Raw genomic sequence first — 144,179 nt, forward strand, 5'->3', positions numbered from 1 at the left:
TATCCTCGATTTAATTAAACATATCTCTAAATTAATTAAATATTTAAAATAAATAATTAAAACAAAAATCATGCATCAAAAGAATGGAAGCACCAATTAATTGCTTTTCATATATCCATGCAATACAATTATTCTATTAAATATCACAATCATTTTATCCAATAAATTAATGTTAATCAATTTGTTATAACTTGTGCTTGATGTCCCAAAATTATTATCTACTTATTGCTAAAAATAAATTAAAGAAACTATACCTAAAATTATTACCTACTTATTGCTAAAGAAAAAATGAAACTATCCCTACAATAAACATGGATAGAATCATAGAATTATCGAAAATAACTTTTCTATATCTAGCTTCGTAAAAATAAGATCGATTTACGTATATTTTATATTTCTCAAATTCTACTTTATGAAATAGCACTAAATATGTTATTATCATAGTTATAACTAACGAATTAAAGATGATCAAATACTACACTTTTCAGATTTTGTAAAGGAAAAAAACTCTTAACATTCCATTAATCTTTAAATCAATTTCCACTTTATTCATTACACATTTAATTTGTTTTTGAGGGATGGCGGTGAAATCAACTATAAACAAGCAATAGTTACGTTAGAAACGTAACTTAAAATTATGATACACTATCTTATATGATAAATTGAAATTAAATTTATACATTAAATATCGAACCACGAAAACAAAAGTAAAAGTATTAGCAAGAGGATCATAGAATCAAGCATCTTGTGGCATATGATCAATTAAACTAATGCAAACAATTATTCATGCAAATAGTTGAAACGAAAATATAATAATAATCGAATAATAAGAAGAGTAAAATAATTTTTTTTTAAAAAAGAGTAATGAGTGGACTTAAGATGAGGTCTTATAATAAAGACAGAATGAAATAGTCAATTTGATTCCATTCCAAATTACTATCAAACAAAAATACAACCTCAGCCGCACAATACGTGGCATTTTGCCAGACATCGATTTCTATGCAAATTAATATCATAAAATACATTCAATTTCTTTAATCTCTCTAAACTTAATATTTGTAATATATCAGAGGCAAAAAAACTAAATAGATTTTAGAGGGAAAGATCATTAAAGAATTTTAGATTTTAATTGTGTTCATAATAAAAAACCTCAAGATTTCTTTTCGAATGGCTCAATTGATTTAGAGTGGTTATTCATACGAATGATTCGGGATCAATTATCTTTCAGTATCTTCTGAGCCGAGCCTATCGCATAGGACTTACCTAGTACGGTTTACATATTGCTCACAAAATGCTCACTCGAAGGGCAGATTGTAGCGAATTTTCCTGAGATTAAAAAAAAGACACCTCTAGATTCATTCCTGTATCTAAGACGATAAAAATTAAAGTGTTTAAGTAGTGCATAATCTATAAGCCCTACTATAGATTTGAATACTATTTCAGCATAACATTGAAGTATTGGTTGAAATCGATTTTCTTGTTATGATTTATATTATGTGCATTCTAGTTCTATACCATCGTTTCTAAATAAACAATATATCAAAAAAAAATTAAAAAATTGATTGTACTTAGCTTGTTAATGAGAAGCAAATGCCTTCTTGGACAAAAACTCTAATGTCTAGAAACAAAATAACACTAATATTAAGGGTTTTATTTGTTTTCGGAACGAATTATTTCAGAGTTAATTTGAAATTAATTATCTATTCTTATTTGGAATAAAAATAATATTACAATTTTAAATAACTATTTCAAAATAAAATTCAAAATATTTCATAATTTTATCTTAATTAAATTAGACGTTCTTTATAGCTTATGGGTGATTTTGATACATTGACCATGCATTAACTGACGAATAAATACACCTGACACATAAATTTCTCACTTGCTAATAATTTTCTTGTATTTTTTGTCCCTGTGCAGATTTTATATTTTTCCCTTTTTTGTGTAAGTTTGTAGATGGAAGTAAACGTTATTTTATATATATATATATATATATATATATATATATATATATATATGGTGTTTTCTATTAAGACAAAAATTGTTTAAACTGTTCTTTGGAATTACTGTCCCCTTAATTTTTAATTATCAATCTATTGGAGAGATCCTTTGTTTGTTTTTCTCGCACTAGCCATCATTAAATTTATTGTTTTTCGACCTAGCTCAAGTGATAAAAATTAAAAAAATCGTAACACAGATTATAATACTTTTGAATTTTGTGTAAAATTAAACAATACGTGTCATAAGTAGGTTGAGATGTGACACTTTCATTGATCGTAAATTAGCCTATGTTTTTGGTTGAAAAATTCAACTTTGAGATGTGACACTTTCATTGATCGTAAATTAGCCTATGCTTTTGGTTGAAAAATTCAATTTACCTCCTCATAATCAAATTATTACAATATAAATATTTTGTGGTTCTCTAGTAGAATCTCTATCATTAGAAAGTACAATATTTAATTAATTATTCTAAATGAGCTAATTGGTGATTGCCAATAAACAGCCAATGGCCATCCTCCACTTGTTTACAATTTGTAGAGGCTTCACAATAATACACCTAAATAATAATTAATAAATGCCCAATACACTTGGTAGTAGAGTGAGCCACATCATTATCGAGAATTGTGTTGGAATAAATAAATTACTTTTATGTAATAATGTTAAAGAATAATTAAAGTCTCATGGTTAATGAGATGAATATATTTCTTATAAGGATTGGATAATTCTCCTCTCTTTGAGCTAGTTTTTGTGGTGTGAGTTAAGCTTAAGATCTAAACTTCACATGATATCAGAGCAGAGCCCGTCTCACGCGATGTTGGGGCCTCCGAAAATCAAAATTGCCCACACACCAGATGCTAAGCACTGGACGTGAGGTGGGGTGCTAAAGATTGACAAAAGTCTTACATCGGTGGTTAATGAGATGAACGTACTCCTTATAAAGCTTAGACAATCCTCCTCTCTTTGAGCTAGCTTTTGGAGGGTGAATTAGGCCTAAGACCTAAATTTCACGTGATATCAGAGCAGGGCCCTCTCACGCGATGTTTGGACCTTTAAAATTAAAATTATTCACGTACCAAATACTAAGCACTGGACGTGAGATATGGTTCTAAAGATCGACAAAATAGCAGCGATAGTATCTTTTTTATTGACTTGTATGTGCCAATGTGCTGGATGTGGTCAAAAAGTGGCCCTATATTACACCAACCAAATAGTCAACAGAATAGATATTTGACTAATAATACCTTAATAAGTACCTAAATTATTTAATGAAGAAAAAGAGGGGAAAATTACAGCAAATAATAGGTTGGAACTTGTTCTAGATTTTAGATCCAACTAACAGACAACTAAAAACTATTTATAATTATAGGGATAATTGTATAAAATAGCAAATTAATAATCTAAATTAAATTGAATAGCTAGGGTTTGATTTAATTGTGCTCCATAGCAAACATTGACAAAAATTTGCCAGGCGTCTCTATCCCAAAAGTCTCGCTCGCCACTCTCCCATTCTCGCCTCTCTCGCTTTATACACAGAAGTGTATAATTTCTGTTTCTGTTTTGTATAAAGCGAGAGAAAATTGTATATACACATGCAAAAATGTATATCTTCGTGTTATACACTTAATTATATAATTTACAAATATTTTACTTCAAATATTGCAGAGAAAAAGGCCAAAGAATTATACAATTGTGAATTATACAATTGGAGTAAAATACAATTTTTTCTAGCTTTATACAACAGAAGTGTATATATTGTGTTTCTGTTTTTGTATAAAGCGAGAAAAACATATATCTTCTTGCTATACACTTATAATTATGCAATATACATACATTTTAATTCGATTCAACTGTATGCAAAGCTAATTATACAATTGCAGCGAAATAGGCCAGCGAATTATACAATTTAGGCCAGCGAATTATACACTTTTATATGTATACGAATTATACAGTTTTTATGTTTGCTATGGAGCGCAATTATGCAAAGTTTGCTATATTATACAAATATGATTTTTTTGTTTGCTATATGTGAAAATTGCCCATAATTATATACACATAAATTTACCATATGAATATGACTGCTCTTTTCATTTTAATTTATCCGATTGATTTAACTTTGAATAAAATTGAAAAAGTCAAAAACATTGTTTTAATCTTAAAAGCAATTTTTTTTTTTGTAAAATATACTTTAATTTTATAATTTCAAATATGTCACAAATTTTAAATATATATATATTTTTTAATAATTTGGTGATTTTTATATATTTACATTTTACCTAACTATGTATTAGAAATACTCGATTCAATTGAACCATCATTTGTCACCTATATCAATCATTAATCTAGTGATAAGAGATTACAACGTGGGAGTTATGAAATTGACGTGCATCACATGTTTAAATCTTATCAGACAAATTTGATGTTTCTGTTAAAAGAAATAGAAAGAAAGTCCCATTAATCAAGAGGTATCGAACAATATATGTCACAAGCCCTAGGGAATTTCTCGATTATCAATGGAAAAATAAACAGGCCCCTACTTCCAATATCATGTAATATCATGGTTTTTGGTACTTTACTACTATAAAAATAGCCAAAAAATAACTTGGAACATAACATAAGAAACCCCATCATATGACAATAGATTTGGCAAATCTTGTTTTTACTGTCAAATATATAAAAATATGTTGCAGTATTATAAGGCATAGTATCTGATAGTGTAAAATCAAAGGGTCAACCAAACATAAGAAAAAAGAAATCCCATCAATCAAATAGATATTGTCCATAAAATGTCCCTAAAAACTTTAAAATTTTCAATCACATAGATGATAGGAGACACAGTAAAAAAAATAATTTAATAAGTGATAAGACATTTCGTAATCGACATGAATTGTGCTGGTACGATTGAATTTGAGATTTTTAATAAGAAAAAAGAATAGATTAACCTGGGAGATCTTATACATGACTTCGTTTATAAATTAAACTTTTATATTTACAACTTTATCAATCGAACGTCTTAAATACACTAAAACACTATTTCAAACACGTCAGAGACCAAACACATGTGACATGTAAGAAGCGTTGCCACGAAAATGAATTTTATAATGAGTGAATTTAAATTTAATAAGGCGAAAAATAAAATAAACAAATATGACACTCTGTAATTTTGCTAAAGGTTCTTTGGAAGAACAGAAAGAAGGGAAAAAAAAAAGGTGTGATAACAAAATCTAGATTTACCACTTATAGTAAAAATTGAATATGTAATGTTACATCAAAAAGTTAAAGTTTTGCTATTTGTGAAGAAAAGCTAATACTTTTAAGAAATGCCAAAAATTGCATATTTATTTCTGGACACTCACAAAAGGTGTAAATTATTGTTTCTGGATTTTCTACTGATAAGTTTCAATCTTCTAATAGCTACAAATAGTATTACTTTTTGAGTCTGTAATCTGAAAAAAAATCAAAAATAAAAAAGTTTCCAATATGGAATCACCTCAATATTTATGATATAATATACAATTATATTGGATATGTTGTTATTATTATAGTGAATTTAATTTGTATATATACATAATAATTAGTGTAAGCAAAATTACATTATCATGTTAAAGATTATAACATTCATTATTTTAATGGAAGATTATTGATAAATATTTTTTAAATGAATTGGTTTTTTTGTACAATAAAGATTAATCTTTTTTAGACACTTGCCAAATTACCAATAAATAATTAAATTAAATTAAACATACATTGTTGAGATAAATATTTTTTACCTATAAGGTAACAATCTTATTTTATATTTAAGAAAATTTATTGATAAATGTCTTTTAAATAGATTGATAATATAAAATTTTGTGTACGTAATTTTTTTTTTTAAAAAAAACTCTCCCCCCCCCCCCCATTCTTCTTCCTTTGTCAAGAAAGGTGGAGGAGAGGACAAAAGAGTAATTTCATACAATTTTCTCTCTATTTCTTCTATTATTAATAGTTTCCATTATTGGCTGAATTATTGAGTTTAGAAATAATTATTGACATAAAAGAAATGCAAATAAACAATAAAATATTAAAAAAATAAAATCTCACTATAATAAACTATTGAGTTTCATCAAAATCTCACCTCTTTTATATACATCATCATCATCATCAATTTCTTGATCTATTTTAAAAAAAAAAAGATAATATAACTAGCTAGACATTTTTCCAAGTACCAAAATACCCACGGTTTTACCCAATTAACTCACCAAAATAAAAAACAAAACAAAAAAAATTACTATGGGTTTGAGAAAAACGTGGGTATTTTGGATAACATAGAAAAAAAAAACCTAAAAATTGATTTCGAGAAATTTAATAGCTCAGTTGATTGACTACCTGAACTTTCACGTTCGATTCCTTCCATTGATTTCTACTTGTTATGAAGAGGATCTGGACAACTAGGTACTCTTCTTTTGTTGTCTTGTAATAAAGCGGTACCATTTCTCGTACCATTATTATTATCGTTGTTGTTATTGTTGTTGTTGACGATGATATCGTGAAAATACTTTTGAAAAATCTCCGTTTGATTAATCTTGGTGTTGGTGAAATTTGTTTCCGATAATGCCACTGGATTTGTTGGAAATATCCGGATTGCCATGGAAAATTGTACAAAATGTAGCGGAATAATGATGATAATCATGAGAACAAGCAACATAAGAGAAATCATCGAAGAAGAGGAAGGATACATGGAGTTTTTTGGGGTTCTATTTTTTGTGAAGATGGAATTAAATGATATGTAATAATAAACACCCACATAAAGAAGAAATACACATAAAAAAATGTGTAAGAAAGTTGAAAGAGAGGATTTGAAAAAAAAAATGAATCTATTTCTTCTATCTATTTTTTTTTATGGGTATTTATGTGTGGTTTTTTCAACTACTCTCAAGTTTCAAGTACATAGAGAGAGACATAGAAAGAAAGAAAGGGGGAAATAAAAAATGAAGTGTGGGGTGGGGGTGAGGCAGGGGCGGAATCGAATAGAGTTAAAAAGGAGATTATTAGAATTTTCATCGAGAAAATTATATTGTATATATATAATTATAAAATTACTAACTTATATATAATAGAACGCTTGATTATTTTTGAATATTTATTTTTTATCTTTTAAACATTTTATATAAAAATTTTGAATCCGTTGTAGAAGAAAGGAGTGGAAGTGACTAAGGGTAGTATTCGTGCAAAAGGGTAGGGTCCAGTTAAGAAAGGATACATAAAAACTAGCAGTGGGTGTGTGCTAATATGAGGTTGTTGATGGAACTTCAAATGTTTTCTAAAATAAATTCGAAATATGTTCGATTTGATTAATTAAGATTTGTATCAAGTACGATTTTGAAGAAATTTTTCTTATTATATACTTTTTTAATCTTTAATATTTGAATTTTAAATTATGATTAAGAATGAAAAAATTGTATTCATTTGACTACACGATTTTAATAACGAAAGTTTAACTTTTACTCCCAATAACTTTACACAATCAAGTTATTTACAAAGTAAATGTTTTGAATTGTATGGCATCATCATGGTATATAAAAACATGTTAATGCAGTATCATCTTTTAGATTTTTTTTTCACTTTTTTATTAGATTACTTGTAATTTTTAGCAATATATTAATAAAGCCAAACTATGTACATCAATTTTGATTAATATTATTTGAGAAAAAAACATAACAAGAATTAATGTTTAGCTTAGAAATTTTAATCGCGTGATGCATTTTTTGGTTTCTCTTGGGAATATGTACTGATTCATAGTACACTCACCAAACACCTTAATAACAATTTGTTATTTTTGTATCGATACAAGCTATTGGTAGCTGAGATCTCTTCATTCTTAAGAAATTTCGATCGAGTTTGAGCAATGTGATTAAAAATATTTTTTGTTCAGAACATAATTCCTATAGCCGGTTTCTGCAAATCACAAATTCAAATTATTCATGTCCCAATACAGAATATCGATCATCGAATAAAAAATAAAAAGTTTAACTCGTTACATTGAATTTCTTTTTAAAAAATGTATAATCCGTATTAATGCGTGGAGAAAGAGGGTTCACAAGTTCACTTAATTAGCATCAAAGTTAGCAAAAACGCAATTTGCTAAATTAGATGCATAATTTTATTCTTAATTGTAATTAGTGATTTAGGAGGTTTTTTAAAAAAACAAAATAATTTCTCAACACAATAGCGAGATTCCCGGCCAATTAATATATATTTGGTACTTTTTTTCATTGATTTTTTTAATTGTACTTTTAATCTTAACCTCATAATTATTAATTAAAATTTGAGTAATTAGGTTGTAGCATAGCACCGTCATTCAATTCTTCAAATTTTTGGGGTATATAATGCAGTCAAACGTAATAATTTTATAATGTTTTTAATAAATTCAAAAAAATCATGATTATTTGGAGAAATATACGTGTAATGTACTCTCATGTTTTTTTTTAATTTTATTTGTCTATTATATTAAGAGATTTGTAGCATAATATTTTGATATTATTTTGATGTGTCTCAAAATATTCGTTTGAATCTACTTTTAAACAATTAATTTGATTAATATTTAGAAAACATCATTTTTAAGCTTATAAATCAAAACATGTTGTATTCAAAAAAAATTTAAAACATAATAGAGAATTTATCCTTAACAACCCAAATTATGTTTGCTTATCTCTAAACGATGATCGCTTAAAGAAAATGAAATTCTGATGAAAATTTTCAATAAATTTCAGCGAAAATTAATTATTTAGAAATGGATTAAAAGACCAAATTTTAATAACATTATGATAATAACGTTCATACAAAATCTATGATTTTAGTACTCGATATGCAAGCATACATGATATAACCAATAAAAAGTCTACGATTTTAGTACTAAATAGGCAAGCATACAACAAAAAACGACTCGATTTTCATCTTATCCATGGAAAAATAATAATTAAGATAATTTTTTGTTCTAAAAATTTTTCTAGTGAACTAAATTATTTATTTTCTTTTTCAAATCTAGCCATGACTTTGACTGGATTTTTCGATAGACAAATATTCAATATTTTTTATAAACAGAAAAAAAAAAAAGACATTGTAATCTTGGAAGTTGTTCATTCCGACATTCCAATATAATTTAATTCTACTTTGAGTATTATATAATTATTATTTCTTTGCTTAATATTCATTTATCAATTTCTTAAAGTTATTGACCCTTTTTTTTTTTTATCTTTTGGTTTGTCATAATTGTGTTTAAGCTAAACAGGTTGCTAATATTCCGTTTACCAAAACCACGTAAATCAGGTCGGTTGATGACTCTACCTAATATCATTACATACTTTATATTAAATTATTCACATAATTTTAGAAAATTTTCATATATATTCTACTGGACTTTTCTATTTTATCTTTTTCTATAGACAAAATAATTATTGTATTCTAGACAAAATAAATAAATTTCATCAACGCTAAGGTTTGTTTGAGTTAATCTATCGATCATCTCGATATGTTATAAATTCTTAGATATTCATAAATAAATTAGGATAGCAATTAAAATTTCATCTTTCTTAAAATCATTGTTCAATGTTTTTAGAGATCTAAATTTTTAACAAGCCTCAGTGAAATGAATCAGGACATAAATAGAAAAACGCCAACAATAAATATCAAATTTTGAATTAAAGTGAGAATTACTATAACTATCAAATATTAAATTAAAATTGAAAATTACTACCATTATTTACTTCAACAAGTAGTAAAAAGAGAAGAGATATAGATAGAAAATCACATCAACTACTATACTCTTTGAAGTTAATCAATAGTTAATTACACTCCCAAGTTAGACAAAAAATGAACATTTATAAATTTACAATATTCTGGAAAAAAAATAGTTATTATCACAAACAATTTTTATCTAAATACCAATTTTTTATTTGTTAATCTTATTCAACGCAAAGTTAGTAATACAATGTCAAAAAATCCTATTTACAATGAATTATTTAGTGACAAATGTTGTAGTTAATTCAATTTGTGATATATACAACAATGATACCAAAAGAACTTTGAACTAATTAATCTCATTTTTCATAAATAATAATTTTTAACTTATATAACTATAGTAGTATTATTTTTACAAATAAAATAAAATAAAATCTTAAAAATGCAGTTGTTACTTCTTTTCCCAAAAGAAAAGAAAATGCCATGGAGCGACCTGTTCGAGGAATTGTCAAATCCATGAACATTCACAAGACTACACAATACTTTTAATAATTTTCCAAAAAAAAAAAAAAATCATAAGAGAAATTTCGTAATTAAAAATTTAGTACTACTATTTAATATATACGATCAGACAAATACACAAAAACAAAAATTAAACAACTAGGTCCCTCCATGAATATTTCAACGACAAGCAACATCAAATTTTATAAGAAAATAAATAAAAAAGACCTTCAAATTTAATTTATATAGCTTGATTCAGAATATGAATATAAATTAAGTAATATTTGTTGTGAGATTAAGCATAAAAACGTATGAATTCTTTTTATAATATAATTTATATTTTAAACGACAAGCTAGACAAAATTTTGTAAAAAAATAATTAAATATGTCATTTGTTTTAGTTTATATGGCTATGAAATCAAACATAAAGCTTTTAATTATTTTAAAAATTAAATTTACATAAATTAGGGCCTAATTAACCAATGTGTTAAAAAATATATATATTCATGTGTCAGTATATTGGAATAATCAATAACTTTTTTTTTTTTATCAGAGTTTGAACTATGAGAAAAGTTTGATAAAAGTAGCCCAAAACTTTTCAACATTGTCGGATTTGTCCCCCATAAAAGGGATTAAAGAAAAGTGCCTTTTGTTTGTATGTGTTATAAAATTATTATTTTGTTTTTTTTTTAAAAAAAAAAAACATCAAAATCAAAGTTCCCATTTATTTTTTTATATTACATATAAAAAGCATATATGATCTTCTGGATGTGAATAAAGTTAAACCCCTTTTAAGTTAGTACCTTGGATTTGTTTTTCTCTTTGTGTCTTTCACTAATTCAATTTTCCCCCTTTTTTTCTCAAATATTTTTTAATGAAGTAGTTTTCAATTAAATGTCTATTCAAATCTTAAGTTGATACATGGTATTATGGGGAAAAAAGGTCCAATATTTATCATATATTTATTAAAATTGAGTAATTTTGCTTTGTGTTAAACTTTGTATTTGATATAGCTTTGTTATTTACTATAACAAAAATAATATTTAGCAGTAAAATATTGACATTAATAAAGAGTGTTAAAGTCTTTATCGGCATTAATTAAATGTCATTAGAATCAATGTCGTTAAAATATTAGGGACATATATAAAGAGTACTAATTGTCGCTAAAGATATATATTTAGCAACACTTAAGAACTAATTGTCGCTAATGATTATTTTTGATGCAGTAATTAGCAAATCAATCTTTTACTTACTCTTATAATTAATGAAGTTTCATTATGAAATTGATGTACACCACATGATTGAATTGTCCAAGAGAAAAAGAATATCCAAATTTATCTGAAATTAACCTCATATTGAAACTCCAAACAAAAATAAAGAACAAATATGAAACTTTTATCTTATGACCAAAGTTCCTTTGTAAAGTGTGAATAAGTTAAATTCTTTTTTAAGTTTGTACCTTGGATTTGTTTTCCTCTTTGTGTCTTTTACTATACAATCTATACTTTTTTTTCTAACATATCACATTAAAGTTTTAAGTCTCTAGGGTTGTCTTTTACTAAGCTTTTTTTTAACCATTTTCTTCTTGGAATCACTAAGTGATTTATTTCCTTTTTGGCCATTTTCTTCTTGGCATATTTTCATTTTTGGCCATTTACCTCTTTATCTTTCACATGAATAGGGATATGGGACTTGTTAGAGTTTTTTAATAAATAGAAATGGACAAAATTAGATTATGACTCTTTAAATGAAAAGTGGATGTGGCCAATTGATTGAACATGATGAGGTTTTGGGGCTGGCATATGCATGGCATGGCAAATAAATGTTTGGAATGTGACATTCCTTTCTTAAATTTTGTGACCAAACCACTTGGAATTTTGAATAAAATTGTTCTTATAATAAATGTACATTCACAAGAAAAAAGATTGAAATTGTTCATGTGTTTATTGAAATTGAAAAAAAAAATTGCTTTCCCTTGAACTTTTGATCTAATATTACTCTATCGTTAGCAAATACATAATCTTTCACCAGTTATTTCTTCGTAGAACAATTGTTTATTAATCGATGTTTCTCTATTTATTTTTTCTTTAATAGAAAGATGTATTTTTTTCGTAACTTCTACTTGTGTAAAGATTTTTGAGAACTAGAATGGTTGGTGTATCTACCATGTCCACAATTATTTTTCACTTTTAGATTGAAACCATAGTTGAACAAGATTTACTATATTAAGGTTGACAATTAAATATCATAAACAGAAAATCCAGCATATATCTGCTAATACTTTAATGGACTAATAATTAGCTTAGCACATTTAGCCAATATATCAAATTTTATCATTTGAACTAGATTTATTTTTTATGGTACTATATATTTGAACACATAGAGGTAGGTGATAATATAGAATGAAATAATAAAAGCTCAATGAAGATGCAAAATAAATTAGTCATTATAAGTTTCAAGGAACATTTACCAACCAAAAATAAATTCAAGATAGGGATACAATTATCAATTATCATACCAAAAAGACTTGTGTATATACAATATTCCAAGTATTAATTATTGCAGAAAAATGATCACTTACATGTCCTATTACAAATAATCTTTTAGATTATCACCAATTTCAGGAAATCGATAAATTATATTCAAGAAAGGAGTAATATTTTCTTCTATTCAAATTTTAATTTAAAATCAAACTAACATACAAAAATATGATGAGATAAATAAGAGAGAATTTATGTTCAAATCCTTATAATATAAAAATCTTTGTACATAGCACTTCCCACCTTTAGTATGTTATACATCACACAAATCTAACATAGCATGAATATTAAGGCGATAAAAATGGATCAAAAATTTAAAATTTATGAATTTAGAAATCTATCTTTTTTAGTGGGGAAGTGCACGGGTACCAATGGACAAAGTCAGTCATATAGCTTCTAAAGTTAGTCTTACTAAAGTCTAACTTCATACACAATATCTGAAATTTCATACACAATATCTGAAATTTCATATGACTGAAGTTTAATCATTTACTGTGTTTGAAGTTTGGTTATTTTTGTTTCACTTTAATCATGTTTGCTTGAATTTACGTCACATTTCACTTATTTTTAGTTAGCTTTGACTTGCTTCGGCCACTTTGTCTAACATCAACAAATTCCCTTCCCAACTTCATGCGCATAAAGTTGAAGCACTTCAAGCAAAAATGACTAAAATTCAATTATTTTTGCTCTAACTTCAAACGGAAAAACATAAACTTCACTCATATATTTGTGGCTTTATCAAGATTAACTTCAAACACCGCATATTCGATGTGAATATATTTGTAAAATTTTAAAAGGTAATACAAACTAAACGAAAATGTCAAAACAAAATATCTCGCGATCCAAAGTACAATATAAACTTTGGATCAAAGCTACTAATTCAGCCAAATACATGTCCTCAATTATGGACCCACACCTAAAAATGAATATCGAACGCTGAATAGAAAAAAATTCAAATCAACTAAGTTTGTGCACGATGTGTCTAGGATTTGATAATTTCATTGTCATGACAGACTGTGTTCATAAGGGGAATTCATGTTCATAGTAGTCCTTTTCTTTATGAATGTTGTCCTTGTTGTCTAAGACCCACCATTCCTCATAAATCTAATATACCATGAAAACACGCAAAATGAAATAAAATAAAATAAAGATATAGGGATGATGGAAAGTTTAAATATATTTTTTTTTACAAGTATTGTTGTAATAATTTCTTGAGTTAAAATATTTATTGGAATCCTTTTACCTCTAAGGTGAAAATAAGATATACTTATAGTTTATCTTCTTTAGACTTTACTTTTGGAACTACATTTTATATAATGTTATTGTTATAATAAACTTCAGACATACGAGAATAAAGTTGAAAAATTTGTATAGTTGATTTTTGGTTTAAGTTAAACTTGGTAATTTTCAAATTTTAGACATGCATAGGTGAAGTTTGAATCATCAAGGTTAATTTCGATTTTTAGTTTAACTAGGATAAACTAGTAAGTATGTCTTTTCATATTTCTAGTCGAATTAAGACTAGTTTAACTACCATTTGTAGGGATTTTAATTTCGAGAGACTTGTCTTTACCTCAACGTCTAAATCAATAACAAGTGGAATCGAAAAAGAATTAATCTTGCGGAGGATTTTTATAACCATTATGATTTGTCTCTAAATCATCAATTCTAATATGTCTTTACCTAACAAAATACGTCTATTTTTCCCAATGCATTAAATTCTTTTCATGAATATTCACTGCACTATCGTACTTGAATTTCTTCTGTATAAATTTTTTTTGTGTTAAGAATATTGTTTTTCTCATATTTAATGCACATAATTTATTTATTTAGTCTTTTTCATTACCCACAATGCATAGCTTCATTTGTAATAAAGTTCATTGTATATTTCATCTATTGCTTCATTTATTGTCGTATTTTTCTTGCGAACCTGCTTCAATCACCTCCTGTTTAAGTCCAGGGTCTACTAATAACAACATTTCTGCGTCACAAAAATAAGAGTAAGAGTAAAATCTCTATACATCTTAACCTCCCCATGTGTTGATGCAACAGTCATGTGGGATGCAGATTCCACACTACCTTTGCAAACAAAAGGGGAAGTTTATTTTTCTTCACTCAAATAATACAAGTTTTTCTATTTATCTATCTAATCGATTGCTCAGCAAATACCCCAACAACAGAGCGGGAAAAAAAAGAACAGATTTAATATAATAGACAAACTTATATGGAGTAGTACATTATACAACCAAAGTGTCAATGATGTAGGTAATATAGAGCCTAGGCTAAAGTTTCTTCTGCAAAATCTATGCATAACCAGCCATCCCGATATTTGAGCTAGTACGATTTGTCTTGTGAGCTGGCTGAGTAGTAGCCTTCGTGAAATACATGTAGAAATACACATTAAGGATCATGGTTGCAACGATAAAGACTGCTCCAGCAACAAAGACACCTTTCCTTAGCGTTTCGCAAGAGAAGTTTTCTGCTAAGAGCATATCACGATACTTGGTGTGGTACGCATTTTGCTTTGCTCCAGCAATAACACATGCCTCAGCAACCAGGAATGTCAACCTGCAGATATCAATGTTTAGTATATCGTACGATGAATCCTTTTAAGATGTCTTCGTGTGTAGTAACAGAAAAAAATAAAATAAAAAAGTTAAATCTCAGGATACTGCTTATAGATCATCTGCATCATCCCCAAAATGAAGTTTTCATTCAAAAGGTATCTTAGCATTACTATTAAGAAATGATTTGCAAGATGGTGATTGCAATAACTCGATAACAAATTAGTGTACAAAGAGCAAAGACAATGTGAAGAGTGTAAATATTTAATGATCATACACCATGGAGCATTCTAAGTTGAGACAAGGGTTTAGATTAATGGAATTTCTTTTCCACAATAACAAACATGTGATCTGATTTTCTTTTCAAAATATAATAATATGTCAGAGGACAGAATCATGCACATCTGTATATGCCAGCAGAAGATAGTTTGATGCAGATTGTTGATTGGATTAACATAATAATGTAGTTCATATGGGACTTTTACTTCTACATATGTAAATGTGGTAAAGAAGTTTAATGATGAGACTCGCACCATGATGATACGAAGTATATAATGGTCCATGCACGATTTGAACCAGGAGATAAAGGTCTTCCGAAGCACATGCATTTTGTCACTCCCATAAGCAATGCCTCACCTGAAAGAAGAAACAAGAAAGCACCTACTCCATATCCAGTAGCAACGTCTGAGGTGTAAACACAATATGTACGATTGGTAATAGTATCATCATGCAGAGTACCCTGTCAAAAGGAACCAAATTACACAGCTAATGAGCAAGGTACAAATCACAAAGTTGATTAGTAGTTTAAGTCAGTCTGATCAGAGACTGCCATAACAGCCTGCCTCAGTGCCTAATCTTCTAAATAAATTGGCTGCAAAGTTTGATTGATTTATCGGTGTTTTCTCGTAGCTAAATTTCATCCTACTTGCAGCCCCTTGAGAAGTTTTTTCATACAATTACCAAGTTTAATATACTTTTACCATGGATAGCGAGACAACTAGACTAGACATCAGTCTACCATTCCTAATTTTGAACCAAGAAATCTATTGGGGCTTAATACCTTCTCATCTCTTATTTCCTTTTTTGCCTTTTGCGATTATGACACCTTCAAGTGTCATATAATGAGCTGCAATACTATAGATGGATTCACAGTTATCAAAAGCTGTGTTCATATAGTCACTCATTTTTAATTATTTTTTATGATAAGGGAAACCCGCAGCCGCTACCCTTTGGATGTAAACAGGTTCCTGCTCCTATGCAATAGCTTGCAAACCATATAGAAGAGGTAGCACTAGGAAATCCCGGTGCGAGGAGCTCGACACAGAAGGCAAACCCCTTGCTTTCACTGGCAAGGGGTTTCGAACTTGAGACCTCCACACGGAAGTCCCAAGCACAAACCACTGGGCCACCCCGAAGGGTTAAACACACTCATTCATTCAACATTTTTCAGCTCATATAATTTCCAAAACACCCTTGGTTAATTGTTATTTTCAATTTTACTTTAACAAAATAATTCCTTGAGAGACATCATCCATCTTTTTTTCCCTTTCTGCTTTAATACCAGAAGGTTCATAACTACTCAAAAGTGATACTTCCAAATGTCGTCATTATAAGTGAGCAAGAAACAGAGTGTTAGCTTTCCACATATCTGAATATTCTTATCACAACTTAATAGATTCCTGTGGTAGACAACTCAATACAAGTAATCATTCCAGACATCTCAGGCAAGCTGGAAAAGGGCTCATCCCACAGGAACTTTTGTTCCAACCTTCCAGTGAGGAAAAAGAAAGGGAATTTCTTCCAACTGATTCATGTTTTACAGAGTTAAATTGAAACCCTTATGACAGTAAAAGTATGACTGTGAATAAAAAATGAACCCTTTGGCTTCATAATAAGGGTTTCCCTTGCATTATATATAATACAGAAGTTATCCCTGCTTATAGTGATCCTCAACATCAGATGAAAGTTCAAGGTCATCAATCCTACCAGATAGATAATTATTCTTGGGGGTAAATATTAACCGCCATTAATATCTTTCCTGATTAGAGGTTTAAGACTAAAAGAAACATCATGACTCTTGAATTAACTATTCACGTGCTCCAGAAACTCTTTTAACTGCTGCATCACTGGTACTTCCTTTTTCTTATCTGCCACATTCTGGTGACAGACTCTAGTTGCCAACCCCTATGTTTAAAAAGCACAATAATTTAAACAAACTGTATCTTACTGCATCATACAGCTAACTACCACAAAAAAATGCATGGAATCATGCAACTACTGCGAGCACTCAAGATAATAACAAAAACAGGATTTATGCAACTGCTGCGATGACTTAAGAGAATGCAAAACTAGCCCAAGGAAAAAGAATGTTAGAGTTATGATCACTTCATCCTTCTAGACTCACTGAGACAACTCACAACATTTCTCCCCACTACAACTCCTCATCTGAACAATTGCCACCTTTTCCTGTTTATTTCTCTGGTGGGAGTGTTTGGTAAGGTTCTGTTTACTTCACTTTCTCCTTTCAATCGATAGGCAAAGAGAAATGCTGTTGACGGGGATAGAAACAAATTCTTAGTAAAGGAAATATAGGAATTATATTAACAGATCTAGCCAATAGTAGAGTATAAATCAAGAGTCTCATCATCATTATACTAGGTCGAAGTTCTTAAACACGAGCGATTTATCTAAAGTTGGACATAGAGTGAAAAGTTCTTTAAAAAAATTAAGAGGACATTCACCATCCATAGGTCCATAAAGATTAAGGAATATAGCTGCTAATAACTTTTAGCTCTTATTATAATTCAAAGCAATTCGAGAAGAATAAAATGAGATTAAGGGAAAATAGAAAATGAAGAAGAGCTTCAAGTGATTTATTTCGTGGGCAATAAGAGTTCTCCTTAAATTTCAGTCGGAAATTACATATACATCTCCTTTACATTTCATAGATGCATTTTACTTTACAAGTGTCAGCAGAAGGATGAGTAGTTTGAATGAATACAAAAGTTCATTCTGTTGGAGAGGAAGATCAAGAAAATGGTACAATGCTTGAGGCGCATGAAAAGAGATTTCCTTAATAACATTTCGCCCCACCAGATAATGAAATAATTCAGCATATCCCCCAGGATTCAGTAAGCCTTTTTTCTACAAGAGGGAACATCAAATTTTACACAAACAAATAAGTGTGATAGAGAAAAGAATGGAACAACTAAAAATTTGCAGGGGATAATGATTAGGCCAGATAGAGTGTGTGAATTGACTCAATAATAGCACACTCTTTAACCTAATCATTCGTCTCCAGCATTGCTATACCCTACAAAATCTTACTTGTTCCTTCTCTTCTTTTTCTTTACTGGACGTGTTTGTTTGTTTAAATTTTGATATTCCTGTTCCCCTCTAATTGAAGAGGGAGGCTTGTTGAATACTAGGAGGATTAGCCTAATATTTCATTATTTGGAGGGGATGAAATAGCCTGAAGATTGACGGAGGGAAAGATCATGAAAATGTGATGCTTGAGCCATGTGAAAATACACTATCCTTCGGTCTAATAAACAGTATCCGGGTGCATATCCAGTGTCAGATTGTTATGGTTTTGATGTTGGATTAATTCAATTGACCTGGAAACCAAGTTCACTTGTATGAGAAGGATCTCACACTTCCATCAGATAATACAGAACAAACATTTCTATAAGACATAATTCAGTAATGAAGCACAACCAAAGGACAATCCGAATCATTCCAAATAAACTTAAAAATCTTTAAATAGTACAACAATGTACTATTAGACCCTTGGCTCAAAAGAATCTTTAAGTAGTACAAATCATCTATTTTTCTACTATCCGTAGGCATTGATGATCCATTTCAACATAACATAGCTGCTATGAAACACGATCCTCTGGGCTTTGACTCGTTAGCAATAACAGTGTCACTAAAAACAAGTATATTGGTGTTCAATGCATTTCTTCAAACTTCTCACAGACTGGAATCATTTCTCCATCACACACCTAGCATCTTGATCTTAGAAATTTAACCACACGTTAATCATGTTCGGTAAATTAGTTAACTAATAAAATATGTTCTCGCTAACAGCTTAAGCTTTAGATGAGATAGTCACACTTTTTCAACACCAACTCTTCATTAACCAAATTGATAAATAACACTTATCGTCTACCTTTAATTATATCCACATATTCCATTACTCTACGTCCAACATAAATAACACTTCCACTGAACGAATTATATACCAGAGTTATAAATACAGCAATTTCAGATCTTAAAAAAGCACTCACTCAATTGCACAACAAAATTACACAATATACACAAATTCGCGCTGGATCTACCAAATTTTAAGCTCAATTAACACTCATCAGCTACATATAAACACAAAACAAGGGAAAAGCAGTAGATAAAGTAGAAGAAAGAGGAGTAGTGATTACAGTGCTCCGGCGACGTTCGGCGGCAATGGCGAATCCGAAAGCGACTAAGCTCAGTATAATCACGAGTAGATGAACAAGGGAAGATCCTCTGCCTTCCGCCATTTCTCAAAGCTTCGATTTAGGGCTTTTCACTTCAGTTCAAGAGTGTGTGTGAACTGTGTGTTCTTAGTGAGTGTGTTTTGTGTTTAGTACTTTTTTGAGCAGTGTTTAAAGGTGGGAAATGAAATTAAAAGAAGTGCAAAAAGTAGAGGAAAGTACTCACGCGATGTCAAGGAGCGTTTAGTATACGCGATGAGATTTTGTTCTCTGCAATCTTCTGTAATTTTGACTTGTGTCTCACTCGCCGGTGATTAAATTTATTCATGGGAAATGATAAAATGTGCGCGTCCTCATCTTTTGTGGTGGGGCACTACATTTGGGAGGGTTTTGGTAACTCCTTTTATAGGTAAGTTATGCGGCTATTAAATTTAAAAATTTACATAATTAATTTATGTTATGAATCGTATAATATATAAATATAATTTTTAATTTGGTGTAGTTGATAATTATGAATTTTAATTTTGAATGTGCATAAGCAAATTTTAAATTTGTATAAAATTGAACAAGTAGATATACGTGTCCTGCATAGCATGATACACGTTGAATGTCTTGTAGGAGACAAAATTTCATGTAGGCTGCCATGTAGTATGAATGTATCAATTTGTTCAATTTTATACAAATTTAAATGTCTACTTGTGCACATTTAAAGTTAAGGGTCATAGTTGTCAACTGACGTCAGTTAAGAGTTATATTTGTGTATTATGTCTAAGTTTTTTTCCATAATTTACGTATAATAGAAAATTAAATAACTAATTACTAAAGAATTAATAATTATAAAAGGACTTTGCTTATTTTTATTTTAATTGAATAAAAGGGTCTGACCCGCTTTTGATTATAAAAAAATATATAATAATTATATGAATAGTATATTAATTTCCTCATAACTAATATCTACCATATAAATATTTACACAATTTTATTAGCTATGAAGAGTGACCTCTTGTTGTTTAACTTAGTATGGGCATGGTATAGTTTTGAAAATTTTGATTCAGTAATCAAACTTTTTACTACTCAATTCCAATAATGACAAAAATATATTTAATATAATTTCGTGTTTTAAAAAATTAATGTGTACATAAATTTTTGTTCTTATTTTGTGAGATAAAAATATTATAAAAATTAATGTATACATAAATTTTGTTCTTATTTTGTGAGATAAAATATTATTTTTGACAAATTTTACTATATTGCCCCAGCTCATTTATTGATGAAAAGATTATATGGTTAAGCAAATATATACATATTTAATTAGTCATTATAATTATAATTTTATTTAATTATCATTCGCGATCAATATTCAGTGATAATTATGTGGGCTAGAGTTTCAAGTTTGTATAATTATAATGACTAATGAAGTATGTATATACTTAATTAGTCATGTTTGTATAATTATAATTATAATTATAATGACTTATTAAGTATGTATAATTATAATTATAGAGTTTCAAGTTTGTATAATTCAGAATTTGTAATTTGTATAACTTTTGTATAATATGATTTTGTATATTATAATTTATATAACTGTGCATAGTTCAAATCTTTATGCATCGTTATTTCGAGTTTATACAAGAAGAATAATTCATGACCCGCAAATTACACAAATGAAACAGCTTAATTTGTAATTACCGCTTGTAAATATGTAAATTATAACTATGAACTATAATTAAATTTATTTATAGAGGCTATTTACGCAAAATCTCCACTTATTTGTGAGAACTTCAGGTACTAAAAAGCAAATGATGACCCACAAATTAACTCGAACAAACTCCAGAACCTAAATCAATTCAATTTGAATTGGCCCATTTCAAGAATCTGGATGTTGCGTGTTTTGTATTTTTGGAAGTTAATTGAAAATTTCATGAGAAAACGTTAGATCTATTTCTAATTTTATAATATATTATATAAATTGTTGAACATATTATACAGTTGTCTAATGTTTTACTTGTAAGATTGACAAATATATGATAAATTTAAGATTGTTTAAAAAGAGTCCCAAATGTTATGTATACACAACTTTTTTATTATAGAAATAAAATCTAAACGATAACTCAAACAAGTATATATTTGTCAAAATCTATGATTGTTGCTTTATCGTGAAGCAAGTCCACTCTAATATTTTATTTTAGTTTAAGTTTTTACGTGATTTTTGATATTTACATTGAGATCCGATTAAATTTGATGCGCCTTAATTCTATAGTAAAAAAATTTGAACCGAAAACGTCCGCTTAAAAGGACGGAGTAGTTTACAATCCACCGCAACTCTTGTTGGTGGTCCGTTCCAATATCTACTCATTATGTGGCCATTGATATTATACTTAGATTGTCACACTTGAAATTGCTAAAAAGGGGAAATCAATTTTGTGAAGCCAATGTATGAAGTTGGAAAAAGAATTATAATAAGTGTATAACGAGTTGTATAATCAATCACTAATGTTTGTATTAGGATAAACTGTTTATATTACATTCATTAAAGATTTGATCTTTTTCTGAAATTGTACGTGAATGCAGGATGTTTAGTGCACTGAACTGTCCTCTATAATTTATTTTGTTATTTCTGTCATGCCAATTCCCTCAGTTTGTTCATAACTTCTTGATATTCCAATGAGCCAAGAAATTCCATAAACACATTTTAAAATTTTTTGGCTAATTATTCATAGTTAGAGTAATCATACAACCCTGTACATCTCTACATGTGCATTTTCAAGTACCTATTGATCTTAATTTAATGTAATATTGTTGCTTTTTCAAGAATGTCATTGTATTCGTATTAAATTCTCTAAAATTTGCATTGCTAGATTTTGAAAGATCTCACGCACGATAACGTTTTTGAAAAGTTTTAAGCAACATTAGATGTCATGATCTATTAAGATTCAAACTTTTTATAATTTCGATTTGTAGAAAAGAAAAAACTACACTTACAAAGATCAAAATACACACATGTATCCTTTTTCTATTAACTTGGAACTTCCTTGATGGCTTTTAAATCCCAAACATCATCATCCCACAAAACATCATTATACAAGTTAATATAAGCTTCTCCCAAGAACTCCATATCCCAAACAGGTGACCAACATGTTCCCCATGACATTTGCTCATCCACAACATTACTCCATGAACAAAGCCATTCATTAATCCAATTATCACACTCACCTATCAACTCCACCTCCTTCACAACATCTCCTCCATCATTATTTTCCCTATGTTCTTCCTCTATTTTCACTTCTTCACTTTGTTTCTCAACAACCCTTTTGACCTTTTTCATCTCCCCATAATTATTTACTACCTTCTTACTACCTCTTTGCCTTTTCATCTTATACTCGATCTTGCAGTCAAACTTCCTTCTGCCTTGTTACTCTCGAAAGGATCCTGCAGTCAAACTCCCTTCTGCCTTATTGCACTCGAGGGTCAATCTCCGTCTAGCTCGAAAAAACCTTAGAACAAGAATTAATGATCTTGTTCTTGATTTATATACTAAACTTTTTGTTGCATTTGTACATTTTGGAAGGAAATGCTTGCTATTTATAAATGTTGAGATTTTGAGGTGATGCCAAGTTGGTCAAAATTATTTTAAATAAACAAGTGACAAATTTGATGAAAGAGAAAGTTGCAAGTTCCCAAAATCACATGCCAAAAGTGGATAATTGACCTTTGGGCAGCCATGAGAGTTTTATGTATTGGAAGTATTTGGACCATAACAAAGTAGTAGATGCTTGTGTGGCAAAAGTTCAATGAACAATCAACTATATCAAGTTGAATTGAATGTGACCCGTTCTATTGTCGTATTTGTCGACATAAGAAAATTTAATACCTAACTATTTTTGCTATTTCACCAAATACATTTTTATGTATCTTCCGTTCATATAAACATCAAAATTTAAATATGTATACAAATTAAATTCTTAACTCTCAATTACTAGGATTTAGTATTGTTATTTACGAATTCAAAATTTATACAATTAAAATTTTTACTGTTTTCACTTTATATGACATAGTTTGATTTGTTATAGTAAAAAAAAGGTTTTGAAAGTTATGATCGACCTGTCATAATATTTTTTTGATCATAAAAACATCGATATCAAATCAAGCTAAAATTTCCAGGACAATATTTTTTTTAATATGATAATATATTATTCTTTCCAAGTATAACATATACGAATATGTATGATGATAAATTATTTTATTTTAAAAATAAAACTATAATATTTTTTTTTTATAACTTACTTTATTCTACCGATTATTTTGAGTGCTAGGTCACGATTTTAATTAAGTGCTAAAAGTTGAGGCATTTATTAGTTAGATTTGTTGATTTGTGGGGTTGTGTGCAAACGTCCAAGTTGTATCATTTGAGTGTCACTAGGAGGCAAATTGGGGCACACTTTTTGTCATTGTCCAAAGGCTGGCTGTTTTAATTTGGGTCACGTCGATCTATGCCTTCTTGAGATTAGTTTTAGCTCCACATAAGACGAATTCGCATCGGGAGGTAAAACGCTTGGAAATTTAAAAACTTTGATTGATCATAAAAAAATGCTTGAAAATTAAAACTTTTTTGATTAGCGATAGAAAGATACAACTTAATCTCAATTTTTATTGGTACGATATTTTCTTGATATTAGTGATGACGTTAGAAATATACTTTGTAATAGTTTAAAAACTATATATAAAATAAATATAATCATTATTGTAATATTAATTTACCTAAATCTTTTATAAAAAATTTCAATTTTCAAATTGTGAATCTATTTATGCTTCAACTGTGTAATTTTAGACATGTTATAACATTTTTTACTATAAAATATGTCATTAATGATAATGGAAAACGTAAAAGTACATCAAAATATAAAAAGGTATTTTTCTTTTAATATATATATTAGTCCTAGTGACACTCAAAATGTGCCTTCTTTTAATTTTTTGACCATTTTAAAAAAAGGTATTATTTATCATTATTTCTATTTTTAGAGTCAAATTACAAAAATTTTAACTAACATTTTAAGATGTATATTTTCATCATATTAATATGCAAAAAGTTATAATTTATAGTACTTTTCATATAGTTTTAGAATATCTAATTTTTTTGTTTAAAATATTAAATTAATGTAATTCAAATTACCTTTAAAAATTAGTCAAATTAACTTTCAATAAGCACAATATGATAAACAATTCCGAACGGAGAAGTATTCTACGACCTCAAGACGATTGTAATGTGATAGTTTCATTCTTATATTGAGAGTGTCCTTTCGAAAAATAAATTTTATAATACATCAATATAAATTAATCGATTTATCATACGAATACCAGATAAATCCAAAATAATCAGAAGAGTGCACTCTACATCATGTGTTGCGGTGACAGTTGGGGCCAAAAAATGGGTGTTATTTTTGGCATGCTTTTGACAATTGCCATTTTATAAATCATATATGTCGGCAGAACCTTCTAGTATATTTTTTTTCTTACGTAGAACAAAGGCATAGTGCATTGAAATTCATCAAATCTTTAACTACACTCAACTATACGTACATCTTATATTTCCAAAATTCTATAAATAGAAGTTTCTCGTAGATGAATAATTTTTTTTTAATGAGTTTTATATAATTGAATATGAATTATCGAAATTAATTTATATATATGAAAGTGCATGTATATATAACGATTTTAGAGAGTAACTTCAGATTCGTGATTATATGACTATGTTCAGAATTGAGATAGTCAAAAGATTTTAGTCAATCACACTGTTTTATTTACTTGACCATATATTGATTATTATTTTGCTTTTTACTTATTTATTTTAGCAAAGCAAGAAAAATTGTCATTTTCTTTTAGTACTATTCTTATCATAATGCTTTCAAAATACAATTAATAAAATTAATTTAGTAAAATTAACCGTTGACATGTTGCTCTTAAGCTTTCCCAAGCCTACAAGTTATATTACCAAACCTAACTTTAGACACAAATGATTAAAACGTTTGTAGTTAATTGACACAACCATTATAAACCCCTTTTAGTTGATTTTGGACTTGAATTTGTTGGTTACGTTACATATTTCATAAAGGTCTATAATTAGTTGTACGTATATAGTAGGAACATAAATACTCATACAAGTAGCTCAACAATTTTATGACTGAAAAAATTCTTCACCCATTATTTCTACGGTCTTAAGATAATTAGCAAATTGATTATTAAAAAAAAAATATAATTTGAATAATATGTTGAAAAATATTGAGGATCTATCATTAATAATATAATTATGTTTTCTCTGACATGTTAAATTTTTAAATAAAATAATTACACACACATTAGCATAATATCAAAGCAGACGTAGATTTTAATAGGAAAAATTGTATATAATAGCAAATTAATAACCTAAAATAAATGGAGTAGCTAGGGTTTGATTTATTTGTGCTCTATAGCAAACGTCAGCCAAAGTTTGCCAGACGCCTCTCTCCCAAAAATCTCGCTCGCCACTCTCCCATTCTCGCCTCTATCGCTTTATATACAGAAGTGTATAAATTCTGTTTCTGTTTTGTATAAAGCGAGAGAAAATTGTATATACACATGCAAAAAATACATCTTCGTGTTATACACTTAATTATATAATTTACAAACATTTTACTTCAATTCAATTGTAGACAAATACAAAATTTATACAAATATTGCAGAGAAAAAGGCAAACTAATTATACAATTGTGAATTATACAATTACAATGAAATACAATTTTCTCTAGCTTTATACAACATAAGTGTATATATTGTGTTTCTGTTTTTGTATAAAGCGAGAGAAAAACATGTATCTTCTTGCTATACACTTATAATTATGCAATATACATACATTTTAATTCGATTCAATTGTTGCAAAGCAAATTTTATAAAAATATTGCAGCAAAATAGGCAGCGAATTATACAATTGTGCATTATACAATTGCAGTGAAATAGGATAGCGAATTATACAATTGCAGCGAAATAGGCCAGCGAATTATACAATCGTATATGTATAGCGAATTATACAGTTTTATGTTTGCTATGAAGCACAATTATGCAAACTTTGCTATATCATATAAATATAAATTTTTTGTTTGCTATATGTGAAAGTTACCCATTTTAATATCAAATTTCACTGCTATCCATAGAAAAGAAATTTTCACGAGTTTAATCATGAAAAACATGTGAAGAAAGATCACCAACTAACCAAAGCCCATCTAGTTGGGAAGTGAAAGCCGTTTGCATGGCAAGTTGGGCTTACAAGAAATAGTTGACCAGATTTTGCTTGCTTGAGCAAAGTTAGAAGTTATGGTATCTTTATGAATTGGCTAAAGTTTAAATAGTTGCCATGCCTAAGGTTGACTAGTAGTTTAAAAGGCATATATTCTTCGGGTGTTTTAAAATTATAATTTTACGTAAGTGTCAAACAAATTTAAATTCACATCAAATAGGTTTGTCATATACACTTTTTTATTATTTAGGATCAAATTTTAAAATCACTATTTAAAAATGGAGGAATAAAATTAATCTCACATTTTTGTGACTTTTTAATTTTAAAAATATGAATTTTAAAATACGTATTTGATTTAGGAATATATAAAAAAACTGAATATTACATCATAATCAAAAGATATAATTCGTAAGTTTCGTTATGAATAAATTTTATTTAAATAAATTTAGAAATTTCTAATTAATCACATTTAAACAATTATGTGTTTGTATATAATTATATTCCTTTTGCTCAAGCACTTCCCTTCATCAACAATAGAACAACATAAAAAATAACAAATTCAATAAGACTTGATCCTACTAATTTAAGGTAAATAACTCAATTTTTAATTAAATATATCATTTTAATTTTTCTTTTTGCAGAATAATATTATTACTCTTTAAATATTTAAAATATATAGTTTTACAGAAACTTGCCTCATAGTATATAAATTTGTCAGAACGGCGCAACATCAGCGCGCCTGTGTGTTTTTGATCAACAATGGAGAATTCGCAAATCGGCGCCCTAAAACCCTTGCAAAACCTCTATCCTTTACCTCCTCGCCGCCGGCTACTCATGAGCAAAACCTACAGTACACTGCTCCAGATTCTATCTGATTGTCGCAGCACCGACTCAACCACTGATAAACAAAAACTAGGTAATTTGCTTAAATTTTATCTTATTGGCGTGAATTAGCTGAAAATGGAACTTAAAGTATGAATTTATATGCTTATTTATCCAATTTGAGATGACGATAGATTGGAATGACCAATATTGATGTATGGAGCAGAGAGGTAGTGGAGATGAGCATGTTCAAATGGATGTATGAACATACTCAGAGAATAGGTGTGATTACGAATGAAATTATACATGAGAAGACAATAGGAGGGAAGTGAGGTTGAGATTGAGATGGTTCACACACGTGAGGAGGAGGTGTGAGATATTGGTTGTAGCAGGAGTTTGAAGAGGTGGAGGTGGTTAAATAGAACTGACACAACTTCAGCATGATTGAGGACATGACCTTAATTAGGAAGATACAGAGGTCAAGGATTAGAAGAGAGTTATTAGGTAGCCGAGAGTTGTCCCACTTTGTGTGGGAGAGTCTACACTTTTCCTCTAAGCAGTGGTATTCATTTATTGTGTAGTTCCTATTTTTCGATAATGTATTACTATCTGCAACTATATTAATTTGTTCCAGTTTTAATTGTTGTTTGTCTTAGATTCTGTGTGTAAGTATCTTTTTCCCCCTTTTGGTATATTACATGCAACAAATGTATCTCAGTGTGTGTTATTGTGATGTTAGATATGCTTCCGATAATCGTATGATTACACATGTACAATATATAAACAAAATGATGGTTCCCACTCTAGTTTAGAATTACAGCTCGACTTCAATCTAAGAAGAACCTAAATAAGATTATAGTTATATTAGGATGTTGGTGTTGACGAAGCCATTTTAATTTACAGATGACAATGACAGCAGTAAACTGGGAAAAGAAAATGAAGTCGGTAAATCAGTTGATCATCATCTCATCAGGTCTGAGAATTTGTTAGGTACTGGTCCTGCTCATAACGAGTCTAACAATCTGGTAGAGCAACAGGGTTCTGGTGATAGAAATGAAGGGAACTCTCGTTATGGATATGGAGATTTTACTCGTGCACGAATGCAAGTGGATTCAGATCTGTCAAATCATACAAGTAATGCAGTAGAAGGAGATAGAGGTGATTTCATAACAAACGATATCATTGATACGAATGGTTTGGTACACAAAACTCTTGGTTGTAACTATCAAATGGTCAAGGAACCTGGGAATAGGTGTAGCACTCATGAAACGGAGGTGAAGGAGCCTGATCTTATCAGACCGGTAGAATTGGACAAAGACTCCAGTATTGATGATGTCAGTGCAGCAATAGAATCATGTTTTGGTGCGGATGCAATTGCTGATATATCTCAACCTGCAGAGTTCTCTGGAGAGAAAATGGATGTTTCTGAGACACATTTGTCGGAAGAAATGAAGCATGGATTGCGTGTAAAAGAGGTGGAGTTGGAAACATTGATATCTTCTGCTGGAGCAGCAGAGTCGTCTGTCCATGTTCCTATGGGTGAAGAGATGGAGGAAGGGGAAGCTTTTGGAGATTTTATGGTTTTTGATGAATCAGATTATGACATCCTTAAACGTATTGGAAATGAGAAGAAGGATGGAGCAGATGAGTCTCCTGCTGACATTTCTGGTAGAGAAGAGTTTGCTTTTGATGTTCATGTTGATGCACCACAGAGGAAGGATGCTTATGCCTCTTCGTCCATTGATGCAGTTGATGAGGATAACACCTTTGTTGGGGGAGAGTTCATAAGAAAGTTTAGTGAAGAGCCGCAAGATAATGTGGAAAAGGTTTTCCACTCAAAGGATGTCGAGACCAGAAAGGTTTGTGTGTATGACACCATTTTAGATAGTGAAAATGATGCTAAGCAAGTTGGTGGAGACATGAAGTTTGATCATCCTGCTGGTTCTCAATTTGACTCAACCTCCGGTGTAAATGCAAAAAAAAGAAAACACTCAAAAGTTGCTGCTGAGGTATGATCACATCTTCGATTTGTTAGCACTTAATTTATGTTCTATCTATTTCAACTATGTGCTACTTTTAAGTCTCTACTGGTTAATTCGTTTTTGTTTTCAGTTTCCCAGTGTTAGGATTCAATAGGTGAATCCCTCCTTAGAAGTATTCTGACGTCTTCCAGCGATAGTTCTTCTTTACTTCACCATAAATGCCTGTCTTCTCTTGTAGAATCAGCTGAAAAGTTGTTAGTTTGCGGCTAGTAAAGAATCTGTCCAACTATCTTGCTTGTCTTGGACTTGGTACATTCTCATGCATCCATAAAACTATTTCCACTCTGCTATTGAACATATCACTTGCTGTTTCAAAGAGTGGAACTTCATATATGCCCATCTGAAATTTTTGTGTGAACCTTTGATCGATGTCATAAATGCATAAAGTGTCCAGACCTTTTACCATGCTTACTGACTATTATCAAAATCATCCAGAATTGACTATAATGCATTCTCCTCCTCCTCCCCCCTCCCCCCCCTCCAGAAAAGGAGGAAATGGTGTAAGGACTTAGTAGGTTTCTGAAGTTACTGATGCTGCATGTGCGTACTTTGTATGTGGTGCATTATCTAAAGTTACTGACACCACATCTGCATACTTCGAATATAGTTGATTATTTGATTTCCTTGCTTGACCAGTGGATGGAAGGAATTGGACAAAGTAGAAATTGGATTTCTGTTATTGAAGTTTTTCATAATATCAGTCTTCTAATGAAACATTTATTTGATAAGGTAAAGTTTCATTGACGAAGGTACCCAGATGGTACAGTAAGTCTGTTACAGTGCTCCACCTGCAGATTAAAAACTGACTTCTACGAGTCACTTAACTCCTCTAGAAATACATGTATTGATACAAACTTTCCACAATACTGTTACACCAGAAATGCAAAATTTACAAACGTCTAATGTTGAACATTCAAAGTCATGTTTGTGTTTGCAAGTCAGTATGAAAGTATAGTTTCCAATTTGTTAGACATGAGTCTCACTTTCTATGTTTTCATCAGCTGCGAATATTGTTATATTTGATTCTATTCATCTTGTGACAGAATGAGAATATTGGTAAAAAGGAAAAGAAGCGAGGTCCTTTAACCAAGGAAAGCAAAGCAAGGAAAAAGGTGCACCATCTCGTTCTCTCTTCGTTTTCATTCATTTGTAAATGAGTTTATCATCCCTTTACTGAATGTGGATGTTAAATCTGGAAGAATGATATGCTTATTCTCAGATTTATAGGATCAAGTTGTTCATTCTCTCGTATGTCTCTATTTACAAAGGAACTTAACTATTTTGTAGGCCAAGCAGAGAAGTAAACGAGCTGAAGAGAGAATAAAACTTGGAGTTAAAAGGCTGAAGCTTCCACCAGTGGTGAAACCAAAAGTCGTGAAATATTGCCGCCATTATCTCAAGGGAAGATGCTTAGAGGTAGTCCATAATCGTGTAATATAGGGTAAGATGATTTAGCAGATCTTTCAATGTTTTGGGGATCTGACTTTCTTCATTTACCTTCTGACAGGGTGAGGCGTGTAAATTTTCTCATGATACCATCCCCTTGACAAAGTCAAAGGTCTGTTTTTGCTGCTTTTATTTTATATATTTATTATACCATTTTGTTGCAAGCTTTTGGCAATGCTAGGAGATTTGAAGTCCTGCTGTGATGCTACTGCTTACCTCACTTTCGAATTGAGAGTGGGTATAGTCTATTTGAAATAGCAACCAGTGAGTTTGGAATGTTTACTAGCCATTCCAATCATCGCCATATTCTGAAATCTTATTTGTTTTTGATAAATTTGTCAGGAGACATAGAACTTGAAATGATCATGCAGGTCTACCGTATAAAAGTTATAGCTGCTCCCTTCAGTTTGGAACTAACAACTTAAATTGGGGGTTGGGGGGGGGGGGCTTACTATGTACACATATTCCACATTTTCGGCTATGCTTAAAATTATATATGTTGTATCGTTTGTGTTGATTAAAATTAGTTTGTCTAGTATTAATACATGTCAATTTCAGATTGTAGAGCTAGATCTGAGGGGTCTAAGTATCTATTTTGTGTCTACTACTCCCTCCGTACCATATTAGTTGATCATCTTACTAAAAAATAGTTGTCTCATATTAGTTGATCACCTTATTAAATCAGTAAAACATTAATTAAAATTTTCCAATATTACCCTTGTAATTAATTCTTTTTGAAAGTGTTCACATTTATTTGTACAATTTCCAAGAAGTTTTGTGAGGGGTGAATCAGTAAAATTATCTTCTTATTATTATCTCTTAATATGTGTGTAAAAAGGAAGTATATGATCTCTTAATATGTGTGTAAAATTATGATCTCTTATTATGAGGGAGTATATGCTTAAGATTCTTATTGAGAAAGCAACTCACCAAGGCATAAAATGTTTGCAGCAGTTTTGAGGCTACTGTCTCTTTTTATAATGTCCAAGAAAAATCTTGGTTGCTGTTTCAAGCTTCATTTCATGAATTTTGATTTGTAGCACTGTCAAATTGTTCAGAAAATGACAAAATTTTAATCTCTTTTACTTCAAAAGTATCCGCTGTTATTTGTTTCTATCATGTAACATAACATCCATGCTTCTACCTTTATTCTGGCTCCTAACGTTTGTAAAGATCTTTCCTCTTCAGCCATGTTGTCATTTTGCACGTCAGTCTTGCATGAAAGGCGATGACTGCCCGTTTGATCATCAACTCTCCAAGTATCCGTGCGATAAATATGCTTCCCATGGGTTCTGTAACAGAGGTTCTAGTTGTTTATTTTCACATGAGGTATCATCCTTCCTGCAATTCAACTTTTTAACTTTTCTAACTTTTCAGTTGTGCACGATTTTTTATCTTCTTACATCTTTGGAGGTTTTTCCTCTTCTATATCAAGATATTTAACTTCTTATGTCTCTGGCATATATCAGGTAACAACTGTTAAGACAGACGCAGTTACAAGTCCTATTGCTTCAAACTCTTTGGTCCAAGTAAACACAAATGGAATGTCACATAAAGACGTTAACTCCACATCTAGTTCAGCTGGGCTTGTTCCCCGTAATAGCACTGAGCGAACTGTATTGGAGCACGTGCGAAAGCCAGCTGCATCAACACCCAAAGGAATCACGTTCTTATCTCATGGGAAGTCTTTGCAAGGTGATGCCAGAAAGCATGAAGAAGTTGGTTTACCCTCCAAAGCAAATGGTGTTGACAATATTCAGAAACCGAATGGATTTATGAAAGGCGCATCTACGAGGACACCACAAGGAATGAACTTCTTGTCCTTTGGCCGAGCACCTTCAGCTGAGCCTAGTGGTGACACATTGTCAGGCATGCTTAATATGGATTATGGAGTTGATAAATTGCAATTGGTTGACATGAAAGCCAAGTTAGGGAGCATCAATCAAATGTCGACTAGAACCCCTCCTGGTTCTGTACCTCGGGGTGTAAACTTCCTGTCAGTTGACGAAGCAGTAGAAGATAGATCACATCCTATTGAGTGTTACAGTGCTTCATCACTCATTCAGAGACAAAGTGCACCAAATACAACTTCCAGCAAAATGCCGTTTAGACAGTTGAGTTCTATATTTCCAGCTGGGCAGTCCTTAATCCAGTCTGCACAAAAGTGCAATGCAGAAATTGCCAGCTCCCCGAAGGCACCGTTCCTTGCAAATACACCAAGCTCGATTCAAAAGGCTCTTCAGTCAACTTTAGCATTTGCGGCCAAGTTTGACTTGGGAGTCAAGTGTGGAATGTCCAATGGTTCCCGACATTAGTTCCATAATCAATGCTAAGGCTGGAAGTTCAAAGAATAGGTGAAGGAATTTAACGGCCTTCAATTGTGGTCATGAAAGCATGCTCATGCTTAATATGTTATGAAGGCAGTATGTTTGAGTAATGAAGTTGTCAGTTGGTTTTTCCCTTACCCTTTCATATGAGAAATGTGTTTATTTAAAAACCATAAAACAACAAATACATTCTCTCGTCTTGAAGATATGACAAACTGAGCTAAAAACAATAGTTTTATGGTCTGCTATTTGTTGACATGTCTTATTTATTTTTTATGCTATATTAATTTCTTGTGAAAGTAAATAAAGTAAGTTCTAATGCTTGTTGAATTGAAAGGCTGGCTGCAGTGGTGGAGCTAATAGCAAGGAAGGAGGCGGGTTCAATTGAATACCCTTCGTCCGTAAATTACAGTAAATATATACATGTTCTTATGTATAAACAACTGTTGAATCTCTTAACATAAAAGAACTTTCTGGGTATAGTATTTTTTTTAATTTCTATGAATTCCTTTGTTAGGGTTCCTGCACCCAGCAATTGGTTAGGTGAACTGGTTAGTATTTTTTCCCCTGCTTTAGGCCCTATATAATGCTCATTACTAGTTGACAAAATAGTCTTTAGTTCATCTTGTCCCTCTTAATGAATTCTAGACATAGAAATTGTAACTTCCATCTTGTTTCTTTGTACCCTGCTAAATATTTAGCACATTTAGGTGTATTAAGAGGCATGGAGATGATAATACAGACACTAGTCCCCAGGTCTTTCAGTGTCACCAATATGTCCAGGACCTCTTTGTCGCCAGTTTTGGAAAGATGGAAACTATGATTCTGGGTTTATTTCAAGCCGTCCTCTAAAAATTCTTCTTTTAAGATGCTTTGATGACTTCAAATATCTGTAAATGATGAGTTCAGGCAGTGATGCCTATTGCCTTTAAATTATTTGAAGTGATACTTTTGCCTACTTTCTTCCTTCTACTTCCAGTCAAAACCTGTATCTGTACCAAGGACATGACCTTAGGTAGAAAGTTGTGGAGGGCACGGATTAGGGTAGAACGTTGTAGGTGGGAGTGTTTTGTCTAATTGTTGTCCATACTAGTAGTTGTAGTATTACACTTGTAGTTTTTTATCCTTCGATTTCTGTTGCTATTTGTTGTTTCTTGTACTTCGACTGTCGTATGTTCTGTTGCAGTACTGTTCTGTTACTATTTATTTCTTATACTTCCATTATTTCTTCTTCAGAATTGTTTTTTCTTTTGAGCTGGTGGTCTATTGGAAACAACCTCTCTGCCTCTAAGATAGGGGTAAGGTCTGCATACACTCTTACCTTGATTTCTTCCCAGACCCCACTTGATTTCTTGTAACTATTTCTCTAATGTGGCCAAATTTGGAATCTCTGTCCCTGTAGTCCTGTCTTTTGAGAAAACTGTAAGCGTATTTGCAAGTAAAAGGGCGTTTATAGCTGGTGTAACTGATGATACTGGATATCAGTGGGCTATTACTAAGTCCCTGGATGCTGCAGGTGCCATAATTCTAGTTGGAACCTGAGTGCCAGTAATTGAAATTTACAATTCCTTGTGGTATATCTTCACATGTTTTAACACTTTTGCCTTTCTTTCCAGGCCTTAAACATTTTTTAAAACAAGTCTGCAATGGGGGTAGTTTGATAAATCACGGGTATTAGAGTCTAAATACATCTTTGTCAGTTTGCCAGATGACTATTTGATGGAGATTTCAAAAGTACACCTGAGGGTGTAATTTTAAAGCATATGGTTGTGTGATTTCTATTTTCTGTTTCGATTGCATTATCCTGTAACTGTTTTTTCCTCGCCATGCAGATTAAAGCAAGTAAGCGTTACACTGGTTCTTGTAAGTTGACAGTTTTGGTATGTAGCTCTCCACATTCACACTTTTGTGCATGCTGGACACAATGAGTAAAACTCAAACAGGGTTGTGCACACTAAAGAGCCAGAATGTATAACAAGTAAAGCATGCATCTTGATTGTTCTTGAGGTTCCTTTTCAGGGCATGATTCTGCATACTGAGCCGTGAATCTATTGGAAACAGCGTCTCTACCTTTGAGAATAGGGTTAAGGTCAGCGTACACTCTAATTCTGCATACTGAGTTGAGGGTCTACCGGAAAACCTCTCTACCTTTGAGGTAGGGGTAAGGTCTGTACATTCTACCCTCCCAAACCCATTTTGTGGGAGTACCCTGGGCATGTTGTTGTTGCTGTTCTGCATACTGAAAGCAATTGAATAAACCTTTCTTTAAAATCCAGTGCATCTATCAGTCACATCTTCCTTGTGGTTGTTGTAAAGGACAAAATAGCATGTGCCTGACATGTATATGTCATACTAAAAGCCCCAAAGTGTAGACCCTTCTGCTTCAAGGTTAAAAGCCCGTCTCCAACTCCTCATACGGTCTGTCCCCTGACAACCCTCTCACAAAATGAACAACCATTACATACATAGAAACTCCATGATCCACACAATCATTCTGGGCTTCCTACGAAACAGCACGTGGGCCACCTCTTTCTAAGTGTCTTAACCCATGATAACATCCAACTGAATCCCCAGGACTGGATTGTGGGGATAGAATCCCACGGACTCCTCAACCACCTCCGTTGTATTTTGGTTGCATAACCAGGAATTAAAACGGTCATATTAACACCCACAATTCCTCAATAGAGACCCCACTAGGATTGGATTCACAAATAGGAAATCTGCCCATACGAAACAAAGATCATGATCAAACATTAGACTCATGCTTCCTATGATCCATACTGTCACAAATCGCAAGACATACAGTTTCATCTCCTTTAGATACATTCTGCCATATCTCTTAACTCAAAATTTTCTTGACACATATCACCGTATTAAGGAAGCGTTGTACGATCATGGATACTGAGTAAATAAAGTCATGGGCTCTCTCTGTATATATTTACTTGTTCTATATATCTATTATTTCAATTTCTTAACTATATGGCCATATAGAAATTTCCTTCTACAGTAATGATCCTGGCTCGACACGTTATATTTTCACTCTTTCATGTTACTGAACTATATATATTTTCCTGCTTCAGATACTTCCTTTTTGAACCGAGGGTTTATCGGAAACAATCTCTTCTACCTCACAAAGATAGGAGAGGTTTGATTTGTGTGCTCTTAACCTTCTTTGCTGATTAACAATAATAGTGAAATGAGGATTTGGTTAATTTTTACAAGGTATGCTCCACATTGTGCTATGTTTTATTTTCCTTTCTGTGTGAATTAAAATTAGTTTTGTGTAGCATCTGACTTTCTGAGTATCTATTTTCTGTCTACAAAATAGGTCATACTCATTTCATTTCTCTTTCTCAACAAATTAATGGTGATATAAGAAAAGGGTGGGGATTAGGGAAGCAGGTGCAGTAGGTAATCGAGTGTTGTCTCACTTTACGTGGGAGATAAAGGGGGTTAGCTCCATCTCTTCTCAGCTTATTAATAGTAGAATTTTGCAATCACGTAGTTTCTTAGTGTTTTACCCTCGGTCGTTTCCTTTTCTTGGTATCCTGATATTCTGTAGTCTTATTTTCTTGCAATAATGCTTTGAGTACCTTCTCTTTTGAGCCGAGAGTTTATCAGAAACAACCTCTATCCTCCACGAGGATAAGGTAAACACACATCTTAGTGTTTTACTCTTGGTCGTTATCCTGATATTCTGTTGTCTTATTTTCTTGCAATAATGCTTTGAATACCTTTTTTTTTGAGTTGAGAGTTCATCAGAAACAACTTCTATCCTCCACAAGGGTAAGGTATGCGCATATCTTATCTTATCCGACTATATTTTTGTAATTACACTGTTGTAAAATAAAAGGGGTGGGGTAACAGAAATAAGTTGACTACCTTGTCAGCCACCTTTGACTAATTATGCTTGTCTTTCTCAAATAATTTCTTAACAAATATATGTATTTGGTATAATGAGTATTAGTAGTCTATAAGCATTTGAAAATAACAACTTTGTAATTTTTTTTAAAACGTGATGTCACCTACTGATAAGCTAGTTTTAGCTAATTTCTACCTCACGCAACTATATTACTTATTTAAGTCATAAGTTGCTAAACAATTCCAAGTATATTCATCACATGAAATAAACCAAAAGCACCACTATCAATCTTGCATCATCAAAAAACTATCAAAAATATTTTGGAGGGTAACTAAACTATTGTAAATAAACAAAATCAAAGATTTGAAGTTTGTGAGGTTTGAACTTGCCTTCAAAATTGATGTTAATAAATATCTTCTTTGATTTTCAATTCACTTATTTTCAACCTATCTTTTCCAATATAAAAGCAATAAAATCACTTGTAGATTGGGTCTATATATGTATTTTTTAATATTTAATACGAGTGCTAATTCTTTCATTAATTTAATTTTTTAAATTTGTTCAAACGTGCAGCTGTTGCTTAATATGTTGGGAGTATGAGATTCTTTGTCTTTATTGGAACTGGTCAACTTGATAATGTCTTAGTTGTAAACACAAAAAGAAAAGCTATAACCCATTTGACTTTATTGCTTTTGTTTGAAATTCCTATGGAAACACACACCTGATTTGTCTTTTGACTTCAACACCCACAATTATTATCTTTCTTAAAAGTATATATTTTCTTCTGACATATGAAATTTGAAAATAAACTAACAATCTAAAACATATTTTATCACTATTTCTTCGCTTATTATTTTTTATTCTAGTCGTCGATATATAAGAAACAGTTTTTCTACCTGAAGATAGGAGTAATATATGTGTACATACTATCATTTTCAAACTTAGTTGTTGGTTTATATTGAATGTCATGTTATTGTAATAGCATAAATTATGTGGTCTATCGAAAATATTCTCTCAGTTTTGTGTTCATCTTATTTTCTTCAAAATACTCTAGTGAGGTTATGAAAAAGTATTTATTGTTGTTATCTATAACATATTATGACATTTGTGAGGGTATAGGAATTTTAAGCTCGTGTTTCAAGTCTATCATAACATTTACATAATGCTATAAAGTTAATTGAATAAAACATTATCACATAATTAAATAAGGTAGAAACATTAATTTTGGGGAGTCACATTCACCAATTGTATCGCCCAGAATCAATGCTTTAGGAAAAAGTTTTATTCCATATTTACTTTTGTGGGATTTTTACCCAATAACTAATCTTTTATTCTCAACGAATTTCACCTTTTGCATCTTTTTTTTTTCACCTTTAGTTTTTATTCTTACAATGATTTAGTGAGAATCTATACCCTTAGCACTAACTTGAATTTAATAGATCATGATTAACGTATTCTAATCATGAAATAGTGTGGTCCAAATTAAAACCTTTTCTGATTTGATCAAAATCTAAACCAGGAATGAACTTTTGAGTTTATTTGATCAACAAACATATCAACAACACCAATTGCCTAACCATAAAAAGAACGAAAAAGACACTTCCCCTATTCGCACCAATTTATTTATTTAATCTTTTTTCTTTGCTGTTGGTTAAGTTTTCTACTTTTTCTATTGGTAAAGCCAATGACAAGATCTTAAAAGGGGCTGAGGTGATCATGTCAGAGTCGTTATTGAACATAAGGATTATTCGATAATGAGCTTAGTTAATAAATAAATTAAGATCGAAGTCTTCATCAAACATAACACTTCCTAATAAATTTGGCTAAGATGTACACAATTTCATTTAGAAAATAGTTTTTCACCAACTAATATCCAAATTCTTACTATACATCTACTAGCTCAACCTAAGAATTAGGTAAAACTGAAACGATTTCTTTTAAAACTGGAACAAAAAAACAAAAACATTTCAAAATACAAATATAAGAAAATCATCATAGAATTCATTTGCAACCAATAATTTAACATCTTTTGCGTAGCAAACAAGCAAAGAATCATTATTCACAAGCCGTCGAAATGATAGCGGTAGAAGAAAATTTAAATCACAACACGCAATTTACGCAACAAAATGATCATATATCATATTAGCCGTAAAGGATATTTGTACATATTTTTCATATATTTACAAAAAGTGAATTGACTACAACCATGACTACTCAACAACTAATAAAGGTTTTTTTCCTTCATTTTTTTGATCTCTTAACCAAAGCCGCCCATATTGACATTTCTAAACCACCCCATAATGGACAAAATCCTAAAAATTTTCTCCTCAACTTCTTTTCATACTTACAACACCATTCTCCAAGAGGGTTTTTACCCACCTTTACCAGAACAACTCCTAATTTTTATCTCATAATTATTTACTTGGGTTAAGAACAACACAACTCTCATTTTTTTTTTTTACTTACAGACACTTAACTACACCCTTTTTAAACATATTTACATTAGGTAAAAAGGATTCTTTTTCTCACGTTCAAAATTCCTGTTTCTCCTCCTCCTGGTGATGCTAAAGACAAAAGGCTGATTTACTCTCTCCTCGTGTAAACAAACTTCATATTACCTCTATATTTACTTTTCTCTTCTGTTGAAATGGATTTCGAATTTCGAGGGTTTGATTAAGCCAGGGTAGGGATGCTGCAGTTACGGCGATCCCTGTCAAGGCAATCGAAGCCCTCAACTCTAACGGCTGGATTGTTGCCAAAATTTGCCCTCACGCATCCACCTTTTCTGGTGGATGTGGATGGGGACGAGGCCAGTCCGGATGGTATAGGAATTGCCCGTGGTGAAACTGGGGTGACCTTCTCATCACCAAAACGTGCATCTTGAATTAATGGGTTAGATACTCTGCTCGGCGGTGACCCACAAAAAAAGGGGGGCGACGAGGCTACCTGTGCAGCAGATGATTGATCCGCACCACCACCACCCTGCAACAATTTCACAACCAATAATCAGCATATGTTTCGTATTCAATAGATCCTGTTTAGATGACTTTAAACTGATCGTTAACAGCTGATTAACTTCGTTAAGAACCATTTTGGGACATGTCAATTCATTCTAAGCCACTCAAATTGAAGAACAAGATAAAATTCACCAATCTAACACCTTACAATGACAAGTACAATGTGCTCACACACTTGGATAAAAGCCCTTTTCTTTCAATGCGTCCACAAAGATGTTATCATTTCTTTGCTTTCGACAAATAGATAAGACTACCACAACAACAAAACATACATACTGTATACTTAGCTACCTTACCCTTACTTTGGTGAAGGTAGAGACGAACTATGATACACGATTATTTAACGTATATAGTAATTGAAAAGCCACGAACTACCTTAGCGAGGATGATGTCCAATAGATCAGCTCCAGCTCTGGAATCACATAGCTCTTGCTGATGGCTGTTGAACAAACAAATTGAAAAATTAGAAAACAAACAGAATGATTCAGAGAACTAAAAAGCAATCAGCCATAGAAATTCTACCTAACATGCCATCTGAGAGGTCTGATAGGTTCAGTTATGGTGGCGTTCAAAAGGCCGAGACGCCGTGGCTTGGGGCAAACAACGGCATCCTTCTTATCTGAAATTGAAGAAACGGAGCTCCACATGTCTTCACAGGCGGCGAAAGCACCTTGTTGAATTGCACAGTGATTCATCTTCTCTCTAGCTTGATAATAAGATCTAATTGGAAAAAAACACACCTGTTCCAGACAAAAAACAGAAAGAGCGGAATTTTAAACAAGAGCTCAGAGATTTTTTTTGCAGATCTGGAGTAATTACTCAACTAATAATAAATTTTTTTATATGAACTATGTGATAAAAAAAATATACAGATCTGGACAAATGATTAAAGGAATCGAGAGGCGGAGATACGCATGTGAGTGCTTTTTGACCTTTTCGTCGAGACAAACGAAGAACAGCCAGCAGAATCAGAAATTAGAGCGAAAATCAATTATTTTGGGAAGATCAATTCGCAGAAACGCCTAAATTTCATCGCACATACAGGAATAAAGTAAAGGTTTATTCGACTGAAAAAACTAGAGATCTTCTAAATTTCTTCATAGATCTACGCCTCCTCTTTGATTTTCAACGAATTAGGTAAAGCGCAACAGACGAAAATTGTAGTTAACAGATCGAACTTTCACACAGTAAAATTACTGCAACGAAAATTAATCAATCGACTCTCAGCTAAAGTTGATTGGATTTACTTCGAAAAACAGCACACCTATTCAATTTTCCACACATAATTTACAAGGAATTTTCAAGCTATATTTAGCATCAAAACACAACCTCAAGCAAAAAAAAAATCCTCAAAAATGCATACAACACATAAAAATCAATTTCTCCAGCAAAATCATCCAACTACTAACAAAAATTCTCCAAATAAAACCACAAAATGTGGGGGAAAAAAACAAAATCAGCTTAAACAAACAATAAATAACAAAATTGAAACACAGCAGAAGAAGAAACAAAACATTTTCAAAAGCAGCTGGAAGAAAAACAAAGCATCAGCTCAACCAAATTTTTTCCCCAAAAAACGCATACAACATACGGAAATCAATTGCTCCAGCAAAATCATGCAAACTACTCGCAGAAATCTCCAAATCAAACCAAAAAATTGTGAAAAAAAAAAACAAAATCAGCTCAGAATTAACAAAATTGAAACGCTATAGATTTAGAGAAACTAATCACTTCCAAATCAGCTCCAAAAAATCAAAAAAAAAAAAATTCAGCAACTCATACAGCGAATAATCAAAAACTTACTTGAGCAGGCTGTACAGAGAAGTGAAGAAACTGGTTCCTCTGAAAGGAGAATTTCCGGAAGAAGAATTTTATAATTAAAGAGAGAGATACAGAAGAAACGGTCAGTCTTTTTGGACAAAGAGTAACGAAGGATAACAAGGAGAAGCTCTATGACTTTTTATAATACAAGATGAAAGAGAAAAATATCAAAAATTTTATAATATTAAATAAAATTAATTCGAAAAAAAAGAGGAGAAAATTCGTGTATTGGGAGGCAAGATCTGCAACACCTGCAAAATGTTTAATAGAAAAAGAAATAAAGAGAGCGCAAAAAAATAAAATATTTTTTAATTTTAATCAATATTTTAATGGGTCATGCAGGCGGTGCCTCAAATCTCATCGTTTTTCGTACCCAACTCCTAACTATAGTAAAAAGAAATTAATTTTATTTTTGTTATTACTTATATTCCATATTTCTTTATCATTATTTTCTTATTCAATCTCGTTACATCGTATTTAGCTAATACATTTAATATCAAATGTGTGATTTCTGAACTATTTCTATCAACCTTTTAGGAGAAAAAAAATGAAAAATATTACTTAACTAGACCTATCCATATATATTAGTATGATATATATTTTTTAGAATATTATATATTTTATAAGTAATAAAAGAGTTTTTAGTTTTATAATGAGGAAGATAATTAGACATATTTTTCGCTACGAGATACACAAAAAATAGGCAGAAAGATGAGCGAGATTCAAATGTATGTTAGATATATATAAATCACACTAAATACAGATATCTAAGATTCTAAATAAATTGGAGAGTGACAAATATGAAAGATGCGAGGAAAATTTATTATGTATTCGAAGTACATAAATTAATTTAAATATAATGTATCTAAAATAAATTACACTTAATTTTAATATCATATATTTTTAAATATATATATCTAAATATATCTATGTAAACTACAATTTATTTAAAAACATGATATTATAAATTAAAACGAATTAAAATAATTAACTCATAAACCTAATGAACGCAAGTATTTTTATTAAAAAATTCATAGTCGTAACTCCTAACTTCAATTCTAACCGCTTACAGGTACGTATGCTTTGTACTATCTATCAGATGGACACGTGTCATGTCGGCCTTACGACGACGTTTTAAGGCCAATGTTCCGTTTGGCAAACCGCCATTGAGAACGTCGGCCAAATTTATTCAAACTGTGTTTTTGCAATATAATTAAATTAAAATATGATACTATTAAATATAATTCTCTTAATACTTTAACAATTAAACATAGTAAATTACTTCAATTTTTATTTTTATTTTTAACTTATTTTAAGCTTCTTTTTTTTTTTGTAAAAACATTAGGTATAGTTAAAGATACCGTACAAAGATAAAAGAAAAGTAAGATTCAATTTAAAATTATACTAATCATATATCAATTATTGTAAATACACTAAAAAATCGTATCGGTCAATTGTGTATATGAAAAATTAATAGAGCTAACAATATCGATAACATTATTATAACGATAATTTCTATTTTATATAAATTTCAAAAAAAAAAATTGACAAAAAGAGTAAATTTTTCTTTGTTTATTATTAAGAGTAAAGATAATGACATAGTTCAAAAAAAGGTGAGTTCCTCTTTATTTTTGGCCTTATAACATTGATGATCAATTAATATTTTTATAAAATTAATCCTTTCGAAATTTCAGTTATTTCTATCTAAACTTTTTATTTCACAAACAAGATATCACGAAGATTACTCATATATTCATTAGTATTAGTAAAAGATTAATAAGTTAAAAGTGCAAAAATTATACATAATCGACGTAAATAATCAAGAAGCAATCGAGAGCCATATCGGAGGCAGGGAAGTTTATAAAGCAAAAAAAAAAAAAGCAGAGTAAAAAAAGAGACAATGCACAAGTATCTCTTAACCTATGTTCGAAATCTCAGAGACAGATATGTTATACTAAGTTTCTATTGTTCCCCTAAATTTATTTTATTAATAATTTTCTATCACTTTTTGACCTACGTGACACTATCATGTAGGCCCAATAGTGATTGACTTTTCTTTTTCAACCTAGTATCACATAGGTCGAAAAGAAATAGAAAGTTACTTATAAAATAAATTCATAAGATAATAAGACTTTAGTATAGTATAAATACGTCTCTAAAATTTTAGACATAAATTTAGAAAGTACTTATTCATTTTCCTCTCAGAAAAATAATATAAACTCAAATATGTGTCAGATTGTGAAGTGTGAAACAAAAAAAGGATAAAAGTGCCTAAAATTCTTGTAGACATGTAGAGTGGCTTGTGGGCACTCTTTTTTTAATTAGCTTCGTAATAAAGTTTATACAACATTTACTTTTGAACGTTTATATTACACTTCAATTTTGGCATTTAAGGTATAAGTAATCACTCCTATTAAATAATTAAAATAATTATTACAAAAATATCTTTCCTTTGCTAACACTACTAGAAGTAATTATAAACAAACCTCATTTTCGAAAAAAAATTATTTTTTCAATTAATTTATGTAATATACTTTTAACTTACTAAAAAATAATAATTAAAAATAATATATCAATATATGGTATGCTTTGTGATTATTTTAAATGCGAAGCTAAAAGCTATACAAATATTATGACAACTTTTAATGCCATAAGTTTTCAATATTTGAAATAAAATCTATATAAACTCATCGTTCTTCCAAGTTTCAAAATACGAGTACATTTGTCCAAATATCTCCAACTCCGTAAAGAGCATTATTTACACTATAAATAAATATTTTTGAGATAGTTTGTCTAATATACTTATTTAATATTTAAAAAAATAAGCACTTTCTCGATCACAAATATAAATCATAAATTTAATTTTATTCATTTTTTATTAAAAAAATATTTTTTTTCCATATCAAGTATTGACTAAATATACAATTTAATGTTATAAACCATCAATATATTACGTAATAAGATGATTCGAAATCCCTTCATATTTATAATTGCATTGTATATAGCTTTGGCTTTTCGTCCATCGAAAAGATTTTTTGTGCAAAATGTTTTGGTTAAACAGAATTGATCGGCACAGAAAACTATTGAAGGATCATCACCCATCTTCATTTTTTATTCAACCTTGGTAATATAACATACGGGAGTGATTCGACGGTGTTAAAGAAAAAGACATACATTTTAGATTTCTAAATTTAAGGGGCCTCAATTTTAATTATGATAGGTTATAAATTATTTTTTTTAAGAAGTATTGAATACTATTTGTAGAAAAAGTAAACATTTCATGAAAATGAAAAAATTATTGGAAGAAATTTAACATATTTGGAGTACTATATCTCATTAAAAATAATTTAAAATAAGAATGATTATATTATCAATTGAAAACTAGAAGAAATCAAGTATATAAAAGTTATTAATAATTCAATTTAATACCCCGTTTGATTTCTACTTTAGACCAGTAATATGTTTGACCCGCTCATAATAACATACAATTTTGTGCATATTTTGTTGAAACTATATAAAAAAAAAGTTGTTAAAATGACTATATATTTTAAATTTTATTGTGAATCTTATTATGGAGTAAGTAAAAGTAAATTTATATTTCGATGCATACTAATTATTTATCTACTTTTAAATTGATATATTTGTTAAAAGAAAATAATGATTCACATGGTATTTATATAAGTGGATAAATTAAAAATTTAAGATTTTCAACTAGTTCTATTTTTTTCAAAAAAAAATTTCGAGAATATAATATATAAAAGAAATTATCCTTTCTTGATTTCTCAAAATTGACAAGTAAAATAGAAAAATTGAACAAATAGTTAAGAACAGAGAATATTGAATTCTCAACTTTTAAGATTGGATTGACGTTTCAATACACGAGATATATGAAGCCGACAATGACTTATTTTCTTTTGAAAAAAGGATAGATTTCAAAAAATAAGTAGAATAAAAGACAATCTAACAGTATATGTTATTTCATTAATCACGAATTTTAATTTTTAACAAATAGTATGATTGTTCAATAAATGAAATTCAATTTCAGAAAAATGAATAATTTGAAGACCTACTAATTCGATAGTGGCGTTGATTATTCAGACCTTTTAATTCATAGATTTAGATCTTGGATAGTTACGTTTGTAATTTGTTTTAATCCAATATTGGTTCAATGCAACTTACCAATGAAAAAATAACTAAATAGGCAACAATTGTTTTGATAACTCTTGTCCAGAAAGAATATAAAAATAGAAAAAACTAGAGGCTTGAATTTACTTTTACTTTCGATATTATTTGTCATCATTTTTATTTTTAAAGTTAAATCATAAAATTTTTGATTAATATTATAATATGTATTTTCATCATACTAATATGAAAAAATTGTAATTTATAGTACTTTTCATATAGTTTTAGAATATTTATTTTTTTGTTTAAAATATCGAATTAATATAATATAATTTACTTTTAAATATTAATCAAATTAACTTTTGATAAGCGTAACATGACAAACATTTTTAAATCGAAAGAGTAGAATCTATGCTTATTCTTCTCTTTACTAGTACGATTGAATATGCTTGGATTTTTCTTCATTCCTATTAAAACGAATTTATAATTTTAGTTGTTGTTTCACCATGCATCTATTCACGATCTTTCTTATTTTTGGGATTGTCTTATTTTCGAAGAATTTTTTGATACGAGAAATTGAATAAATAAAGTTATTTTATGAATCGAGGTTTCTCTCGGTTAAATTATCCCATCAAATTATATATATTATAATTTATTTTATCATGAATTCATTATAGTGTAAATAGTGGACACTGATAAATTGGAATTTTTATAAGAGAGTTTAAAATTAAAAAAATTAAATATACAATGAAGTTGAATGAGTTTTAATATCTAATATATGTATAATTTCAACTATGTAAAAAAGTGTAATTTTATGTGAGAGCAATTAATATTTCTAATCAAAAGTTGGATAAAATAATATATTTTTATCGAAATATTACTTATCTCTTGTATCAAACGATCTCGTAGAACTTATTCCTATGAAAATAAATAATAACTAATTTTAACTAAAATTATATAATAATTTATTTCAAAATTAACTATTTTAAGATTGTAATGTTATTTTGACTAAACGAATTTGAGAGTATTGAATATTGATTTTCTCGTCATGCTAAAATTGAATATTGTGATGTTATCTCGTAAAACTTAAAGAATATTGAATATTGATTTTCTTGTTAGAAGAATAATAATGTAGCATAGATGACATTGAACAAAAGTAACCGAGAAAGATTATAGTAGAGCGATAAGTATTTTTTTAATATTAATTAAGAGGTTTTGAATTTAAGCTCTCCAGAGAATGTAATTGTCATTGTTTGGGTCTTAAGAAATGCTTTATCTCCAATATGAGGCTTTTGATATGAATTTAGATTTTATTAGATTAAAAAATTGGGATAATTGTACAAAATAGTAAACTAATAATGTAAATAAATACAATAGTTAACGTTTGATTTATTTGTGTTCCATAGCAAAGTCTCTGTCAGTCGCCTCTCTCACTTATATTCTCCCTCGCCACTTTCACTCTCTCGCTTTCTCCCTGTCGCTCGCCTTTTTTTGCCTTTCTCTTTTTCGCGTTTTATACAAATTTAAACTGTATATAATCATCTACACACTTATAATTATACTTTACAAATATTTTTCCATCCCAAGTCTCTTTTGTATTTCTCTCTTTTTCGTTTTATACAAGTTCAAATTGTATATAATTTCCATCTTTCTCGTTTATATATATATATATAATTCGCTATATATACAATTGAAAGTTATGCCTATTTCGCTATAATAATTGGGGAGGGAATATAAAATTAAATCGAATTGTATAAAACAAAAAAGAGAGAAAACATATACAACTGAAAGCTATGTCTATTTCGCTACACAATTGGACAGAGAATATACCATTGAATCGTATAAAACATATATTTGTTATAAAACGTAATTATACAAACTTTGTTATAACATACAAATTTAAATTTTATTTTTGCAATTTGAATAAAAGTAGAAACAAAGAACGGATCACGTGGAAAGAACATGTTTGGTTGCTGTACGCTGTTTCCCTTTTTCTCTCTTTCTATTTCTGTGTTCGCCGTTGGATTTGCCATGTTTCGACTTCTCCATTCTTTTATCTTTCTTTTCGATATTTATAATAAAATTTAATAAATTTTGTATTATATAATTTTTTTAATCATAAATTATATTTTTAATATAATTTTTTAAAACTCAATTATTTTATTAAAATCAGAGAAATCTCAATTACTCTATTACAATAATTTATTTCTTATATTTATGATGACATATCACTGCCTTTAATTAGAATCTTTTATCTCATTCTTTTCCTTTAAATTTTCTTTTTCTTACTTTAGTCTTTCGTTTTTCTTTGGATAAAAAGTTAAAATGCCCCTTTAAATTTTCTTTTAGAAATAATTAAGGTCAAATATACTCTACCGTTATGACATTGGCTCAGATATTTCCAATATTCCGACATGTAAATTATTTTTATAAAAAAAGCGATCATATTTGTTCTTGAATTATGTGAAAAGATGGTTTAACTTTGTATAAAACAGAAAATCTTAATAGTTTTGTATAATTTAAAGGTAAATTTGAATCGTTTTACGTACCCATTTATTTTTATGTTAAACTTTCTTCACGCATATTAATTAATTGAAAAAATAAAATACAAACTGTTTCCTGTTTTTAATGGGACAATAAAGGAAATTATTACTATGCTACAAGTCGATTCAATTTAATTTAACTTTTTGTGTGATGCTGTTTACAACTGTCTTTGTACTTTAAATGAACAACAAATATTCAAATAAAATTTGGCTCTTGAAAATTATGAAATACTTAAAGTTGCTAAACTATGAGACAAGTTGGCAAATTATTCAAATTATTATTATGTCTACATTATATATAAAGTCTACATTATGTTTATTCTTAAACCGTACAATTATAGTATATAATAATATAAACCTACGGTATTATGTCTAATTAAATTGTAGCAGAGATCTAACATGTTTGAGATCTGTTATGATAATTGCTTCTTCTTCGTGTTCAGGATTGACCATCTGAAGTAAGAACAATATAAAATGAGAATTCAGTATCGAATAAATAATGAAATAAAATGAATATGATCCTGATATTATAATTAAAAAACGAAAACTTAGAAAAAGAAAAAGGAAACACCTAGTCATAACCGATGTGGAAAAATCAACAAGATCTAAACATAAAAAAAAAAAAATCAAATTTGGATCATTTTTGTAGTACGTGAAGCCATGTTCTATATTATAGAGAATTATATTAGTCAAACATTCATATTAATTTGGAATTAACAGTAAGTGCACGAACCCCAAAAATAATTTAAAACTCCATTTTAATTTTTAAGTTTGCCCAAAATATAAATTTTAAATTGGAAAAATTATATAAAATAGCAAACTAATAACCTAAATTAAATAGAATAGCTAGGGTTTGATTTACTTGTGCTCCATAGCAAGCATTATCTAAAATTTGCCGCGTCTCTCTCCCAGGAATCTCGCTCGCCACTCTCCATTCTCGCTCGCCTCTCTCGCTTTATACACAGAAGTGTATAATTCTGTTTCTGTTTTGTATAAAGCGAGAGAAAATTGTATATACACATGCAAAAATGTATATCTTCGTGTTATACACTTAATTATACAATTTACAAACATTTTACTTCAAAAATTGTAGAGAAAAGGCCAACGAATTATACAATTGCGAATTATACAATTGCAGTGAAATACAATTTTCTCTAGCTTTATACAACAGAAGTGTATATATTGTGTTTCTGTTTTTGTATAAAGCGAAAAAAACATATATCTTTTTGCTATAAACTTATAATTATGCAATATACATACATTTTAATTCGATTCAACTATATACAAAGCAAATTATACAATTGCAGCGAAATAGGCCAGCGAATTATACAATTTAGGCCAGCGAATTATACAATTTAGGCCAGCGAATTATACACTTGTATATGTATAGCGAATTATACAGTTTTTATGTTTGTTATGGAGCGCAATTATGTAAAATTTGCTATATTATACAAATATAAATTTTTTATTTGTTATATGTGAAAGTTGACCTTTTAAATTTGCACACTCTTTATTCTATCAAGAGTCATTTGATTGAAAAAGATGAACAAATAGTAGAATAAATATAACGACTTCATTCTTGAAATTTTTTAAAATCTCTACAATATTTTTCTAAAAAAATGTTAATAAAAAAATCTTTCAAAAACTGTCCAAAAACAGCCAAAAGTCCCTAAAAAGAAGTGTTTAAGCAATATTGTCCATCTTAGGATAAACTAATTTTCTCTAAAGAGCCATAACATTATTAAGAATATATTATAGTATTTTAAATATAGCTTCTTCTTTTTTCTTTTTTTTTCTTTTTAATAACTATCATTATTATTGGCGCATCTAATAATCTTCATCTCTGATTATATTTAACAGAATTTATTACATTATACGTTTATATAAAAATTAACTCTCCGCCTTTTTGACTTGTATATTTATAGTCATCAATATCCATTATCTTCTTTGTGGATACGACTCTCCAAATCTATAAATAGAAGGATTAAACCCGCTAATAGACGAGCAAAGACACTAAACATTTATACACATCTTGTTAAATCGTTAATTCTGATACTAATTATCGAATATTTAAACTAAAATAGATCCATAAATACTATTTAAAATATTATAATATTATCCACTTTTAGCCAAAGCCAATTTAATTATCTCAACATAGTGAGTTTAATGAGAAATAATGGGACCCTATAGTGAAGTATTTTGGAAGTAAATCAGAATGAGATTTGTGGGGAGCCCTCCAAAAAGCTTAAAGAACATGTTCTCTTGCCTTTTATTATTGAAAAAAACAAGTACTTATTACAGATGGCAGCAAATAACAATAAGAAGAGATAAAATACCTAGTCATCATTCTTAGCAAATTGCATTTTCCAGCACTCATTTTTTGGGTTCTTGTGGAATGTGAGTGGTCCATAGGATCTGCAACTATTTCGATTATTCGTGTCGAAAAGTTTCACGTTTAATTTAAATTCTATCCTTCAACGGGAGTAAAAAAGGACTGGTTAATTAGGCTCCTTCTATTCAATTCTTTGTTCGTATTACACTAAATATACTTAGCATATTCTTATATTTTTCTTTGACATAATTATCTCATCGATCTCTAATAAAGTGGATCACTTGAAATCGAGACCTTTGTTATGAACGAAGGAATTTAGAGAAATTCATAACTTAAAAATTAGTATGTTACTATTTTGTAGAATTTATATCTATAAATTTTTTTTTAAATTTTTCATTAGATATGCAGTATTTGTATTAGAATCTAATTAATCTGAATTTATATTGAGTAGGACTACATTCGAGACAACGACCCTCTTAATTAAGGTCGTGGATAAACAAACGTGGCTTATTATTGATAAAGTTAATTAGAATTCAATTCATATTCATATTACGTTTGAATTTTCTTTCTTGTCTAATCTTAATTAACGTGGACGATTTGTTTTTGAACTATCAATCTAATCTAAAGTAAGAAAGAATTTGCCAAGACGTTTAAATTTTAGTGTAGTGATTTTTTTCCACGTTTAATTTATTTTTAAATGTTAGGTCCATTATCATCGTTATTTTCAATGATAAACCATGATATACTTAATGCCAACCAGATAAAAGAAAAAAAGAAACACAAGAAAACTTAGTCCTACTATATCACTTAACCCCAACAAAATTTTGATTAAATAAAAATCTATGTTTAGTCTTAATTAGCTTGACTAAATAAGACAAATATCTTTGAAAAATAAGAGAAAATATAAAAATAATTAAGTTGATTGAGCAAATGATCTTTTAAATAGAGATCTCATATTTTAAATCTTATACATATCGTATGATTGAGTTTATCAACTATCACATGACATTTCTCAAGTGCAATTATATGTTATATATTATGTGATTTGTGAACTATTATGAATCGGAAGTAATTGTCAACAAAAAAATATAATGCATTGACATCATTCTAATAATAATAATAATTAATATATACAATTTAACACATTTTAATAATTAAAAATTATTTATCTATTCAATTTTGAGCTTAGCTTGGATGTACCAATTTCTCTATTAGCTAATAAATATAACATCTAACTTAAAATTATAACAATATTAATATGTGTACCTATATATTGAAACACCATTCTAATAAGGTGAATAGGAATTAAGAAAAGTTTTGGACTATAATTAACCTAATATTTAATGAAGTACATTGAGAATTCTTTATTTTCATATTCAAAGTTTAGGCTACACAATAATATCACGTGATTTGTTTCTATTTGTCCAAGTCTTGATGAACAAAACTACATGGTACCTGTGCAACAAGTGTTGATAAGAGATAACAGATACTTCATAAAATTTATCGAGGTGTGCACACGCTTATTTTTAATACCATAATTATTTTTATTTTTTCTAAAAAGGCTTTCATGACAAAAAGAAAATTCCAATGATTAAATAAGTGAATTTGATAATAAAAGGAGACATATTTGCTTGTCTCTTTGATGTTTTTCATTAGGTGAAAGAAAAAAACTTATCATAGTAATGATCACATGCTATTGCCTTTGAGTCATGCTTAATTTCCTTAACAATGCAAACAATAAGTTTGGCTCCATTTCCTCTTTTCTTGTAGGGTTCAAAAAAGTCTACTTAATAGTTTGCATTATACAATTCCTATATTTATTTAATTTAATAATAAGTTAGATATGAATATCAAAGTTTGGCCACTACAAAATTATGTCCCTTGAAAATCTTGGGTGGGCATGCCTATAATGTCCTAACAAACTTTCTTGTGGTGTAGGGAAAAGAGAAAAACACTATAATTGTAACTAAAAGACATTATCTTTCTTTACCCTTGAGGATAATCAAATGACATGATGTAATATAATTTTGTTGCTTTAAAAGCAATTTACCTCTTAAAAATCATGTAAAATTTCACTAAAAAAGCCTTTCTTCGGAATTCAAAGACTAAAAACTTAATTTTTTTTATATCGTTAAAATCAAAGATTTATTTCAGATAACATTATAATTATTTACATGACAGATATTTGAAGCAAGTGCGAAAACAATCTCATGTAGGAAGATAATAAGATTTAAGTAGTAAATTATGCATCAATAGTTTTACAATTGACCATACCTTGAGTTTTTTTTTTTGGGTTCTGTTATTTCCTCCAGATGCATGAACTAATTAATTAACCTTTTCTCTTTAGATGGTATTTTTTGGTCTAAATAAAAGAAAACCAATTGATGATTAGAAAATGAAAATTTTATTTGTCCTTTTCTCAATTATGAATAATTAGTTTCCAAATCAAAGGTGTTCTGTCAATTGGTAATTTAAAGTAAATTCTAAAAATTAAGGCATGTGCATTGCATCTAAGCAAAGATAATATATTTAAAACAATATGAAAAATAAAGTTGTGATAGCAACAGTCAGAAAACTACTTCTATTTTGAGTACTGTTATATTAAATTAATATATTCTCTAAGTTTGAGAAGTTGCATTTTCACCAGTACCTACCATCTGGACCATGCCTACATTGAATATAACAAATTATTATAATTCATATATATATATATGATAGGTTTCGAGTTCAGTTTGAATGTATCTTGACTGTTGGATACCGTTTATCTTATATTAGCATATCGTGTAATTCTGCCCATCAAGACATATGCAATTGGAAAGAATTTAACTAGCATGTTTTATTGAATATCGAGATTTTAGACTATAATCTTCTTGAAGAAATCTTTCGGTGTGGAAAGTAAGATGTTTGACTTGTCAGGCTTAGGTCTGGTCATTTCAATTTAGAAAAGCAAAATCAGAAGTTAACCATTTTTTTGCATTTGCTATTTTTGAACCTCTAGTAAGTACTAGTTAATTGTTTGATTTACTTTGTTAATCATATTATCTTATTGTTGTTACTGATTCATTTTCATCTTTTCCTCAATCGAGGGTCTATTGGAAACAATCCTTCATACCATCACAAGATAGAATAAGATCTATGTACATAATGAAATATCTACTACCTCTCACTAACATAAGTATCGTGTAACTCTACTTGTTAATCATCACACGAAAATCAGCAAATGGGGGATTTACGTGTTTCGTGGCTCGTTTAACTTTGAAAATGAACCGTTTTGGCCGTCCGTCCAACTGTCTCCATAGCTAAAGTCTTAACAGATCTCCACAAAAAATTGGGCCTACCTGCTCAGGGGCTCATTTGGCCTCTAAACTAGGTTGTTTTTGTCATGGTGACCACTGGCTCCATACCTAAGGTCTTAATGGACGTCCATGTAAATTTATGAAAAAAATAACATCAGAATTCTGGATCACCAAAAAGATGATGGACTATAGCACATGAAAATTGACAAAATGGGGGGTTTACATGCTCTGGGGCTCGTTTGACCTCTAAAATTGGTCGTTTTGGTCGTGGTAACTAACTTGCTCCATAACTAAGGTCTTACCGGACGTCCATGTAAATTTTCAAAAAAAAATGACGTTGAAATTCTGGATCACCAAAAAAGATGATTATTTATATAGCACACGAAAATCAACAAAATGAGGGATTTACTTGCTCTGGGGCTCATGTGACCTTGAAAATGTCTGTTTTGGCATTCAGGGGCAACTATCTTCATAGCTAATGTCTTAATGGACGTTAATGAATAATTTGGACAAAAATAACGTCGAAATTCCACATCACCAAAAATCATGGACTATAGCACACGAAATTCGGCAAAATGGAAGTTTACCTGCTCTGGAGATTATTTGACCTTGAAAATACGCTGTTTTGACTGTTAGGGCCAACTATCTCCATAGCTAAACGTCTTAACAGACGTCCACAAGAAATTAACTAATTTTGCTGGTTAGGGAAGTTATATATTTCACTGCTTAACCCCAAAAAACTTTTGGGTGGACAACAATTTATGTTAATTTCTCATTTTTGTTTCTACTGGCATTTGAATCTTGGTATACATCCGAGGTATACAACCACTTCATTGGCCACGAGAGCACGCTCAAATGTAATGCTTGAATTAAAACAAATTATCATAGTCTGATACCAGAATAAAAGAAAAATAAGGAAGACTTAAAAGAGAAAAGAATCCAAAACTTTTTGAATGTTGCTTTACATCCCTTTCTTAGAGAGAAAACATCAAACAAAAAAAAATTGTGTGGCTAACATAAGTTTTTGACTTAAGCAGCAGAGGGGTCAGCTGATTCAGCTGCAGCTGCTCTTTTCTTTGCAAAATATTCCTCAGCTCTAGCAAGGTTCTTGGCAACTGATGGTTTTACCCATTTCTTTCTGCCTGGTAGAACAGTCAATGAGCAACCAGCAGCCTCTAGTTTCTCCTTGGCTGACGTTGAAAAAGCGCGGGCTTTGAAGTTGAGTTTCACGCTTAGCTCACCATCGCCTAAGATCTGGAAATGGAGATATCATAGAAGTTAATACAGATAGGCGATACAACCTAAGAATCATCATAGTTTGTTATTTAATCAACTTTCGGGGAGTTGAACTTGACAGGAGGGCTTTCAGATTCATGCATGGTTGGTCACTTGGACATTAAACCAAATTCCAGGACATAGTAGCTGCATGGGCTAAAAAAAGTTCGCTTATAATGACTTGGGATGATATATCCAGACAATTTCTACAACCATATTCCACATCATATAAGCGGGAGAGAGAATGAAGTATGCATCGATGAGTTAGTACTAGGAACAGGCAACGGAAAACTTGTCAATTCATTATGAACTAGATGTTCATACACATTCGGCAATACATACTTGTCACCTTAGCAGTTTCAATCAATATTATATAATTATATAAGCGTCAATCCAAACCATAAGCTATTTCTAGCGTAATGGTTTATTTTTCGCACAAACGCTTTCTTAAATGAGGTGATTTCTTCTCATATGTCAAGAGCAGGTATCCCGTGCAATTAGTTAAGGTGCACCAACCTGGCGCGAATACCACACTTATAAAACAATAAACAAGGGATGGATTTCGCTTGAGAAGAAAAGCCAAAACAGCAAACAGCAAAAACCAATTGTGGCAGTCAAATAAAGTATACAATACTATCTTCCAAAATCCGGGCAACGAGGTGATTTAGTAATTGTTTTCAATATGACGAATTTTATGACTATATTTGTCATTAAAAAGGAAAAAGAAGCATATGACTAAGTCTAAGAGCTTATTCTTGGTGGAATCACAAGTCAAGTTAAGAAATAGACTATTTGGAAAGCATCAATACCCCATTTTCTCTTCAGCTAGGCGAACCAACTGGGACAGACACCATCTAGGAATGAAGAACCAATAACAGGAATCTCAACTATACCATATTGTTCAACGGACTTATAACATATATTCTTTGTTCTTTTATAGTTAGTTTACATTAAGAAAGCACTACACCATTATCTATTTATATTAACCCATGACTCTAGGAATATGCTACTCCATATTGTAATAATTTCTTCTTTTTTAAGTGTCATTTCGAAATGAACAGGATAAATTCTTGTTTCTGTTTTCCATTTAAAAAGGTGTAATATTTCATATATTTAAAGAGCAAATTGTTATTTCCTGGTGTTTGTAAGCAGTGACAGCATTAGGTAGATAGTTCTTGAATTCATGATACATATGTGACCTACATAAATGAACATTTGTTTATTGTTTAGTTACATACATACCTATACAAAAAGAGTATGTTTAACAGCCTTGATGTACCCAATTAAGTGAGATGAACAAAACAATGGTAAGTTGAAGACACTTTAGCTTTTCAATGTGAAGAATTCCTTTTACTACTTTAAGTTAATAGCCCTAAGGTGAAGAGTGAAGACACAACCAAAACAGAATGCACAGGGTCAGTCTCATATGCTGACTAACATTCTCAAGCATCATATCAAGCATAAAGCGTCATACCCCAATAAACTTTATCGATCAATCTCCTGTCAAGATACTAACCAGGACAATAATGCTAACATTATTCTTTATGCTATCAGAAAACTCATCTCACAATAGCAGCTTCGTGTCTTCTTCGTCCTCCTTTTTTTTTTCCAGGAAAATGCAACTTCATCGAGTGCAAATATTCATGGTGTAGTGTAATTCTAACTTTCCAGATTAGTTCATTTAGTTGATCAAGTGATTGAGCAAGTAAATAAGCATTCACTGATTAACTGACTACGATTCTTTGAGGAACCAACATGCAATAAAGATAAATATAATTGTACCTTAAGTGGAAGTCTCCTTTCTCTCCCTGAAGGATTTATTAAACCCTTTTGCTTGAGGGACTCAAGTGAAACCTCTTCCCCTTCTTGAAATCCTGCCTCTTCTATGTCCTTCAAGTTCACAGGTACATATTTGGGAAGTCCAGCATGCATGCCTTTATATTATTGATTTGCTCAGATTAGCTTAATGTCAACATAACATATGCATATATAACAGTAGAGTACTGTACTTCATTAATCTGACACTCTACACGGAGTAAACTAAAGAGCTTACATTAATGAATTTTATATTTGATAAACTGAAATTTGAAACAGGGAAGAACTCTATGCCATTGTAGCACCAGCAGCAGTAGAGAAAGAATGTTTTTCTTTTCGTTAGATATTTTGATAAACTTTTCAGTTCATAGTTTTATCAAAATCTTTAGCATCGAAGGTGCAAAAATTAGTTTCAAAGGGCAACAAGGATATAACTTTCCTGAGTGGAAAAACATCAGAAAGAAATAAGCAACCCAAACTATGCAGCACTTGGCTCATTCGACAAATCTACATAGCTTATCGGTACTAGAAGTCCCACACAGAAACCATCATTACAGAAAATGGCAAGTAACAGTTCACATTTCTTAGGCTAAAAATGTGATAACAATAATCGATGAGAAACTGACTAGTAAAGAAGTAAATGTTACAGCTCCAGAACCTTGAATTAAGCTACCTTATGACGCAATCAGTCATATATGTAACATATCAGACAAATTCCTCCACCCCCCTTTTTTGTGAAGGGGTAAAGTTGGTTGATCAGATAGGTTGAGAATCAAAGTGAACTTCATCTTACAAGTTTGTCCCTTCAGAAACTTCTGCTAATCAATATGGTCCTTTATTTATATTTCATGCATTAACCGGTCAATGAAATTGATAGTCAGCAATATTGAGTATACAAGGAACGGGTGGCAAAGGTGGTAAACATGTAGTAGATAATTGCTTTTGACAGATTAGCCTGACTTGAGGGAAATCCTTAACTAAATCAACAAAACACATAATGAAACAAATTAAAAGACGAGATTGGAGGTTTTACAAAGAGCACTATCAATTACTTCAGTTATTAAGTTAGAATAGCCTAAAATAGTCAAAGTTATAAAAATTAGACATGGCAAGGCCTAATCAGTATGAAAGGCCTAAGAAAAGTAAGAACTTATTTTTTGACACACAACTCTAGGTGTGAGTATCAAGGTTCAGCATTATATAATGCGAATGGATACAAGTTACGCCAAAAATAAAGGACAGTTATGAATCATCTTAGTAATACCAACAACTTGACATTGAAGAAAATACTTAATCAAACGCCATGCATAAGGGAAAGTGAAGACTACTCAAGAGCCACACTGAGACTAGAGAGTCAAGGCACTGACATTCTCTTCAAATCAAAGGAAGAATAGCCCTTTGACTCGAGGGCCTTTTTACCTCCTTAGTATGAACTTTCCAAATCCTCCTCCTTTTAAAATAAGTTTCCTGCTAGGGGAAGGTTAGGAAAGGACAGATTTTATATCCGCTGATTCGGTTTATGATGGCATAAGGAGCATTTGTTCGAGTGAGAGCTCCTAGAATGTTCATTTTGCAGTAAGAAACTTCTTGACAGACGTTACACCTGGTTGGATGCTTGAGCACATTTCTCTCATATCGATCAAGGCTTTCCTTTTAGTTTAAATAAGGGGGTAACAGTCTTCGGATTATAGAGGAAGATAAAAATGTTGAGGATTTCAGAATATTGCAAATAAGAAAATAAGAATTTCAAGATATTTGCCTTGATGTCATATAACTATGCATAGCTTTATTTCTTAGTGCAATATATTGATCATTTGTAATAAATTTCTTTAGATTAATCATCAGTACAGTTTGAGTATGCATACACATATGTCCACCAGATGCAGATAAGACTTTTTATCATCCTATGAAAATCTGCCTCTGCAATGACACAACCAAAAGAAAAACAAACATGCTTGTAAACAAAGATACACACAGTGCACCCAAGTGAGTGGCGTAGTTGTTAATGGAGTTGGTTGAGAACCATAATGTCTCCTGTTCAATATTCATTTATCCAAGCCTTTCTGGATAGAGTTATCCGCTCAGCAGCGCATTTACTATTTGGAGATGGATGACACCAGGCAGGGCAGAAAAAAGAGTTTGTATTCCATTAGTTGAGGAATGAAGTAGCAAAGGAATATCCAACACAAGTGTTGGCAGGAAGAAGCAGGTACCCGTGGAATTAAGTACATGACAGTGTTATCAAATCAAAAAAACTCTGAGGACCATTGGGACTAAGCATAAAACGTGAATAAAGCATGATCTTTAATATAAAAAGGAGCAAAGGGAGAAATACAAATACATATGTTTGTTTAGTCTAAGAATAATAATTGTAAGCATGAATGACAAATATATGAACAAAGAAATTATTTTTTTTACTATTAAGTGAAATATCAATTGTTTAGTGTTGCCTAAAGAGACTCAAAAGAATGCCTAAGAAACTTGATGACGACCCTGAAGAGCACATTAAGCAAGACAAAGCGCTCAACACATTTTGAACCTCGCTTATGCACAGCTTTGACAACACTACTGCATGCAAGGTGCCCCGAACACAAATATAAAAAAGAACACATAGTCAAGTTAAAGCTATAAATTTTATAACACTTATCCATAGACTTTTAAATGGTAAACTATAACACTGCAGATGGACACAGAAACAAACAACAAAACAAGGAAAAACAAAATCCAACTCAAACTAAGGGGTCATTTGGTACTAGGGATGAGATAGACAAAGTTATCCCATTGATTAGTATATCCCGAGGAATTAGTTATCCCGCCATATATATATGAGATAACTTATCCTATCATTATCTTATAAAAATGACAAGATAGATATTCAGGGACTAACTAATACCCCTAACCAAAGGCAATCCAACATTTTATCCCGAGATTATTATCTCTTATCCCTTGTACCAAACGACCCCTGTGATAATATAATTATGTTGAAGCAATGTTAACAAATTACCTCCAGCAATTCCTCTCAACTTAGGAAGTCTCCTATAGAGAGGCATTTGACCCCCTTCAAACCCCTTTCTAACTCCAGGTCCAGACCTTGATTTTTGACCTCTCATACCAAAACCACAACTACCCCCTTGTCCAGCTGAATGCCCTCTACCTTTCCTCTTCCTATTCTTGGTAGCCCCAGGTTGAGGACCCAAGTTATTAAGCCGAAAACGAACACTCCCAGTTGCAGAATCAGCACCAAAACTTGCAGTTTGGTTGAAAACAACAAATGGGGTTCTTGTTATTGACTTAGATTTCAAATTGCAGACCTTTATTAAAGGCAAAAGCTTCGAACTTGACTTCAAATTACTTACATTACCCTGAAAAAAATTGATGGGGATAAATGAGAATTGTATAATTTTGACAGAAATTGAAAAATTAAAGAGGAGAAATTGTACCTTGAATGATGAAGAAAACTGGGTAATGATTGAATTTGTTCTTGTAGGTGATGCAGAGGAGATGGAGAGTAGAGACGCCATTGTTGATAAGGGAGAACTCAGGATTGTGTTCACTGTCCAAGCAAAAAGTGTTTTGACAAATTTTAACGGATAGGGGTGGTTATTTCAGGGACTTTCTTTTCTACTTTTTAAATTAGTTTACGAGTCTATTATCAGGTGTTCGATATTTAATTCGATATGTGTGTATTACACTTCATTTTGAGGATCGTGGTCTTTTTTGCTTCCAACATGATGTTTGATATTAGTAATAGGCTTAAATAAAATTTGAATTCACACACGACTGGGCACATTTTTAGAGGGGACTTTCCTAACTGATTTTTTTCATTTATGGGATTGAATTTGAAACATATGATTAAGAAAGAGAGATCTAAACGCTCGCTACAAGTCATATTAATTACTAACATGTTTGATTACTTAGTCATTGATAAATTCTATACGAGGGTTATTAGTAATTCGTCAACTTCTTTTTTAGATAGTAATCTTTCTTTTCTTCCTCTTTCGTCATGCTATACTCCGATGAGGATTACTCTTATAATGTTCTGCTTAAGAAAATTTAAAAGAATCTCCTTAATCCTGTCTTACTCCGCCCAAATTTCTGTATACATTCATTAATCAGCAAATTATAAAAATGACTACATTTATAGGATTTATCAAAGTTCAATAGCTACAAGTATGTTATTTATAAAAAATGAATACAATTTATATCTTTTTCTAGCTGTATTAATTCTTTAAATATTATTATTTTTCTATTTATACAGTAATACAAGTTTAATTACAACAAACTAAATAAGGAAAATGTATTAATTGTGTACAGTTAGTATATGAATACTTTGAATTCAAATTAGTATCTATATTTATAAAACGTAAAGTGTATATATATATATATATATATATATATATATATATATATATCAATGATACAAGTTTTTGTAAGAATTTAATGTATCAATATATATATCAAACAAGTTAAAGTATGACAATTAGCATATGAACACGGCTATTTGAAAAATGAATACATTATTGTTGTTCAAAAAATGAATGCAATATAGTATACATATGAATACATTGTGTTACTAAATCAAAGATGGATAAATTGGACAACGTAGAAACAAAAAAATAGAAAATAATAGAATGTGTCGGTATCAAAGTATATAAGAATTCGCCTGTATAAAAAATTGATAAATAACAATTGCCAATCTCTTTTTGGTAAGTGATCCTGTAATACATGAAGCTTGGTGTTAACTTAGGTATTTATAAAAATATAGTATTAATGTATCCAATTGTACTTGTATTGCCTAATCAATCTTGTAAATTGGATAAATTACTTATGTATCCAGATATATTTGTATTTGTAAATCACCATTTTCAACGAGTGTTAATATTATAATACAAATATCTATGTATATAAGTATTCTATTTTATATATATATATATATATATATATATACACACAAATTTGACAATCACACAAACCTCCATCTCTTTTTACTCATGTTCTTCCTCCTGTACTATTTTTAAAAAAAATATAACTATAGTCATTGCAATGGAGAAAACAAGATAATTCTTAACCAGAATCCTTTAAAAATAAATGAAAATATAGATGGATATAAATATAATTTTCATATATAAAAAAAGAGAGAAAATCAACTAAAATATATTTGATGAATTCAAAAGACAAAAATTACTCCTAGATTCATCAAAAGGATCTTAAATTGAAAAAAATATGGAAGGAAAATATTGGGTATATGTGATATAGAAATATTGATAAAAAAAAAAGTATTAATGAGATAAAAATGGAAAACTGATCACATAAAATGTGCATAGACACCATTAATTATGCTTGTAATAATAATTTGCCTATTTAATATATATTTAATAACTTCTGATTATTTGTATATAACTCAATTTGCTGTTTATTCTGTTGTTATATCCGTATAATATTAAAAAAAGTAAATTATAGCTATTTATTTTGAATATATATTGATGTTTGCTATATTTTTGGAGAAAGGGTCTTGTGGAATCCTTTTGGGCCTATCCTTTAGTACAAGTAAAATGGGCTCACTGATGAGAACTGTTACTAAAGCCCAAATTCACCATTCATGGGCTTCATGACTTGGTTCAAACTTCAAAAGAGATGTTCAAACTTCAAAAGAGATAATAATTTAACATGAACTTTCTCATTTTACATAATATGATTTTGTTTAGGCGTAATACATAAACATGATCCTTAACATGACTTCAACGAATAACTATGCCTTCCAACTTTGAATATGCACAAGTAGATACTTAAACTAGTATAAAATTGAACAAGTAGACACAAATGTCCTACATGACATAAATTACACGCAGGAAGCCATATTATAGGACACAAAATTGTCATGTAGGGTGCCATGTAAGATGGATGTGTTCATTTGCTCAATTTTATACAAGTTTAAGTGTCTACATATGCACAGTTAAAGATTATAGTTGTCAACAAATGTCAAGTTAAGGGTCATGTTTATGACTTTATGTATACCAATAAATCCACGGACCGATTAATAACTTTAATGCCAATTTTTTTTCTTCAATTCATGTATCTGATCAAAAAGGTTCACATAAAATGAACGAGGGAAGTGTGTTTTTGGATAGTGGTGATTTCAATTAATCAAAACGGAGACATTACATGCACCTTAATTATTTTATCGAATTACCTGCCAAATTAAGCACCATAACTTAGGCGTATGGAAAAACCATACATAATAGAGTTAAAGTAATCTACAACAGTAGAGTGTCAAGAATTATCAAGTCATATTTAAAGTATTATTTTGAAGGTATAAATCTCACACATTGATGAGAGATACACCTTAGAGATCCTTTGAGTGAGACTAGACAATAACTTTTTTTATTAACTTATATAACGATAACAGAAACAATAATATACTCAGTGTAATCCCGTTACAAATATCTTTTGAGTGAGACTAGACAATAACTTTTGTAATAACTATATAATGATAACAATAACATAATCAGTGTAATCCCGCCTCAAGAGGGATCTAGGTTGGACATATAGAAAGTATACAGTCCTTACCCCTACTTTTATGGATAGAGACACTGTTTTCGACACTTTTTTCCATAACTAATGATGTGTGTGTGTGTGTATATATATATATATATATATAACTTAAACCCTAATAACATACTATGCTTCTCGTGAAACAGGCAATATATATTGCAGGTATATATTTGTCTATCTGAATAGTTATATATAATAATGAAACTCAAAACTATATATGTCAGTTTCATAAAGGACAATCTATTAGACGAAACTTCAGCAATAAAACACAAATTGTGTAAGACAATATAATAATATATACATATATAAAACATGTATACAATATATATGTGTACTCTTTGTTTTTATATTTGATAAGGATGTAACAAGGATTATATTTTTTTTAGTAGGTAGATAAACCCTAAAAATTTAAAATAAAAATAAAGATGCATGATGATGATTGATTAAAGGTGTGACATCAATTTTGAAACCACAATGATATCTTATGGCAAATGATTAGTCGTTTTCGTCTTGAATTTCGTTTGAATCCCAACTTGTTTCCATTGGTCAATGTAGATCTTCATTATATTAAATTATATAACTCATTCCTTCTTTTCTTCATTGAGTAACGAGAAAAATTGTCAGTGTGTTCAGAAGATTACGAGTTTAAATTATATATGTAAGATCAAATTACATGATATCTTAGGATTTTCCAAAGAAAAATGTTACACGCTTATAACAAAATTTCTACTTTTAAGTATCTTTTAATTTTAAATTTTATTCACACACTCGATAAAGTAGGGTTTGTACATAATAATATTTTGAATTTGGACCTTTTAGCCGTAATTGATGCACTCTCTCCCTTTGTTTTGACATTTTCTTAATTTTCAATTGTAGTACTAGAATCTTTGGGTAAATATATTCAAAAGACAAAAAAAATATGCATGTTTATTTGGACTTGAATTTTGAACGGTTAATCACTAAATCAACCTCTAATTTTGTGTTTAGAGGATACAAAATCTGTGTATACACATTAAAAAATATATTTAAATGTTTATTTTTTAACCATGAGGTTCAAATAAATACTCTCGTCCTCGCCCCTTCCTAGGTCTGCCCTGTTCACAATAATCTTTTATCAATATTATTGTAACAAAAAATTACTACATGTTTGTTGGGGTGCATGTGTATAAAATGTACGTAAAATTTTCACAAAAATAGTCAGCCCTTAAGTTGATAAACATTAGAAGTGAAGAAGCACTATTTCTTGCAAAAATGTTTTGCAGCTTTGACTACCAATAGCTTTGCATGCACAAAAGTGAACCCACTATAAATGTTTCTCTAAGACATGTATCTATCAACTTAAGGGTTTGTTTGGTGGTAAAGAGTTTTTTTTTTCTTCTTGAAAGTAAATTATCAAAATATATGTTCCAACCTACCAAACACACCCTTAAATTGGAACACAAGTTTCTTTAAAATGAAAAAATAACTTTGTTGTTGACTAGCGAAGTATGAAAACAAGTTACATAACTGACTTTATATGTTGATCGTTTCTACACCCACCTCCCAAAATGATGACATTAGGATTTTCATAGTAAATACACAAAGAGCTCAAAGAGTTTCAATATACATTGTACGTGCATATATAAATATAATTTTGACGGCCTTATATATACAATAAGCAATTTTCTAGCGAAGGGGATTCCACTAGGTCGCCCATGAAAGCCCTAGTACCCCACCCAACCTCCCAAAATGATGACATTAGGATTTTCATAGTAAATACACAAAGAGCTTCAACATATATTGTACGTGCATATATAAATATAATTTTGACGGCCTTATATATACAATAAACAATTTTTTGGCGAAGGGGATTCCACTAGGTCGCCCATGAAAGCCCTAGTACCCCACCCAACCTCTAAAACTAATCCCTCCCCCCCCCCCCCCCCCCACAACCAACCAACGAACCGAGATTTTCATTTTTGCTCACTATGAAAATATACTATAAATAAGAAATTTACTTATTACTAGTATTTTTCAAGAAAATATTTTCTAATTTCATGTCAAACACACCCTTAGTAATATCTTTTCTCTCTCTAATTATATAATAAATAAATAAATACAACTAAAAAGTACTTACAATAAAGTGAGTATAAAAAAGTGTAAGCAAGTGTTGGGGGAGATGAGATGAACTTTTAGCTAATTTGGGTATGATTGAAGAAGGGCAATATATATTGGGCAAAGCATCTTAAAAAACCAAAGCAATATAATACAAATTTTTTGTACTAATAAAGGGTATCTATTTACTCATGAAGTATAAATGTATTGGCACTCTCAATTTTTGTAATTTAGTCTCTTCTTGGAAATTATTCTATGGTCAATTTAAACATTTATATGTGTACGTGTGAGTTTTTTTTTTCTTCAGAATTTGGAAAAGTGTTTTTGGATTTACCATTGAATATTATGTCTACTCACTAGTCACTAACCAGAGAGCATAGGTGGATTTATAGGACAATTTATGGTGTTCGTGAACACATGATTTTTTTTGTCAAACTGAATATTTCATGTACGTATTATTGTAATTAATTTTAGGGTATGGTGATCATGAACACATGATTTTTTTTTTGCTAAATTGAATATTTTATGTATGTATTTATTATAATTGATTTATATATTATTTGTGGATATTAATACTTTAGAAAAGCTAAAGTCAATGTGTGGTTAAATACTAAATTATTTACCTAAAAAAGATAGGGATACATTACTATTTGAATTTTTTTCTTTTGGTTCACACGTATTATAATTTTTTTTTTTATTAAATTTGTCTTTGCTAGAGAGTATGTGGAGGGTGAATTTAAAAAACATTTACACGAGAAAGAATTAAATTTCTCAGAATAAAAATATTCTTAGTAGTACATTAATTGTAGGTAACATTAGTTTACTGGATATTTTTCATATCTAACTCCAGTTTAACTATTGTTTTAGTACTATTGATGTTGTATCAATGATTATACAAACATAATCAGTATAATTTCATAAATAGAATTTACGTAGATTTTATTCCTTTTTTTATAGGAATAGAGAGACTATTTCTTATAAATTATTAACACTAACCAAGCAAAACAGTACTACTTAGTACTCATGTGGTAATTATTCATGAATTATTTTTTTAGGTTGCATTTAAACATGCTATATGAATAATTAGAATTTAAAATTTAAAAATACGAATTGATAGCATGATTTAAATTAATGAAATCTCGAATTCCCCAAATAAACATGATTTCTTTTTTTTTTTAAAAAAAAATAAAGCTTGATCCATACCTTTATAAAAAATCCATCATTTTACATTTTGTGAACAAAAACTCCTGTATTTATTTTTAAAATTATATCATTTAAAATATATAAATTATTAATTTATAATTCAATAATTTAAAAAGAGCAAAAAACCCTGAATCCAAAAACTTCAAAACTTAATTCCGCCTCTGATTATAGCCACCATGATAAAAGGTTACTAACCGATTATTATAATTTGAAAGAAGAGAAATATCATTATATGTTTTTTTAAAAAACCGAATCAATCCGACAACAACCAAACCAGTTAAATTTTTTTTATGTTTTAGTTATCAAGAACCATGTCCAATTGAAGTGAAAAACAGTGAAATTACTGTAATGACTTGTTTGGCAGGGGGTATAAGTGTCGTGGTCCAGAAATTAAAGTCAGGATACAAATCATAACCTAATGTACAAAAGTCTATGGTATACTGTTTGATCCAATCTTTACTAGTTGAATATGCAATGGGGAAAAAGATTTGACTTATGTACATTAATAAAATGTAATTATTATTTTTTCAGTAATAGTATAATTTATGTTTTTTTTTTAATTTTAATTTACCTGACACACATTATTTGTGACTTGTTTTTTAAAAAACTATTCTATATAGTGAATCAACTCACGTTTAAATTTTTTATTTACCTTTGAAAAAATGATTCACAATTGTACAAATATTAAAAGCTTGTTTAAATATAAATTCAAAAGTTCCTTTTTTTTAAAAAAAAAATTGAAGATGGAAGAAGTAGAGAAGTATAGCAAGTTACATGTTTAATTTGATTTAGTAGGTAACTAATCACACTTATCATATGAGTTAGTTATAATGACATTTTATATGATATAATTAATAATCTTCCTATTTCATTTTATGCATTTGGGGGGGAGGGGGGGAGGGGGGGGGGTTATATATAAGAAAATAACAAAAAAATTGGATCTTGTGTTTTGAAATTAATAGAGTAATGTGTGTAACGTAATAAACTATTGAATCTTTTAATTATGGTGTTAATATTGAAATATAAAAGTGTTACAGTACAAAGTATAAACTTGAAATTCTCTTTTAAATAAACTATAAAGATAAGCCACCTTAATTCAAATAAATAGAGTATTAAAAAATAGGGTACTAATAAAGATTACGATAGAGTAATAAGTATCAGTTTATCATTAATTAGACGTCTCAAGTTCGAGTTTTCTTAGTTCAGAGTCCTTTCTGAGTTCTCACTCGGTATGCTAAGTTCGCATTAGAGCCATGTCTAAATTCAGATTGTGTACTATAAGTTCCTTTTGGGGTATCGCTCCCAACAAAATTTTCTTCATACTCAACGTTCAAACTCGAGATCTCTAGTTAAAAGTGAAACAGTTCCACCACTGCAACACAATTATTGGTGTTAGATCTACCTTAGAGTTTTGACTAAATTTGGATTGTGCATTGCAAGCCCCATTTGGGGGTAGCGCTCGAACAAAATTTTCTCCATATTCAAGGTTCAATCCTGAGATCTCTGGTTAAGAGTGAAACAGTTTCACCACTGCACCACAATTCATATTGGTGTTAGAAAGCGTTTTACCACTCAATATGAAACTTTATAACGCGATACTTCAATATGATTATCGGACATTAAATATACATTAATGAAACTAGAGAAAAATAAATATGAATGGGGAAGCATGCAGCAGCTTTAAACATATCCCTAAGAAAATGTTAATTTGCAAGCTGACTCTATGTATCTATATGTATGTATATTATATTGGGGATCGACTTTAGAGTTTAGCTGTTGGCACTTTCTTTCTTTCTTTAAATTCAGATTTCCCAAAATCTTTTTACACAGTTTATTCATCCAACTTTATTAGTGTAGTCTCTACTCTAGCAGCACCTAATTGCATTTCATCCCAAGATTCCTCATCTCTTCGTCTCAATTTACGTGATACATTTATTTATAGATTTTAAACTATCATAAATAGTATGTGAATACCTTCGGTCATACTTTAGGATATTGGTGCTACTGCAATTCAAAGTTAGAACATATATACCCTTTACTAACGGATATACACGTGTCATAATCTTATCCACCAATCCGACATTTATCGACGGATAAGATTGCGCCACTTGTCCCTATTTAGTTTTCCTTAGAGTGAACGACATATATGCTCTAATTTTTGAACGACGGGGCATCAATATCCCAAAAGTATGATGGAGGATATCTACATACCATTTACGATAATTTCGAAAGTATATTTATCCGTTTTCCCGTTTTTATATACCCAAGCACTATCCCTGATATGGTCGATACTGACTTCAATTCAACAATGCATTGTATCAAGAAATTCATTATTTTTAAAATTTATAGTGCACTTGACAAATTCTTTTTCGCTTGACATGTTAAAGACGAAAAGACTAAACTGCATTTTGATATATACTACATATATCTAGTTTAAAATAACAAAATCATAATCACATAAATTGGGACGAAACGATTAATGATAATATGAAGACATATTTTGGTTTTTAAACTGTGATTAGGTAGTAGGTAAACTATATATCGTAAGTGGCTAAAAGGATCTTTGTCAAGCTACAGTGTAGTACCTTTCGTCAGTACAAAGTCTCGGGATTTCAGCTCATACAAAGAAACAAACGTTGAGTGTTTCTGTAGCTCTCTACTTGTGCAACAGTAGTAGTAAATTACAACCAGGGAGGGTAGGGTAGGGGGTGGGGTGGTCCCCAACATAAATATATTTTGGTTTTTTCATTTGACGTTCGGAGCTCTATACACAAGTTTAGAATGTGAGACATCTGGTTAAGGACGAAGCAGTCTCATTCATACTGTGGCTAGTGGTGTGCATTGATTCGTTCGATTTTTGAATACGTTGAATCAATAAAATATTTTATCGTGTTTAATGTATCGTGTTTTAGTCTTTCGATTTCTGATACAACCAATAAGAAAATGTTCATAAAATAAATATATGACTTCTCCAATTTGACACGATAGAAACAATAGTAACTCTAAAGAAAAGAACTATACAAATGTACGTGTGCAATACAAATAAAAGAGTTTGTCTCGTGTGAACTCAAAGTTACTTTGAAATGTATTCGAATCGAAGGCTAAAGATCAAAAGAAATAATCAGATTACTAATATTAATCTTTAATATTTATATAAGGATAAAATAATAAATTACTATTATTTTACTATGCTATTAATTTATTAGTTAACCTAATATTAAAAAAACCAAAACTAAATCAATAATCTGATAATTTATTTTAATTCAATTTATTGATCAATTCGATTTTGACCCTCAACTTTGATTTACCAATAGACTTATATTAGTAAAAAGCAATATGATAATTATAAGTAGTACTTTTATGTTTTAAAGTGCCATGATGGAAACCACATGTGTTGTTAGTTCAATTAGAATCTTTTTATATATATTTATGTTAGGGTCTATATTATGTTTAGGTCTTAATTTAGTGACCATAAGTATGAAAAAAGTTGATAGTATTTGACCTGCCAATAGAGTTGCAATTTTTTTAATTTTTAATTTTTTGGCTGCTTTTATTCAGACCTAGCTATTAATTTTCACATACATAGTATAGTAATAGACTAGCTGAGGAACTTGATAACTCTTCTCATCTACTTGTTCAAAATCATATGCAGCTTTTGGCTATTTCTGCAAAAATGTTCCCACAGCCACCCTAGTAACTTCAATTTGGTAATTCTTGGGTACATAAAACCACCCTTATTGAAACAAACAGTTTGAAAACACTTATATATGTGCATAGAGTTTTGTTTTCCATATAATTAAAAAGAAACTAGGTGTGGTACTCATGTATATTTTATTCTTATGTTTATTTTTTTGGTGTTCAATAACCTTTTTTGAAACTTAATTCATCTGTGTTCGCGTTGAAAAACCCCACACTGAACAATAAAATGCTTCTTACTAAAAAGGACTTGATCATAACTAGAGGTCGAATCCCAAACCTCTGATTAATGTCTGAGAAGTACTTATCACTTGATCACCACAATCTAAAGACAACTTGATGGCGTAAGAAATTCTAAACAAACAATATATATATATATATATATATATATATATATATATATATATATATATATATATATATATATATATAAGTATATATGTAATTACCTACTAGTATAACAAGTGGAAATGACCTAATAGTGTGAAAAACGTTTACACTGATAACGTACATAGTTTAATTTATTTATTTTACTCTATCATGGTTGCAAGGGTTCCAAAAGTTAACTATTTAAGTACCAAAGGATGCTTTTGATTGATTTCATAATAGAGTTATTCACTACAAGCTATCAACGTTGTTTTAGATTGAACAATATTTTTTGAAACAATATAATATAAATAAATAACTACCCGCTGGCCTAGGTATATCAAAATCTAAATTATTAACTCAATAACACTTTTAAATGTCACTTGTTTTCATCACATTATCTTCCAAGACAACAAAAAATATCAATTTAGTGTCAAACAAAATGATCACATACTTTAATAATATGAGATATATGAGTGGTGGGGGAGGGGATGTGGGGCAAAAGACTTATAATAACTATGTATAAAATGACAAGAAATATAATCCCCATGCAAAGTTATGTAATAACTTTGAGTTGAAATGAAACTAATTTGTTGTCCCATGTAGAGGAGCAAAATCTAGTTTCATTTAGAACATGTATTTTTGTACCATATAGTTACTCTCCAATCAGACCCCTAGCTTCAATCCAAACTATAGTACATCTATATGGACTACATTTTTTATAAGTGCAAAATTTCTCAAAAGCTGATTTCACTTAAAAATAAATAAACAGATCATATTCTCCCTTTTTCTTGACCCCATTTTGTCAGATATATATATATATAGTCTCAAATGTCTCTCTTTATAATGTAAAATTAAATAATGACTATAGGTAACTCTTTACATATGTATTTAGATAGGAGTTAGTATGAAAGAGTTACCTATTATCATCAATTAATTTTACGAAATATTAAAAAATTTATATATCGTGCTAGCACTTAGGAGGCGAAAACAAAGAGAAGGTAACTCTTCATATTAAGTAATGAAAGATAAAGTGATAGTCTGCTATATAAATAGTTAAATTACACTGATGATCATAGTGTAAAATTTCTCTACGTTGTCAGCGTACAAAACTTTAATTATAATTCTAGATTAAAAAGATAATTAAGACTAGAACAAAAAGAAGGTTAAACATAGAACAAGAAAATAAAGCAAAATATAATGACAAAAAACTACTAAAATCCATCTTGAAATCGATCCAAATGTTGTTGTTTCCCACTAGAGCCACTTCCATTATTGCCAAGTCCAAGTCCATGCCCTATTGGTGCACCAATGCAAGTGTAATTATTACTATTATTGTTGTTATTATTGTTATTGCTACCATGATCAGGCCCCAGAGCGGATGATCCCATGAAGTTATTGGTAGTACTTGTCGAGTGTGTGTTGGATTCTGACAAGACATGGCCTAGGAAGTAATCATTTGTTTGAGCCGGATATTGATGAGAAGAGAATGAAACCATACGCGGTGGAGAGGCGTACATGTATGATGGTTGATGTGGCGGTTGTGTTGGTGGAGGTGGCAAGAGAGTAGTGGTAGAATTTCCTGAAAATAACCCTGTTGGATAAAGTGATGGTGGTGGTGGCGGCGGCGGCCTATAAGAGAGCGTTGGATCACCAATGTTTGTTGATTGGTGGTAACCTCCTCCATGAGGAATTGGAGGACAACTGCAAATATGTAATCGAGTTCAAGTTTTATGTATTAATGAAATAAAATATTTAAACATAAAATTTTGATTAAGTTTTGTTGGTAACTTGATATGACTAATAAAAGATAGTATATCATCTTAAAATATATTAATGACATAAATAGTAATCATTTCAACAAATTAAATTTAAAAAAAAACACAATAAATATACATTATAAGTATAAACTTATGTTATAATTAGTGTATCAGAGCATATAATTATTATATATCGACTTAAAAAAAAGTAAGCAGTAAGCTAAAACACAAAACATACCTAAGGTGATGTGGAGGGATTATGTTATCATTATTGAACACCAGTTGACGAGCTCGATTTAGTGTTTCTGTCTCCCTCTCTATTTATTTAAAAAAAAGTACAAAATCAAAAAATTAAAATCAAAAATCAAATCAAAGAATATTTATTTACTCCATTTATTTCCACCCAACCAACTGTTTCTACTACTTTTGTATGAAAACAAGATTGACATGACTACGCTTCTGGAAATAAAATCATTGGCCAATACTGTTAATACCTCAAAATTATAACCCCAAAATAACAAAAAAAGAAAAAAAAATTAAAAAAAGTTTAACACCTTCACATTACTAATTCAATTTTGCTCAAATTCTTTCTCTAATTATTTCTTGTTTTGTTTGTTGAAATAAATAAATAAATAAATAAAAGGTAAAAAATACTTTTTTGGCAAAGAAATAATCTCTCTAACTTCGCCACACCTCAATTTTCAAGACAACAAATCCAACATAAATATATTTTCATAGTAATTTTTTTTAAAAGCAAAATATTATGTTAATAACTAATATGTATCATTACATGATAGAGACAGATATTACACTAATAAAACATAGATACCGACCGTTTTAGCTTAACAAAAATCGACAAAAATTATCACAAATACGATTGACTTAAGTATATCTTTAACAAAAAAAGAAAATGTTGTAATGGTCATATTATCAAATATCAATCATAGCAAAACCTAGAAGAAGGTAACTCGTAACTCATTTTTAAATTTAAATACATAAAAAAATTTATATTTTCACGGTCCGATTATAAATAACCGGACCGGGAAAAGACAAGTGACTTGCCTTGACGGTGGCGGTTCATGTGTCCCCCAAGTGCTTGAGATTTGCAAAATTTGAGGGAACAAAACCTACACTCATAAACTTTACCACAATCTTCTTTACCGCCGTTTTTCTTTTTTCTATACCCTCCTCCTGCAAAAAATAAAAAAAGAAAAAAAATTAATTGATAAGACAAATCATAAAAAAATATAAAAATCTTTAATTAGTATTAGGGTTTTTGCTATATTAAGGAAGCTAGGAATCAACAAGATAAAATAATTTAAAAGTGTTTTTTTTTTTTTTTTGGGAAAAGACTATGAAATATGAATGTCCAAAGTTACTTTCTTGCTAACAAAAGAGGAGAAATGAAAGTGAAAATAAATAATAGTTGTATTAATAAATTAAAAAAAAGCTAGAATTAAGCTATAGCTTGCATGATATTTTTGTTTTCAAAACTTTGTATAAAAAACTTGAATTTTTTTTTTAATTGTAAAACTAAACTATAGAAGGGTTCTAATTTCTCCTTTGAATAAATGGTTTGCCTCTTGTTGAGATTTTTGTGGAGAAAGATTTCATTTTTCAAGAAAAAAAAAGGCAATTAAGTTGACATTGACTATTAGTAGTTTCTGTTTGAACAAAAATAAATCTTGAAATTTTCTTGATCCTTAATTGTAGATTGCAAAGGCTCTTATATACCAGTTCGGAGGAGATTCTGATGAACCCCTTCACCGAGAAATCATACTATATATAAGATCATAACTACTTTTTCATATATACATGTATATCAAATATTGAACCCTCGTTGAAAATTTTATTTCCATCACTATCTGTTCAAAGAAACAAAGAAGTTTATATATGAAGTAGTAATAGTACTTGTTTAGAGAAATATATACATATAAATCTTTAAATTTTTTTATCTCTTGATGGCATAAGGGTTTTTGTATGAAGAAAAAACTCTATTTTATTTTTGTCAAAAAAAGAAAAAGTTGATATAGTAGTAATTATATGTACCAGAAGATGAAGAACTACCTTCAAGGACTTGTTTACCATCTCTACAAAATTCTTCATGAGGTAAATTGTTGAGGTCAAGTGGATTTCTTTCTGGACTCCTACAAAAAAAAAAAAAAATTAAAAAAATAAGAAACATAAAAAAAGTTAATTAAAAAAAAAAAGTATAGTGAGGTGAACCCTACATGACTACTAGTAGTAGAAGTGAGTAAAGAAGTTTTGGCCAAATAATTAAAAAGACTTTCAGTTTGAAACTGAAATGTATAGAGGGCTATAGTTGGAGTTTGAGTTTGAGTTTGAGACTTTGAGTGATGATGAAGAAAAAGGCTGAGGGTGTTTTGTGGGGCTTTCTCTCTATATATCTGCCAAATCTCTCTCTAAAATTGAACATACATATGCAGATCTAGGGGCTCTCGTGACTTTTTAAAGAGGAGTATGTATGTGTGAAAAAAGGGACCACTTAATTAGGATCACTTCCGTGGCGTAGTCAGAAATTTCGTCAGTATATTTAAAAATTTCATATCGGTATTATATATAATTGATATCTCAATTCATCTTTATTATGTATCATGAAGACTCAGTGCTGACATGATATGTAAATTTTAAAAAAATCTTAAATCTAGATGATCATTAGGTAAGTTGAAGTGTTCAACTCACACGATGAAAATGAATTGAGGTGACTGAATAAATGTGCATCTTCAAAGTTAAAGTATTTAGTTGTCAATCGAGGCTAAGTTAAAACACTACAAGAAAACTGTAAATTACATGAGGATTTTTCGAAGGATTAATATGAAAATTCGCGCGAATTTTCATACTAATTTTCAGGAAAATACCTATTCAATTCACGCTTTTTTTTTTAGTGAAATGCCTTAAATAACATTTTCGTCGAAGTATACTCAACTAGTTATCCTTCATAATACGCAGTTACACTATTATTGAGGACGAGTGGTGTGAAACGATGTATATTTACATTAGATCAAGCTTTGAAAATGGAGAAATTAATCTTAGTATATATAGAAACTAATTGAGGATTTAAATTTTATGAGTTTGAATTTCAAACTATATCACTATTCACTTAATTTATTAGATTTTTGACTTTTTTTTTTATCAATAATGTGGCATAGTGATTAACGAGATGAGTGAGAATCATGAGGTCATCTCAGTTCAAATCTCAATGGAGTAAGAAATACTAAATGATTTCTTCTCATATATCCAAAATAGATATGTATATAGATTTACCCATTATCTCTATTGTTTGAGAAGGTAGCTACTAGCTAAATGGTACGTCATAAGTTAGTCAAGATGAACTAAATTGATTCAGATATCACAATTATAAAAATAAAATTATTAAGTTTAAAATATATAATATTATATATTAATTCATTCAAAATCTTTGACATATATATATGATTCCAATGGACTCATATATTATCTGTCTTTATCGTACGTCACTTTATTTAAATCTTATACTATATGAATATGAATTAATCAGGCCACTACAGAAAAAAAGTAATGGAGAGGTGGAAATTATATTTGTCATTTGGTTAGGAGAGGGACGTTGCCTTAAAGTTTTCTTGGCTTAACATAAAGTAGCTACTATTATTGCCCTCGAACTACTAGTCTCTCTTGTCCAAATATCATTTATATCAAATAATTGTTTTAACAACTAAAAGACACAATTCTAATATGGTTATCTAAGAGTAGTAAAATTTTGTTAGTGCTTACTTTCTCTTTTTAAAATTTTTTGCATTGGAATTCCTAACTTTTAATTTTATTTATTTTTAATCACTTTCTTGAAGGGTACATAAAAATTTATCAACATGATCAACTTTTACTGTATTTGTGTTAATTAGCTTGCAAGTACCTAAAAACACATTTATTTGAACTTATCATAAATTTGCATGCCTACTCTTTGATAGTGATATGTGCAAGGGGTCTGTTTAACTATTTTCGGTAAATATTTGACTAACATCTTATTTGATCGTCTTCATTTAATTTGTATCGATTTTTTGAAAGGAAATTTCAAGTATTGTCTGATTTATATGAATTTCGAGAAAAAAATAGTTTCTTTCTCCTTAATTCTTTTGTTGCTTCAAAACTTTGCTCGATATTAATTAAAAGAGCTTTCATGATTTATTATATTATAAATTCCCCTAAATTTTGATTTATTTATGAGTTAATTTTAGGTTTAAAAGATACTCCTATAAATTAGATTGAGGTACATGAATAAAATTAAATGAAGGTACCATAACACACCAAGTTAATTAACGTAGGTACCATGAATGAAACTTTTTGTCAAGGGTCAAAAATGTCCTTAAATTAAGTGAAAGGAATAAAAATGTCCTCCGTTAATAATTAGATTCAAAAATATCTTTACCGTCAATACTTTAACTTAAAAAGACCCTTAAACTATACGAAAGAAATAAAAATATCTTCCGTTTATTTAAAATTTGGTCTTATCCGAAGTTAGTCTTGTCATGCCATTATATATCTGAAGCCTTGATAAGGTCATAACTCATAACTTTAAAGTAAAAAATGCCTCAATTTTGACATTATCAAATCCACCATGCATTTGAAGGCATATCAAACTTCAGATAAAAAACATCTTAAATCAGACATACAAATCAAATTTGCAAAATAAAATAAAACAAAATAAAATAAAATGGTGATCCCAAAACGAGTATTTATAGACTTTACTCGTCCTATAGCTTTGGGCTTCTCTTTCAATTTAGAGTAAATTTTAGGTTTAGATAATAAAAATCAAATTAGTGTTTTACATCTATAGTGTGACTACTTGCGCTCCTTAGTAAATATTAGATTTGTATAAAATCATAGGCAACACGTGATCATGTAAAATCGAAGGCACCTGATTTGTATAAATCATAGTGATTTGTATAAATAGAGTGTTTGTGTCAATGAAAAGTGTGTTTATATATGTATATGTTATTTGTGTTTGTGTATCTGCATAAAATTTTACTTCGTATACAATTGAATCGAGTTAAAACATTTGTATTTGTGTATCAAATCTCTCTCACTTTATACAAACACAAACTATACATTGTATTTTGTATAACTTGTGTTTGTTAAAGCAAGAAAGAGAGAAAGACAAAACAGAACTGGGCAAGGGAAGATTTATATTTGTATAATTATAAATATATAAGACAAAGAAATAAGTATTTGTATATACAATTCTCTCTCGCGTTATACAAACACAAATACAGTTGTTTGTATAGAGTAAGAGAAGCAGGTTATCGGCGAGCGAGATTCAAGGGAGAGATATGAATGACAAAGTGTTTGCTACGTAGCATAACTAAATGAAACTGTGAAATAATCAGGGGCGGAGCTACCTTATATAAAGGGGGTTCATCCGAATCCTCTTTGATGGAAAATTATATTATTTATACATGGTTAGAATAAGTTTATATGTATATATAGTAGATGTCGAATCCCCTTCGGCTATCTACTTTTTGAACCAAACTATATTATTTATACATGGTTAGAATAAGTTTATATGTATATATAATAGATGTCGAACCGTCTTTGCCTATCTACTTTTTGAACCCCCTTATTGAAAATCCTGACTCCGCCTTTAGAAATAATACTCTGCATATAGTCTAATTTTTTTTCATTTTTTTTCACATCATATGTGAATAGATAAAAATCTTAAATTCTATTATTGTAAAATTAGGTCTTAGGCCCTAACTCACCCCAAAAGCTAGCTCAAAGAGAAGAGGATTGTCCAAACCTTATAAGGAGTTCACTCATCTCATTAATCACTGATGTGAGACTTTTGTCATTCTTTAACACCCCATCTCACGTCCAATGCTTAGCATCTGGTGCGTGGACAATTTGATTTTGGAAGCTCCAACATCGAATGAGATGGACCCTGCTCTAATACCATGTGAATGTATTTGTGAATAGCATGTGAATGTATTTGTGAATAGCATAAGCAAAATCAATCTGTATTACTATATACTGTATTATATATATAGAGGAAATCGTATACAAATATACTTATACATAAGTAAGAGTCCTAACAAGAGACCTAATAATTATCACCTCTAATTAAGAAAAAAAAATCATAAAAGTTTCTATATATGTACGTGGTTGCATGCGTATGAAAAGAACCTAATCAAACACATGAGGCCGTATGTGTTAAGCACTTAAGTAAATTATTCATATCCAATAATTTAAACTTTCAGATAAAATGATTACAAAGCTCTAAAAATAAATTATGCGTAGAGTTTTATTGACTGGATATTGAAAGATACACTCATACAATTCATTTGAAAATGTTAGTTACTCAATTCAAGTGAAATAAATAGGTTTCCGGCCAAAGTTACTTGAATTCTATTAAACGATAAGTAAAGATCAAGTCAAAATTTGAACTTTGTGAGTTTGAGATTAAGCTAATAAATGACTTTAAAATTTAATATTTTTTATACATACTTAGTAATTGGTACACCCTATGTCCCATATTTCACATTTTCATTTCACACGCCTTTTTAAGTATTTTGAAATGAACATTTTCAATAATGTTGACAACTAATACAAGATGGATGGAGTAGTCGAAAATCTTAGACATATAAACGAAGTTTGAGCCATAGTCACTAGGTTCTATCGAACACACATATATCATAACACTCTCCGTCTCCCCATGCCCACACGATAAGCAGAACTGTATCTCCGCCCTAGATAATTGTCCTTTTTGTGGATGTTGTTGTAGCTAGCATGAAAGTAAAATTAAATAAAAAGTGTCATGATCAATGAGGGTTGTGTACAATATTGTGAAAGAAAGACATTTATACCTTGAAGACAATATAGACAAAACTTAGCCTGTTTTGTCATAAGTGATATCATGTCAATGTGAGGGAGAGCATGCTTAAGATTATGAAAATCCAAATGGACCTCCTCTTTACTGTATATGCAGTCTCAACCTTTCCATTTTCTCATTGAACTGTTCCTATCAACCACAATATACTATGTATAATGTACTATCTTTAATTTCACTAGTCAATGTTTTAGGTGGTGTTATCTCCAAACAACAACGTACTACTGACCAGTGAGGTCTAAAAAAGGTAGAGTGTATAATGCAGACTTTACCTTTATCTCATGGAGACAGGGTGGTGTTTTGTGCTCGTTTGTTTGATGAGTAAAGATTCCATAGGGAGAGAAAAGAGATGTCTCCTACGTTATTCATAATATGTGGAGGCATGACCATAATTTCAAAGTCATTTAGTCTAGCTACATGAAGAACGTAAGCCAGATGACGGAATGGGAAGACCTAGGATGTAGAAGCTAAGATCATGAGTAATTCGACAGATTTGGATTCATATATATAATAACGTAAATTAGGTGGATTCCATGTCATAATACTTTTGAGGTAAATGATTTTACTCTCGGTAATCTCTTTTACCCTCACAATACATTTCCGACTCTTTAAAAATACTGACAGATGTATGTGTAATGTATTTTTAGAGGATCTAATACGGATGACAGTATTTACGGAGTGTCCGGACAATAAAGCTCGCAAGAGAAAAAAGTGTGAGAGAAATAACAATGGCCTTCCATGAGATTTTGGCAAATTACAACAAATGTCATATGCCTATATCTCATACAGTCATACTGAATTTGGTTTTATAGTCTAATACACATTTCCTAAAACTAGATGAATGGTGTTGATTTCAACAAGAAATGCATCTGCAAAACCTCTTTAAACCAAAGCCTAATTCGGAGTGCACCGAGTATCAAGCCATGAGATAATGTCGTTGAGCACAGTAAGAATCCGATCATCAGGTTCACCTTCAAGAATGCAGTGAAACCCTCCATCGTAGAGCTTAAGAGTTTTGTCACTGCTGGAAGACTTGTCATACAGGTACTGACTCACGCGAGGATCTGTCACTCTATCGTCTGCTCCATGAAGAATGAGCATTGGGGATGCCACCTGCAAGTGTTGTACATACAGACTGTTAATTCCTTCAGACAAAGCTGGAAAACATGATGGTGTTTCGTTGATAAACTTGGATACGTACTGACCTTATCCACATGTTGTTCAATGTATTTTGTAGCATTTAAGAGTTCCACGGCAGTTTTCACACGTGTTTTATCGGAGTAAGAGATTACATTGTATGGAGCCTAAAAAGAATGAGACAAGAACTAGCATCAGTAATACATCAATACAGAGCTGTACTAAGCATACATTGAAAATCAATGTGCATATACGGGTAGCTCGGTGCACTAAGCTCCCGCTATGCATGGGGTCCAGAGAAGGTTTGGAGTCCACTAGGGTCTTTTATATGCAGTTTTACCCTGCATTTCTGCAAGAGACCATTTCATAAATCGAAACCTTGAACTCCTAAGTTACATGGCATGGATTAGCGCATCATGCTGAGGGTCGTAAGGGTATTCCAGAACAAAATGCTATAAGGACTCTCGATGGAAAAACAGTGAACAGGTTTATACAGAGTAAAGGAGTCCATAAATGCATACTATATCAAATATCTCAATAAGGGGATGAGACGGGGCTTGAAAGGGGACAACGGAGGGTTTACCATGGACGGGGCAAATAAGTATTTTAAAAATATAAAGCGGACATCATTTGGTTATTATTCTTCCTCACTTAATATCAAGAGAGTAAATAGATGCATTACCATTTTCCTTTTCTTGAATTCCCTGATTGCCAACTCCGCCAAATCTTTCGTAGGGACTATCTTTGCTTGTGGCATAATGTTAGACAAAAAAATCAAGACTTTCTGCAGTGGAACTGGTGGCGTCATGTCTTCTGCAATCTTAGCAAAGCACCAAAGAGTTAGCGAAATTCTTGCATTAAGAAAGTTCAAATTCCACAAACATGATAAAAATTTCAACAAGCAGAAAATTTGGTGGCAATGCTAAGAGAAAAACATAATTTCTTTCTACAATGAAATCATCCAAATTGATAATTCAACTTCGTTCTTAATTAGTACGAATTGACTACTGGCAATAAAAGTATTGCTTGTTCTTACAGACAATTAGTTTCATTTTTATACAAATGGTTCCTGAAATGAGAAGCATTTCTCAGTGCAATATGTCTAAGAAGCTGTTGCAATAAGCAAATATTTCTGGATAGTAACACCTCATCATGATAAATTATGAGAAATCTTTAAAGAAGGAAACAGAAAAACAAAAAAGAACAGTTGGTATTTGCATGGAGAATTTGCATATTTGGAACAAAAACAAGTATCTTTCCTCAGAAAGCTAAAATTTGCTAACAGAACAGAGAAATGAATCAAAATGAGTGCCTTTTATAAAGAAAACAAGTGTTTTAGTATCATTAAATGATGATGAACCGACCCGAGCTTTTGCATTGAAAATGGACATCTTTTTCTGGTGACAGAAAACGAACCAAACTTTTTTCTGTCTATTCTTTTTTATTAGCTCATAGCTTAAGGTTTCAACACTTGAGTCAGAAAACTTAAGTGCCTAAGATTCAGATGGAAGACCAAAAGCGAAACGTAATATAAGGTATTAGGTATACGAAGGATGTTCAACAAACAAAACTGAAAATTCTGCACTCTTTGAACAGTTGAATATATTCAGGTGTAAATATACTGAACTCGTTGAGATGATCTACATATTTTAGTTTGACGTAGAGAAATTAGGGATTCTGAACTTTTTGAAATTAAAGAAAACGATAAATGCATCAGTTCAGCTCAAAATAAACGTGCTCAAGAAAGTGAGAAACTAGAAACTAAAATAATATAAGAAGTTGCTAGTCTAGCTAAGATAATATTACTTTGCACATTGGCGCGACAAGGACAATTCCATCCCATTCATGTGGTTCCTTAAGAAGAGCTTTCAGAGCAATTGCACCTCCCATCGACTGCCCAAAAATAAAGTGGGGAAGCCCTCTAACTTCTGGCCTACCTGGTCCATCACAAGAGAAATTATTATTCAAATTGTCACACAGGGAGAAACGTGCTCTAACAAAAGTTGGAAGAGTAGTGGCCCATGAATGAACTTCGATTCGGGCTTAATGGATTTTGCTTTTCACATTGTCTGATTATGATTAAACTGGATAGGTTGTTGTTGTTGACGTATTACTCAGGAAATAATGACAAAGCAGGCAAAAACTCACTGCAACTTACCTTTAATCTTCACATACTGTTCATTGACATTGTCAACTATACCATCAAACTCAGGAATATATCCATGCAAACCATCAGAGAGACCAAAACCGGGATGGTCAATAGCATAGACAGCATAGCCAGCAGCCGCTATATGCTTCGCAATACCTGAAAATTATTATAGAATACAAAAGAATATAAACGGCTAATAAATAGTACTTATAAAAAAAACAGTAATTGATTCGAAGGATAGACATACTACTATTGGCTCTGTAGTTAAAGAGATAATAACAAACCTTCAAAGAAGAACGTGCAAGTATCACCATATCCATGACTGAAGCACAAAGCACCTTTAATTCGTATGCCAGGCTTTGGCAGCCAACTTTTGCAAAAAATCTGTTGGCCTTTCGAATTTGTTTCATACCACTACAAAATGTACATATGCAATTACTCATTTGATGATATATAAATCCTTTTCATAAATAGCATGATAGAAAAATTAACAAGTAACAACAACAAAAAGAGACGATAAACTTCCATCAAACAAACAAATCTAACTAGCAAAAACAATTAACAGTTTACAACTCAATGCTACATACATAGATCCATCATCCTAACATTTGAACATAAATGTTTTAGCAAATAAGAGTAGTATACATGGAAACAGAACTTAAGAGTAATCGGGGTTATAGTAGCGGCTGTTTCATAATCAACAAAGTTTAAACTTCTGAGAAAACACTTCCTAACTTCTTAATCCTTCAGTTTATCATAACTGACCTGCACCCCATTTTCACTTTCCTAACTTTGAGTTCACTCTCATTCAAATCCATCGAAAATAAATAAAACACGATTAAGTTGATAAATAAGTAATCAACTTCAACTACATTGCACAACAGAGCAAAAAAGAACCACATAGCTAAGATCAAGATCTGCCAAAACACTACATGATCTCTTAATTCTTTACATCTATCGAAGCCTTGGTGGTCAGAGTTATTAGTCGAGATATGCACTAGCTAGCCCGGACTACCAAAAGAAGATCCCTGGACATTTCTACTAACAAAAGTACTCATACATAGATCCCTAATACCAAAACAAGAGCACAATAGCATAATATAAACAAAATTTAATTAAGCTTAATACCTCCTCTAATCTGATATCACCTGGAGCCATCTGCATGAACAACCAAAACAAATCAAATTAGGAAGCAAAAATCACCATTAAAAATCTAATTTTTTTTCTATTACTAATTTCAACAAGATTAGAACAAACCCCAAACCTTAAACAAGATATGATCAAGCTGCTGTTGAACATTAGCAAAAGCTGATCGAACCCTTCTTCTAGCAGGAGCATGATCCAAATTTTGTGAAGCAATTTCATTTAAAGCTTCACTTACCCCATCAATTTTTGCCTTTTTTAGGGCCATAGTAATCGTTCTACCTTTAGTCTCTGAAGTAGAAATTTGTGGTTTCCACTTCCATATATGCCGGTGAATAATGGGTCGATTTATTTTCCGGTGGAAAAGTGAAGATTCCGATGGTATAGATGGTCGGAAAGTGGAATTTAATGCAAGGTCCATTTTTTAAAAATTATTGATCGATCAGTGGAACTGGAAATGTAGATTTTAAAGAATTAAAAAAGTGACACTAAACCCGACAAGTTAATAGTCAATTCACGTTCTTTTAAATGACTTAATTGGACCATTTTCTCAATTGGTTGAATGTACGGTTAACTATCAAAATCGATTTTAATGATCTCGAGTTTGAGTCTTTCCCAATGTAAAGTCATTTTAGTAGAAAATGTTTTATTATTTTTTAATATGAGATTTTTTAATATGAATTCATATTTAGTCGAATTTTAATATATTTTTCTTATATAATAATGTTAAACAGGTAAAACCACGTTAATTCACAATGACTTTCCTCCGTCCACTTTATATAACATGATTTTTTTATTTTCGATCCGTCCCGCATAATTTACTATACATTGGGTTTACCACCGTCCACACCACCGTCCAGTCCAACTCAATAGAAAAAATAAGTACGAAACAATATCTCCCTAACAATAGAAAGAACAAAAATGGAGATCTAAAGTGAAACTAACAAAGTTAAAGGCTTTTAGGAAAGTTCAATAGTGTAGTAGTTTAATTCAGAAAATTTATAATTAGTTGCTTGTTTATTTTTCTGTTTTGAGGTCCGAAATGATTAATACTTAGGTTATGATTTTTTGAAGTGTCCTTTACGTGTAAATATTAATTTTCTATAATGTTATGAATTAGCCCCACCCCGATAAAGATATCAATAAGGATATACACAAATAGATATTGGACCAAGTAAGCCCAACAAAAGCAATAAGGTCACGTTTCACAAAGGATAATCTGGATCCCAGATTGAGGGTGCGTTTGTTATAGTTAAATAAATTAGGACATCACTGTTTGAAGCATCAAATGAATTATATGCAAAGACATTTTTATGTTCTCATCCCTAATTCTTGAGTCTAAGCTTCTCATCTTCCTTCTACCGTCTACCCATTCTCTAGTTCTTATGTTTAGTATTTCTACGATTCTTCTTGGATTTTTTTGTTGTTTGCTTTATTGCATTTACGTTGTGGAATTGTAATTGAACTCTAGTCTTGTTAATATAGTTGAGAAGTTGATTATTGTTATATTGAATTTGAGCTGCGATTTACCAAAAAAAAAAAAAAGAGATCATTAACACGTAATAAGTTCACCATGCGTTAAACAAGTAACATTATGTTCGAATGATTGTTATATATTGATTAATAATGTATCGTATTAGTATATTATTTTGATGAACACAATATCCAGAAGATTATATCATTACATAAAAATTGAAGTCGTAAATATTTTCTATTTTTTATTTTGTTTAAATATGTTAATTTTTAAATAATTATTTCAACCCGCTCATAATTCATAACCTTAGTTTGAGCTCTATGCTTATAAGAACTTTGAAATTTCACCATTCTTGAAATTATAAATTTTGGATAAAAGCCATAAAAATTGAAACTCTGAGTCACCAATTAGAGTTTTTTTTAATCTCCAGAATAGCAAAAATTGCTGTAAACGTAGGCTTAATTAAAACTCATCATAGAATTCTTGAAGAGAAGTTCATATCTTTGTTACAATCATGTAAAACTACAAATCAATTGAAAGAAATTCAAACCCAGATTACTATTCAGTGTGTTGGTTATACTAAGTACATTATCCCTCCCCTTTTGTCAAAATGTATGGAATTCAAGAAAATTTCTTATGCACACCAAGTGTTTGATCAAATTCCTGACTTGCAAGATGCTTCTCCTTGGAACATAATGTTTAAAGGGTATATTCAGAATGATATGTACAGGGATGTAGTTGTGTCGTTTCGTCGTATGATGAATGAAGATGTTAGTTTGAATTGTTTTTCATTTCCTATGGTTTTGAAGTCTTGTGGAAAGTTATTGGCTTTAGTTGAAGGTGAAGAAGTGCATGGTGTGGTGGTAAAGGTTGGGTTTTTGACCAATACTTTTGTGGGTAGCACTTTGATTGACATGTATTCGAGTGTTGGGCGAGTGAAATGCGCTTATAGGGTGTTTAATGAGATGGTTTTACGGAATGTTTTTACGTGGACTTCTATGATCAATGGATATATTGCAAATGGTGATTTGGTATCTGCAAGAATGCTTTTTGACTTGGCGCCTGAGCGAGATGTTGTGTTATGGAATAGGATGATTACAGGGTATATTGAATGTCGAGATATGGAAGAGGCTCGAAAGCTTTTTGATGTGATGCCAAACAAAGATTTAATGTCATGGAATACTTTGTTGAATGGATATGCCAATAATGGGGATGTTGAGGGGTGTGAGAATCTTTTTGAAGAGATGAAAGAGAGAAATATTTTTTCATGGAATGGTCTGATTGGAGGGTATGCTCACAACGGGCGTTTCACCGAGGTTATTAGTGCTTTTAAGAGGATGTTAAATGAGTCTGATGTGAAGCCTAACGATGCCACCCTTGTGAATGTTTTGTCCGCTTGCACGAGATTAGGTGCTCTTGATTTGGGTAAGTGGGTGCATGTATATGCCGAGAGTAATGGGTATAAGCACAATGTATATGTTGCCAATGGGTTGATCGATATGTACGCAAAATGTGGGCTGGTTGGTAATGCTGTGGATGTCTTTAGGAGTATGGATAAAAGAGATTTGATTTCTTGGAACACCATTATTAATGGCTTAGCGGTGCATGGTCGGGGTAGTGATGCCTTGAGTTTGTTTGCTGAGATGAAGAATTCTGGAGTAGAACCAGATGGAATTACTTTTATTGGAGTGTTATGTGCATGTTCTCACATGGGTTTAGTTGCAGATGGGTTCGCCCATTTTAACACAATGGCGAATGATTATTCCATTACGCCTAAAATTGAGCATTATGGTTGCATGGTTGATCTATTGGGTAGAGCTGGTCTTTTGGAGCAGGCTGTGAAATTTGTGGAGAAGATGCCTGTACAAGCTGATGCTGTTATTTGGACGGCATTACTTGGCGCATGTAGAGTATACAAAAACATTGACTTTGCAAGACTAGTTCTCCAGAAACTTATTGAGCTTGACCCAAAAAACCCTGCAAATTACGTTATGTTAGCAAATATCTGTGGTGATGCTCGGAAGTGGAAAGACGTGGCAGAGTTAAAAGTGGCGATGAGGGACACTGGATCCCGTAAGGTTCCAGGATGCAGCTTGATTGAGGTTGCTGATGAAGTGGCTGAGTTCTATTGCTTCGACGAGAGGCATTCCAAGTCAAACGAGATATATGGAGCCTTGGGAAGCTTGATGAAAGCATCAAAATCATCTGGTCAAGAGAGTCCATTATTTTTACTGGATTAGAAGTTCTTAGTTTATTGAAGATATCTCCATTTCTTCGATCTAAATCTCTTTAAAATGTTTCATCAGTATCACTACAGTTGAAAGCTCATCCACCATCATTGGACATATCCCTTGAGAAGCCACACTGTCTTGTCATACTGTTTAAGTTATGAATATTCTGTTCGACGTCTGCTCTGACTTGGTCAAGTTTACTAGTTTTGGGAAAATCGGGTTCTTTATAGACGTCATTTTTGGGAGAAGAAATGGTATACATGGTGGAGAATGTAACTTCTAAGTTCGTGAAGTGTGATATACCGTGCAGTTATGAAAGGTAACAGATTACTGTTTCGTAATTCGCTTTATACATGTCGTTTCTTGCTTTTGATATCTATTACGCCATCTTTTGTATTTCAGTCACTGCATTATTTCGTTGTTGTTATTGTTCTTTTTCTAGATGACATGTACTGCTTTCTGTATTGATTGACATGTTTTCTCCACCTACGTATTTTTCCATAACTATCTTGATTTGCTGCACTTGAGTCAATAGTTTTTTAGAAACAACTTTTCTGACCCTACTTGAGATTACACTGCATGTTGTTGTTTTGTAATGTGGCACCGGACTTATTTTATCTATAGCAACAACATATTCAAGGGGAATTCCACAAGTGAAATTTTGGAAGAGTGGTGTGTACGCAACTGTACTCCTACCTTGAATAAAGTAAGAGAGGTTATTTCTGATTGATCCTCAGCTCAACGTTTAGTAAAATTAGGATGTTATTGTAGCATTGAAATAAAAAGTGAAATCTAAGCCTATAATTAGGATGTACTACATTCTAAATCAAAGTTAACTTATATTGGGCTTTTTTGTATTTCTTGGTCTGTTTTAAGCTTGAAATTCCCATTATTGTCTTGGGCTTTCCTCACATCTGGATCCATTAATGGGCAGGTCCAAGATAATCTTTTCTCAAGAAGCTGCTCCCATTTTAAACCAGCTTGCACGCATCTATACTACATTCAGTAACGGAGCCAAGAATTTTATGAAGGGTGTCCAAAAATTACGCATTGACTTATGCAAGACGTGTAAAACTCATTCAAGACATCTAAAATCACCGGGCTACAATAACCTATTAGGTCAACGGTGTCAAATGTAATTATCCATTTAATTAAGTGTATAGTTTTCTATAATATTTTTTTGATAGCTATGTGCTGCTGTTTCTGTTGGTCCATCTAAGCTACTTTCACATGTCATTTTCTTGAATGAAAACGACAGATTAATTAGAACACTATATTATAAACCTAAAAATACAGCTTCTTAAAATTATACCTCATTTAATTGTTGTGGATATTGTTCAAGATTCTAACAAGTTAGTTTCGTAGCTGATTAGAATTATAAATGTATTAGTAATATTTGAATTAACTATATTAGAAAATTTATGTATAATTTGATATAGTGTTTGAGTTATTGTATCTTTTATCATGCATAAAATAATATATAAATTATCTGACTTATTTAGAGTGTCCAAAATCAATTCAAGGCATTTGAAATTACTAAGCTACAATAACTTGTTATGTCAATAGTATCCAAATATGTTATTTAGTGATTTAATATATTATTTTACCTGTATAAATAATTTTTTTTTCTCGACAAATAGTGTCCAATTTGCGCATACTCCCCGTGCATATCAAACACCTATTAACTTCTTACATGTACAAATATGCAGTGTCTAACCAATTATAAAATATAGTATAATTTATCACTTGTATAACTTATCTACAAATCAGCTACCAAACACCGTCTAATTAACTAAATACAGCATGAGTCAACTGCTGTATAAATTTTAATAAAGTCAACTGGATTTTTTCAATACATTTGAGTTATTTTTAAGTCTAATAATATAATTGAATTATCATATATAGTGTATGACCATTTATATTATTATAATTTTGGACTAAATGACAAAAGGGAAAAGAAAAAAAAAATAGTCCAGTAACACACTGTCCCTATGAGAATCCATTTATATACACTCTTCCTTTCTATATTATTATAATATAATATAATATAAGATGCTTAAAATAAGTTTTAAGTACATAATTAAGATTAAGGGGAGCAAGTGGAGATGCTAATGTAATTAGTGTTATAAACATATTATCCTACATGAATAAGATAAAATAGAAAATAAAATAATAATATCAAAGAAACAAAAGGACAAATTTGCATGTACAATGTATGTGTCATGACTATGATTTTGAATAGATTAAGAAATTGTAATTAAGGTTGAACTTTTTATGATTATCTTAAGAGTTTCAAGATTAATTTTTAACCAAATCTTCTATACTCTACTCCAATTAATTAAAACCTTCTTCTTGGTCTTCGTCGTTCATATTTTGGTGACATCAATTGAGTCTGAAGTGTAGAAATTCACGTAGAAATCTCTCATAGAGAAATCAAGAATTGTATTGATATATTATTGATAGGTTAATCAATATTGATATATTGATCGTTGTAACGATCTGTTTAGTCGTTTGGAGCAGCAGAGTTAAATTCTGAAAATCACTGTCTGGGTCGACGGATCCCACGACGGACCGTCATGGACACGATGGACCGTCGAGGGTGTCTCGTTCCAAAACACTTAGAATTTAGAAATTTGGGTACTGAGATCGACTCTCTGAACTTCACGACGAAATGGCAGGACGGACCGTTGAGGGCTCGACGGACCGTCACAAATCCTTCCGCAGAATTAACTCTCTGAACTTTGTGACGGACGTGCAGGACGGACCGTCACAGGCTGCGTGACCCTGACTGGGTCGGATTTCTGTTAAATATTTTAAGGAGCGTTTTCGACTATTCCTGCTTATAATTATAAAGTTAGTGGTTTAATGTTAATAATTTAATTACTTGGGGGTTAAAAGAGAGAACCTTGAAACAAGTAATGGGGTATTTTATCATCTTTTATACTTAATTATATGCTAATTAGGTTAAAAGAAAGAGGGTTTGAATAAGAAAAAGAAAAAGAACAGAGAGAGAGGGAGAAACGATCGATTGAGAGAGAGGAAGAACGCAGCTTTGGGACAGTAGATTGCTTGATCGCAATTCTTCGGTGGAGATAGGTTATGGTTTTATGCTATTTCATAGTAAACTCTTAATAGCGAATGATATGTATTGGGTAGTATTGTAAAGTCTTCTATATGCTTAATTGTATGCTTGTATGATGTGATTATATATGATTGTGATAAAATAAGCATGATGAGGCTGTTGAATCTTAAATCTTAAAACCTCTTTGTTAATGATGATGCCTTGGTATAGAAGAAGGCTTGATGAACTAAAAGAATGAGGTTAGTGGATCGGGTGTCACGTTCCGACACAGGATAGTATTAATGGATCGGGTGTCACGTTCCGACACCAGGATAGTATTAATGGATCGGGTATCACGTTCCGACACCACGATAGTATTAATGGATCGGGTGTCACGTTCCGACACCAGAATAGTATTAATGGATCGGGTGTCACGTTCCGACAGCAGGATAGTATTAATGGATCGGGTGTCACGTTCCGACACCAGGATAGTATTAATGGATCGGGTGTCACGTTCCGACACCAAGATAGTATTAATGAATCGGGTGTCACGTTCCGACACCAGGATAGTAGAGGATCGGAGTGTCACGTTCCGACACCAGGATAGTATAAAGAATGAATCTTGAATTATGTTGATATACTCAATTTAATGAACCTGTTTCCCAAATGAGTATGGTGTGGAGGCTTGAGTCCTCATAGATGTGCTTGGGTTGTGCCCAATGGTTATGGTACTTGTTGTTGTCACCTGTTAAGTGTTATGGTTGATTTTATGTTATTATTCGATATATATTGCTTTCTATTTTGAGTTGGCCGATGATATCTACTCAGTACTTGTGCTTGTGCTGACCCCTACTTGTAAGTTTTCTCTTTGTTATTTGTGGAGTGCAGCAAACGTACCGTCGTCTTCAACTCAACCGCAACTCTAGCCAGACTTCAGTATAATCAGATTTCAGGGTGAGCTATTGTTCCTAGCTCGGACTGGATTCTTTCCTTCGCGTCTTGATGTCTTGAAGTTCGGACACGGACCATCTCTTTTACTTATTTTAGCTTCTTAGATACTCTTAGATTTAGTAATTTGAGGATAGATGTTCTTGTGATGATGACTTCCAGGTTTTGGGGATAATGATAAGTTTTGAGTTTTAGAAGTTAATTATTGATTTCGTTAATGAGTTTTAAGTCTTTCGCATTATTTTCTGTTAATTATGTTTGAAACGTTGGGGTTTAGATTGGTTAGTTCGCTCACACAGGAGAGTAAGTGTGGGTGCCACTCGCGACCCGTTATGGGTCGTGACAAACGTATTGATAAATATTGATAGTATTGATATGTTTATCAATATTAATAGTATTGATGGTTAATAATGTTAACTATACTTAGAGTCCTACTACAATATCTATTACTAATATAATAATAATAATGCAATTATAAATAATCTAAATCCTAATTGTACTATAATTCTAATAGTAATATAATCCTAGTCGTAACATAATTATAATTGTAATGTAATTTTAGAAGAAATATAATTAGTCTAATCTTAATGCGACTCTAATTCTACAGCAGTAATGTAAACTCGTCGGTCAACTTTGTTAGACCTGTTCCTTTGACATGTTCCAATCTTCAGCTTCCTTTTTTTATCAACACTTGCTGCAGATAGGTCATTCAACTGCATTGGTTGTTTCTTTAACATGTTTCAGTCGTCAGTTTCCTTCCTCTTCAACATGAAGCTGAGTTGTAACAATTTGATTAAATTCAATAACTTTAATTTAAACATTATATTTATATCATAAATTCATTTAAACGTTATATTGATACACTAAGAATTTTGAATCACATCACTCGCCCATCATCAAGTTATAGCCAGGGGCGGAGCTTCCTTGTGATCAGGGCCCATTCGAACCTCCTTTGATGGAAAATTATATTGTTTATATGTTTAAAAGAACCTCCTTTGATGGAAACTTATATTGTTTATATATGATTAAAATATTTTTTGATTTTGAATCCGATTCAACTAATTTGTATGTCTACTTTATATTTTGAACCCCTTCGTCAAAATTACGATTTTGCAATTAGTTATTGTGTTAACTTTTACACTTAGGTGTTTTTGATTACTTACTCGAAATTCATGTTTATTTGAAAAAAATATTTAAGCAAAGTGACAATATTATTCCGATTATTACTACTCTCAACTTGTGTAAAATAATTATTTCTAATGTATTTCTTGTTTTAGATCCCTTGCACAAGATTCCAACCAATGAACATTTCGATAATTGGATGCATGTTGACTTATTATAAACTTTAATATACATAAATAATTGATGTATATTTGAATAGGACTTGCGTTATTATTTTATAATACTATTTGACAATATGAATATATACAAACATACGCTTTTCTGTAATATTCTTGTTCGTCGTCAATTAAATGATCATTAATTAACTTTCTCTAACTAGTTGACAATAATATTTTTTTTCCCTTTAAGACAAATTACACTTTGTGCTAATAATTAATATGTGTAACATGTGTGTTGTGTAGCTAGCTAGGGTGTAGTCAAACCAATCATTGATGTTGTGTACACTAATTTTATTTAAAACGTATATTTTAGACGTCAATTTATTTATATTGTATCAATTGAACAATCCAACTTACAATATGATTATTTAGATATTTTCAAAAAAAAAAATAAATTTACGTCAATGTAATATCGGGTATGGTGTCTAGATGTGTGTTTATAAAGTTCAATTATTTAATTATCAGTTCAGATCAAATTAAAATATATATATATCTATGTTACTATGTATTATGCATGTTTACGTTAATTTGAATGATTGAGTTTTTTTGGGTATGTACGTAGTACTGCAAATTGGTACGAAACAACTTGGAAAATCAACCTATCATTGTATTAATTAAGACATATTATTGTATTATATACCAATTTGGTGAATATAATTAAGTTAATACTTGATTCATTGGAGTAGTATTTTGTCTCTTAATTTTAGCTGTTATATAAACTATATATATCACTAAGTAACGTGGCCCCTCCATTATTTTTATCAATGGTGGCAAATTAAATGGACTTCACATTAAGAAACAATAATTAGAGAGGACATGTGAAGTACAAATCAATTCACATATCATAGCTAGAATAATGTGGAAGATTTGAAATATAGTTTAACACTTTTGAAGAATCACTTTCATAGTCCTTTCGATGGGTTCTTAGAGGTCGATTCACTTTTGATAGATTGATTGAATAAATATTTTTGTTGATATATCATCGTGTCTCTATTGAAAATAGTTTTTCTAATAGAAAAGGAAACAAATGTTAAAGTTATTGTTCTTTGTATGTGATAGGTTAGGTATATATCTATAGTCATCAATGTTTTAAGACATAATAGCTATGTCCCATGTCTTCCTTAGTGAAAGATTTTGTTACTATTTTTGATATAATGGTAAATTGAGAGACAAATTTAAATTTTAAAGTTTATGAATATATATATATATATATAAAATAAAAAAATAGATTTTGTAATATAAATATAAATTTTGTGTGAAAGTTATTGATTCGTTAGAATCACACTATATATCCTAAATTCACCCCTGATTGTAGTTATTATTGCTTGAGCCCCCCATATGTCTAATCTATTCATCACTCTAATCATCAACTATAAATTGATAGAATTTATAGTTGCTATAAATTAAATTAGATTTGATCAGGATATTATTGATCCTTAGCTTGGAGAAGCAGAGGCGGAGCCAGGATTGAGAGTTTAGGAATTATAAATTTCTTTTAGAACGTCAATCGATTTTGTTAGGAGCTTACAAATTAATTTTTTAATACAAATACAAGATCCACGAAAAAGTTACTGAGTTCGTTCGAATTTACGAACCTCACCGAGCTCCACCTCCGTGGAGAAAATATTAGCAATGTCAAATAGGTGCCACAATAGTCTAATAATTACAGAAGTGTTGATAAACGATTAAGTTTTACCGATAAGTTTATCTTAAGTAATAGATTAGATTGTTTTACTTGCGAGTCTTATTAACATATCAACCTCACTATCCCATAAAGGTGAATTTTTTATGAAAATTATAGAAAATTAGCTTGTCAAGAATGTTTTTGACTATTTTTCTCCTGGAAATCCTTGATAGCAAGACGTTAATCAGAAATTTATGTTTTTTTTCAAGTAGTGCATAGTTTAATGTCTACTACGCATTTGATATGATATACATCTTCTTTGATAAAATTATTTTTTAGCGTTTAATTGTCCCAACATGTTGAAAATCTTTCTTATCATCAAAAAGTATAAATATAGTTTTATACCTTTCTTTTCTTAGTATTTGTATGATCCATTCGTCTAAAAGAATACGACAAGACATTTGTCTTCAATATTTTTTTTAACCAATATTAATCTGACAAATACAGTAAATAATATTTGAATCGATCTAAAAGTTGATCAAATATTCAAATAACAAAGCATGTAAGAGATTACAAACTCAAATGTCAATAATTATTTTTAAAATCTTAAGATTTCATAACTAACAACTTCTTTTTTTCAAACATAATTACAAGATAATTCAGCAAAGAAAATTGAGGGGAAAAAAATTGACTGCCTTAGTATGAAAGTGCCTTTTAATTCTAAGTATGAGCATGCGGCAATTGTGGTTAGCTAAGAATAATGATTATGGAAAAAAAAATAGAAAGGACTTTTGTATGGCTAAATAGTCAAAATTCAAATCCTAATAGGACCCCATCTACAATGATTTTCCATTGAATTATATGATTAGTATTTGACAAAAAAAAAATTATATGCACCCGATGTTAACATTAAGACTAGTAAATAAAAGATATGTATCTTTTATTAATTTATATAGTCAGTATATAAAATTGGGAAAAATATGATTAGTATTTGACAAAAAAAAAATTATATGCACCCGATGTTAACATTAAGACTAGTAAATAAAAGATATGTATCTTTTATTAATTTATATAGTCAGTATATAAAATTGGGAAAATGCACAATTACTTTTAACCTATACTCGAAATTTCAGAGACACATTTATACTATACTAAGGTCCTATTACCCTTTGAACTTATTTTATAAGTAATTTTCTATCCCTTTTTGGCGTACGTGTCACTAGCTTGGAAAAAAAAGTCAACCAATATTGGACCCACAAAATAAAAAAGGGTAGAACGTTATTAATAAAATAAATGGCTTAACATTATCTTTGTACTTATCTTCATGTAGTGCTTCATTATATTACGTTTATACACACATCTATCATTTAATCATGATTGAGCTATATATATTTTTAGGTTAATTTTGTAATTACTAAAACAAAATTATTTGATTTGATATAAAGTGCAAGTATTGTCCAAGCAAATGGTAGTTATTCAAAGATAAGATTTAAAATGGTTACAAGGAGCTAAAAAGTCATTGATGGGGTTATGTTTCATTTAACTAAAAAAACAATTATTTGATATGTGATATTTCTGTTGAAGTTTAATTGATTTGAATTTGTGATGTATAGAGTCCATTCAAGAAAAGCATTTTCAAAAAAATTCAAAATTCAAAATCAAGACCTCTAATTAAGGAAAAAAAAATTCCATATATTTCACCATTCCCGCTATTAAAACTTTTCCATAAGGAAAATAAAATGTTCATTACTTTTCATGCTTTTTCTACCAGTCACGTCTTCCTCAATTAGCTTCAATTCCAAAGTTCACATTCAATATTTTATTATGTTTGAAAGTTTTTGTGTTAGGGATCAAGATCATGATGATCATTTGGATTATCATGTACTTTGACAACTTTTGAAAACCCAAACTTTTACTTTTTTTCATTTTCCTTGACCTTCAACTTTTATTTATAAATATCTTTTAAAGAGAATTCCAAATTTAAAGTGGTGTAAAATGAAAAATCAACAAGCTAGTCTAATTGACTAAAATATATTTTGATCTCTATTTTATCAATCCTTAGTTTTTGTGGACCACACCCTGGAGTTATATAGCACATTATTATGGGAAAATAATATATTTTATGTGGCTTAATTTGTATAATTAGTTAGAATTTTTATTAACAAGAAAAAATATAAATTTTCGACAAGTCAATTTTTGATGGCTTCTCTCAAATATCTCCGGAAATTGACTTATAGCTCCCCCTTTGTTTTCTAATACTTATCAATTAGCACTTTTCTAACTTATTAATTCTAATAAATGTTTGATAAAATAGTCAAAATGCGTGTAAGCTGATTAAATAATATCATGAATAAAAAATAAAAATCTTTGTCAAAAAAGTGATAAAGTTGATTGATAGAAAATCTTGAAAAAGAGAATGAGGCATGCAAAAGGTCAAGTCTTTAGATGTTTACATTTTAACAGTAAAAATTCAATAACACGTGTGGGTGTGTATTAACAATTAATTCAATCGCTTTCTGCCTTTATTCCTTACATATTGATCATGTTATTAGTATAATAGTTTCGACCTAACTATTAAGATATTATTGATTTTATATTTTCATAGCTTTTAATTTGAATCTTTATTGTTATTAACTTGGATTTCAATTTAAATGATATATCAATAGTTAAGTTTGTTATCTTATTTACATGACACTTCTTATTGAACCATTGAGCATTTTCACAAGCTCATCAATTATTTTATTATAAAAAATATTTACTCTGATATAACTTTTAATGATATTTATTAACCATGAAGCTATTGATTAATTTTGCGAGGCCTCTTGAGTGTTAAATCAAGAAGTGAGCCTACAATATAATTGAATTCTCGATCCTAATTTATAAGGTCGCTAACTTTTTCCTGCTATTCCAATATTAAGTTTGCTTACGACAAACCTCATATAAAATCTACGTTTGAATTCAATGTCTGACTCAAGTTGGATTGTGTACTTATCTAAGATGAACTCATTTTGAGTTGATTTCTTATATGATTACTCAACTTAAAATTATTATCTCAGAAAGTGAATTTCTTGATTAAAGAAAATTAAAAGAAAAAGTGTATTTCTAAAAGAAAATGTAATTATTAGTTAAATAACCATTTTCAACTCATTTTTAAAAAAAATACAATTTATATATTGCTTAGATTACACTTTTAAAATTACTTCATATATATTATCGTTAATAACGTTATTGTCGGACTTAAAAATAATGAAATAAACAAATTGAAAATAGTGTGAATTTAGTACGTCGGCACAACCCTCATGTGCTCGTGCGAAAGCTACTATCAAACTCTAACATCCAAAATGTATAATGACTTCTTTTGCCAAACAACTTGATTTTTATTATTATTATTATTATTATTATTATTATTATTATTTTGCCTGTGTGCATTCATTTCTTTTTTAACATTCTCAAATCTCCAACTACTTCCAACAAGGACGTCTAAAAGCGGTAACTATTTTTTTATTTTTAACTTGATGTTTTAAATATGAGTATTCTTAAAAATAAAATCGTCTTTATTAGGAAGTATATAATATTTTTTGACGCGATTCAAATTTAATCAAAATCTAATGTGAATATTAAACACTAAATAAAGTAAAAGAAAAATTAACTCTCCAACTAAACTCACCTTTGAGGATGGTGGATAATTTAACATTTAATGAAATTTAATAAAAAGATCTCGAGCTTAAATTCTGAAAGTGAAAATAAGGGTACATTTAGATAATTAATAGGTGTAAGTAGGCTTAAACTAGCTTGACATTAGTATTTACAACGGTTTTTTTTTATTTCGCTGTTTTTAACTAAAAATTTCGTTTAATTTGGGCTAATAGTATAGAATGATTAACATTCTTTTATTTGTTATGTTTTTACTTATTATTATGGTGTAGATTCGATCACTTGTCGATATTAGAAATTCATTCTCCAAATGATATCTAATATTATTATTATTATTATTATTATTATTATTATTATTATTATTAAAAAGTCAGATATTTGAAATTATCTTATTCAACTAATTTAAATTTATATTCCCAAAAATGGATAAAAATAATAAGGAAGTCTTTGGTTGATTATTATTGATATATACATTTAAACTAAAAGTTTTGGGCTAATAGTATAGAATGATTAACATTCTTTTATTTGTTATGTTTCTACTTATTATGGTGTAGATTCGATCACTTGTTGATCTTAGAAATTCATTCTTTAAATGATATCTAATATTATTATAATTATTATTATTAAAAAGTCTGATATTTGAAATCTTATTTGACAAATCTAAATTTATATTCCCAAAAATGCCTAAAAATAATAAGGAAGTCTTTGGTTGATTATTATTGATATATACATTTAAACTAAGAGTTTTGGGGAGTTTTGATATTTAAATAAAAATAGCTAAGACCTAACTTCTTCTTTTAGGATTGTGTTATAATGTAATCATGTTGTAGTGTGGCACACATTTTGAACTATTTAATAAATATATAAAATAGCTTATTAAATTTGGCAAGATGCGTAATTATATATCCAAATTGCCACCTATAATTTGCTTCGACAGTTTTGAAAATATTTATTGTTACACTCATTAAAACAAAGAAACAATAATTTACGCAACTCCAAATTTGAAACTACCAACAATATTATGGACAAACATAGTTTGCATGTTGATGTTTTAGTTTATACTTTTTTTTGTCCCAATTTATATGTGATATTTTTCATTTTCAATCGATTCCAAATAAATGATACATATCTTTTTTGAAATACATTTCATGATATTATTAATATTTTATTCATAGCGAGTCTCTTATATTTGATAAAAGGACTATAAATATGTATTGATCTCCTATTAAAAAAATCATTTATTTTAAGAATAATTTTTAAATATCATAAATAATTCTTGTATTTTTCAAGCTCAGTGTCCATATCATTAAACGAAGGGAGTAATAAAAGTAAGAAATAAAATTGAATATTTAACTCACATAATAAGAAATTGTTACGGAAATGACCTTGAATTGGACCAAATATTCATATTTGGCCCAAACATAGTAATTGGTTTTATTACTTGTATTGACCCACCCAATTTAGTTCACACCCAACTACCCGTTTGAACAGATCGAAAAATTCTTTTCGACAGAATGATATTTTACTGATGTTATTATATTTTTTAAAAATATTTTTACTATCTTTTAATTAAAAAAACTATGTTAAAATAAAAAAATATATATTACTTTTAAAATTTATGATCAAATTTTTTATTATTTAGCATTATTCTTAAACACATATCCACTTTTGTATCTCTTGAGAAATTAAAAAATAATTATTGTTATCTCATAACATTGATTATTTTTAAAAAAATAAAATCGAAAAATAACTAATGTTGTTTCTACGCTATATATATAGTGGAGAATTATAACATCAACTTTCCAATGTTATTTCTACGTTATATATATATATATATAAATAAAAAATTATAAATGTTCTAACATTTACACATTTAGTTTAGCACTAATAAAAATTGCATAATTGTTTGTATTATCTAATATATATGAATTATTTATTCAATTATATACTTGGATAGATATTCAATGTTTCAATATTTTACTATGTAAAACATGCTTTTTACTTGTGCCCTCCTTTGAAATATTCATAAATAGGTACTATTTAAATTCTATATATAAAATAATAACATAAAATAAATAAATATATATAAATTATATAACATCCTACTCGATAATTTACATAAAATATCATAATATAAAAAATCTTAATCCATAAATTAAAGTCCAATTTTTCTATTAATTCAAAAAGTAGTACTCACTATTCCTTTGAATTCATTATAAATATGCAAACATGTCATAAAATTTGACCCAAACATTACTTCACCTTCCTCCAATTCTTTCTTCACCTCCTTCAATGGCAGAAAATACATCCCCTAACATTAAGGTAAGTTACGAAAAATAACTATATCCGATTATCGTTAATAACGATAAAAAAATTAAATATTTTATGTCATATATTATTATAAACGGATATTTATAGCAGCAGCATTATATATATAAATATATATATACACATACGTACATCATCTTCTTCTTTCATCGTAACAGAAAAATACATTTTCAGGTGCTACCAAGAGTACTAAAAACCAACAACCAACCCCCACCACCCAACCCCCATTTCCTCAAAATTCATGATTTATGTATGTTAGTGTACATGATAAATAGTAACAGTAGCATTACAAGTAGAATTAGAATCCAACTCTGTTTTTGTTATCAAATCTTCATAAGTATCGCCATTTGCATATTTCTTCTTCTTTACTTATGAGATCGTTTTTTCATATTCATTGTAAAAATTTCAAATTCCTTCGAAATAACTTATGTCCTAGCTATGTTAGCTATAACATAGCTACGACAACAGTAGCACCACTAACCACAACGAAAAAAATCGTTGTTATAATGGGTGCTACTGGTTCTGGAAAATCAAAACTCTCGATCGACCTCGCTACTCGTGGTTTCAATTCGGAGATTATAAATTCAGATAAAATTCAGGTTTCTAAAGGGCTTGATATAACAACGAACAAAATTTCAATCAATGAACAGAGCGGCGTTGTTCATCATTTACTAGGTGAGTTTTCCGGCCCCGAGTTATTTTCCCCTTCTGATTTCCGGCATACTGCTGATAACAGAATCACTGATATTATCAATCGCCGGAGACTTCCGTTAATCGTCGGTGGATCGAATTCCTTCATCTACGCTTTGTTGTCAAATCAGTTCAATCCGGGTGTTGATGTTTTCGATGAGATAAACCCGGTTCAGTGTATATCAAAAGAGCTTCGTTACCATTGTTGCTTCATCTTAGTCGATGTTCTCACTCCGGTTCTGAATCGTTACTTGTTCCAACGAGTCGACGAGATGATGAACTCCGGGATGTACGAAGAGCTCGAAGAGTTCTTCGCGAAAAACGGATTTTCCGATCGGAACACCGGGATAAGAAAAGCGATTGGAGTACCGGAGATGGAGGGGTATTTTAGGAATTTGAAAAATTGTACCACCGTACAGGAAAAATGCAGATTATATGAAGCAGCACTGAGAGAGATAAAGGAGAATACGAAGGAGCTTGCAGAGAAACAGATAAGGAAGATCCAACGGTTGAGAGAGAGTGGGTGGGACCTACAAAAAGTAGATGCCACGGAGGCACTCCGGGCGAAAATGACGCCGGGAAACAGCAAGATTCCGGCGACGGAAATTTGGGAAAGACAAGTTGTATTACCAAGCATGAAGATTGTGAAACAATTTTTGCTGGAGTAGGTTTTCCAGCTAATTACACCATATTTTTCTTTCTTTTTTTTATAATATATAATATATATATAATTTTTGGTTTTACCAAAAAAAAAAAAAAAACGTATGTAATGAAGGCTAACGTAGTAAACAATTATGTTTTTTTTTTTTTTTTGTAATTTACTAACTTATTTACAAAAATATACATAAAAAAAGGGAAGAAAAATCAAAGAAAAACAGTCTTCTGTAATTTCTTCTCTCTCTTTTTTATTTGGATTTATTTCTTGAAATGAGTTAAAAATTAGATTACTTAGATAAATGGAGTATTTGTGTTGAGTGTATACGTTAAAATGAAAAATATACACTCTATTAGTCTCAAAATATTAATTAGAGAACTTTTAAATTTATATTTGAGTTGCGAAGTCTCACTTTGTATTAAATATTTTTTTTTAAGGTGATTTCATATTTAATATTTTAAACAGAAACTCTAATCAAGAATAAAGAAATATTTATCATTTCAACACGATATTTGATGACATTTAAGAAGGATTTATGTTTTTGACAAATTCATATCTGTTATTTTTAACTCAAATAGTCAAATTGATCATATATCATTAATTTATTATTGTATTAACATATAATTCTAATTTAAAATTGGATCATAAGCTAACATTGATAAAGCTAACAAAGAGTTTAAGTAATTAATTAAAAGCTTTATGAAAACTATATTGAGAGTGACCAGTGTATTTGAAAATTAATCTTAATTATGCTATCCTTTTCTTGAACAATTAATTAATTAAAAAATCAGTTAGATAATGTGTTTATCCGCAAAAAAAAAAACACTTTAGTAATCACATTTTGCTACCAAGTGTCTGTAATTATAAACTTTATGTTATATGATACATTACTCGTAAGAGCACGCTTATTCTATAAGCCTACAAGAAGGTATGTCTTTATAATATATATCGAATCAGTATAGCTATCGTTGTAATAAATAATAATTTAGGATATTATAACAAGTAATCGATTTTTTAAAACAAAAAATGTTATTTATTATACCTTTTTTGAATGATTATACATTGTTTTCTTTTAGGTACTGAAAATTCTCCTAATTACAAAAAATTGTTGTGTTTACATGTACGGTGTGTATTAAGATTTCCATTAATTAAAATAGTTTAATCTTGCAAAGGATCGACTAGATATAGTGTTATAACAATATATCTTATTTAGATTGCCTAAATCCAATCTAATTTAATTTGATTTGATTCGTGTATCTATATGATAAAAATAATTAAGAACACTAAACTTTGATTTATACGAGAAGAGATAAATTTATTATTTGTGTTGATAACTTTAGATTACATTTTATTGGCAAGTCGAACATGTTACACTCTTGCCAAGTTGATAATTCTTAATTAGCTATATCAAAAATAATAATTGTTCATTCAAGAAGCAAGTTGAAAGCAAAATATATATATATATATATATATATATATATATATATATATATATATATATATAAAAGAGATCTTTAAAATTGTCAAAGATGAAGGAGTTAAATTAACGAGGAAAGATTCAAAATAGTCTTTCATCTTTGGGTCTAGGCTCAAAGTGATTTTTGATTTTTCATATGGAGCACTTATAGTCCTTCATGTTTGCAATATTGGTGCACTTTTAGTTTTTTTCAAAAAGTTTGCCTATTTTTTAACGTTAATTTTGTCCAAAATTTTATATAAGAAATGTCTGATCGTCTTTTTATATATTTAGTAGAAATAATAACTCTATTTAAGAGAAGGTTATAAGAAAAACACTTTGTTTTGTTCACTAGAAATATTACTGCAGCTAAACTAAGAACATCTTAACATATGAGATATGATATATAAAATGACAATTGCACATCCCATATATAGGTTATAGATAAAATCAAAGCTAAAAAATAGATAAATTTTCGGATGAGAACCAAAATTGCAAACATGAGGGTTTAAACTTTAATTAGATTAGATAATGTTAGATTAATTAGATAAGATTATATATTTGACCTCACATATGGGACAAAAATCATATGGTTAGATTTTTGAGAAGGAAACGTTACAAATGTATTTTGATAAGAATATTTTTTTTTTAAACGTTATAGTTATATTTTAGATAAGAATATATATTTTCTTTGTTTTTTTGTTTCATTGTGACGTAAGATTCGTCAAGGGCATCATATAAATCACTTTTTAAAAAGTTTTTCACCTGAAAATCTAGCGTTTTTTCGCGTCTATGTCTAAATTATTTATCATTTATGCTCCTTAGTTCTTGTTGTTGAATATTAACTATCATCTTAATATATATATATATATATATATATATATATATATATATATATATATAATGTAACGACCTGCTAGGTCGTTTCGAGAACTAGGACTAGTTTGACTCCTTTTGGAAAATTAAAGGGGGATATTTTAACTATTCGGTAACTACGAGTGCCTAATTGAGGAAATTTTTATTAAATTAGTATATAGATAATAGATTAGTGGGGTTTCACGGTTAACATACTCTTGTTCAGAAAATAAAAGAGGTGGAGGCAGAAACTTACCGTAAGCGACGAACGAGAGGAAAAACAATAAGAATTGCTCAGGTAAACGCAAGCAATTTTCATTCTTTCTCAATTCTGCATACCAAAATAGGTTGTCAGAGGGCATTCGATTGTTGTTATTATTTTATTCTTATGTTGTTATTTAAGGGTGTTTTTTTTGTTTGTTTTCATGGGTAAGATGTAGTGTATAGTAAGTTGAGAATTTATTTATTATCACGGATTGGGATTTCTAGGGACGTTAGTGTGGTTATTAGGTGATATTCTAATAAAATCTTAATCGCTAGACGTATCGTAAAAATCTGGAAATTTACAGAAAATCTGGAAATTTGATCTGCAAATTTCCCTCCCGTATAATTAATATTGCATAAGAATGATGGGAAAGGTGTTGAGCCAATCATTGGGCAATGATTGCCAATGATTGGCATGTGACAACCATTTTGGCCAAACTGTCACTTGTACAGAATGATACTTTGGAGGAAACGTTGCAGGCTTGCGACGGTGCATCGTTAATGGGTGGAATTATTCTTATTTTATTTATTTACAAAATTAATTTACTAGTTTGATATATTGAGATAGGTAATTAATTATTGGATATATATTATATGATCTAAAATTGAATTTTAGTGTATTTAAGAAATTAAGGTTAAATTCTTGGCTTGAAATTTAACAAATTGGCATATAAATTATATCAAGATTTGACGTTTGATTAGACATATGAGTGAGTTTAGGGTCTATGATATACCTATAATAATTTGAATGTCCACAAACTCGCTTACTTATGAATATTGCATCATTGGTAGATCGTGAACATTACGGAACTTTGCAAAAAGGGAAGGAACTATCTTAAAGATTCGTGACACGAATTCGGCACTTGAGATATGTTAAGGCTTTTAGACTTGTTGAAAGACGTTTTCCTAATTAAAGATTAAAAAAATGAGAATAGACAAGGGGCAAGGGGGAAAAATGGTGGTCTCGTATAAATGGTGTGACGGGCATTGGTACGAGTACCGGTGTTATAAAAAGGAAAATTTCTATTATAGAATGTGGATTGAAATTTGAGAATGCCAAAGCATATGGGCATTAGCTGATATATTATTGACTTGAATTCCTTGTGTGATTGTGTTTTATTTATTTCACCCGTATAGTTGTGATAATTGAGGTGGTTATGTATTATGTTCATATTGATTGATTGAGATGCATCATCATCCCCTCTATTGAAATAATATTGTGCACATGCATAGACATGAGACTGAGTATAAGTTGGGCACGTGGAGATCGTCCGTGCTGGGGATGGTGAGATGTTAACATTGTAATTTGGGCACGTGGAGACCGTCCGTGCGAAAATTGCTTGATATTATGATTGTGCGTTGAGATCGTCCGCACAGACACGTGGAGATCGTCCGTGTCGGTATATGGACCTCGCGAGTCCCCCATGGGTCATGAACTCTCGATGTATTTCCGAGGAGTATCATGTATATACAGTTGAGTGAGTACTGGGTATTCTGAGCCATATCATTACAGGGCATCATATTGCATTGCATTTCATCCCATCATTCATTCTTGATGACTATATGTTTCGTTTGGTGTTTTGGAAAATATTAAATGTTGATTTCCTTTATTGACGAAACTTAAATAGTGAGTGTAATATATATATATATATACTTGTATAATTTAAGACTTTATTTTCTTATATAAACTCCCGTCACTACTTCTTCGTGGTCGATCAATGAGACATACTGAGTACACGTGGTTTCGTACTCATACTACACTTGTTGCACTCTTTGTGGTGCCGATTCGATTCCAAGTAGGAGCACATCTCGAGGAGCAGTTTGAGTCCGAGTTTGGAGTGTCTTGGAGTTGTAGTGAGCTGCTTGGCTGTTCCGTGGCCCACACCTCCCTCTATCTTTTACTTATTCTGTTATTCAGTATTCAGACAGGATATCCCTTATGTTAGATTTGCCTTTTTAGTTTCAGACTTGCATCGTATTTTAGAAGCTGTTGTACTCATGACACCATTTATTGGGTAGTACCTTTTTTCAGTTTTCCGCATTCGTACTTATAAGAACTCAGTGTTGGAGATTTGGAAATTTTTGTCTTTTCACTTCTTTGTTAGTTAAGTTTGTTAAAATATGTTGGTTGGCTTACCTATTGGCTGGGAATATAGGTGCCATCACGACTCGTGATTTTGGATCGTGACATATATATATATATATATATATATGATCTCAAAATGTATAATTGGTGGAGCTACCTAGTTTTAATTAAATAATTTGGATTATTAAACATGCCAAGGCAAACAACTATATATAAAAAAAACTAAAGAGTATAAGTTTTATCTTCTCCACATTGAAATATTTAGGAAAAAATATTTATATATTTAGTGAAATATCACTTAAGTTATTTTTCAAAAAGCAATAACATATCAATTTTTATGATGAAGAAATACATATTTTTCTTTTTTTAAAAAATAGCATCGCATCTTGTACGTAGATAATGTAATATAATATCGATAGCATTGTTTCATTATTTTATAACAGGTTAATATTATTTTTACTTTTCAAATTACCGTTTTATAATTCTTGATATATGATATGCAAGAAACCTATAAACTCTACTTTATATATTTATTATACTAGAACAGTGCTCGTGCTATCACGTGTCTAATATTTTTAAAAAAAAAATAATTTTAACTTATGTGATATAGGTAAAATTTAGAAAGTTGATTAAATTTTAATATAACTTTTGATTATTTAAGTTATAATTATTTTTTGTTTGCGTAAATATATTGTCAAGAGATCCATTAAGATGTTCATGATTAAAATATTTTTCGTCATTGATCATTGATATTTTACTCAAAGTAGTTACAGGATATAAATAAATATGACGGACATGCAAAATAATAAAGCAATAGAATATGAATTTAAAACTAAAGTCATTATACCTAAAAATGAATTCCATAATTTCAAAAAAATATATACAATAATCAAATTAAATTCGAACAAAATAAGTAACTTTTTTTTTAAAAAAAATTGAAATACGTCCATGGAGAAATACCTACTTCAACTTGAAGTCTTGAATTTAAAATTAAAAGTCATAGCCAAAACGAATTCTATAATTTCAAAAAAGAAATTATATACTAATTAAAGTAAAATAAAAAAAAATTAAAACAGACATATCAACAAAGACGTATCGCAAACCCTCTCATATAATAAGAGAACTATATCATATAGAATGTTACCATTTTAGTATGACATGAACATGTTGTAAAGAAAGACAAGAGGGTGATGATGGAAGCTAAAATGGGAGAAATCCAAGAAGAATAAAAAGAGTGAGAGACTAAAATATTGCATTGAGTCATTGGGAAGTCTCTCTAATAATAAATACAAATGTGTCATAATTCAAATTTTAAGAACTAAATTCTTTTAATTGTTTGTTTTATAAAGAATAAAATATATATAACTTCAAAAGTTACCTTTAAGCTATCATAAATTACAGAGAGCAGTAATATCCGTTTAACTTAATATAGATTATCAGTTTTATCCATTAATTTTTAGTAGTCTTAAAAATATCTTCTTTATTTAATTAAATATAGATACATCTTCAATCTGTCATACACTTTTATTACTGTAAGAGAATAAGGCTTTTAACAGAAATCGATAGATAGATATGTCGAAAATATTTATATACTTTATTAAAATTTAGAAGTATATTTTAATGTTATTATAAGATCAGGTGTATATTAAATTTTAGTTAATTAAATAAATATTTATTTTTAAGCCAATCACTAATTCAAAGATAAAACTTATATAAAAAATATCAAATTTAAAGAAATCTTCAATACTTTTTTTTAAGCTATCAAAATAGTACTTCCCATTCACTTTTTATTATCATGTTATACTTTTTAAAAGTTAATCGAACTAATTTTCAAAATTAAATTAAATTACATCAATTCAATATTTTGAATTTTTTTAAAATAATATTAAAAAATTATACGAAAATATTATAAATTACAATTTATCACATATCAATATAATAAAAAGTATATTATAAAATATTAATTAAAACGATAAAAAATAAACAAAAATTATATTATTTAACTCTCTAAATTTAAACACTCCTAAAGAAAGTAGTATTTTATTGCGGAAGCTAATAAATATGCAATGCTTTAGGTGTTTGTTCAGTAAGCGTGCGGTTTGTTTAACGCATGCGGCCACCCTCAAACACTATTTCATATTCCAATTTATTTAAATTAAAACTTATAATTTAACATGTAATATTATAACAAATAAGTACTCTTCAAACATGCTACAAATTAATAATTATTCCCTCTGTATTTTAATTATTTTTTCTTGACTTTGACAGTTAACCCTTTATAAAAGATATTTTATTAAATTGTTTTATATTTTCAAAAATCTAATGTTAAAATGAGTAGCAGAGTAATATTGAAATAGTAAATAGCTTGCAATTAACATAATTTTTTTAAAATAACAATAAATTTTGTTGTTTAGCAACCAAAGTTGTTCACGGGAACAACTCCTTTTAATATAAAGATTGAATCTCATTAACTTTTTATATATATTTATCTTTTTATATATTGATTCATGAATTTTTGTGAAACTAATTTAATGTTAATTATATAGATATTTATACACTATTAGCTCACAAAAACTGCATACTTAATAAATATTTGGATATATAATTTTATATCGCGATATAAAATTATAAAATGAATAACTGTTTTAGTAAGCACAAAAGGTATGTTTGTTGTGTTCTATCATCTATGCGTGCTCAATATTTAAATATTTGTTTCTTTCCCAAGCCAGATAAAATTATTATCAAAATAAAAAATATGAACCTTGTCCCTATTATATTGTCTCACTATTTCACTAGACTAGAGATACCATGAGCTGACAAAAATAAATTTATGTCTCAGGTAACCATATTACAAAAAAATAATTTAGTACACCTACAAGAAAAAAGAAAAAAACTAGGTGGTGTATGGCTCAAGACTACAGTCTACATTAATACTGGCACAAGAATTTAACGGTGGAAACTATCGAACACCACCACATTTGAGACCAATAATGATGATCATATGTTGTGAAAGCATGATCATTATATATTTTTTTAATTTGTTGTCGTAAAGGAGTCAAATAGATGGATTAAGATAAATTTGAATATGTCAGATTGAGTTAAGTTTGAATTGAATTGATACTGAAAGAATCAATAACTTAGTTAAATTTAAGCGAATTATACCTATTTCAACTACAGGCTCTTCCAATAAGATTATTTGGCACCATACCAAATCTAGAAAGTATGAGGTTAAATCAGGATTCCACTTAGCGAGGAAAATGATTAGATGTGAACAAGTGAGTAACGAGAGAGCCCAATCTAGTAATTAATCTATCTCAAAAAAATTCTGAAAGTTTTTATGGTCTATGAATATTAAAAACAAGTATAAACACTTTATTTGGAAATATATTTTGAATGTGTTATCGGTCGACCACATAATTTCTAGGAGACTGAGGCATATTTGTGGAGGGTGTAAGGGTTGTGGACTTGAGAATGAAACGATTGATCACATGCTTTTTAGGTGTTCCAGTGTTCAATTAGTTTGGAAAATTTGTCACATTAGTTGGCCTAGCTTAGAAGATACTGTGGATTTTACTAGTTGGTGGAATGATCTTTTTACAAATGTTAAAAATTATCCTGACTCTATTGAGATGATTAAATTAAGTATTTCTATTATGTGGCAAATTTGGTAGGCTAGAAACTCAAAAGAGTTTTAATGGAGAAATTGTTGATTCTAAGGATATTGTTAACAAAGGTCTTTTTAAATTTCACGAGTATGAAAGCAATTTGATCCCTCCATCTTTCACTAGAGTTATACCTGCTTGTAATGATGATAGAAATTTAACTATGGCACAAGGTAGTATTGTTGTGTTTGCAGATGCTAGCGTACATAAGGAAAAGAAGACTGCAAGCATTGGTGTGGCGGCTATGAATAGTTGTAGTAACCTGCTACATGTCTTTGGCATCCCAATTCAATAAGTTGCGTAAACCATCACTGCTAAAGCAATTGCAATTCGTATAACGATGGAGAACGATAGAGAAAAAAAGTGGACAAAGGTGCAAATCTTATCAGACGCAAAAAATGTGGTGGATATGGTACTACAAAGAACTATAGTCTCATGGGAGATAGAGACTACTTGTGAAGATATTTGAAACCTTATGAAGTACTTTGAAGTGGTTAATGTAATGCATATTCCAAGGTCTTGAAATTTGATTGCACATAATTTATCAAAATTTTCTATTTTGTTAGTACGCAAAGTTGTTTGGCTTCTACTTTCTCTAGATGGATTGTTGAGTGATGCGATTGCATCCTTTAACTCTTTGAACCTTTCTATGCTTTAATATAGCATAATGACTGTTAAAAAAAAAATACTCTATAAATCCAGAAAATTCGCTTATCCAACCGTAAACTAATTCAACTTTAATTGTGTGATATTTTTATAGCAACTTTTGATTTATCACTTGTCTACTATACCAATTGATCACGATTTCTAGACTCATGTCAATAGTAATAGTCAAGTTGCTAGTTATATTTTCAAAGTTCAGATTCATGATACATATTATTTATTTTAGTTCAATGTATATTTACTTTCATCACCTTACATGTATATGCATCCTTTCTTTATAAACTTATTAGTTCAGAAGTCTGTAATTTTTCACTATGACTTGTTGATCGGCCTCCATCATGAAAATCACATACAACCCCCTTCGCCTTAAGAGCTCATCAACGTCCTTGTTGAGATTCACTCCATCATCATCATGTAGGAGTCTGACTTTTACACCATATTTAATTGGAGAAACTACATAATGTGATATACTTCATAACCATATATACTATTTTTACCTATATAAATTTTTTAAAATATTACGTATTTTAACACTAATTTAAAGTTTTTTGTCTTATATTGAACTAAAAGCACTTAAATACATTTATTTATGCTACTTTATACACTAAAACAACAAGAGAGATGAGCGAGATGGAGAGGGATGTGATCGATAATTATTATATATTTTTATATATCTAATACGATTCACATTCATAGGAGAGTTACGGAGCGAGATTTGTTATGTATCCTTGATACATATGAATCTACTTGGATGCAATGTATTCCAGATGTATTTAAAAGTGTAAATTAAGTATATAACATTTTTTATAGTAATATTCTCAAGTTATAGCACTAGAGTTTGAATTTCATTGTATAACATTTAATATCTCAAGTTATAGCATTTTAAAAAAATATATAATGTTAATTTTAAATTATTAAAAAGAGTTGTTAAAATAAAAAATAAATTAAAAAAACAGACAAATTAATAATGGAAAATGGGATCTTTTATTAAATAAATTAAATATAATTATTAATTACTGTTAATAAATTAGCAGGGATTTTAAATTTTTTTAGATTAGTTAGTTGTCTTAATTCTCTCAAATTAGTTTAAATGATATTAATTTTTTATTTAATTCCTTGAAAAGCTCTACCAAATTGGCATGAACGTACATGTCATTCTGCTTTCCAAAATTTCACAATCTTTTTGAGATTTGTAGATTTTATTTTCATTTTTTATTAGTAGTTGAATAAATTTTGGCGTTGAAAACAATTTGATTTGATTTGATGGAGAACAATGTGTCAATATTAATAAAACATGGTGGAAAATGGAATTCATCATATTGATTTTTGTTATGATTTGTTGTTTTAATTATGAATTGTTGGTTTTAATTATATTTATTGTTTTGTACATGTATAAAAGTGTTCGATTTTTTTTAATTATTGTTAGATCTAAAATATACTTTGTATGTTATTTTTTTGGATAAACAATCAAGTTACATATGGCATTTTGAAAAACGATAAGTAAATATAAATGTGTTTGAGTTGTAATTAAATTGAAGATTCGCGTATTAGTTGATTTGTGAAGAAAATAGAAAAACGTACATTTATTAACTAGACAAATAATAATTAGATATAATTCTTTGTACAGGTGAAGTATTACAAATGTATGAATAATGTCTGAAAATTATATAAAAATTGTATTTAATGGTAAAACCTGCTCAGATAATATTCAAAAAGTAAGAAGATATAATTTTGTGTATTGGTGAAGTATGAAAATTGTATTAATTGTGTATGAAATTTATAAGAGCTTGTATTAATTGTGTATGAAAATCTATATTTTGTTAAACTCACAATATATGTTTCTCTTGAAATTATAATATATATTTTGTATTAATTTTGTATAGAAACTATATTCTTTTTGTTTAATTGAAATAGTGTATATGTCAGTGAATGATATATTAAATGCGTATGAAGTTTGTATGAATTATTTTGATAGGTACAGATACAAAATCAGAAATTGGTCCACATTTTGGACCGATTACAACAACAAATTCTTTTAACCCAAGATGTAACTTTGTACCATTTACATTCATAACAAACATGTCATCCCTGTCATTTTTAGTTTCAAGAATAAATATATGTCATAACATCTGACATTGGATTTTTATGTCATGCAAATCATAAAAAAATTCAAACGGTGTTTCTTCTAAGAATTGTTGAAACTTGTCTTGACCTAGGAAGGTCAACAGATCCGCAAACACATTCATGTTAATACATGAAGACAAATGTATTTGTATCTTCTTCTCCTATAAAATTGGTAAATTAAATTAATACATTTATCATACTATATAATGTCATATAAAATCATATATATACTGGTATATTAAATGGACATTCAATTCAATTCATACACAAAGCATACAAAAATTGTACATCAGTTCATACACAATGCATACAATATTAATACATATTTAATTTTTTTTTAAAAATAATTTATGACTTTTAAACTATAAACTACTACTCAAACAGTACCAATACATTAATTCATACATCAAATCAGAACATAAAATATACAGCTTTAATACTTTTAATAATAGTAAAAAATATACGACATACAACACTAATACATTATTCATACACTGATATTGTAATAGACAATATAGCATTTCATACACATAGCATACAAAGTTAATACATTAATCCATACATTCCTATAGTGAAATATAGTAATTATTTTATACACAAAATCATACAATATTAATACATTATTATTTATCAAAAATCATACTTTGTTGTAATCCAATTATATATTCACAAATCATACAATATTAAATCATACAATATTCATATATAATTATAATATACAGTACTAAAAACTCAACTGATATATAAATCATACAAATTTCATGTACTATACTATTGACAAATAAAATCAAAATTAAACACACTTAAACCATACATATTTAATTGAAATTTGAAAAAATCTTTTTACTGACCTTAACAACTTGTTTAGGTTTATTTGTGGCTTATCTCTGACCTACCAATTTCAATGTCTTTTGCTTTTTTTGATTTTGTATTACAATATACTCATACACAGTTCATACATTGTTTATACATTTATAATGTAATAAAGTAGATGTAGCATTTCATACAAACTTATAACATTCTTTCATATACAATATATTCAACACTAAATATACAAATCAAAACATAAAGTATGTAATTTTATCATGGATATTAATATTCAACAATATCATAAACTTGATACAAAACTTAATACACAAATCATACAAATTTAATATACATATCATACCAAATTAATACATTGAATCATACACAATTCATAAATGTTTCATATATTGATATTGTAATATAAAAAAATGTGTAATTTCATACAGTGAATCATACACAATTCATACATAAATAAAAGAACATAAAAATGTACTACAGTATTCACAATTAACTCGAAATTAGAATAAAATTAAATAGATAATTTTAATTTAATTTTTTTTAAATTTTTTTTTACTAACCTTTAAATTTTTTTTTGGGTTTAACTGTTTCTTCTTCTTCTTGTAAATGTGAAGTATCGATTTCAGAGGTTCTTGGTTTTTTTGATTTTGATTTTATCAATTCTTCTACAAAATCAGATTCAGAATCTGATGAGTACTCAATTTATTTTCCTTTCCTTTTCTTTCCTCTTTCTTTCGCCCATTTCTCCGATTCATCTACTTTTTGCTTTTCTTTCCCTTTTCTCTTCTTCTCGGATTTCTTTGGATGTTTGTTTGTGTGTTTTTTTCATTTTTGATTTCCCTGATCTAGTTTTGTCTTTTGCATATGAAGGCTGAGTTTGTGATAAAATTTTGAAAGATGGAGCATGAAATTCGTCTGAGCTTTGTTCATCATTCAACCTTTTGAATTTTCGCGGGGTTTCATTGCCTCTCTTCGACATTGTACAATTTTTTAAGTGCAAGAGATGAAGATTTGAGTGCAAAATAGTAGAATTGGAGAAAACGACTGTTAAGATTGAAAGTTTTTTGAGCGTGCAAAAGAGATGATTTGGTAAAAAATTAATTGTTAGGCGTGCAAAAGAGATGATTTTGTGAGGATTTGGGGAAGAACAAAATTTTGGGGCAGTGTGACAGTTTTAAAATAAAACTGTAATTATTTTAGATATTGATGGGTAGTTATTAATTATGGAATGATAAAATCCCTATTATTTTGTAATTTTTTTTTAAAAAGGTAATTATATAATATTTATTTGAATTTACACTAGTTAAGAGTTTTGTTTAAAAAAGGTAACTTAAAATAATTAATTTAATTAACTACATTGGATTAAAAAGGTAACTGAATAATAAATGTAATTATTTAAATAATTTTATTATTATTTAAAAAAATTAATGAGAATAATATGTTTTTCTTGATATGCTATAACTTGATAGTATAAGTAGTTTATTATTAAAAAATATGTTTATAACTTGATATTTATCATCTTAAATGTGTGTGTAGTGTTATTTCTAGTATTTAAAAATACCAAAATATAGTGAGTTACGTAATATTGCCAGCTATAACATATCTAAGTAATTAACTCTTAAACGAACATGATGCATATCGATCATTGGGCTCTTATGTTACATCTTCATTACAAAGTAGAGATAATAGGCCCAAGCCCAATAGTGCTCTAATTTTGGGTATTTATTTCTCTTTACATCACTTTTCTAACAAAATAACGAAAAATGGAGGTCCGATTCCGATACCGATTTACTGTATACAGATGATGACAAAGTTTCCGCCATTATTAATCGCCTAAAACTTCCATATATCGTCGGCGGATCTAATTCCTTAATCCACGACTTTCTATCGGACCCGGCTCATTATGTGTTTCCTCATCGCATCTGCTTCAAATGGGTCGATGAGTTAGACTCAGATCTGAATCGGTACCTGGGAAAACGAATCGATGAGATGATAGACTTCGATGAAATTTGGTTCTCCGATTGGAGAATCGGGTTTAGGGGACCGGAAGAAGTGGTAAGAGATCAAGGAAAACACGAGGTATCTAACGGAGAATCAGATGTGGAAGATCCAACTAGTTGAAGCTATGGAAGCATATCGCCGACGATGTCGCCGGGAAACAGCAAGATTCCGGCGACCCAAATTTGGGAAAGACAAGTTGTATTGCCAAACTTGAAGATTGTGAAACTTTTTCTTTTACAGCTCTTCATCTTACTACCTTTAACACTCTCTTTTGTTTTATACGAATAAAATATTTATTATAATTATATCATTTTTTCGATGATTTAGACTTACATTAAAAATAAAACGAGAAAGAAAATATTAAGGCTATGACGATTACCTCTAAAATTTAACTAATAATTAAAATTTAGCTTGAATGGTAAAATAACATAAAACATTTACATTTTAATTTTAAAATAAGAGTATATTATAAACTTTTTAAGAGCATTATTCTTTCATAAGAAGATATTATAGCCTAAAATCTATTAGTGTTTTTCTTTAAACTCCACATATCGATACATCAATTATTTACAACATACTTTATGATTATGATGTCACGATGCCTAATTAGTGGAGCTTGCTAGAGTTAATTAATTTGTTTAAGATCATATCAAACATGTCAAGGAAAACAATAGTGCTATGCATAATGTAACCCTTATATAGCTAAATAATGATTATCATAATATTAATCCCGTGTTTAAAAGGTACACCAATACAAAATTCAATTTAAAATAAAATACATAGTATGCCTTCAAAATTACAGCTTCAATTATGTGACAGCCGCTGAACTTAGACATGTTGGTTTAATTTAAAATAAGATGTTTTGTATAGATAAAAAATTAAAATCTTTTATTCTTTTCATCTAAAAATTCTTGATATGAATATGTGTTATGCATATGCTAATTGGATTTACTCTTAGTATTAAAAAAAATTAATTGAACTTCAATATATAATAAATATTATATACATATAAAAAAATAACGTGTTAATTAAAAAAATACCAATATTTGACAAATTTATTAGTAAAGAAACATAAAATGACAATGAACATTATAATACAAATTTCGAACATCAATTTGACAAAAAGTATGATGAAATCTACAGTTAATGGAAGATCCAAGAAAAATAGAAAGAGTGAGAGACAAAAATATCGCATGGAATGTTACCATAAAGGAGTACAGTATCTCTCCATTGAATAAAAAAAAGGATAATTACTTTATTTCGTTCATATTTAACTTGATAATTCTTTTAAAATTAATAATTAAATCGAAATAAGTAAAATTAAATATTTTTATTTTAATTATAATAAATAAGTAAAAATAATCGAACACCCGCTCAAATAATAGTATTGTATTTCCCAAGCCAATGAATTAAGAGGAGAGTTAGTTTTGGTCAGTTGGCGTGCTCTTTTGCTTCCTTTTGCGCATGATCCTATTACCTATACAACCCAATGCATATACTACAAAATATATATCAACGATTCATTAAAATTCAATAATTTTTGTACAAAGCATATATTAATGAAAGGTAGATGAAGCGAGAACTTTAGTATATATGAATTTTAAATCCCAATTCTATTTATTTACTGGATTCTAGATACATTGTTGATACAACAATAAATCATTAACTTTAGGGCAAGCAAAATAAAAGTATATAAACTTTTGACATAGAATGTTTAACTTGAAAAACTCACTCAGCAATTCAAGAAAATAAGTTTCTCTTTGCTGCACCGAGAAAAATAAAGTTATCTTAAAAGAACGATTAACCTATTAAATTTTGAATCCATCTCTATAAAATTTACACACCATACTACGATAAAAAAAATGTTGCGTTGTTCTTAATTTTGACTGTTTATAGGCACAATGATCAGAAATTATATATGTTTGTTGGGTTTATGCATGCTCAGCATTTTAATATTTGTGCATCAGGGTAATGATCCTTTCCCTAGATAAAATGATAAAATAAAAATATATTCACCTTTAATTTGTCCCTATTATGTGACTTAAATCTTTTTTTTTTCTAGCTAGAAAGTGAGCTGATAAATTAAATTAATCAACAAATATCATATGTAGTAGTTGTCATTCCTTATAACTCAAGTAACTATATTTTACACAAATAATTTAGTACATGACTAGCCAACACTTGCCTGATGGTCATAATTATGATCCACGATTACTCCGACTCTTTATAAACATACTGAATATATATCGGATCTTCTAAAAAAATAGTACAATTTTAAAGAATTTTATGTGAATCTGACAGTTTTAAAGAGCGAGCAATATAGCAATATTACTCTTAGTAGTTACATCCTTTTAAGAGAATTCTTCCGATTGACTCAGGGCTGATAATATTATATCATGTACATATACTTGTACACTCTCGGAAATCGACGATTAATCATGATAATGGGACACGTGAAACTTAATTTGATCGAAAGATATGTGGATTGTCGTGATGGGGCCACGTGTAATTTAGTTTGTGTGTACACAAATTAAAAGTAAGTATTGGTAGTTAAAAAGACGGGAAAATGACAAAATCACATCTTTAAGTTCTCTAATTATCATTATCCTCTATTAGTTTTTACAACTCTCTTATTTTCGCGCATCAGATTAATGTATCAGCTCATCAAATTAATGTATCTCACGCATCACGTTAATGTATCTCGCCTATCATATTAGTGTATCATGTATAAAATGTAATGTATCTTACTTAACGATTAATGTATCTCGAGCATCAGATTAATTTAACAGCACTTACATTATTGTATCAGTTTGAGGGATTTCTGTAATTATAAATGTACAAGGACAAATGGTAATTTTACCTTAAAAGTTGTGTGATTCTGTCCTTTGCCCAAAAACAATTGAGAAGCTATATTATATATAAAATGTAGAGATATTTTTATTGGTGTGACATTTTAATTAGCACCAACAAGTGGCTATTTCTTTCAACTTAACAGTTTATTTTTGTTCATGGGCTTATCTTTTGGGCTAAATAACTTTTAACACCATTGGGCTAAAATCCACCTCCCTTAATATATGATTCTGCCCGACTATTCTATTTCAGATAATGGGCCAGGCCCAATATTCCTCAATCCTTTCTTTTATTACGTAGCACTTTGCACAAATGACCTCTTTTGAGGCCACTAATTTTATTCTATTCCTTTTTAAGGTCACTTAGGTTAAATTTTATTTGAGGATAAAAATTTATCCAAACTAAATTCCAAGGTAGAATTTTAGGTCATTTTAATATGAATAGAAACTGAATTTAAAAACAAGATTTAGAAAAGGTCATGTGGTGCAAATGATCCCTTTTATCTTTTGAGTTTTTTCTTTGTTAAAATAGAATTTTATGAACATAAATTTCATCTAAACTTTACTTGAAATTTAATCTTTTATCATTTCCTTCAACTTTCTTCTATTTCTTTCTTTGGTATTTGATATTCGAAATTTCATTTGTTCGAGTCAATTTTAGATGCACATAAAGATAAGCTATTAAGTAGATAAAGTGTTCTATCACCAAATAATTCTATTTGAGACTTCTAATTAAGAATTAAAAATATCTATATTATTCTATGGCACTTGTTCATGATTTTAACTCATATATATCGAAATAATCTTTCACGTGTAATATCAATAACTCATGTATACTAACTACTTATACGATTAAATTACGCATTCATATCATATAAAATCAAAATTATATTTATGTAAATAAAGTCATAAGAAGAGGATTAACAATAAACAGTAATCCAACATGGAAATACTTTAACAAAAGTATACTTTTTTCTTTTTTTCAACCAAAATAAGACCCACTGATGAAATTGTCTACTAGATGCCCTCCCCTTTATTTTTTGTTGTCATCCTATGTATTTATTGTGAGTTAAGACAAATGAATTGTGTGGTTGGTATTATTGTTGTGGATGACAGCTAAAAGTGTTCGAGTCATTTATGAAAAACAATGCACCCACTTAACATGATTCTTTTGATAAAAATCGATCTCAATATCTATATTAAAGCTTGATTAAATTTAAATTTGCGTTAGAAAATTTCTTATTAAAATTTAAAAAACTCCCTAGAAGAAATAATTTTGTATTCAAGGAGACTCAAACTCGAGATCACTGATTAGGGACGAACGAATATTCGCCATTCCTCCTTCCATTGGAATTGTTGTTATCACACAATTTGATTTGTACAAGCAAGGCTGAAAAAGATTGATCATAGTCTATTCAAGAGTGGCTATTATTATCAGCATGAATTATGGTAGGATAATTCGAATTTTCTTTTTTCTGAATAAGATACATTTCCTATTTTTATTGAAGTTGATGCTTTAAAAATAGATATTAATAGATAAATTTAAATTTAAACGATTTTATTGTAAGCCCAAAAAAGAATGATCATTGCTAATGTAATTATTTTTATTTTCTCAACATCAATTGCATATTCTGATCAATGAAAATTACTAAAATCAAATTTCTTGATTTAGAGCTTTAAAATTAAATAAAGTTTCAATAAAGCGTGTTTTTGCCATTAGGTTAATTTTCATGAATAAATAACTTTTTTTCTAAACCATCATTTAGATTTTATTCATAGTAGTATTTTAGGAAATTACCGTTTCCAACAATGTTAGATTTACGTATATTATTTGCTTATATATTATTCAACTTCACAAATATTAAATCTTCATATAATGACTACGATAACTACTGTAATCAAATATTTTCTCATAAAAGTTTCAGTTCCCTCAAAAATAAATCTCAGGACAAACATAATTTTATCTAATATTTTATTTGTAACCTTGTGATTTGTTTAAACCATGTCATAAAATTGGGATTAAATTTGGTCATTTAAACTAGCTGAGCTGTCTGACAAATTTTTAATTATGACAAAAGGACCACATATTTAATTAAATCAAATAATTTGGTAGAATCACCAGCTAAGTAAAAAATAACTCAACCACAAATCAAATAATTGACGAAGAAAAATCAGATTTAAAATATTCATAAAGAGACATAAACAAATTTAAATGTAGATAAATAATAATAATAAAGCTTGACTAAACATTAATTTATCATCATTTTCAATAATTATCGAAAATAATTAATTATATACAAAGAGATACAACAGACATGTGATCATTGACCATTTTACCCTCTCTAGAAAAACACAAGTCTTCGCCGCGTTTTCTCAATTTTTTGAACCGTCAAATTTCTCCTCGACAATAACGGCGTCTGCGTCCCACCACGTGTCACCGTCAATTTTCTCTAACGGCGTTTTCACGTTTCTCAAATCACCGACCGTCAACTTCCCGGCGGATTCATTTCTGACGTAAACTTTTCCGACGCCGGAACCATTAACTCCGACGACCTTCCCTGATCCTTTACCCCAGTCAGCATATATCGCCGGAGAATTACTTCTCATCCTCGTATCATACGCAGCTAAAACAACACCGTTCCTGTCGTTTTTCACTTCCGATGACAAAACCATCGACGGCGACGCCATTGCTACCGACGGTACCTTAGAAGACCCAGTAAATAAATTTCCTATTTTCTCTTCCTGGTTCAAATCCCATAACGAAACTACACTGTTCGATAAATCTTCGTATTCATAATCTAATCCTAAAGCTAAACTATCCCATAGCTTTACAACATTCTTCCCGGCTGAAAATTCCGTCCATGGAAACCTCTCTAAGCTATTTCTCCGCCGACGGAATCTCAAATTCCCTTTTTCCCTGAAATAAAAACACGACCCGGCAACAGTAAAATCTTCATCAATTTGTTGATCTAATAGATCCTCATCATCAGAAGACGGCGCCGCCGCCGATGAACATTTATCATCTTCGTCATCATCATCGGAAATATCGAAGTCTTCGCCTAGATATTGAAGAAGGGGTTCAGCAGAAGGTTTGATTCTACGAACGTAAATGAACAATAGCTTGATTTTTCTTATTAAGCTGCTGAAAGTAGCTAGAATGGCGAGAATTAAAGCACCCCATTTCCAAAAACTGTAAACTTGAGGTACTTTTTCAATGGGAGAAAGTGAAAAGAATCGAGAAACCATAGATGGGTTTTGAAGACATTTCACCCCTGCTTCAAAATCGCTGATCATGTTGATCTCAGGGAACTCCATTTTTAGGGTTTTTTGACCCCAATGAGAAGAAGAAGAAGATGATGATAATTGAGGAACTGTTTGGTTAGAAAAAAGAAAAAAATTTGCGAAGAAAACAAGAAATTGAGGGGTTTGTAAAAGGGAAGAAGAAGGGGTATATAATGGTGGAGAAGAAAGGCTAAAAGGGTAATAAAATAATTTTAATTAGGGTTGTTGAAAAATGACGTGGAGGGAGGGTATTGGATAAGTAATAGAAAATGTTGTGACACGTAAGAAAGTGCATAACTTTTTAGGATGGAAAAAATAATAGATCTCTGTTTTCGATAGATCTTCGATTTAAAAAAATTAATATAATACTAAAAAGTTAATATTAAAAATGAAGCAAATATTAGGGGTGTATATCCACTAAATGAGAAAATATTCGTAAAATATTATAAATTTTCTCACTTTTTAAAATATTTTGATATAGTGAAACATGAAAAATAATGAAAATTTCATCAATAAGAGAGAATATTGCACCAAGTTTATAATTACATATACCGCTAAAACATAGTATGAGATTTTTTTATGTTACTCAAATCGCGAACCCTTACGAACTTGCAAATATTATAACCTACAATTACAAATTAAAACTAAAATAAAATAGTCTAACAAGAGTAAAACTAAATTTTAAACTAAAATCAATTAGCTACAATTGTGAACCCCTTAATTTAATCTTTAAGTTTTGAGTAAACAGTAAAAACTAGTAAAGTGACCTAGTGTGAAGTTGGTAGAGTATTAATAATTTGATATAGTTATAGTGTGTAATTATGTATTAAATTATTAATATTTAAAAATTGTAAAAATAAAATAATAAATTATTTTCATCTTATTAGATCATCGATTTATCAATAACCCAATAGGAAAATTCAATATCAAATTAATAATCTAATATTTTTTTTAACCTAATAACCCAATATATATTTTTTCGATTCGATTTATCAATCAATTAAGTTTTTGCACAAATACTAATATTCAAAGAATAGGACAACATAAAAGTAATACAAATACTTTTGAAAATATACAATTTTTTTAAATTCTACACAACACATATTATTGATCTACATATATCTAAATTATTTCGACCTCTCTTTCCATATTTTATTTAATAGAATTACTTAGTATACACAACATGTGTTACTGGTAGTGGTTTGTTTCATACTATTAAAACTGAAATATATTGGGTATTATATAAAAATAAGCTAGTTTTTGTTTATAATTTTACATATTTTTAATTAAGCAAACGAGATTGATAATATTTTTTATTTAGCTAATAAAACTTTGTAATGTCATCACACATATAATATAATATAAGAAAAAACTAATATCATAAGTATAACACATCATAATCGATAATTCAATAAAATACGTAGCATTATAGTTTTACATTTATCTTAGATTTACCACCACAAACTACTTGATTTATTTGATAAGTTTATTTGATGCGAATTTAACTTGATTCATAAATAAATTTTTTGAATATCAAATAATTAAAAACTTGGAGAAGGGGTGGGTGTATACTGTATACTGTATAGTCAATAGATTCCAAAAAATTAAAATAATGAGAAATCATAGTGTTTGGTCATTAATGAGTCATCAAATAAGAACAAAATTAAATTTTGTGGTGCCTTGTGGGTCCATCCATTATAATAGCCATAGGAATATCAACACTTTGCTAGTTTTTTTGGTTTTTTTTTTTTTTTGACTCGTTGGACAAAATTTTATTATGTTATTTTAGAGTTCTAATTTTTGTGGTCATATTTGCACCAAAATAATTTTTGTGGTGCTACAATGTGACTACAATATTGTTGTTGTGTTAACATTAAGTGCAAAGAAAAATGTTGAGCAAAGATAAGTAAGTTTTCTTATCTTCTAGTTTTGGATAACCATGAGAAAGAAGTTAGAGGACAAGTATTAAACTAAAAATAATTAAAAAGAAAATAGAATTAAGGGTATGTTCGACATGAATAAAATAAAAATATTTTGGATCAAGACGGTTGTTTGTGAAGCTTTTTTTTCTTGATTTTAAGAGGAGGGAAGATTGGAATTCATTTTTATAAAATTAAACTAAAACTTTTGAGATAATATATTTTTTAAAAAATTTATGAATAAAATATGAAAGAATTGAAAAATATTTTTTTCGATACTAAACTTAATCTAAATAAATCAAGAGACATAAATATCATTTGTAAAATTTATTTTCTACACTTTTATTAGACAAGAAGTAATTTTTTTATTTTTATAAAATATATTTAAATTTCTTTTGAAGACTCACCTAAATGAAAAAGTGTATATTAGAAGTTCTTTTTTCTTGTAAGATTGCCCAAGTGTAGCCGTCATTTTCTTGCTTGTGCAATAGAAAGATCATATTTGTGACTTTTTTTTTTAAAAAAAAAATTTACTTATTAATTTACTCAATGTTAAATTTATTGCTAAATATACCGAGTTTAATATACATGAAAAATGGGGATATATATATATATATATATATTAAAAGTGACATGTTTTTTGTAAAATTGAAAATTGGTATATTTTTGAGGTAGGCTCTTCTAGTCTCTAGAGTGTTTAAGCAGTGTTTGCTTAGTTGTTCTTACTTTAATTATGGGATTAACAATAATTTTAGATCTTAATTATTGAATAATTTAGTATTTAAGGGTTAGGGGTCATTTGTAGTTGATTAGAATTATACATATATTAATAATATAGAGAGTAATGATGACATTTGTATATTATTTTACGTAAAAATATCTACGGAATTTGATTATTCTGTCTTTTATTTATATAAAGTAATATATAAATTATTCTATAATTAAAATATGTAATAGTTATATGAATTTTTAACTGCTTCATTACAATATCTACAACTTATCAATTATCACCATGAACAAAATAACAGGACAAGCTAAGCTATATTTGTTTTAAGAAAATTTTGTGTAAAAGTAGACTCATTGTAATTTTTCTAGGGCATGTCACTTTTTTTTTTTTGGAGATTATTCAAGACATTTTTAGAAATGATTTGACACTAGCTTGGTACTTTTCTCAAAAGGCAACTTATTAGACTTATGACTTTACAAGGTGGCTTTTAATTATTTTGGTGTGTTATTTTTTGACTAGATTAAAATAATTATTTTTTAGTACTTATCCCTTGAAGTGAATGTATAATCCAATAATGTAATGCACTTTTGTTGTATCATAATCTCATGACTAAGATAGATAGAGAAAGCAAGGTACAAGAATTTTCTTGGTTTTTCTTTAATTAATTAAAAATAGTGGCTAAAAAAAGGCATTTTAATATCTTGGAATCAAATTTTTTAAAAAAGTTGACAAGTCTTCTTAAAAAATGATTGGTTTATGTTAGACTCAATAAAAAGTTGGAATAAATTCTAAGTACAATTAATCTTTACAGCTCATGTCTAACTCTCACTAATCCTCAATCATGGTCAAAACTTCCGTGTGTTTACGTAATAATAAAAACTTAATATTTTGATCTGAATATATAATTGGACAATTCATAAATACATATACTTTTCTCAAACATTTTGTTAAGATCAAGCGTATAAGTTTAATATTTAATATGTATATAAATTATTGATTCGTATAATATTAACTTATTTTTTTAAGCGAGGAAATCTAAAAAGATAAATGCTATATAGGCTCTCAAATGTTATATTATAACATGAATCTGATACATCTATATAAAAAAAAACACTTTTAATTTATAATTTACGCGTTCAAATTTTAAAATATAGTGTCTTTAAGTAGAGAAATAGTTTAAGTTATTCGAGTACTAATTGCTTATATGTGTTAAAACCCATCAATTTTATTAGCACTTGGAAAATAAGTAAAGCAACAAAATTGTATGGTGTGAAATATTTGTAGTAATGTAAAGATTAGACTTAAATGAATAATACAATGACACGTGAAAATGATGTTTATATATATCTAAAATTAATTACTTTAATTAAAAGTCAATACGTAATTCTTTTTTTTAAAGTTATTATCGTCCTTCCTGGATTTTTCAAAATTTGAATTCTGATCAATTAAATTGAAATTGACTATTCTTTTTGTTCATAATCCCTTGGTCCTTGTTCATAATCACCCCTTAATTATCGAGTTTATGTTGACCAGTTTTAGAAGACTAATTACTCTCTTTGGAGCAAAATAAATGATACTTTTTTTATTTGACACATCTTTTGCGTAAGTTAATTTATAACAACTGAACAAATAATTGTAACGACCTGTTTAGTCGTTTTGAGCAGCACATTTTATTTCTGGAAAAACAGGCTGAGATGACGGAACCCACGACGGACCGTCATGGACACAACGGACCGTCGAGGGGTCTCGTTTTAAAACACTTAGAAATTCAGAAAATTGGGTACTGAAAATCGATTCTCTGAACTCCGTGACGGACCTGCAGGACGGACCGTCACAGACACGACGAACCGTCGTGATCCGCCGTTTCAAAACACTTCAACTCTTGAGAATTTGGTACACGGAACGATTCTCTGAACGTCGTGACGGAAGTGCAGGACGGACCGTCGTAGGTACGACGGGCCGTCACACACTCCGTAAGGAAATCGAGTCTCTGACGAACCTGCATGACGGACCGTCGCGGGCGCGACGGGCTGTCACAGGTTGCGTAATCCCAGTTTGGGTCGGATTTCTTTATACGTTTTAAGGGACGTTTTTGACTACTCCTGCCTTAATTATAAAGTTAGAGGGTTAATGTTAATAAGTCTAATTAATTGGGGGTTAAAAGAGGTAACCTTAAGTTAATTAATGGGTTATTATTGTCATCTTTTATTCTTAATTATATACTAATTAGGGTAAAAGAAAGAGGGTTGGAATAAGAAAAAGAAAAGAACAGAAAGAGAGAGAAGGGAATCGATAGAGAGAGAGACGATCGAGAAGGGGAAAAACATAAAGCTTTGGGAAAATTTGCTTGCTTGATCACGAATCTTCGGTGGAGGTAGGTTATGGTTTCTTACGATATTCGTAGTAAACTCTTAATAGTGAATGATATGTATTGATAGTATTGTAAACCCCTCTATATGTTTAATTGTATGCTTGCATGAATATGATTATGTAATTGTGAATAAATAAGCATGATGAAGTTATTGAATCCCAAATCTTGATAAAAACCTAATCTCTTTTTAATGATGATGCCTTGGTAAGGGAGAAGGCTTGATGAACTAAAGTAATGAGATTGATGATGCCTTGGTAAGAAAGAAGGCTTGATGAATTGATAGAAGGAGATTAGGGGATCGGGTGTCACGAACCGACACGTAGATTTAGGGGATCGGGTGTCACGAACCGACACGTAGATTTAGGGGATCGGGTGTCACGAACCGACACGTAGATTTAGGGGATTGGGTGTCACGAACCGACACGTAGATTTAGGGGATCGAAGTGTCACGTACCGACACGTAGATTTACGGGATCGGGTGTCACGAACCGACACGTAGATTTAGGGGATCGAAGTGTCACGTACCGACACAAGAGGATTGATGAATATGAGGGAGCGGAGTGTCACGTACCGACACAAGAGAAATAAAGATAATGAATCTTGAAAGATGTTAATATACTCAATCTAATGAACATAATTCCCAAATGAGTATGGTATTGAGGCTTGAGTCCTCATGTATGAACTTGACGGTAATTGTTAATGATATAGTACTTGTTGTTGCTACATGTTGAGTATCATAGTTGAGCTTATGATATTACTTGGTATATACTATTTTCTATTTTGAGTTGGCCGATGATACCTACTCAGTACCCGTGTTTTGTACTGACCCCTACTTTTATGTTTTCTTCTTTGTTATTTGTGGAGTGCAGCAAACGTGCCGTCGTCTTCAACTCAACAGTAATTCTAGCCAGTCTTCGTCACAGCGGATCTTCAGGGTGAGCTAATGCTTCTAGCTTGGACTGGATCTTCTTCCTCATGTCTTGATGCCTTGAAGTTCTGGCATGGACTAACTTTTATTTGTTTTAGCTTCCTAGAATACTCTTAGTTTAGTAATTAGATCATAGATGTTCTTGTGGTGATGACTTCCAGATTTTGGGATAATAATAGTTATTGATTTTATTAATGAGTTTAAGTCTTCCGCATTACTTTATGTTGATATTACATTGAAATGTTAAGGTTTAGATTGGTTGGTTCGCTCACATAGGAGGGTAGGTGTGGGTGCCAGTCGCGGCCCGGATTTGGGTCGTGACAAACTTGGTATCAGAGCATTAGGTTCGTTGGTCTCATCACATAAGAACAAGTCTAGTAGAGTCTTAAGGAACGGTAGGGGGACGCCTTTACTTTTCTTTGAGAGGCTATAAGACTTTAGGAAAATTCCATTCTTTCTTTCTTTCTTTCATGCTACTACTTGAATCCAATTGGTATCTAGGTGATACAAATTGGTATCTGACCATCTTTACTCTCTTTCGCAGATGGTTAGAACTAGAGCAACGACTATGCCAGCACCAACACCAGCACCGGCGGGACAGGGTGCGTCTGAGCCAGCCACTGGGGCTGTAGCTGAGGAAGAGCAGCGGCAAGAGGCCGTGGTAGAGGTCGTGGGAGGACGTCCTCTAGGGGAAGAGGACGAGCACCTAGTCCATCTGATACTAGGACAGTGACTCCTCCACCGACTGAGGAGGTAATAAGAGAAGGGGAGGATGGGGAAAATGAACAAGTGCAGAATGAGGGATTGCCACCCCAGCCTACCCCAGAGATGATAAATCAGGTGCTCGCTTATCTTAGTGGGTTGTCCGATCAGGGTCAGGCACCTCCAATGTTTTCTGCACCAACACCTCCGGTATCAGAGGTACAACATGCAGCCACTATGGCTCCTCGTATGGATGCCTCATTGGACATAGGCACGTTTCCACGTCTGACTACTGGGCCTATAATGACAAATGATCAGCATGAACTTTTAAGTAAGTTCTTGAAATTGAAACCTCCAGTCTTCAAGGGTGCGGAATCTGAGGATGCTTACGATTTTCTGGTTGACTTTCATGAGCTACTACACAAGATGGGTATAGTAGAACGGTTTGGTGTTGAGTTCGTGAGTTATCAGTTTTAAGGGAACGCCAAAATGTGGTGGCGGTCACATATTGAGTGTCAACCAACAGAGGCACCACCTATGACTTGGGCCTCATTCTCTAGCTTGTTTATGGAGAAGTGTATTCCCCGAACTTTGAGGGATAGGAAAAGGGATGAGTTCTTGAGCTAGAGCAAGGTAGGATGTCGGTCAATGCATATGAGGCTAAGTTTCGTGCATTATCCCGGTATGCCACCCAACTATGTTTCAGTCCACAAGAGCGGATTTGCCGTTTTGTAAAGGGGTTGAGGTCAGAGTTGCGGATTTCAGCCTTACAGGTAGCGGCTACGGCAAAATCCTTCCAGGAGGTGGTAGACTTCGTGATAGAGGTGGAAGGAGTGAAGCCAGATGACTTCACCACGACATCGACATCAAAAAGGTTTCGAAAGGGAGGTGAGTTTAATGGTTCTTACTCTAGAGGACAAGGTTCCGGAGGTTACTCAGTTCGACCCATTCAGTCTTCACTACAGACTGTAGTTGGGGGTCCACATCAGACCGGTCAACACTTCTCTGAGAGACCTATGCTTGACTCCAGAGAGTGTTATGGGTGTGGGGAGACTGGACATATTAGGAGAAATTGTCCAAAACAGAGTTATAGACCCCCAATGGCTAGAGGTAGAGGTGGTCATGGTAGAGGCCGTCATTCTGGAGGACGTGGTGGTCGAGGTAATGGTGGTCACCAAATTGGTCGAGGTGATGGGCAAACTGGAGCCACTACATCACAACATGATAGGGGCAATGGACAGACAAACTATAGGGCCCATTGTTACGCTTTCCCTGGGCGGTCTGAAGCGGAGGCATCCGATGCTGTCATCACAGGTAATCTTCTGGTTTGTGATTGCATGGCTTCTGTATTGTTTGATCCTGGATCCACATTTTCTTATGTATCTTCCTCATTTGCTAATGGTCTAAATTTACATTGTGAATTACTTGATATGCCTATTCGTGTTTCTACTCCGGTGGGTGAGTTTGTGGTAGTTGAAATGGTATATAGGTCTTGTTTGGTGAACTTTGTGGGGAGCAACACTTATGTAGATTTGGTTATCTTAGAAATGGATGATTTTGATGTAATTCTGGGTATGACTTGGCTTTCTCTGCAATTTACGATCTTGGATTGTAATGCTAAAACGGTGACGTTAGCCAAGCCTGGGACAGATCCGTTAGTGTGGGAGGGTGACTACACTTCCAATCCGGTGCGTATCATCTCCTTTCTTCGTGCTAAGAAAATGGTTAGTAAAGGGTGTTTAGCTTTCTTGGCACATCTCAAGGATGACACTACCCAAGTACCTTCGATTGAGTCGGTTTCGGTGGTCCGTGAGTTTCTGGATGTGTTCCCTGCAGATCTTCCTGGTATGCCACCAGATAGGGATATTGACTTCTGTATTGATCTTGAACCGGGTACTCGCCCCATTTCTATACCCCCTTATAGAATGGCTCCCGCGGAGTTAAGAGAGTTAAAAACACAACTTCAAGAGTTGTTGAGCAAAGGCTTCATTAGACCAAGTGCATCGCCTTGGGGTGCTCCGGTTTTGTTTGTGAAGAAGAAGGATGGAAGTTTTCGAATGTGTATAGACTACAGACAACTAAACAAGGTAACCATAAAGAACAAGTATCCTCTTCCTCGCATTGATGACTTGTTCGATCAGTTACAAGGTGTTTGTGTCTTCTCTAAGATTGACTTGAGATCCGGTTATCATCAATTGAAAATACGGGCAACGGATGTGCCAAAGACTGCTTTTCGAACGAGGTATGGGCATTACGAATTTGTAGTGATGTCTTTTGGTCTTACGAATGTCCCTGCTGCGTTCATGAGCTTGATGAACGGATTTTTAAGCCATATTTGGACCTCTTCGTGATCGTATTTATTGATGATATACTGATATACTCAAAGAGCAAGAAAGAACATGAGGAGCATTTGAGAATGGTATTGGAAATGTTGAGGGAGAAAAAGCTTTATGCCAAGTTCTCTAAGTGTGAGTTTTGGCTAGATGTAGTGTCCTTCTTGGGGAACGTGGTTTCTAAGGATGGAGTGATGGTGGATCCTTCTAAGATTGAGATAGTAAAGAATTGGGTAAGACCTACTAATGTGTCAGAAATAAGGAGCTTTGTTGGGTTAGCTAGCTACTACCGCCGATTTGTCAAGGGATTCTCTTCTATTGCTTCCCAACTGACGAACTTGACTAAGCAAAATGTTCCATTTGTATGGTCGGATGAGTGTGAGGAAAGCTTTCAGAAGCTCAAGACTTTGTTGACTACCGCACCCATTCTCACCTTGCCAGTGGAAGGTAAGAATTTCATTGTCTATTGTGATGCATCTTATTCGGGTTTGGGTGCAGTGCTAATGCAAGAGAAGAATGTGATTGCTTATGCTTCAAGACAATTAAAAGTGCATGAACGTAACTATCCAGCTCATGATTTGGAATTGGCCGCGGTAGTGTTTGCATTAAAGCAATGGAGACACTATTTATATGGGGTTAAGTGTGAGGTCTACACGGATCATCGTAGCCTTCAGTATGTCTTCACTCAGAAAGATTTGAACTTGAGACAGAGGAGATGGGTGGAACTACTGAAGGACTACGACATCACTATTTTGTATCATCCGGGGAAGGCGAATGTTGTAGCGGATGCTTTAAGTAGAAAGGCGGGAAGCATGGGGAGTCTAGCTCACTTGCAAACTTCTAGACGCCCATTGGCTAGAGAAGTTCAGATTCTGGCTAACGACCTTATGAGGTTAGAAGTAAATGAGAAGGGAGGATTGTTGGCTTGTGTGGAGGCAAGATCTTCTTTTCTTGACAAGATTAAAGGAAAGCAGTTTAATGATGAGAAATTGATTCGAATCCGAGATAAAGTGTTGCGAGGAGAGGCTAAGGAAGCACAAATCAATGAGGAAGGTGTTTTGAGAATCAAGGGAAGGGTATGTGTACCCCGAGTTGATGATTTGATCAACACTATTCTGACAGAGGCTCATAGTTCAAGGTATTCTATACATCCGGGTGCAACCAAGATGTACCGTGACCTAAAGCAACACTTTTGGTGGAGTAGAATGAAGCGTGATATTGTTGACTTTATTGCCAAATGTCCAAACTGTCAACAAGTAAAGTATGAACACCAGAGGCCTGGAGAAACACTTCAGAGAATGCCCATTCCTGAATGGAAGTGGGAGAGAATTGCAATGGATTTTGTAGTTGGCCTTCCAAAGACAATGAGTAAGTATGACTCTATTTGGGTGATTGCTGATAGGTTAACTAAATTTGCTCATTTCATTCCGGTCAAGGTGACTTACAATGCAAAGAAGTTAGCCAAACTTTACATCTCGGAAGTGGTGCGATTGCATGGGGTTTCACTCTCCATTATATCAGATAGAGGTACACAGTTTACTTCTATGTTTTGGAAAACACTGCATGCGGAATTGGGTACTAGGTTGGACCTTAGTACCGCGTTCCATCCTCAGACCGATGGTCAGTCTGAGCGAACGATTCAAGTGTTGGAGGATATGCTTCGCGCATGTGTGATAGAGTTTGGTGGCCATTGGGATAGCTTCTTACCCTTAGCGGAATTTTCATACAATAATAGCTATCACTCAAGCATTGATATGGCTCCATTTGAAGCATTTTATGGTAGGAGATGTAGGTCCCCCATTGGTTGGTTTGATGAATTCGAGGTTAGACCTTGGGGTACTGATCTTTTGAGGGATTCGATAGAGAAAGTGAAATCTATTCAAGAAAAGCTTCTAGCGACTCAAAGTAGACAGAAGGAGTATGCAGATCGGAAGGTTAGAGACTTGGAGTTTATGGAGGGTGAACAAGCCTTGCTGAAGGTTTCGCCCATGAAAGGGGTGATACGGTTTGGTAAAAGGGGTAAGCTAAGTCCAAGGTACATTGGTCCCTTTGAAGTACTTAAGCGAGTAGGGGAGGTGGCTTATGAGTTAGCCTTGCCTCCAGGGCTGTCCGGAGTACATCCGGTATTCCATGTGTCGATGTTGAAAAGATATCATGGGGATGGAAACTATATTATTCATTGGAATTCAGTCTTGCTTGATGAAAATTTGTCTTATGAGGAGGAGCCTGTTGCTATTTTAGATAGAGAAGTCCGCAAGTTGAGGTCAAGGGAGGTTGCATCCATCAAGGTGCAATGGAAGAATCGACCGGTTGAAGAAGCCACTTGGGAGAAGGAGGCAGATATGCAATAAAGATACCCACATCTGTTTAAAGATTCAGGTACTCCTTTTCGCCCTTGTTTTCCTTCTTGTGATCGTTCGGGGACGAACGATGGGTAAATTGGTATCTATTGTAACGACCTGTTTAGTCGTTTTGAGCAGCAGATTTTATTTCTGGAAAAACAGGCTGAGATGACGGAACCCACGACGGACCGTCGAGGGGTCTCGTTTTAAAACACTTAAAAATTCTGAAAATTGGGTACTGAAAATCGACTCTCTGAACTCTGTGACGGACCTGCAGGATGGACCGTCACAGGCACGATGAACCGTCGTGATCCGCCGTTTCAAAACACTTCAACTCTTGAGAATTTGGAACAAGGAACGATTCTCTGAACATCGTGACGGAAGTGCAGGACGGACCGTCGTAGGTATGACGGGCCTCACAGACTCCTTAAGGAAATCGAGTCTCTGACGAACCTGCATGACGGACAGTCGCAGGCGCAACGGGCCGTCACAGACGCGACGGGCCGTCACAGGTTGCGTAATCCCAGTTTGGGTCGGATTTCTTTATACGTTTTAAGGGACGTTTTTGACTACTCCTGCCTTAATTATAAAGTTAGAGGGTTAATGTTAATAAGTCTAATTAATTGGGGGTTAAAAGAGGTAACCTTAAGTTAATTAATGGGTTATTATTGTCATCTTTTATTCTTAATTATATACTAATTAGGGTAAAAGAAAGAGGGTTGGAATAAGAAAAAGAAAAGAACAGAAAGAGAGAGAAGGGAATCGATAGAGAGAGAGACGATCGAGAAGGGGAAAAACATAAAGCTTTGGGAAAATTTACTTGCTTGATCACGAATCTTCGGTGGAGGTAGGTTATGGTTTCTTACGATATTCGTAGTAAACTCTTAATAGTGAATGATATGTTTTGATAGTATTGTAAACCCCTCTATATGCTTAATTGTATGCTTGCATGAATATGATTATGTAATTGTGAATAAATAAGCATGATGAAGTTATTGAATCCCAAATCTTGATAAAAACCTAATCTCTTTTTAATGATGATGCCTTGGTAAGGGAGAAGGCTTGATGAACTAAAGTAATGAGATTGATGATGCCTTGGTAAGAAAGAAGTCTTGATGAATTGATAAAAGGAGATTAGGGGATCGGGTGTCACGAACCGACACGTAGATTTAGGGGATCGGGTGTCACGAACCGACACGTAGATTTAGGGGATCGGGTGTCACGAACTGACACGTAGATTTAGGGGATCGGGTGTCACGAACCGACACGTAGATTTAGGGGATTGGGTGTCACGAACCGACACGTAGATTTAGGGGATCGGGTGTCACGAACCGACACATAAATTTAGGGGATCGGAGTGTCACGTACCGACACAAGAGGATTGATGAATATGAGGGAGCGGAGTGTCACGTACCGACACAAGAGAAATAAAGATAATGAATCTTGAAAGATGTTAATATACTCAATCTAATGAACATAATTCCCAAATGAGTATGGTATTGAGGCTTGAGTCCTCATGTGTGAACTTGACGGTAATTGTTAATGATATAGTACTTGTTGTTGCTACATGTTGAGTATCATAGTTGAGTTTATGATATTACTTGGTATATACTGTTTTCTATTTTGAGTTGGCCGATGATATCTACTCAGTACCCGTGTTTTGTACTGACCCCTACTTTTATGTTTTCTTCTTTGTTATTTGTGGAGTGCAGCAAACGTGCCGTCGTCTTCAACTCAACAGTAATTCTAGCCAGTCTTCGTCACACCGGATCTTCAAGGTGAGCTAATGCTTCTAGCTTGGACTGGATCTTCTTCCTCATGTCTTGATGCCTTGAAGTTCCGGCATGGACTAGCTTTTATTTGTTTTAGCTTCTTAGAATACTCTTAGTTTAGTAATTTGATCATAGATGTTCTTGTGTTGATGACTTCCAGATTTTTGAGATAATAATAGTTATTGATTTTATTAATGAGTTTAAGTCTTCCGCATTACTTTATGTTGATATTACATTGAAATGTTAAGGTTTAGATTAGTTGGTTCGCTCACATAGGAGGGTAGGTGTGGGTGCCAGTCGCGGCCCGGATTTGGATCGTGACAATAATTGACCAATATTATTTTTTAAAAGTGATTGGTTAGTTTATACATGTTTTACCTTCTTATTCATATGTTTATTACCAACGAATTTGAATTAATTGAGTTGATAGATTTTGAATACCAAATAATTGAACCAAAAAAGGTGGTACAATTTTGATATATTTATATGTATGTCCTTTTAAATTGTTACAATTATATGATCCAAGTTGAAATTATTGAGTATCATGCTCTATATAAACCAATTTGTATTAATCATTATGTTCATAAATCAAATAACATTATCAACAATATTTTTCCTAAATATATGTAACAAAAAAGTCAATGGAAGACGTGTTTGAATAGAATTTTCATTTTTTGTACCCATAAATTGGAGTAGCCTCTCTAGTGTTCAAATTAAATAATTGATTGCTTAGTTGTTCTTGCTTTTATATGGGGTTGCATTGTCTGTCAAGTTGCCAATCATTAGGTCTTAGTTTCATTTCTCAATAATTTTGATTTTATTATTCTCTTATCGATGTTGGTGTTAGGTATAATGTATAATTTCAGGATAAAATATAGGTTCATATTTGTTTGAAGGTATTAGGTAGTCATTAGATTAGTTATCTCACCATTTTTGTCATAGTGATGAGATACGTTATCAATTCTCACATATACATGGTAGAATAACTTATTCCGAGATTAGTTTTCATGCGATAACTTGTTTCCAGCTAATCGATCGATTAGTTCATTTTTAACTTTTTGAGTTTATTAAAAATTCTTGTTCAACTTTAATTGTCTAGTTTAGAAATTCAATAAATAATTTATTTTTCAATCGAAACAATATAATATTGTTTGTTTGTTAAAAAGCGTGTCAAGTTGAACATAAACAAGTAAAAACGGATGGATGAAATAAAAAGAGATGATCTCGTTAATGTGTTTTCTTAACTATGCTTCAAGTTGATTAGTTGATTAATTACTCCATAAGAATTGTTTTTGTTTTACGTAATTACCATATCTTTGTTGCGGTCCATTTAAAGGATCTCTTTCATTAATACTTAATTTGGTTTGGTAGAATGTGTGGATTTGTTCACAAATTATTATTAGGACCTAATTAGATCATTAGTCATTATAATATTCATTGTATTCTCTTCGTTCTCAATTAAAGATTTTGTATCCACGTTCTCAAAACTTTTTTGCCTCTTGGCAATAAGTGTTTTACCATTAAATTTTGAAAAATGTATTTCTTAAGATTACTAATTAAAAAATAGCTACATACTATTCAATATTTGAATTCATTGACAATATTATGAATTTCGATTCGTAATTCTATTTTTTATATTTCTTTTTATTTGTTTAAATTTGAAATCTGTAATATTATCTTAAGGTTATATATCAAATTAAAAGCGATTACTTTTTAATGAGCTAATAAATATTGATTATTCTAGAAAAAGCCTTTATATCTTTATTTTTTAGTGTGTTTATTCGATGCAAATTTAAATTAATCGAATATATATTTTGAATACCAAAAGTGTTTGAACTAACGAAAGTGATACGTATATGTATTTCCTTATAAATTATAATTAAAGGTAGTAACCCCATTCACGTGTACTTTTTATCTCCAAACGTAATATTTATAATTAAAAACTCAAATTATGTGATAAGATTTTTATAGCAAGCAAAAAGGATTATATGAGCAACTAGTCAACTTGCAAAGCAATTTCATTGAGGGGCCATGAAATTTTTGCTATGTGAAATATAGACATCATAACATTATTATTAATGGAAAAATACATGAATTAAGTATATTTTAATAAATTATTATTATTTTTAACGATATTTTTTATTTGTTATCATTTATAATAATAGTATATGAAATTTATAATATGAATTAAAAGTAAATTGTGTATGCAATATATATGAGTTATAATTGTTTTTTAAAAAAAATATATTATGTTTGTTTGGTAAAAATTTGACTCATTATATTATAAGGATATAAAAATGTATGATAAATGTATTATCCATCATTAAAATTTTTATTATATGTGAATAATAAATTGTTTTTTGTAATATATATTAAACTTATATTATAAATGAATTAAAAGTGATTAAGTGAAAAAAATATTATTACTATAAATAATAAATATTTTTTATTATAATATATTTACCTAAGTTTCCATTATTAATTGTATGTATTCCTAATCCATTGAGACACCACTTTCTTGTAAGTGACACATCTCCATGAAATCATCATTTTAATATCTTCTTCTAGATTTTGACTCATTTTCGGACATTATTAAATATACGGGTTTTTCTATCGTAAATTAATAAAAAATTTATGTTATAACATATAATTTTTCTTATTTATTTCTTCAAATTATTAGATCACTAAAAATGTGGTGAGAAATATATTTTTGCTAAAAAAGAGAAGATTTTTTTAATTTTTTGTGTGAAAATAATATTATGAATTTATTTTAATACAATAAGGCAAGATATATAAAATTTACAATGTAGTTAGTCAAAAAACAATTTTATGAGGTCAATTGAGATTTGTGCATGTCCAATATAACTTGTTTGGTGAATTACGAAAGATCAAAACATATACAAGTTGAAGTGATATACTTTCTTCGAAATTTAAAACAAGTTAAAGTAATATATATACAAAGTCTCTTTTCATTTTGTTTGGTATAAAAGTCAATATATAAGATTCTTTTTACCTAGAATGTTAAGATAAGAAAATTAAAATATTTGAACTTTCAGTTTTGATGATTTTATTTCAAATTATTTTACTCAATAATTGGACAATAATTTGGTAAAATGGAAAAAAGAGAACACTCCCTTTGCTTAGTGTGAAAACGAGTTGGAAGAAAAAGAGTAAATTAATCAGTGCAGTATGTAAATTGACTAAACATGTAACATGTGAAAATTAATAAGTACACACACCACGTGACGATTATGTTTTATTTTAGTATTCTGAATATTGATTAAATAGCTGAATATATAGTCAATTTTCTTTTTCTTTTTTTTTTTATTATAGAAAAGATAACTTATATATATAATTAATTAAAGTTGGTCATTACATCCCAACTAGTACTATTACGTACAAAAAGATTGTCAAAACGGGCTAACTTATTACACGTAGATTATAATATTAACTTGTTAGATAGCACTCCACTAAGGTCAGAAGCAAGGTAGTTCTTTACAACTTTCGAAGGTGATAATAAAATATACGGTTGAATAGACGTTGTTAGCTTGATACACGTCTTAGACAAACTATTAGTTATCATATTTGCTTCACGAAAATTGTAACGGACCAATAAATTCCCCAACTTCTTCAACATTGATCTGCAATATATTATAATAAAAATATAAAAAGGAGGAGAATTTTCCAATATAGTCAATTTTCAACATTATCAAAAAGTCTAGAATTTAATGGAATTGGAATGGAAAAAAATAATAATTTCAATGTGAAAAATGGTTTTCTTTTTGTCAATCATACATAAAGTCAAAGTAAACTAAAGTCAAGTTGTTTATTAAGTAAATTATGATTTAATAACAACATTAATGTATATAAATATAGGAGTCAACAACAATAATACTCTAGTGAAATTTCACAAAAACTCTCTTTCACTTAGGTATAACATATAAAGATATGTTTTACACTTATTTATTTCATCTTCAGAATTTATCGATAGCACAACAAAAATTTCGATAAATTCTCTGTGGATATGAAGCAATAAATTTTTTTCGAAAATTCATGACAAGGTCACTATAAAATTCGTTGAATTAAAATGAATGTCACAAAATTTATCTCATATAAATTTTGATAAATGAAAAACAATAAACATCTTGTGAGATGATATAATATACTTGGTTGCAATTTTTTTTCAAAAATAAATCTCCGTCCATCTAAAGATTAAGTGAAGGACGGTGAGTGGTCCACTATGATAATGAAACCAATATAATTTTTTTTTACAAATAAATAAGAGAAGATAATTAATTTTTTTAATTTGTGTGTGTGGAAAAAGAGTCAACAAAAAAGTGAACGGTTGAAGTGCCTATCAAATTGATAGTCACTTCAATTTTATTTAATTTGCTAATATTTATATCGTTTTGTTTTTGCTTGACAATAATGTTTAACTATAGCAATTGATTTGTTAGTTAATAATTCTTTTTTATATTTTATCTTTGTTGGCGCCGTCCATATGAATTTAAAGTTACGAGTTATTTTATTATAGTAATTTTTAAGTTAATATATAATTGAATATTTTAAGGTGTGATTTAGTATTATATTAAGTAGGTTGAAAACCTTAATATTTGATATTGTTTTTCAATAAAAACGAAAAGTTATGTAATTTCTTTTGCTCAAGTTTTAATAGATTGTGTTACTCAAGTATATATCAATTAGTCATGGTTCAATTGCTAACAAAATAAAAAACACTGAATAATTTCTTATTATTTGTTAAAGTTTCGAAGGATTGAGTCATTCAATACTTATTGATAACATATGTTTTATGAAATTAGTTGAGGTTTCAATTCAGAAAAAAAGATTATTTTATTTAGTCTTTTCCTCTTTAAATCTACGTGGAGTATTAAAACAAAACAAAAAGGAATAATTTTATTTATTGAGATTGTGAGTATAATTTTGTATATTCTTATGATTCTTCTTTATTGAATAACATTTGTAACTAAAAAGTCGTTAATAGAAGAAATCTCGAACATAGAACAATGTAAAACTCATGTACATATTTGATCACAAAGAACTTGGGAGCAACATCACCATATTTCGAGTTTATCATGAGGAAGATCACATCTTGATCACTTCAATTTCTTTATGAATATTTATGAGTTTATGAGATATTAAATTCAAAACTTATACTAATATTCACGCAAATAATTAAAAATTAATACCAACTAATTATTTTTTTTGGGTGTATTCCAATAATTTTGCGGTGGCCTAGATATTCAAATTTGGTTTTAGGGAATTTTGTTGGTGCTTCTTATGGATAGAGTAGAATAAAAGCAATTAATTATTCCTTGTCATTAAAATTGAGAAGTCGTCTAAACATCCTAATTAAGAAATGTCAGGTTAATTTAATATAATCCATTTTTATTAAAATATTAGCAAAGGGTGGATGAATATAAAATAGACAATGACTCATGAGTGATTATGACAATAATTAACAAATACTTACTACATTTAATTAAGGGAAACAGATCCTCTTAAACAAATTTTGAAATCAAATTTTGATAAGATTTACAGCCACCCTAAGAAAATGGATCTATGCAGTACAAATGTACAATAAAAAAATATATAATCACCAAAGGTGTATGCATATACATTCTAATATATATCATTCATGACTCGAGTAAAGTGATAGATATCTTATGGAAAAAATAAAAAATATAAGCAAATAAGCAAGTTATATTTAAAATTTAGCTATAACGAAGATTTTCTTATTATTCGAGCTGAAATGATATGGATAATGAGTTATATAGACATCATTTTAGATAAAAATAAAGTGTCAAATGAAAAAAAAATTACGTAATTCATTATCTGTAAAACATCCATGAATTCCAAAAATTTCCATTTGAGTTACTTTTAGATCAATGATTAAAAGTTAAAACCAATTCATAAGACGGATAAAGAGTAGATCGCCAAAAAGCTCATTCTTGATCGGTATCTAAACAAAAGGTAAAACGTGATAACATTTGTTGGTCAAACTTATCAAACTATTGCAAAAGGTCCAATAGAGACAAATAAAGAAGTCATTTTTATGATATTTTTACTTCTAGTTTGTATAATTATTCATATCTCGTCATGCATTCAAATTATCGTTCACATTTTATCGTTATTTGAATAGAATAATTAAATTACGGGTTTTTAGATATCTTGATCCAGATTTTAAGAATGAAATCATCTTCGATAAAATTTATTTTATTTTCACAGAAATATTTCATACAAGTTGAATATATATATATATGGTGTTTGTTGTACCTGTCGCATTTTTAATCATTTGGACCTTAATTAATTTGCTACTACTTACTAATTAATAATATTAAGATGTTTTCTTCGTATATTAGACTCAATGGTTTAAAGATAATATAATTAGTTAGTTAGTTCAATCAGACTGAATTTTATTTTATGTTTATAATATTTTTTAAAAAATCATTTTAACTCATTCAAAGGAATATGAAGAGTAGTCATGTGCTTTAGCTATTGAATACTGATCAACTTGAGCTATGTTATTTTTTGCTTTAGCGCTTGAGCTTGTTATTTGTATTAGATTCGATTAAATTTATTTTTATATAAAAATTTTATATTAGAAGTAAAATGCTATTATTTTTATTTTAATTACTTGTTTATTTTTTTTTTATAGTTGGCCCTAATTATTTGTCTATTTTTGACAAATTAATAAAGGATAATTTTTTTTTACCTATTATATCAACAATTAAATGATTAATTACTTTAAAAAATGTATAACTTTTCATCCACTTCATGATTAATAGAGGTAAAATGGTAAACTCATTACGTCATTAATTATTTTCTTAATATGTGTGTCAATTTAAAAGTGGACAAGTAAAAAGGAATAGAGAAAGTACTTTATAAAAATGATTATGTACTAATAAAACTTTAACTCAAAATTTTTGCTCAAAACTAAAAAATATTTATCACCCTTCCATAATCATTGTTGATAACTTCAATTATGACCTTTTATTTAATGTAATTAATTAATTATTTTTTAGGAGATGTGTCACACCCTAACAATTCACTCATTTTGGATGGTTGGGAGTAGAAATTAATTATACTTTAGATATATTATAGTACATTAACAAGACGCTGCCATCACCAAGAAATTAAATTCTTTAGGAGAAAAGAAATGGTGGATTTGGTATTGAAGACACCTTTGGTCACAATTCGTCTAATTATTGATCTGTTTATTTATTAGTTTATTTTATTAAAATTTAAGTTGATATCTGATCAAATTAAGTTTATGAAATACTTTGTTAAATTTTTCTAAATGCACATTCTTAAATTTTGACATGTTAGTGTTAAAAATTAAAACTAATAAGAATAGGACGAGTTGAGTTCGATTCATTTTTTAGTCCATTTCAGTCAAAGCAACTTTTGGACGAGTTTGCTTATTTTGACTCTTTCAAATTCAGCTCAAACCCCTCCGCTTGTTGTCTCTAATTATATGTATTTACTGTTTTAATTTATTTGTCTGGTCATGATTTTTACGGAGTTTAAGAAAGAAACAAAAACTTTTTAATCTTGTGATCTTAAGCTAAAAACATGTAAAATGTATCAAAACACCCCTTAATCGTGTTGTCTCAAACAAACTATATAGATGGCTTGAATTAAAGAGTTGATATAAAAAGATAAAGATCAACATTATTTTTTAAACGGACAAAAAATAATAAAAAGCAAGACATACAGATTGAAACAAACAGAAAATTTAGTAATATTGGGCCAAATTTACTGACTACAGATGTATCGTTGTGTTCGTAATATTGGGCTAGCTGAAGAATGAATAAAAGCCCATTTATATTCGAAGTTGAACTTGGATCAACCTAAAACTTGGCCCAAATAGCAAGTTTTTGGATCGCTTGTTAATATTTATTTAGTATAAATTTAAGGAATCCCATAATTCAATAATTACATTCTGTCCCGACAAGTTTACTAATTACAAAAAATCTCTTAAATTTGTTGAGCCGTGATACTTTAGACTGTAGTGATACATGGTAATTTAAAACTGTTAAGAAAAAATAGGGGAGAAAAACGGTAAAGTTAATGTTGTCACTAAAACAGCTTAATTTGTGGTAACAGATCATTAATCAGCATTAAATCAACATTTAATTGGATATTAATTTCAAAATTTGAAAATCAAATATTATATCATCTATTTTGAATATGCTATTCAATTTACCTAAATATCAAAGATTATATCATCTGGACGA

The 144,179-nt window shown here is 30.2% G+C and overlaps 10 protein-coding genes and 1 long non-coding RNA gene across 20 annotated transcripts; 3 read left to right on the forward strand and 8 right to left on the reverse strand.

The window, feature by feature from the left end:
• Positions 1 to 6,058: 6,058 nt before the first annotated feature.
• Positions 6,059 to 6,858, reverse strand: LOC138348489 (uncharacterized). Its single transcript, XR_011221074.1, has 2 exons — positions 6,364 to 6,858; positions 6,059 to 6,151 (listed from the first exon to the last, which is right to left on the reverse strand). It is a non-coding gene; the product is annotated as an uncharacterized lncRNA (long non-coding RNA).
• An 8,081-nt stretch (positions 6,859 to 14,939) lies between these two features.
• LOC101254384 (uncharacterized) lies at positions 14,940 to 19,996 on the reverse strand. The gene is made up of 3 exons (XM_004238880.5): positions 19,756 to 19,996; positions 15,853 to 16,058; positions 14,940 to 15,323 (listed from the first exon to the last, which is right to left on the reverse strand). The coding sequence occupies exons 1-3, from the start codon at positions 19,855 to 19,857 to the stop codon at positions 15,059 to 15,061; spliced, it is 573 nt and encodes a 190-aa protein (XP_004238928.1). The 5' UTR covers positions 19,858 to 19,996; the 3' UTR covers positions 14,940 to 15,058.
• A 2,721-nt stretch (positions 19,997 to 22,717) lies between these two features.
• Positions 22,718 to 23,488, reverse strand: LOC104647284 (uncharacterized). Its single transcript, XM_010322464.4, has one exon. The coding sequence runs from the start codon at positions 23,162 to 23,164 to the stop codon at positions 22,808 to 22,810; it is 357 nt and encodes a 118-aa protein (XP_010320766.1). The 5' UTR covers positions 23,165 to 23,488; the 3' UTR covers positions 22,718 to 22,807.
• Positions 23,489 to 27,648: 4,160 nt separating this feature from the next.
• LOC101254691 (uncharacterized) lies at positions 27,649 to 38,586 on the forward strand. Of its 9 annotated transcripts, none has more exons than XR_011221082.1 (13): positions 27,703 to 27,974; positions 28,784 to 29,889; positions 30,966 to 31,034; positions 31,210 to 31,338; positions 31,430 to 31,480; positions 32,557 to 32,697; positions 32,838 to 33,722; positions 34,033 to 34,106; positions 34,213 to 34,246; positions 34,932 to 34,998; positions 35,528 to 35,575; positions 35,715 to 35,784; positions 36,776 to 36,984. XR_011221082.1 is itself a non-coding variant. In XM_004238881.5 (7 exons), the coding sequence occupies exons 1-7, from the start codon at positions 27,818 to 27,820 to the stop codon at positions 33,681 to 33,683; spliced, it is 2,499 nt and encodes an 832-aa protein (XP_004238929.1). In that variant the 5' UTR covers positions 27,649 to 27,817; the 3' UTR covers positions 33,684 to 33,943. The 9 variants fall into 9 exon arrangements, 1 of the variants encoding a protein (XP_004238929.1); XR_011221081.1 differs by having other exon boundaries at positions 34,932 to 34,993; XR_011221077.1 differs by lacking the exon at positions 36,776 to 36,984 and having other exon boundaries at positions 34,932 to 34,993; positions 35,528 to 36,673.
• Positions 38,587 to 39,670: 1,084 nt separating this feature from the next.
• On the reverse strand, positions 39,671 to 42,786 carry LOC101254996 (uncharacterized). Its single transcript, XM_004238882.5, has 4 exons — positions 42,378 to 42,786; positions 41,097 to 41,314; positions 40,950 to 41,013; positions 39,671 to 40,539 (listed from the first exon to the last, which is right to left on the reverse strand). The coding sequence occupies exons 2-4, from the start codon at positions 41,267 to 41,269 to the stop codon at positions 40,231 to 40,233; spliced, it is 546 nt and encodes a 181-aa protein (XP_004238930.1). The 5' UTR covers positions 41,270 to 41,314; positions 42,378 to 42,786; the 3' UTR covers positions 39,671 to 40,230.
• A 12,753-nt stretch (positions 42,787 to 55,539) lies between these two features.
• Positions 55,540 to 61,492, reverse strand: LOC101255295 (large ribosomal subunit protein uL15c). Its single transcript, XM_004238883.5, has 4 exons — positions 61,219 to 61,492; positions 60,783 to 61,140; positions 57,746 to 57,897; positions 55,540 to 55,942 (listed from the first exon to the last, which is right to left on the reverse strand). Exons 1-4 carry the CDS (start codon positions 61,297 to 61,299, stop codon positions 55,718 to 55,720), a joined length of 816 nt encoding a protein of 271 aa, XP_004238931.1. The 5' UTR covers positions 61,300 to 61,492; the 3' UTR covers positions 55,540 to 55,717.
• Positions 61,493 to 72,703: 11,211 nt separating this feature from the next.
• On the reverse strand, positions 72,704 to 75,889 carry LYR (protein lyrate). 2 transcript variants are annotated; one of them, XM_010322465.4, is made up of 5 exons: positions 75,681 to 75,889; positions 75,499 to 75,596; positions 74,512 to 74,640; positions 73,688 to 73,766; positions 72,704 to 73,393 (listed from the first exon to the last, which is right to left on the reverse strand). In XM_010322465.4, coding segments are annotated over exons 1-5 (798 nt in total). In that variant the 5' UTR covers positions 75,683 to 75,889; the 3' UTR covers positions 72,704 to 72,903. The 2 variants fall into 2 exon arrangements, with proteins under 2 accessions (XP_010320767.1, NP_001308060.1); NM_001321131.1 differs by having other exon boundaries at positions 72,707 to 73,393; positions 75,517 to 75,596; positions 75,681 to 75,877.
• Positions 75,890 to 81,040: 5,151 nt separating this feature from the next.
• Positions 81,041 to 85,268, reverse strand: LOC101255589 (caffeoylshikimate esterase). Its single transcript, XM_004238884.5, has 8 exons — positions 84,877 to 85,268; positions 84,741 to 84,770; positions 83,897 to 84,026; positions 83,622 to 83,768; positions 83,270 to 83,400; positions 82,146 to 82,283; positions 81,532 to 81,630; positions 81,041 to 81,439 (listed from the first exon to the last, which is right to left on the reverse strand). The coding sequence occupies exons 1-8, from the start codon at positions 85,174 to 85,176 to the stop codon at positions 81,221 to 81,223; spliced, it is 1,194 nt and encodes a 397-aa protein (XP_004238932.1). The 5' UTR covers positions 85,177 to 85,268; the 3' UTR covers positions 81,041 to 81,220.
• A 1,232-nt stretch (positions 85,269 to 86,500) lies between these two features.
• On the forward strand, positions 86,501 to 89,903 carry LOC101246348 (pentatricopeptide repeat-containing protein). The gene is made up of 2 exons (XM_010322466.3): positions 86,501 to 88,779; positions 89,395 to 89,903. The coding sequence occupies exon 1, from the start codon at positions 86,844 to 86,846 to the stop codon at positions 88,467 to 88,469; it is 1,626 nt and encodes a 541-aa protein (XP_010320768.1). The 5' UTR covers positions 86,501 to 86,843; the 3' UTR covers positions 88,470 to 88,779; positions 89,395 to 89,903.
• Positions 89,904 to 101,786: 11,883 nt separating this feature from the next.
• On the forward strand, positions 101,787 to 102,773 carry IPT1 (adenylate isopentenyltransferase 1). The gene has a single exon (NM_001257984.1). The coding sequence runs from the start codon at positions 101,787 to 101,789 to the stop codon at positions 102,771 to 102,773; it is 987 nt and encodes a 328-aa protein (NP_001244913.1).
• Positions 102,774 to 121,702: 18,929 nt separating this feature from the next.
• On the reverse strand, positions 121,703 to 122,995 carry LOC101255885 (uncharacterized). Its single transcript, XM_004238885.5, has one exon. It carries the CDS (start codon positions 122,858 to 122,860, stop codon positions 121,919 to 121,921), a length of 942 nt encoding a protein of 313 aa, XP_004238933.1. The 5' UTR covers positions 122,861 to 122,995; the 3' UTR covers positions 121,703 to 121,918.
• Positions 122,996 to 144,179: the final 21,184 nt, after the last annotated feature.

The sequence above is a fragment of the Solanum lycopersicum genome, chromosome 5 (genome assembly GCF_036512215.1).
Source record: "Solanum lycopersicum chromosome 5, SLM_r2.1".
Lineage (NCBI taxonomy): Eukaryota > Viridiplantae > Streptophyta > Magnoliopsida > Solanales > Solanaceae > Solanum > Solanum lycopersicum.

Excerpts from the sequence above, each read along its gene's own strand:
- LOC101254384 (XM_004238880.5), bottom strand. The coding sequence starts at position 19,857 with ATGGCGGAAGGCAGAGGATCTTCCCTTGTTCATCTACTCGTGATTATA. Across the intron at positions 16,059-19,755 it reads CCGAACGTCGCCGGAGCACT|GGTACTCTGCATGATGATAC; the intron begins GTAATCACTACT and ends TCCTTTTGACAG. Across the intron at positions 15,324-15,852 it reads ATATACTTCGTATCATCATG|GTTGACATTCCTGGTTGCTG; the intron begins GTGCGAGTCTCA and ends TGATATCTGCAG.
- LOC104647284 (XM_010322464.4), bottom strand. The coding sequence starts at position 23,164 with ATGAAAAGGCAAAGAGGTAGTAAGAAGGTAGTAAATAATTATGGGGAG.
- LOC101254691 (XM_004238881.5), top strand. The coding sequence starts at position 27,818 with ATGGAGAATTCGCAAATCGGCGCCCTAAAACCCTTGCAAAACCTCTAT. Across the intron at positions 31,339-31,429 it reads TCAAGGGAAGATGCTTAGAG|GGTGAGGCGTGTAAATTTTC; the intron begins GTAGTCCATAAT and ends ACCTTCTGACAG. Across the intron at positions 32,698-32,837 it reads GTTGTTTATTTTCACATGAG|GTAACAACTGTTAAGACAGA; the intron begins GTATCATCCTTC and ends GGCATATATCAG.
- LOC101254996 (XM_004238882.5), bottom strand. The coding sequence starts at position 41,269 with ATGAATCACTGTGCAATTCAACAAGGTGCTTTCGCCGCCTGTGAAGAC. Across the intron at positions 41,014-41,096 it reads CCTCTCAGATGGCATGTTAG|CCATCAGCAAGAGCTATGTG; the intron begins GTAGAATTTCTA and ends TTTGTTCAACAG. Across the intron at positions 40,540-40,949 it reads TGGACATCATCCTCGCTAAG|GGTGGTGGTGGTGCGGATCA; the intron begins GTAGTTCGTGGC and ends AAATTGTTGCAG.
- LOC101255295 (XM_004238883.5), bottom strand. The coding sequence starts at position 61,299 with ATGGCGTCTCTACTCTCCATCTCCTCTGCATCACCTACAAGAACAAAT. Across the intron at positions 61,141-61,218 it reads AGTTTTCTTCATCATTCAAG|GGTAATGTAAGTAATTTGAA; the intron begins GTACAATTTCTC and ends AATTTTTTTCAG. Across the intron at positions 55,943-57,745 it reads AAAGGAGACTTCCACTTAAG|ATCTTAGGCGATGGTGAGCT; the intron begins GTACAATTATAT and ends CTCCATTTCCAG.
- LYR (XM_010322465.4), bottom strand. Across the intron at positions 73,767-74,511 it reads CATGAACCGCCACCGTCAAG|AGAGGGAGACAGAAACACTA; the intron begins GCAAGTCACTTG and ends TTAAATAAATAG. Across the intron at positions 73,394-73,687 it reads ATCCCTCCACATCACCTTAG|TTGTCCTCCAATTCCTCATG; the intron begins GTATGTTTTGTG and ends ACATATTTGCAG.
- LOC101255589 (XM_004238884.5), bottom strand. The coding sequence starts at position 85,176 with ATGGACCTTGCATTAAATTCCACTTTCCGACCATCTATACCATCGGAA. Across the intron at positions 84,027-84,740 it reads GTGATATCAGATTAGAGGAG|TGGTATGAAACAAATTCGAA; the intron begins GTATTAAGCTTA and ends TACATTTTGTAG. Across the intron at positions 83,769-83,896 it reads TTGCACGTTCTTCTTTGAAG|GTATTGCGAAGCATATAGCG; the intron begins GTTTGTTATTAT and ends AATAATTTTCAG.
- LOC101246348 (XM_010322466.3), top strand. The coding sequence starts at position 86,844 with ATGGAATTCAAGAAAATTTCTTATGCACACCAAGTGTTTGATCAAATT.
- IPT1 (NM_001257984.1), top strand. The coding sequence starts at position 101,787 with ATGAGATCGTTTTTTCATATTCATTGTAAAAATTTCAAATTCCTTCGA.
- LOC101255885 (XM_004238885.5), bottom strand. The coding sequence starts at position 122,860 with ATGGAGTTCCCTGAGATCAACATGATCAGCGATTTTGAAGCAGGGGTG.